General features: G+C 36.3%; 4 protein-coding genes across 6 annotated transcripts; 2 read left to right on the top strand and 2 right to left on the bottom strand.

The window, feature by feature from the left end:
- The first annotated feature begins 31,111 nt into the window (after window positions 1-31,111).
- On the top strand, window positions 31,112-38,193 carry LOC120256152 (methylcrotonoyl-CoA carboxylase subunit alpha, mitochondrial-like). Its single transcript, XM_039263915.1, is given in 16 exon segments — window positions 31,112-31,280; window positions 32,068-32,129; window positions 32,175-32,228; window positions 32,454-32,564; window positions 32,661-32,777; window positions 32,780-32,848; window positions 33,163-33,250; window positions 33,253-33,299; window positions 34,155-34,250; window positions 34,325-34,350; window positions 34,352-34,382; window positions 35,471-35,563; window positions 36,067-36,178; window positions 36,644-36,748; window positions 37,772-37,825; window positions 38,173-38,193. Coding segments are annotated over 15 exon segments (1,188 nt in total). The 3' UTR covers window positions 37,780-37,825; window positions 38,173-38,193.
- A 32,840-nt stretch (window positions 38,194-71,033) lies between these two features.
- Window positions 71,034-72,673, top strand: LOC120256151 (protein CDC73 homolog). Its single transcript, XM_039263914.1, has 4 exons — window positions 71,034-71,053; window positions 71,161-71,849; window positions 72,263-72,345; window positions 72,436-72,673. The coding sequence occupies exons 1-4, from the start codon at window positions 71,034-71,036 to the stop codon at window positions 72,526-72,528; spliced, it is 885 nt and encodes a 294-aa protein (XP_039119848.1). The 3' UTR covers window positions 72,529-72,673.
- A 2,351-nt stretch (window positions 72,674-75,024) lies between these two features.
- On the bottom strand, window positions 75,025-88,657 carry LOC120256150. 2 transcript variants are annotated; one of them, XM_039263912.1, is made up of 8 exons: window positions 88,486-88,657; window positions 88,322-88,406; window positions 80,479-81,130; window positions 79,178-79,502; window positions 78,952-79,076; window positions 77,766-77,887; window positions 77,440-77,644; window positions 75,025-75,358 (listed from the first exon to the last, which is right to left on the bottom strand). In XM_039263912.1, the coding sequence occupies exons 4-8, from the start codon at window positions 79,496-79,498 to the stop codon at window positions 75,268-75,270; spliced, it is 864 nt and encodes a 287-aa protein (XP_039119846.1). In that variant the 5' UTR covers window positions 79,499-79,502; window positions 80,479-81,130; window positions 88,322-88,406; window positions 88,486-88,657; the 3' UTR covers window positions 75,025-75,267. The 2 variants fall into 2 exon arrangements, with proteins under 2 accessions (XP_039119846.1, XP_039119847.1); XM_039263913.1 differs by lacking the exons at window positions 88,322-88,406; window positions 88,486-88,657 and adding an exon at window positions 82,046-82,095.
- Window positions 88,658-106,446: 17,789 nt separating this feature from the next.
- Window positions 106,447-143,048, bottom strand: LOC120256154 (protein MON2 homolog). Of its 2 annotated transcripts, XM_039263917.1 has the most exons (30): window positions 142,897-143,048; window positions 142,675-142,802; window positions 142,526-142,583; window positions 141,970-142,067; window positions 123,226-123,310; window positions 123,018-123,083; window positions 122,883-122,942; window positions 122,463-122,546; window positions 122,193-122,379; window positions 121,696-121,739; window positions 121,486-121,617; window positions 121,276-121,407; window positions 121,130-121,182; window positions 120,987-121,035; window positions 117,147-117,205; window positions 115,433-115,584; window positions 115,139-115,293; window positions 113,642-113,770; window positions 113,481-113,566; window positions 113,243-113,358; window positions 113,053-113,165; window positions 112,649-112,769; window positions 112,452-112,570; window positions 112,053-112,275; window positions 111,827-111,968; window positions 110,525-110,849; window positions 110,283-110,422; window positions 109,107-109,228; window positions 108,781-108,985; window positions 106,447-106,895 (listed from the first exon to the last, which is right to left on the bottom strand). In XM_039263917.1, the coding sequence occupies exons 1-30, from the start codon at window positions 143,029-143,031 to the stop codon at window positions 106,820-106,822; spliced, it is 3,594 nt and encodes a 1,197-aa protein (XP_039119851.1). In that variant the 5' UTR covers window positions 143,032-143,048; the 3' UTR covers window positions 106,447-106,819. The 2 variants fall into 2 exon arrangements, 1 of the variants encoding a protein (XP_039119851.1); XR_005535194.1 differs by lacking the exon at window positions 106,447-106,895 and having other exon boundaries at window positions 108,961-108,985; window positions 109,107-109,235; window positions 115,139-115,326.
- Window positions 143,049-144,179: the final 1,131 nt, after the last annotated feature.

Below are 144,179 nucleotides of genomic sequence, written 5' to 3'. Positions count from 1 at the left end.
GGAGAATATTGATGATGTATAGGTTTGAATTTATACTATATGAAGTGAAATTTGGTTGTAGGGAGAAAAAATGACAAGGGGTGTGGAGAGAAAGGGTAGAAGAAGGGACGGCTATAGCTTGGCTCAACAGCAGGATGGAAACAAAAGCTTAAAACAAAGCTTCATGAATTCCCCAGTTTACATTGAGAAGCTAAAAGATTTCCTTGAATCCCCTCCCCCTTACAAAGAGTTTAGTACTCTAAACTCACACCTAATCATAACAAAAAAGGCTACCCTCCAAAGTGAGGGGATTAAGCAAAACCTAGATTATGATCAAGTAGAAGGACAACCGATGACCACCAAAAACAAGAAGTGAAGTAGTAAGACATATCTAGAGGTTACCTCTTAGAATGCTGACACTAAACATAAGTTAGAAATCTGTCTCCTTGCGTCCCTTAGTAACCCCAATCTGATGATTATTAAATTATACTACTACTATGCTTAAATTTTCCTTACTGGTAAGTTGTCACCAATTGTCAAATTTAAAACCTCAAACATACTATCCCCATTTATATATCATCATCATCCTCATCATCTTAATAATCAAAGACCCAATTTTGCAACTATCAAGCATTTTAAGATAACCTCATAAAAATGATGACTTGACAAATAAAAGACCACTCATTTAAGTGATGTCGTCGATCGCATCTCGTGAACATAGAAAGAACCCTCAAAATTATTAGAATGGATCTAACTAAAGCAGGTCCTAAAATATCAAAACGGTCTCAAATTCTTCATCAATTGAAAACCATATTTCTAATAAAATTAGCCAAAGTCATTTCTCAAATACTTCACTAAATTAATGGTAAAAGACAATTCCTCAAATTAAAACAAGTTTACAATATCTGCCATACATCAAGCTCAAGCCTTAACAAAAACAAATATCCCTGCCTTACGAGCACCATTACTGTAATAATTTAATAATTACCTTAACGATCAAGTATCCGACAAAATTAAAATTTTCTTGAATTTTCCACAAGCAAATGTTTTGAATCTACACATCAATGACTACATAAGATTAATTAATTCCACTTGAACATCACCGCACGAATCCTATCATAATCAAGATGAAATACTAGTAATAGGCTCATTTTACCTTCTCAAGATGATTCTCCAATGATTATCAATTATTAAATGAAGACATTGCAACAACATGGCACTCAGAATTATTCTTAGTATCAAGGAGGATAAGAATATCATCAAAATATAAGAAATGTTGTTCCTCAAAAATTCTAAAGCATATCTTGCCACCCAAAGCTCAAATCAATACTCCAATAATTAAACAAGGGCCAAGGACAAGCACAAATTTTCTTCACAAACTATTTTGGCATTCAGAGATGTCAATGAAACACACCAGACTAACAAGTAGTGTACCACCTTCTGGAATTTAGAACATTGAAGAAAAATGGGTCAAAATGTACAAATGATGTCCATAAGACGATAACATTGTATTGTAACTCAACAACAAGATGACAACAAAAGCTTAAAACAAAGCTTCATGAATTCCCGGGTTTACATAATCACAGGACTTGCACAACCGTGTTGGTCCAGCCGTGTTGAGACACGACTGTGTTCAGTGCGGTGTTTAAGTGCAAGTGAAATCACAGCAATTGAAACATGGGCGTGTCCATGTCCTGCTAGGACGTGTTTACGAAAACACCGTTATAGAACATGGGCGTGTTTATGTCTTGCAAGGGCGTGCTTGGTGCATTTGGACTTGGTGTGACAAGAAATTTTTCTCTATTATTCTCAAGTGTATGATTTAATGTTAGTCAGTGGGATTTGCATCACATTTTACGTTTTGATAACCACTCGAGCTGTTAATACAGTAACAGTCAGTGTATTGAGTAGAAGGGGGCACAGGCGATTTTTTGGCCCGGCAATAACCGTCGGGTCGCCGGGCCACCAACCCGTAGCCAGCCCGCACTGTAGCGGGCCCCGGTTATGGGTTGGGTTGTCTCCAACCCGGCGGGTCACCGTTGGGTTGAATTGGCCAACCAGATTTTTTTTCATATTTTAATTTTTTTAAAATTTTATTATAAAACCAAAATATGGGCTTGGAAATATAGAACTCACAACCTTTTATATAGACTCCCAAAGCTCAAACCAACCCACCTATAGACGGTTATTATTTTGTTGTTACCAAATATTATTATAAGCAAGCTTGTCTTCTTTTATATTTAATATTCAACAAGAACAAAATTATTTATACTGAAAATTAGTATTATAAAAACCACCATATTTTTAATGGTGTAAAATAATATAAACATGTTAATTTAAAATTATAATTCTTTCTGTAATACTTTTATGTATTTTTTTACGTTGAATTTATAAAATTTTGTGTACTTTTAACATGTTATTAACGTGAAATTATAATATTTTTTGAAATATTTATTAATAAATAATTAACTTAAATTTTTATTAAATTGATAAGAAATTTTTTACTACAACGTAATTTTCAAAAAATTCTTTCAGTTATAAGTTTTTTTTTATCCATCTTCATTTAGCAATTTATTTTAAAAAAAGAAATTTAAATTAGGATAAAAATATTCATTATGAGATAATTGCAACAATTCTATCATTATAAAAACCATTAATCTTTTAAAAGTTTACAATATATATCATTTCCATATTTAACATTTTTTTATGAAAAATAATTATTATTTAGTAAAATCTCATCAATTGGGTGAGTGATTTATTTTAATCAAATCAATGATTTTTAAAAATATTTTAATTTAATCATATATCAACAAATATATAGTTTTGAAAACATTGTTAAAAAAATTAAATAATAAGTATTTAAGAACAAAATAAATTATAAGGGAGTTTGTAGTTGTTACGATTTAATTCAAATTATGTTGAATATTTTTTATTTTAAAAATTTATATATGATTTTGTTTGGGGAAAAAATCAACAAATGTAACAGACAAGATTCGAACAATAGACAATGAATGAATTATAACAACACCAACCAAATCAATCTAACCATAGCTTGTTTATTGATAGTTATTTTTTACTAATAATATAAAAAATAAATAAGGCATGCTAAGTTAGTCCCACATCATCTAGCACATGAAAGTGAATATGGTAATCACCTATAAAATAACCATAGCCAACACATTCTTTTGATAAATTGCTTTTAAGAATTTTAGTTAATTTTTAAATCAAAATTTATAATTTATTATTTTAAAAAAATAAAATAAAAAATATTAAAACCCGGCCTGCCCAGCTAGTTTTGGAATATGGTCCGGGCCGGGTCCAGGTCACAATAGAGTGACCCGTGAACCGACGGGTGTGCCGAGCCAAACTGGCTCGGTAGGTAGGCATTGTAGGACGGGCCGGTTCCGGGTCAGGCTTTGGCCAACCTGAACCAGGACGGCTCGGTTAACCGGTCCGTGCCAGCCTCTCGACTATTGAGTTTGCAAATTTGTAACCATTTTCTGTAGATCTGGCAAGTCTTTAGCAACTGCTTGAAGTTAAGTAGGAAAGCAACAACCAAACTTAATAAATGAAATTTACTGTCCATGTACATTTTTGTCTAACTACAAACTACAAGAACAAACGGTAAAGAAAAATTCATGCTTTCCATTAAAAAAAATAGTGTCTGTGTACATTTCTATTCACCAAAAATCCATCACGAACATTTCTTTTCTACTCTGACCATGGACTGTTTTTCTATTCCTCACGAGCGGAATGTTGCAATATATGTTTTGACTACACTCAATTCAGTATTATTAAACTTCCCCACCTCCTTTGAAGAATTTGTTTTATACTATAAAAGTGCATTGTATTCTTTTGTGAAAAATCCAGCCACTTATCAAAGATCATACCACGGTAGCGTGCTTCCTTAAAATCATCTCCCAACATAGCGTTGTGCACTATAAGCCACTCGAATTCTGATGGGCCACTGCACTGCCTCACACAAATACCCATTTTTTTCTTCCCTTTTCCAATTCACAATCAACGATAGTGTTTCATCTTGCCAAGTAGCAGTCGCACTCTATGTAGAGGCAGACATTTCCGATGGCACATCACTGGGTAAATCTACAGTTTCTAATCTCTTTGTAACTATTTTGAAAAAAATAGTTTATGTTCTCCTGAATATCCAAGTTCAAGCCAGTAAATGACTCCATTTACAAGAACAACATCGCTTGTTGATGCTTTGATACAACTGGGATAGAATTCACCAATGTGTTCCCATTCATGTGTAGATGTGTAATTCCTGAAGTCCAAAGCTAATGTAAAAGACTCTTCTTCATATTGGTATCTTAAAAACAGTGCCCATCCTTTCTTCCCTTTTCTAATTCACAATCAAAGATAGTGTTTCATCTTGCCAGCAGCAATCGCCAACTGTGTAGAGGCAGACATTTTCGTCGGCACATCTCTGGCTAAATCTACAGTTTCTAATCACTTTGTAACTATATTGAAAGAAAATAGTTTATGCTCTCCTGAATATCCAAGTCCAAAACAATAAATGACTCTATTTACAAGAACAACATCTCTGGTCGATACTTTGATACAACTGGGATAGAATTCACCAATGTGTTCCCATTCATGTGTAAATGCATACTTCCTGAAGTCCAAAGCTAATTTGAAAGACTCTTCTTCGTATTGGTATTCCGAAAATAGTGCTCATTCTTTCTTCCCTTTTCAAATTCATAATCAATGATAGTGTTTCATCTTACAAAGCAGTAATCACACTCAGTGTAGAAGCAAATATGTCTGTTGGCACATCTCTGGGTAAATCTACAATTTCTAATCTCTTTGTAACTATACTGAAAGAAAATAGTTTATGTTCTCATGATTATCCAAGTATAAGCCAGTAAATGACTCCATTTACAAGAACAACATCTCTGCTCGATGCTTTGATACAACTGGGATATAATTCACCAATGTGTTCCCATTCATGTGTAGATATGTATTTCCTGAAGTCCAAAGCTAATTTGAAAGACTCTTTTTCGTATTGGTATTATAAAAATAGTACCCATTCTTTCTTCTCTTTTCTAATTCACAATCAATGATAGTGTTTCATCTTACCAAGCAGCAATCACACCCTGTGTAGAGGCAGATATTTTTGTTTTCATATATCTGGGTAAATCTTCAGTTTCTAATCTCTTTGTAACTATGTTGAGAGAAAATAGTTTATGCTCTCCTGAATATACATGTCCAAGCCAGTAAATGACTCCATTTACAAGAACAACATCTCTGGTCGATGCTTTGATATAACTGGGATAGAATTCACTAATGTGTTTCAATTCATGTGTAGATGTGTACTTCGTAAAGTCCAAAGATAATTTGAAAGACTCTTCTTCGTATTGGTATTATGAAAATAGTGCCCATTTTTTCTTCACTTTTCTAATTCATAATCAACGATAGTGTTTCATCTTGCCAGCAGCAATCGCCAACTGTGTAGAGGCAGACATTTTCGTTGGCACATTTCTGGCTAAATCTACAGTTTCTAATCACTTTGTAACTATATTGAAAGAAAATAGTTTATGCTCTCCTGGATATCCAAGTCCAAGCCAGTAAATGACTCCATTTACAAGAACAACATCTTTGGTCGATGCTTTGATACAACTGGGATAGAATTCAATAATGTGTTCCCATTCTTGTGTAGATGTATACTTCTTGAAGTCCAAAGCTAATTTAAAAGACGCTTCTTTGTATTGGTATTATGAAAACAGTGCCCATTCTTTCTTCCCTTTTCTAATTTACAATCAACGATAGAATTTCATCTTGCAAAGCATCAATCGCACTCTGTATAGAGGCAGACATTTCCATTAGCACATCTCAGCGTAAGCCTTTAGTTTCTAATCACTTTGTAACTATATTGAAAGAAAATAGTTTATACTCTCCTGAATATCCAAGTCCAAGCCAGTAAATGACTCAATTTACAAGAACAACATCTCTGGTCGATGCTTTGATACAAATGGGATAGAATTCACCAATGTGTTCCCATTCATGTGTACATGCGTACTTCCTGAAGTCCAAACCTAATTTGAAAGACTCTTCTTCGTATTTGTATTATGAAAACAGTGGTCATTCTTTCTTCCTTTTTCTAATTCACAATCAACGATAGTCTTTCATCTTGCCAGCAGCAATCACCAACTGTGTAGAGCCAGACATTTCCGTTGGCACATCTCTGGGTAAATCTACAATTTCTAATCTCTTTATAACTATATTGAAAGAAAATGGTTTATACTCTCTTGAATATCCAAGTCCAAGACAGTAAATGGCTCTATTTACAAGAACATCATCTCTGCTCGATGTTTTGATACAACTGGGATAGAATTTACTAATGTGTTCAAATTCATGTGTAGATGTGTACTTCCTGAAGTCCAAAGCTAATTTAAAAGACTCTTCTTCGTATTGGTATTATGAAAATAGTGCCCATTCTTTCTTCCCTTTCTAATTCACAATCGACGATTGTGTTTCATCTTGGTAAGCAACAATCACACTCTGTGTAGAGGCAGACATTTCCGTTGGCACATCTCTCGGTAAGTGAATAGTTTCTAATCACTTTGTAACTATACTGAAAGAAAATAGTTTATGCTCTCCTGAATATCCAAATCCAAGCCAGAAAATGATTGTATTTACAAGAACAACATCTCTGGTCGATGCTTTGATAAAGCAAGGATAGAATTCACTAATGTATTTCCATTCATATGTAGATGTATACTTCATCAAGTCCAAATCTAATTTAAAAGACTCTTCTTCGTATTGGTATTATGAAAACAGTGCCCATTCTTTCTTCCCTTTTCCAATTCACAATCAACGATAGTGTTTCAACTTGCCAAGCAGCAATCGCACTTTGTGTAGAGGCAAACATTACTGTTGGCACATTTTTTTGTAAATGTACAATTTCTAATCTATTTGTAACTATATTGAAAGAAAATAGTTTATTCTCTCCTGAATATCCAAGTCCAAGTCAGTAAATAACTCCATTTACAAGAACAGCATCCCTGGTCGATGCTTTGATACAACTAGAATAGAATTCACTAATATTTTCCCATTTATGTGTAGATGTGTACTTCTAGAAGTCCAAAGCTAATTTGAAAGACTTTTCTTCGTATTGGTATTCTCAAAACAGTGCCATTTTTTCTTCCCTTTTCTAATTCACAATCAATGATAGTGTTTCATCTTGCGAAGCAGCAATCACACTCTGTATAGAGGCAGACATTTCCGTTGGCATATCTTTGGGTAAATCTACAGTTTCTAATCTCTTTTAACTATATTGAAAGAAAATAGTTTATGCTTTCCTGAATATCCAAGTCCAAGCCAGTAAATGACTCCATTTGCAAGAACAACAACTCTGGTCGATGCTTTGATACAACTGGGATAGAATTGACTAATTTGTTCGCATTCATGTGTAGATGTGTACTTTCTGAAGTCCAAAGCTAATTTGAAAGACTCTTCTTCGTATTGGTATTCAGAAAACACTGCCCATTCTTTCTTCCCTTTTCTAATTCACAATCAATGATAGTGTTTCATCTTGCGAAGCAGCAATCGCATTCTGTGTAGAGGCAGACATTTCCGTTGGCACATCTCTAGGTAAATCTATAGTTTCTAATCTCTTTGTAACTATATTGAAAGAAAATAGTTTATGCTCACCTGAATATCCAAGTGCAAGCCAGTAAATGACTCCATTCACAAGAACAGCATATCTAGTCGATGCTTTGATACATCTGGAATAGAAGTCACCAATGTGTTCTTATTCATGTGTACATGTGTACTTCATGAATTCCAAAGCTTATTTAAAAGACTCTTCTTTATATTGGTATTCTGAAAATAGGCATATGATCTCATACACTTTGGCAGTAATTGTATGCAGAAACAAAGCTAGCTTCTTATTGGTGTCCCGCAGCTTGTTTACTGGAGAGGACGAAATCATACACATTAGCTTTGGTCAAGGGGTTGAACACCCTTAACTCCTTAGACTTATTGTGGTAGACAATCAATCCATTCTGAGAGTCCAATACTTTGTCGACATCTTCCCTCATGAATTGCCAAGCATCTATTTGCAGACCAAAGGTATCGTTCACAGGTATGATATGAAGCATTGAAGGCCCGCCGGTTTTGGAATATGGTCTTGGCCAGGTCCAGGTAACTCTAGAGTGACCCGTGAACCAGCGAGTGTACCGAGGAAAACTGGCCAGGCAGGTAGGCACCGTAGGATGGGCCGGTTCCGAGTCCGCCTTTGGCCAACCCAGACCCAGCGGGCCAGGTTAATAGGCCCGTGCCCACCTTTAGTCTATTAACTTTGCAAATTTGTAACCATTTTTTGTAGATCTGGTAAGTCTTTAGCAATTGTTTGAAGTTATTAAGTAGGAAAGCAACAACCAAACTTAATAAAAGAAATTTGTTGTCCATGTATATTTTTGTCTAACTACTAACTACAAGAACAAACGGTAAAGAAAAATTCATGCTTTCCATTAAGAAAAATAGTGTATGTGTACATTTCAATTCACCGAAAAACCATCACGAACATTTTATTTCTGCTCTGGCCATGGACAATTCTTTCATTTCTCACGAGTAGAATGTTGCAATAAATGTTTTGACTATACTCAATTTAGTATTAGTAAACTTTCCCACCTTCTTTGAAGAATTTGTTTTAAAACTATAAAAGTGTATACTATTCTTTTGTAAAAATCCAGCCACTTATCAAAGATCATACCACGGTATCTTGCTTCCTTAAAATCATCTCCCAGAATACCGTTGTGCACTATAAGCCACCCGAATTCTGATAGGCCACCTTATTGCCTCACCCAAATGCCCATTCTTTCTTCCCTTTTCTAATTCACAATCAACAATAGTGTTTCATTTTCCCAACAACAATCGCCAACTGTGTAGAGGCAGACATTTCAGTTGGCAAATCTCTGGATAAATCTACAGTTTCTAATCCCTTTGTAACTATATTGAACGAAAATAGTTTATGCTCTCCTGAATATCCAAGTCCAAGACAGTAAATGACTCCATTTACAAGAACAACATCTCTGGTCGATGCTTTGATACAACTGGGATAGAATTCACCAATGTGTTCCCATTCATGTGATGAGTACTTTCTCAAGTCCAAAGCTAATTTGAAAGACTCTTCTTCGTATTGGTATTCTGAAAACAATGCCCATTTTTTCTTCCCTTTTCTAATTCACAATCAACGATAGTGTTTCATCTTACCAAGCAACAATCGCAAATTGTGTAGAGGCAGACATTTCCGTTGGCACATCTCTGGGTAAATCTATAGTTTCTAATCTGTTTGTAACTATATTGAAAGAAAATAGTTTAAGCTCTCCTGAATATCCAAGTCCAAGCCATTATATGACTCCATTTACAAGAACAGTATCTCTAGACTATGCTTTGATACAACTGGGATACAATTCACCAATGTGTTCCCATTCATGTGTAGATGTGTAATTCCTGAAGTCCAAAGCTAATAAAAGACTCTTCTACGTATTGGTTTTCTGAAAACAGGTATATGATCTCATACACTTTAGCAGTAATTGTATGCAGAAACAAAGCTAGCTTCTTATTGGTGTCCTGCAACTTGTTTCCTGGAGGGGACGAAATCATACAAATTAGATTTGGTCACGGGGTTGAACACCCTTAAATCCTTAGACTTACTGTGGTAGACAATCAATCCATTCTTAGAGTCCAATACTTTGTCAACATCTTCCCTCACGAATTGCCAAGCATCCATTTGCAGACCAAAGGTTTCGCCCACAAGCATGATATGAAGCATTGAAGGCCCGCCGGTTTTGGAATATATTCTGAGCCAGGTCCAAGTCACTCTAGAGTGACCCGTGAACCAGCGGTTGTCCTGAGCCAAACTGGTTGGGCGGGTAGTCACTTTAGGACGGGCCGGTTCCGAGTCCGCCTTTGGCCAACCCGGACTCGGAGTGCTCGGTTAACCGGCCCGTACCTGCATCTAGACTATTGAGTTTGCAAATTTGTAACCATTTTATGTAGATCTTGCAAGTCTTTAGCAACTGCTTGAAGTTAAGTAGGAAAGAAACAACCAAACTTAATAAAAGAAATTTACTGTCCATGTACATTTCCGTCTAACTACAAGCTACAAGCTACAAGTACAAACGATAAAGAAAAATTCATGCTTTCCATTAAGAAAAATTGTGTCTGTGTATAAATCTATTCAGCGAAAAACCATCACGAACATTACTTTTCTGCTATGACCATGGACTGTTCTTCCATTCCTCACGAGCGGAATGTTGCAAATATGTTTTAACAACACTCAATTCAGTATTATTAAACTTTCAGACCTCCTTCGAAGAATTTGTTTTAAAACTATAAAAGTGCATCATATTCTTTTGTGAAAAATCCAGCCACTTATCAAAGATCATACCACGGTAGCATGCTTCCTTAAAATTATCTCCCAGGTTAGCGTTGTGCACTATAAGCCACTTGAATTCTGATGGGCCGCTGCACTGCCTGACCCAAATGCCCATTCTTTCTTCCCTTTTTCAATTCACAATCAACGATAGTGTTTCAACTTGCCAAGCAGTAATCACACTCTGTGTAGAGGTAGTCATTTTTGTTGGCACATCTCTGGGTAAATCTACAGTTTCTAATCTCTTTGTAACTATATTGAAAGAAAATAGTTTATTCTCTCCTGAATATCCAAGTCCAAGTCAGTAAATGACTCCATTTACAAGAACAACATCTCTAGTCGATGCTTTGATACAATTGGTGTAGAATTCACAAATGTGTTCCTATTCATGTGTAGATGTGTACTTCCTAAAGTCCAAAGCTAATTTAAAAGAATCTTCATTGTATTGGTATTATGAAAACAGTGCCCATTCTTTCTTCCCTCTTCTAATTCACAATCAACGATAGTGTTTCATCTTACCAAGCAGCAATCGCTAATTGTGTAGAGGCAGATATTTCCGTTGGAACATCTCTGGGTAAATCTACAGTTTTTAATCACTTTGTAACTATATTGAAAGAAAACAGGTTATGCTCTCCTGAATATCTAAGTCCAAGCCAGTAAATGACTCCATTTACAAGAACAACATCTCTGGTCGATGCTTTGATACAACTGGGATAGAATTTGCCAATGTGTTTCTATTCATGTGTAGATGTGTACTTCCTAAAGTCCAAAGCTAATTTGAAAGACTCTTCTTCGTATTGGTATTATGAAAATAGTGTCCATTCTTTCTTCTCTTTTCTAATTCACAATCAATGATAGTGGTTCATTTTATCAAGCACCAATCGCACTCTGTGTAGAGGCAGATATTTCCGTTGGCACATCTCTGGATAAATCTCCAGTTTCTAATCTCTTTGTAACTATATTGAGAGAAAATAGTTTATGCTCTCCTGAATATCCAAGTCCAAGCCAGTAAATGACTCCATTTATAAGAACTGCATCTCTGGTTGATGCTTTGATACAACTGGAATAGAATTCACCAATGTGTTCACATTCATTTGTAGATGTGTACTTCCTGAAGTCCAAAGCTAATTTGAAAGATTGTTCTTCGTATTGGTATTCTGAAAACAGTGCCTATTCTTTCTTACCTTTTCTAATTCATAATCAACAATAGTGTTTCATCTTGCCAGAAGCAATCGCCAACTATGTAGAGGCAGACATTTCCATTGGCACATCTCTGGGTAAATCTATAGTTTCTATTCTCTTTGTAACTATATTGAAAAAAATAGTTTATACTCTCCTGAATATCGAAGTCCAAGCAAGTAAATGACTCCATTTACAAGAACAACATCTCTGGTCAATGCTTTGATACAACTGGGTTAGAATTCAGTAATGTGTTCCCATTCTTGTGTAGATGTGTACTTCCTGAAGTCCAAAGCTAATTTAAAAGACTCTTGTTCGTATTGGTATTATGAAAATAGTGCCCATTCTTTCTTCCATTTTGTAATTCACAATCGACGAGAGTGTTTCATCTTGCTAAGTAACAATCGCACTCTATGTAGAGGCAGACATTTCTGTTGGCACATTTCTGGGTAAATCTACAGTTTCAAATCTCTTGTAACTATATTGAAAGAAACATAGTTTATGCTCTCCTGAATATCCAAGTCCAAGCCAGTAAATGACTCTATTTGCAAGAACAACGACTCTGGTCGATGCTTTGATATAACTAGAATATAATTCAACGATGTGTTCCCATTCATGTGTAGATGTGTACTCCTTAAAGTCCAAAGCTAATTTAAAAGACTCTTCTTCGTATTGGTATTCTGAAAACAGTGCCCATTCTTTCTTTCCTTTTCTAATTCACAATCAATGATAGTGTTTCATCTTACCAAGCAGCAATAGCACTCTGTGTAGAGGCAGACATTTCCGTTGGCTCATCTTTGGGTAAATCTACAGTTTCTAATCTCTTGTAATTATATTGAAAGAAAATTGTTTATGCTCTCCTGAATATCCAAGTCCAAGCCAGTAAATGACTCCATTTGCGAGAATGACAACTCTGGTCGATGCTTTGATACATCTGGATAGAATTCACCAATGTGTTCGCATTTATGTGTAGATGTGTACTTCCTGAAGTCCAAAGCTAATTTGAAAGACTCTTCTTCGTATTGGTATTCTGAAAATTGTGCCCATTCTTTCTTCATTTTTCTAATTCACAATCAACGGTAGTGTTTCATCATGCCAGCAACAATCGCCAACTATGTAAAGGCAGACATTTCCGTTGGCACATCTCTAGGTAAATCTATAGTTTCTAATCTCTTTATAACTATATTGAAAGAAAATAGTTTATACTCTCCTGAATATCCAAGTGCAAGCCAGTAAATGACTCCATTCACAAGAACAGCATATCTAGTCGATGCTTTGATACATCTGGAATAGAATTCACCAATGTGTTCTTATTCATGTGTACATGTGTACTTCATGAATTCCAAAGCTTATTTAAAAGACTCTTCTTTATATTGGTATTCTGAAAATAGGCATATGATCTCATACACTTTGGCAGTAATTGTATGCAGAAACAAAGCTAGCTTCTTATTGGTGTCCCGCAGCTTGTTTACTGGAGAGGACGAAATCATACACATTAGCTTTGGTCAAGGGGTTGAACACCCTTAACTCCTTAGACTTATTGTGGTAGACAATCAATCCATTCTGAGAGTCCAATACTTTGTCGACATCTTCCCTCATGAATTGCCAAGCATCTATTTGCAGACCAAAGGTATCGTTCACAGGTATGATATGAAGCATTGAAGGCCCGCCGGTTTTGGAATATGGTCCAAGCAAGGTCCATGCCACTCTAGAGTGACCCGTGAACCAGCAGGTGTATTGGGCTAAACTGTCCCAGCAAGTAGGCATTGTAGGACGGGCCGGTTCCGGATTCGGCTTTGACCAACCCAGACTTGGCGGGCCCGGTTAACCGGCCCGTGCCCGCCTTTAGACTATTGAGTTTGCAAATTTGTAACCTTTTTCTGTAGATCTGGCAAGTCTTTAACAACTGCTTGAAGTCTAGTAGGAAAGCAACAACCAAACTTAATAAAAGAAATTTACTGTGCATGTATATTTCCGTCTAACAACAAACTGCAAGAACAAATGGTAAAGAAAAATTCATGCTTTCCATTAAGAAAAATAGTGTATGTGTACATTTCTATTCACCGAAAAACCATCACGAACATTTCTTTTCTACTCTGACCGTGGACTGTTCTTCCATTACTAATGAGCGGAATGTTGCAATATATGTTTTGACTACACTCAATTCAATATTATTAAACTTTCCCACCTCCTTCGAAGAATTTGTTTTAAAACTATAAAAGTGTATCTCATTCTTTTGTGAAAATCTAGCTACTTATCAAAGGTCATACCACGGTAGCGTGCTTCCTTAAAATCATCTCCCACCATAGCTTTGTGCACTATAAGCCACACGAATTCTGTTGGGCCACTGCAATGCCTCACCTAAATGCCCATTCTTTTTCACTTTTCTAATTCACAATCAACAATAGTGTTTCATCTTCCCAGCAGCAATCGCCAACTGTGTAGAGGCAGACATTTCCGTTGGCACATCTCTGGGTAAATCTACAGTTTTCTAATCCCTTTGTAACTATATTGAAAGAAAATAGTTTATACTCTCTTGAATATCCAAGTCCAAGACACTAAATGACTCCATTTACAAGAACAACATCTCTGGTCGATGCTTTGATACAACTGGATAGAATTCACCAATATGTCCCCATTCATGTGATGTGTACTTTCTCAAGTCCAAAGCTAATTTGTAAGACTCTTCTTCGTATTGGTATTCAGAAAATAGTGCCCATTCTTTCTTCCCTTTTCTAATTCACAATCAACGATAGTGTTTCGTCTTGCCAAGCAGCAATCGCTAATTATGTAGAGGCAGATATTTCCATTGGCACATCTCTGGGTAAATCTGCAGTTTCTAATCTCTTTGTAACTATATTGAAAGAAAATAGATTATGCTCTACTGAATATCCAAGTCCAAGCCAGTAAATGACTCCATTTACAAGAACAACATCTTTGGTCGATGCTTTGATACAATTGGGATAGAATTCACCAATGTGTTCTCATTTATGTGTAGATGTGTACTTTGTGAAGTCTAAAGCTAATTTAAAAGCCTCTTCTTCTGATTGGTATTCTAAAAACAGTCTATGCTCTCATACACTTTGGCAGTAATTATATACAGAAACAAAGCCAGATTCTTATTGGTGTCCTGTAACTAGTTTCCAGAAGGGGACAAAATCATACAAATCAGCTTTGTTACAAGGTTGAACATGTAATACCCTGAACCTTTAGATATCTGTTGGAAAATATATTCAGGGTATTACTACAGTTGCAGTAAGAATTTTCTACAGAGTAATCTTGTTGAGAAACCCCAAGTGGACGAGAACAAGGACTTAAGTGTAAAAAGTTTTTAAAAGATTTTTGGGTTAAAGAGTAATAGAAAAAGGATTGATATAAAAATATTTCGGAAACCAAGGACTGAAAGGTAAGGCGGTAGGGACCTTTTTGAAATATTGTGTTATACTTCAGGGACCATTGGATAATTTTTAAAAGGACCTTTTTGAGAATACTATTTCATAATTCAGGGACTATTTGTGAGTTTTTTTCAGGGGACTCTTTTTGTAAGAAATTATATTTCTAGGGACTGAAATTGAATTTCGGCTGAATCATAAGTTGGAGAAAAATCTAGAGTTGATGGTCTTCTTCATCTCCTTCTCATTCATACCGCTACAGTAACCCGGGAGAGATTAAAAAATGAAAAATGAAAATGAAAAGGAAAATGGGAGGCTTGAAGGAGTTTGGAGCTTGGAGAATGCCGGAGAAAGTTCGCCGGAGTGTTTGCTTGCTTGGTAAGAGTTTTATTTGGTTGAAATAATGCATGATATTTGGTTGAAATGAACTTGAGCAACCATGCTAAATCTTAGCTTGTTTTTATGAGTTTAGCTTGGTTTTGAATGGTAAAAGCATGGTTTATTGTTGATTGATGATGAATACTTGAAGTTGTTTGGAAAAATCTTGTATTTGAGTTGAATTTTGTTTAAAATGGAGGATGAGATTTTCGGTTTTACTGTAGCGTTACTGTAGCACCGAGATTAAAATTTGGTTTAGTTAATTAAATTGATGATTATGATGATTAAGGTGTTAATGATGATTGTTGGATTGAAATGGGTTGAGTTAGTCCAATTGATTTGATTTGATCAAACCAAGTTGAATTGATTTGGTTGGTTGAGTTGAGTTGATTTGGTTGAGTTGGGCTTGATCAAATCAAGTTGAGATGGGTTGGGTTTGGTTCAGTTGATTTTGGGTTAAGGGTTTTGGACTGAACCAAGTTGGTTCAATGGATTTTGAATAAGAATTGAGTTGGTTCAAGCTGGTTCAGTTTGATTGAGTTTGGTTCAGTGGAATTAAGCTTGGTTCAGTGCAATTGAGCTTGGTTCAATGGAATTGAGATTGGTTCAGATTGGTTTAGCTGTGTTTCGTCTAAATTGAGCTGGTTTAAATGCAATTGAAGGCCAGTTGGACTGTGCAAGGTTGGATTTTAACCGATTGGAGTGAGTGGGCCCAATAGAGAGTCTATTATTGTTTATAGTATTTTATTTTGGGTTTAAATGTGTTATTTATTTTTATATTATTATTCTTGTTAGGTGTTGTTCAGTCTTGGGAAGGAGTTCCAGGTCTAGCAAGGAACCCAAGGACACCAGGTGAGTTGGTAGTGGCTATTATTTAATTGATTAATTATTATTATTTTGAAATAATTGTTTAATAACTAGTATTTTGGAAATAATTATTTAAGTATTTCATTTTATCATGTTTAATTTGCGTATAAGGTTAAAATATATGTATATTTACTTGCCGTTGATGTTCCTGACAATCGTATTGATACATCAGTTTCGTATAATTATACATATTTGTGAATAGTGAAAATACATGTATATGTGATTTAATTATTCAATTCATGTATTTATTTTTGATGGTTATATATGCTTTGATTTGGAATGATTTGTGAAATCATGTGAGCGTTTTAAAATGTTTTACCGACAATATTTGTGGAATTGGTTTTCATTCCTGGAATAGGAATGGTATCATGGATCTGGATTTTACTGGTTTTATGCATTGTTATACTTTTGACATTGGCTTTGTGGAAATGATGTTTATTTTCGTGATGTGAATGCTTGTCCTGGATAAGGACCATGTGATGTGATTTATCTGATTAGTATTATTGCTACATTTACATGTTGGTTTGGATGGTGACGGCGGGCTAAGGCCCGACTACTGCAGTAGTGGGTCCCCACGGGCCAGCCTTTAGAGGTGGCGTGGTGGACCTGAGTGTTGATTTGTCCAGATCAGGTGGGAGCGTAGAGCCCTGATTGGATGATACATCGGGATCCCGGAGTCACCACACGGGACCGGTGGGCCAACGTCAAGGTTATGAAGACCTTGGCGGCTCCCAACCTAGTCGCGACCGCGGCTAAGTGGGGAGAGTTTTCCAGTCGTGGAATTGAGAATGGTTTTTATATTACTTGTTATTTTGGGTTGTGATGAGGGCGAGCCCAGTGTCGCTCTTAGGGAGGCGAGTCTCTCACAACAATTTGGATTTTCCTAGAAAATTGATTTGATATTGATTTGTGATGAATTTATGTTTCAAAAGTTCTTTAAAAATGTATTTTTGCTAGAATTACGGTATTTTTGGAAAAGTTGGAAAAATTATTTGAAAAAAAGTTGGTATTTATATACTTTATATATACTCGTATTTGAGTATTTGAAATTATTAAGCCACTACCGACCAACTCGAATGTCTTTGTAGCTGCAGGGAGCAAGACCCTAGATTGCCTGTTCAAGTTTAGAGCTAGTCAGGGTTAAGTCCAAGACTGCAGTGGGTCCCATACTTTTCTTTATATTTGTTGGTATCGTGATCTTGTAGCGGTTGTACCCACAAATTTGAGTTATTATATTTGTTGTATTTACGTATTTGAATCTCTGCAGTTGGTGTAAAGTTGTAAATTGTAATTTGTAAGTCGATTTGGTTTTCGAGAGGTGTCGGGGTTTCAGGTTAAAAAGAAATTTTTAAGCCCGATGGGTGCTACATTTACCTCGGTAGAAGGGGTGGGTGTGACATCTTTTTGGTATCGAGTGTAGGGTTGAGATATCCCCGGTTGGTAGAGATTACGGGTTTGTGATCCGAGCCTAAGTTTAGAAGTCAGTGTCTAGACTTAGAGGTTTAGTAGTGATTAGACAGAAAGTTAAGGGCCCGAGTAGAAGTATTAAGACTCTCGATCGAGGTTAAAACCTAAGTTGCATATTTGGAATGAGAGGCGATAGTAGGTTTTTGACATTTGAGGCGAGTAGAGCGAGTGCTAGCTGTGATTAGGGTCACGGGTTGAGATAATTATTGGAATTGGTTTTATCTAAAAATAAGTTTACTTAAAAAGTTGCCAAAGAAGGGTATTTGGCATTCTCTTTGATTGATGGCACACGATGATTTGCATTGTGATTTGAAAGATACTTTGGACGTACACGTGTTTAAGATATGAGGGATTTAGCCCGTGAGTAACCAGTCTTCTTTATCACCTTTCTGTTGATTCTTAAAAGGTGTGTCACGACGTGACATTGATTCGAGCTTGATTTGTCTGAATTTGGATGAATTATAGCCAGCTCCTCTGAGTGTGGTTTAATTGTGTTTAAATAGAGGAGAAGATCGTACTTGCATTTTTTTCATCGATTGGGATTTTTGAGTGTCTTAAGGATTTTTGAGTAATGGAACCAAGGCGTTTGAGGGCGAGTGAGGGCGAGGACCTCCTCCAAGGTATAATAGAGAAAGAGTAGAGATATTTCCGGAAGGAAAGCGAGAGAGAGGAAGAAGAACATAGAAGAGAAGTGGAGGAACAGAGAAGGAGAGAGGAGGAACGAAAGAGGGAAGAAGAGATGGAAACCAATAATGCTGCTCAAGTACCCTCTAGCTCTACTCTTGTTGCCTCAGCATCTTCTAGTTCTGTTATTACACCCGGTAATCAAGAGCAAGCAATGACTGATGTTTATGTCCCACAAGCTCGTTATGTGGTAACTATGAATACCCGGAGATTTTAGCTCTATAGTTGCTTGAGTCGAGGAATATTTACATGGAACGTTTTCACCCTGGGCGAGAGTCGTATGCGAGTGAGGAAGGAGGTATGGAGTTTCGAGGAGTTTGCGGCAGTATGATGATGCCCGTGCGAGTCCTTAACTATGGTCGCAGAGTTGAAGCGATGGGCAAACGGGAAAGGTTGAACCGCTGAAACCGTAGACAAGGATGAGGTTCGATGAGCGTATGAGGACTTGTGAATAGTAGAATAATCTGTTTTGTATTATCGTTTGTGTGCTTGAGATGTTTGAATTCTACCATGTATTTCCGATGATGATGTATTCCTACTTGTGAATAAGAAGTTGCTTTTCTTACGGATTGTGGAAAATACAAGATTATTTTTATTGTATGAGTTTTGGAAGTGAGGAAGCCGGAGAAACACAGTAGGAAGAGTCTTTGTATACCGTGTATAACACCGTATAAGAGGAATCGACTTCACTTTGATCATCGCAGATACTTGGACATCCTAATACGATGATTGTTATTTCTTTCGTTGAGCAGTTTGGAACAAGAGAGCAGGGTCTTGGAACAAGTAATGAAATTCGATGATATCGAGTTTATACATGCTAAGGAAATTTCGAGGACGAAATTTTCTTAAGAGAAGGATTGTAATACTACTGAACCTTTAGATATCCGTTGGAAAATATATTCGAGGGTATTACTACGAGTTCGAGTAAGAATTTTTCTACGAGTAATCTTGTTGAGAAACCCCAAGTGGACGAGAACAAGGACTTAAGTGTAAAAAGTTTTTTTAAAAAGATTTTTGGGTTAAAGAGTAATAGAAAAAGGATTGATATAAAAATATTTACGGAAACCAAGGACTGAAAGGTAAGGCGGTAGGGACCTTTTTTTGAAATATTGTGTTATACTTCAGGGACCATTGGATAATTTTAAAAGGACCTTTTTGAGAATACTATTTCATAATTCAGGGACTATTTGTGAGTTTTTTTCAGGGGACTCTTTTTGTAAGAAATTATATTTCTAGGGACTGAAATTGAATTTCGGCTGAATCATAAGTTGGAGAAAAAAATCTAGAGTTGATGGTCTTCTTCATCTCCTTCTCATTCATACCGCTTCTGATGAACTTGGGGAGAGATTAAAAAAATGAAAAAAATGAAAAATGAAAAAGAAAAAAATGGGAGGACTTGAAGGAGTTTGGAGCTTGGAGAATCTTGGGAGAAAGTTCGCCGGAGTGTTTGCTTGCTTGGTAAGAGTTTTATTTGGTTGAAATAATGCATGATATTTGGTTGAAATGAACTTGAGCAACCATGCTAAATCTTAGACTTGTTTTTTTATGAGTTTAAAGCTTGGTTTTGAATGGTAAAAGCATGGTTTATTGTTGATTGATGATGAATCTTGAAGTTGTTTGGAAAAAAATCTTGTATTTGAGTTGAATTTTTGTTTAAAAATGGAGGATGAGATTTTTCGGTTTCTTTGTAGCGTTCTTGTAGCAGAGATTAAAAATTTGGTTTAGTTAATTAAATTGATGATTATGATGATTAAGGTGTTAATGATGATTGTTGGATTGAAATGGGTTGAGTTAGTCCAATTGATTTGATTTGATCAAACCAAGTTGAATTGATTTGGTTGGTTGAGTTGAGTTGATTTGGTTGAGTTGGGGCTTGATCAAATCAAGTTGAGATGGGTTGGGTTTGGTTCAGTTGATTTTTGGGTTAAGGGTTTTTGGACTGAACCAGAGTTGGTTCAATGGATTTTTGAATAAGAATTGAGTTGGTTCAAGCTGGTTCAGTTTGATTGAGTTTGGTTCGAGTGGAATTAAAAGCTTGGTTCAGTGCAATTGAGCTTGGTTCGATGGAATTGAGATTGGTTCAGATTGGTTTAGGCGTGTTTACGTCTAAATTGAGATTTGGTTTAAATGCAATTGAAGGCCGGTTAGACTGTGCGAGGTTGGATTTTTAACCGATTGGAGTGAGTGGGCCCAATAGAGTCTATTATTGTTTATAGTATTTTATTTTTGGGTTTAAATGTGTTATTTATTTTTTTATATTATTATTACTTGTTAGGTGTTGTTCGGGTCTTGGGAAGGAGTTCAGGGTCTAGCAAGGAACCCAAGGACACCGGAGTGAGTTGGTAGTGGCTATTATTTAATTGATTAATTATTATTATTTTGAAATAATTGTTTAATAACTAGTATTTTTGGAAATAATTATTTAAGTATTTCATTTTATCATGTTTAATTTACGTATAAGGTTAAAAATATATGTATATTTACTTGCAGTTGATGTTCACGACAATCGTATTGATACATCGGGTTTCAGTATAATTATACATATTTGTGAATAGTGAAAAATACATGTATATGTGATTTAATTATTCGATTCATGTATTTATTTTTTTGATGGTTATATATGCTTTTGATTTGGAATGATTTGTGAAATCATGTGAGCGTTTTAAAAATGTTTCTACAGACAATATTTGTGGAATTGGTTTTCATTCCTGGAATAGGAATGGTATCGTGGATCTGGATTTTTCTTGGTTTTATCGTTGTTATACTTTTTGACATTGAGCTTTGTGGAAATGATGTTTATTTTTCGTGATGTGAATGCTTGTCTCGGATAAGGACCATGTGATGTGATTTATCTGATTGTATTATTGCTACATTTACATGTTGGTTTTGGATGGTGACGGCGGGCTAAGGCCCGACTACTGCGATAGTGGGTCCCCACGGGCCGACCTTTAGAGGTGGCGTGGTGGACACGAGTGTTGATTTGTCCGGATCGGTGGGAGCGTAGAGCCACGATTGGATGATACATCGGGATCCGGAGTCGCCCACTGCGGGACCCGGGTGGAGCCCAGCGTCGAGGTTATGAAGACCTTGGCGGCTCCCAGCCTAGTCGCGACGGCGGCTAAGTGGGGGAGAGTTTTCCAGGCTGTGGAATTGAGAATGGTTTTTATATTACTTGTTATTTTTGGGTTTGTGATGAGGCGAAGCCCAGTTTGTCGCTCTTAGGAGGCGGGTCTCTCACAACAATTTGGATTTTCCTAGAAAATTGATTTGATATTGATTTGTGATGAATTTATGTTTCAAAAGTTCTTTAAAAATGTATTTTTGCTAGAATTACGGTATTTTTGGAAAAGTTGGAAAAATTATTTGAAAAAAAGTTGGTATTTATATACTTTATATATCTTGTATTTGAGTATTTGAAATTATTAAAGCCACTCTGAGCCAGCTGAATGTCTTTGTAGCTGCAGGGAGCAAGACCCTAGATTGCACTGTTCAAGTTTAGAGCTAGTCGAGGGTTAAGTCCAAAGGCTACGAGTGGGTCCCATACTTTTCTTTATATTTGTTGGTATCGTGATCTTGTAGCGGTTGTACCCACAAATTTGAGTTATTATATTTGTTGTATTTCTGTATTTGAATCCTGCAGTTGGTGTAAAGTTGTAAATTGTAATTTGTAAGTCTGATTTGGTTTCTGAGAGGTGTCAGGTTTCCAGTTAAAAAGAAATTTTTAACTGATGGGTGCCACATTTACCTCGGTAGAAGGGGTGGGTGTGACAGAACACCATTAAATCCTTAGACTTATTGTGGTAGACAATCAATCCATTCTGAGAGTCTTTCACTTTGTTGACATCTTCCCTCATGAATTGCTAAGCATCCATTTGCAGACCAAAGGCGTCATCCACAGGTATGATATGAAGCAGTGAAGGCCCACAGATTTTGGAATATGGTCCGGTCTGGGTCATTCTAGAGTGACCCGTGAACCGGCGGGTATACCGAGCCAAATTGGCCCGGCGGGTAGGCACTGTAGGACGGGCCGGTTCTGGATCTGCCTTTGGCCAACCCGGACCTGACGGGCCCGGTTAACCGGCCCGTGCTTGCCTCTAGACTATTAAGGTTCCTAATTTGTAACCATTTTCTGTAGATCTGGCAAGACTTTGGCAATTGCTTCAAGTTAAGTAGGAAAGCAACAACCAAACTTAATAAAAGAAATTTACTGTCCATGTACATTTCCGTCTAACTACAAACTACAAGTACAAACGGTAAAGAAAAATTCATGCTTTCCATGAAGAAAAATAGTGTTTGTGTACATTTCTATTCCCGAAAAACCATCACGAACATTTCTTTTCTGCTCTGACCATGGACTGTTCTTCCATTCCTCATGAGCAAAATGTTGCAATATATGTTTTGACTACACTCAATTCAGTATTGTTAAACTTTCCCACCTCCTTCGAAGAATTTGTTTTAAAACTATAAAAGTGCATCGTATTCTTTTGTGAAAAATCCAGCCACTTATCAAAGATCATACCACGGTAGCGTGCTTCTTTAAAATCATCTCCCAGTATAGCGTTGTGCACTATAAGCCACTCGAATTCTGATGGGCCACTGCACTACCTCACCCAAATGCCCATTCTTTCTTCCATTTTCCAATTCACAATCAACGATAGAGTTTCAACTTACCAAGCAGCAATCGCACTTTGTGTAGAGGCAGATATTTCCGTTGGCACATCTCTGGGTAAATCTACAATTTCTAATCTCTTTGTAACTATATTGAAAGAAAATAGTTTATTTTCTCTTGAATATCCAAGTCCAATTCAGTAAATGACTCCATTTACAAGAACAACATCTCTGGTCGATGCTTTGATACAATTGGGATAGAATTCACCAATGTGTTCCCATTCATGTATAGATGTGTACTTCCTAAAGTCCAAAGCTAATTTAAAAGACTCTTCTTCGTATCGGTATTCTTAAAACAGGTATATGATCTCATATACTTTGGCAGTAATTGTATGCAGAAACAAAGCCAACTTCTTATTGGTGTCCTGCAGCTGGTTTCCAGGAGGAGACGAAATCATAGACATCAGTTTGGTCACAGGGTTGAACACCCTTAACTCCTTAGACTTACTATAGTAGACAATCAATCCATTATGAGAGTCAAACACTTCGTCGACATCTTCCCTCATGAATTGCCAAGCATCCATTTGCAGACCAAAGGCGTCGTCCACTGGTATGATATGAAGCAGTGAAGGCTCGCTGGTTTTGGAAAATGGTCTGGGCTGGGTCTGGGTTACTCTAGAGAGACCCGTGAATCGGAGGGTGTGCCGAGCCAAAATGGCCCGGCGGGTAGGCACTGTAGGACAAGCCGGTTCCGGGTCCGCCTTTGGCCAACCCAGGACTCGGGGGGCCTGGTTAACCTACCAGTGCCCTCCTCTAGACTATTGAGTTTGCAAATTTGTAACCATTTTCTGTAGATCTGGCAAGTCTTTAGCAACTGCTTGAAGTTAAGAAGGAAAGAAACAACCAAACTTAATAAAAGAAATCTACTGTCCATGTACATTTCCGTCTAACTACAAACTATAAGAACAAACGGTAAAGAAAAAATTCATGATTTCCATCAACAAAAATAGTGTATGTGTATATTTCTATTCACCAAAAATCCATCACGAACATTTCTTTTCTGCTCTGACCATGGACTGTTCTTCCATTCCGCACGAGCGGAATGTTGCAATATATGTTTTGACTACACTCAATTCAGTATTATTAAACTTTCCCATCTCCTTTGAAGAATTTGTTTTAAAACTAAAAAAGTGCATCGTATTCTTTTGTTAAAAAACCAGCCACTTATCAAAGATCATACCACGGTAGCGTGCTTCCTTAAAATCATCTCCCAGCATAGCATTGTTCACTATAAGCCAATCGAATTTTGATGGGCCACTGCATTGCCTCACCCAAATGACTTAGTGTTCACGTATACGGTCTCTATACGGCCTCGATGCTGACCGCATGACTTAGTGAAACCTTTCTAGAAAATTCATACTGACCCCTATATTGCAGTATGGACCCTGTATGGCCTAGTTCAACCTCTCTAGAATTTCTATACTGACCTCTATACGGGTCGTATAGACCACGTATAACTCCAAAACAACTCCGAATGGTTTCTATACATGCTCAAGACCCTACTAGGTCAAATGCAACACTCAAGGGTGCGATTACAACCCCTCTTTGTGATCTAGAAATAGGTAAAGACGACAAAGACACCAATTTTAGCGTGGAAACTCTTCAAATCAAGGGAAAAACCACGGGACTCCTTAGAAACTCTTACAATGCTTCCACTATGTCAATTAATGGAGTTTACAAAGATCTCTCTAGCTAATTAGAGGTATACAAGCTCAAAGACAAGAGAGTTCGACAAGAGAGTCTACGAACACACACACACACACATTCATCATCATCTTCACACAAGATAGAAACAAGGACTCCAAGAAGAGATAAAATAGGAATCAACCCAAAAGATTAGGTGTCTTACTAGCAAGGATGCCTTTCTCACAAATGTGATGAGGTCTGGCGCCGATCGCTAGGGATCTTCTTGCCAAGTATGCCCTAATCACCTTCTCTTTCTCCTTGAGCCCTATCTTTTCACTCTCTCTTTTCTTCTCTTCAAATTTCTTTCTTACTATCTTGCCCTAGCCTCCTTCCTCTCATATCTTCATCCCAAGAATGAGAGTTTACTCAAATATGGCATTCATATAAAATGACCCTTTTGTCCTTGGCATTCCATTAATTGACATAGCTTTATTTTTTTTTTCAACATCATGGGCTCCAAGCCCATCTATTCCATCCAACCCACAAATGGGCTGGAATCAACAATTTTATCAGCCCTAATAAACATATCTTTGCTCCCAGAGCTTCCAAGACCTTTGAGTTTGGATCTAAATCCGCCTTCCTTCACATCAACACCTCCATCCTTCTCTCCTTTTCTTGAATCCATTTTCTAGAACCAAATCAATCCCAAACTCCAAGACAAGGGAAGAAAAATCAATAAAATTCCAATACAAAAGAATAATAAAAAAAAAACACAAATGAAATTCCCTATTAAATACTAAAGATCCTTCCTTTTCCAACCCAAACACACATTCCAAATTCCTCAAAACTCCCATCTTTCTGGTCCTTAACTCCGAGGCATAGCTTAGTGGTTTCTTATCTTGCTTGTGTTTGAGAGGTCTCAAGTTTAAGTACAATGCATAAAAATAAAAAAAGTTGTTTGTCGCTAATTTATAAAAAAGAAGAAGAGTACCGCTTGATAGAGTTTATATGAACATAGGAAACACTCATATACCTTTGAAGACTTCACATCTTATTTTGCTTCATTGCTTGAGAAAATGCTTTTGAGTTTTGGATAAATAAATTGTAAGATGTGTTTTAATTGAATTTTATATTTTTCTGATTGGAATGGAAAATGATGGCTTGTTATGTAGCACTTGTTGCTATGCTTGAGGTGTGACAAGGTATTATTGAAAACCTTGATTTTTATTATATGATTCTACAACTTGGACAGGCACAATAGTCATCCACAATAAACAATAAATAATTTTAAGAAAATAAAAATTAGACACCAAAACATAATTATAAATAAATAAATAAAGATTTCTCTTGTTTTATTATTTAATAATTTTTATTAACTCACTTGTTAACAAGTAAATTTTCTGCTGTTACCATTGGAAATTTCTTTTATTTATTTTACTATTGATTTCATCCAACAATTTTTTTTTTGGGCATATTCTTCTTAAAAAGCAATATTTCATGCTTGCCTTCAATAACCTAATATTAGAAAAGTTATTGCATTAAATTAGCAAGTCATATTGAATTAAACGAGTATATAAGAAGGTGAAGACAGTGGTTTATGCATTTTTATCATGATATGTTTATAATTCAAAAGAAAAAAAACATAAGTTGCCTCCTTTTATTACTTACAAATATTAGAGTAAATTATTTATGCTTTAAGATATATAAAATAAATTGTGAACTATAATCAAATAAAAACATTTTAAAAGGAGAAAAAAGAATAAAAAGGCACTATATGCAAATAATTCAAAAATTAAATTACAAAATAATTTTGTGTGCCATTAACTCTGTAACAGTGATATTGGAGTCTTCATCCAAATTGAGAATTATATTGTTAAGTCTGATGACGTGAATTGGCATTATATTACAAGCCGAGTAATGACATGGCAATAGGAAAGTGACGTGGCAATGATGACTCAACAAGGGAAGCATTGACTAGAATGATGATGTGGCAAAATGATGATGTCATGACATGAAGCTACAAGGGTTAGAAGATCAAAGATGAAGTTTTTGTTTAGAAGATATTCCTCTCAATTGAGTCATGTGATGAGCAACTATTTTTGGAAAGTGTAAGGGATCTCTTCAAAAAAGGGTAAGTTTTATTTTAGGTATGTTTATCTATCCTTGGTAAGATCCGGGATGATAAATCATATCTTTCATAGAGCTCTTTTTTAGAAGGATTTATTTTTAAAGAAGAGAGAGGAATATTCTATCATTGGTAAAATTAGAACATAAAGATTGTATGAAGCTTAGTTTGGTATGAAGCTATTTGAAGACACAAACTAAGATAGGCAAGGACAAACTTAGTTTGGTGTGAAGCTATTTGAAGAGACAAACTAAGTTAGGTAAGGACAAACTAAGGAGATTATCAAGACCATATTTGGCAACACAATTTGAAGGAAGATTCAAGAGCTAAGTATGGGTGGAACTATTCAAGGAGACTAATCATGTGTGGAGATTGATTGAAGATTACATGAGATATGATTAGAGATTTGAAGATCCAAGCATGGATAATTGAAGATCATACTTGAAGATATTGAAGGCTAAACTTGGATGAATATGAGATCAAGTTTAGTAGCAATATTTCCATGAGTCAAACGAAGATCATTTGGGAAGACCAAACTTAGGCCAAGTTTGGAAAGAAAATCGGGACATCTTCGGTGACCATCTTTGGTGAGATGGTTGTGTGTGCCTTGGTGAAAACGTCTCTCGGGAGAGGGAGACCTACTGAAGTGACTAGAGGAAAGAAGCAGCTGCAGGCAGGAGGAGCTCGGGTCGAGTCACTTGCTACGAGGTGGACTGAAGGAACCGGGAGGTTGAAGGTCGCAGATTCGGGTGCATCTGACTAGAACTCAGTCATGTTCAGTAAGGTGGGGCATGTTGCAACTGGGTGTTGTAACATCTAACTTTGGAAGGTGTCCAAGTTAGGAAGCCGCGGAGAATTCTAAAAGAGGTAACTTTATTGGACGTCGGTGCGTCTATATGAGAGATCCTGCTTGAAGATTTAGGACGAGCCAACAAGTGAGAGACTCTTCAGTGAGAGTTGAGTGTGTGGCCGTCAGGCAATCTAGAGAGGATATTCTTTGTGTTGAGAGAGTGAGAGAGTGTTGTACTCCTTGTTCTTAAACCTCTTTTAGTGGATTGTTTCTCTGGGCCTGGCCCCCCAGATGTAGGCAAGGTTGTGCCAAACTGGGTTACCAATTTGCTTGTCTCATTTCTCTTGTTTTTGTTTGTGTGTGCATGTTCAATTCTTGAGTGAGTTTTTGAGTGACTTAGCACATCACACCACCCACCGGAACCATCATATATATATATATATATATATATATAAAGGAAGAATATTATGATAGAATTGGTCAAGAACCATGATTCCACCCATCATATGGTGGCACTCATTCAAAGACAAGTGAAAATTTTGGAATAGATAGAGCATGTGTAACCTTCACTATTTTTTTTAAATAATAGTAAAATAAAATTCATATTAATTCCTGGATGTGATTGTGCCATTTGTCAAACAATTTCAATTTATTAAGAACAAGTGCCATGTATTTGAAGTTGGTGGTGAAGTTCAACTTTTAAGACTTAAAGACTTAAATTACGTATTTAATTCTTCTTGAAAGAAAGAGGAATGATATAATAATATTTGCGATCATCATATAAATTATTCATCAATCACAAAAAATTTTCCAAATGACCAAATAGTCCTTGTTCATGTTCTTTTGATCAGGGCTATTTTGGAGAATATATCAGACATCATATAATTTAACATATTTCAGAGAATGAAATAACTGCTGCTGCTTGAAAATTGACCAAGAAATCAGCATATTAATAATTCTACTTAAATTTTGCATGCCCTAAATAAGACAAATCATACTAAAAAATTTCCCAAATTTATGTCATGATAAAATCTAGTGTTTGCATGAACTGCATAATCGACATTACACACTTAAGCACAACCACATTACACACTTTCATGTGTCCAAATATTCTATTTTACATTAATTTAAGTATAGGGAAACCGAAAACCATCAAATCTTATATTGCTTGAAAAGTATTCTCTCTGGCGCCTTCCTTAGTTCCACCCCTGACTATATTTTATATACTTAGAGCTTATTGAGCTGATATGATAAAATTACTTACAGAGTCAAGCAATCTGGCCTATTACAGTTGCAATAGTTAGTTTTAATGCCTTCAAGCATGTATATAATAAGTAAATTTTAACTTTTGCAGTTATCGACATGCTGGTAGGGAAAAAATAAGGCTACATAAAATTAGATAAACTTACCTATGGCTGGGAAACAAACCTTCGGAAGCTGAAATTAGCTGCAAAACATAATTTTGCACAATATTAACTTCATTGAATTATGTATGAAAAACATATAGTTTATTAAGAAGCAAGTGCTTTGTGATTAATGTAAATTCTCTGAAAGTGAAAAAGTTCATTATTTATTCAATCTTATATTCAGCAAAACTAGTTGATCTTGATGTATAACACAATATAATTTTCTTGATGATAACTTGATCCTGACCAGACTTCGTTTGGGAATTTGAAAAACAAATACTAAATTTCAATGGCTAAAAGTTGATTAGAAGATCAAATCACAAACAATATATATTTATATTTTAGTATTTTAAAATGAAGTTCTTGATGAAACTCAGTTGACATCAATCAAGAACACATTTGAATATGCCAAGGCAGCAATTAAAAACCAAACTTGATGTCCCAAATCCAACCTTTGAGGCAAAGAAAACATAGTTTAGTTCAAGATCCAATTAGCATTCAACATAACCAAACATTAGAAATATTTTAAGATTTAATATGTTCCAACAAAGCCTTAAGAATTATCTTAAAAAACAACATCAAACAATAGAGCCAACAAAACAACAAAGAAATGCCCAACAAAAACCTAAAATGTCATGAATAAGTGAGAAGAATATCATCTTCTGGGTGTCAACAATTGCCTACATCTCTAGTGGTGTCATTCCTTTCTGCATGGCAAACGTAATATTTGGAAAAACAATTAGAGTTTAAGAAAGAAGATATAATCTATATATATATAGATTATGAATACTAAACCAAATAGGACTCAAATTCTAGTTCATGTTTAACTCAAACAATAGATATGAAAGCTCAAATCATGCTACAATCCTTTGTAATTATGGCTTATTGTTTGAGTTCATTATGAAGTTGTATTACTTTCCAACCCATAAAAGCATTTTTTTTTTTCGAATGACTACAAGCTCCGATTCACAAGGGGGTGTTAAAGGGACATGCAAATATGGTGGTGCATGAGTTACGGTGGTTTAACGACCTCCTAAGAATTTATCATGTGGGACGGGCTAACACACAGGATAATTAGGACCTGTCATATGTGCCCAAAATAATATATCAATTATCACAATCTCACAATGATAAATCCCTCTGCCTTGTAATCTTTTGGAGAATACAGCTTTTCCCACAAGGGACCCAGTAAACAATAGGCGTGACCAGTACCATTATAGTATTTCTATATTATGTTTGCATATTATTGTGCCACATGAGTGCTGCACAAAGGTTCGACTTTGCATCACTCACATGCATCATCACTCATGATGATTTCCACCAAACTCTCTAGGAGTTGTCATGAAAAGCAGATTATGAATACACATAATTCTTGTTAACCTCATATATATATATATATATATATATAGTTTATACTACAATGCAAAATGAATACTGATATAATTTATACTACAATGCTTCGTAATTCTGGCTAACCTCATATAATATATGTATATAGATTTCAACTACTAAATCAAATAGGACTCGAATTCTAGTTCTTGTAAGCTCAAATCATACTTCAATGGATATTGTTAGTTTTCACACGTTTATTATGGATTTTTTTTTTTACTTTCCAACCTATAAAAATAGCAAATTTTGTTAAATTTTATGTTTTTAAAAAACATTAGTTGTGGCTTTTAAAATTTTTTTCTTGGCATTTAGTAAATTTTTTTAAAAATAGAATTAGAGATAAGAAATAATAAATTAAACCTACATTAAAAAAATATTTTTTATGCTCTTATTTATTATTTATAAATGAAATAGATAAGAATAACTTTTTAAGACGCAGTTCCTCGTCAGCGTGAACATGTTTTACTTATCATTGAATAAACAATGATATTTGGTATTCGATCCTAACCGTCCGATCTTTTGATCAACAATCAATCGTGCGGCTAATTTCCCACGAGTCACACTCTTTCTCCTTCTTGAACTTCTCAACACCCACTCGATTCTCCACATCGAGGTTCAAAAAATAGCGTTAATGACGTCGATAATTCGGAGAAAACTAACCTTTCGAGCTCGAAACCCTAACCCTAGGCGCTTCTTCTCAATCTCAGAGAGGAGTATAGAGAAGATCTTGATCGCAAATTGGGGGAGATCGCGTGCCGGATCATGAGGACTGCGCGGCGGCTTGGGATTCGGACCGTCGGCGTTTACAATGATGCCGACAGGGAGAGTCTTCATGTGAGGTCTGCGGATGAGGCGGTTCGGATTGGCCCTCCACCTGCCCGGGAAAGCTACCTCAATGCCTCCGCCATCGTTAAGGCTGCTCCGCGGACTGGTGCTCAAGTTGGGGATTTTTTTTTTCCATTGTGTACTCGATCCTTTCAATGTTTTCTTTAGTATTCCTATTGGTAATTCGATGGAAAAATGTATGTTGGGTTTTGAATAGTGTACTGATCATGAAAATTGGAGACTTATATTTGCAACAAAGAGGAAATTTTTAATCTTGATGTGTGAGACTTGGAGCATAACAGTACTTGGGTTTGGATTAGTAAACTGATCAAGAAATTGGGAAGAGTTGAAAATTTAGAAAAATTGCTTACAACTGAGCAATTTAATCTGACCGCAATACAAGCGATGAATTATGTTTAGCATGAATATTTTGGTGGTTAGAATAGGTGTAGAATTAAGTATGACATTGTTATGATGCCTATGTATTAAGTCAGCCTGTGAAATCTTTTGCATTGAAGTACTACCAATGGGGTTGTTCTTTTGGCTTTGGCTCACATAGTGGAAGAGAACCAGAGGTTTCTCTATAGGTTTATGTTGGAATTAATGCATATATCTGTATAAATCGACACATAAAGTCAAAGGGTAATGCAACTATTATTTTATATTTTGCTTCTTCACAAACATTGGCCTAGGGAGTAATTCTTTGATTTAGAACCAAATTTGTGCTAAAACAAGATTAATTGTCTTCTCATATAAACTTGTGAGCGCACACTATCCAATGGGAAGAAGTCACATAGTCAACTGCTTTATTAATGTTGGATAAAAGTTATAATATGCTTATGGTGTGGTTTCAGCCCTAACTATATTTGAATTGACGTTTTGATCTGTTTCAGATCCACATTTATGTTTTAGTCTTATTTTGGCTGAAAATTTCCAGTTGTTTCAGATGAAACAGGTCCTGTTGAAATTCAAAAATCTTATTCTTTCTCGTTGTTCTTAGTGGAAACCGAATCACTATAATCAAATACAGAAATTTCTGTTAACTCTATTAATGGTACATATGTTCTTTTATTGTGTAAAAGCTAAATATATATTCATATATACATGCATACATTTATATATATGATAAAGAAGAAAAAGGGATTATGATCATTGTTTTTGTTGAGTTGTGTTTGCTCGTAGAACTTATCTGGCTTCGCCCTTCTGCTCTGAAACAGTTTAGTCTAAGAAATTATGCTTACGACATATCTACTTACTATTGAGAATGTGTGCTCTGTAGGCTATCCATCTAGGCTATGATTTTTTATTAGAGAGTGCCGACTTTGTCACTTTGCACAACTTTGTCAAAGTGAAGGACTATCATTTATTGGGCCTCCATTATCTGCCATCGGTGATATGGGTGATAAGAGGTATAATGGTTGGTAAAAATAAGTTGTTTATGTTTTCTAATTGTGCTTTGTTCTAATGAGAATACCAATCTTACAAGGACATTGACATTACATCTTCTGGTACTGCATCAAAGAGGATCATGAATGCAGCTGGGGTACCACTTGTGCCTGGCTATCATGGTGATGAACAAAGCATTGACTACTTAAAGGCTGAGCCGCTGAAGCTGAAAAAATTGGATATCCTATCCTCATAAAGTCCACACATGGTGGTGGTGGTGGTGGTAAGGTAAGTTCAATAGGCTTCTCTCTAAATGTAGACCTTTGCTTATTTAGTTGTATCTTATTGCAATCAATCATTTATTGACTTTTATAAGAGCTTAGTATATTAGCATTAAGACCCTCCATTTATGCCTTGTTGAAAAATTAATTATATATTTAAAATCTGTTGAGGAATTCTTAACCTCATATGGATCTTGTGTCTCCCTGAAATCTTGGTTGAGGTTATTAAAGACCATCAATATAGTGTAGTTGTGTTGGCAACAATGGACAAACTTTGTGGTATATACGCTTTGAAGTCCACTTACGTTTTTTTTTTTACAGGGGATGAGGATAGTCCAGGGATCAGATGAATTTGTTGAAGCCTTACTGGGAGCTCAGCGTGAAGCTGCTGCCTCTTTTGGCATAAGTACTATTTGTTAGAGAAATATATCACTCAACCTAGACATATAGAAGTCCAGGTACCATTCTAGATTGTCTTAAACTGTTTAAGGAGCCACTAATTCTATTCTTATTTTTGCTTACGGATCCTATTTGGATGTTGAGTAAGCTCCCGAATACATTATTATCAATATATCCTTCATCAAATTCCATGACTTTTTTATGTTTTTCTTTGAGTGGTTAAAGAAAGGATATGTTGATTTTGGTTAGATTGTCTTTCATGATCACATGGGCTATGAATGATGATAAAAGATATTATTATGTATTCCTTTGGACATCAGAAACATACACATGAAAGGTTAAAGTATATTTGTTATTTACAATCACGATCCAACATGGTCAAGGTTTCAATAGCTAAAATTATTTTCTTTTTCAATGGCCAATGGGCTTGATGATAATTTTTGAGAGACATTTTGTTGTTGCATTTTAATTTTTCTGGTTTCACTAGGTGAACTGACTTGACACACATGTCTTTATTGATACTATGGGAAGTAAGGTATATATTTCAAATTTTTGAGCCTTATGGAATTCTTGACGCAGGGTTTAGTGGAGCTGCTTATTGAACACTTCACCATTACCACTACTAATAAAAGTGAAACCCTTGCTCATTTTCTCTATACTCAAATTTCCACCTAATAAATTATGAAAAAAATAAAGATTATGAATTTTCAAAATAAATTATGTGTTTGGGAACATGATTGCTATCTGTGACTTGGTGGGGTGCATGCATAAGATTGAGCTGTCTATCCTATTAGCTTGATGAAGTTTTTTAATCAAAACTTCTCTAAACTGTGCAATTGATGTATCTGCAGTACTTTGGTTTACTTAGTTTGCCGTGGTGTATGATCTGGTTAATGGTTGCTGGATTGATGAAGGTGTTTGGAGACAAGCATGGGAATGTCGTACATTTATATGAAAGAGATTACTGTGTGCAAAGAAGACACCAAAAGATAATCGAAGAGGCTCCAACAGTAAAGTTCACACTTTCTGTTTCTCTTGTGGTAATATCTTTTGATTGTGATAATTTTGATCCTTCCTTGTGTAGCCAAATGTAGTTAAGGAGTTCCGCTCGCTTAGGTGAAGCTGCTGTCTCTGCTACAAAGGTAAGCGCGGTTAAAGTTTCTAGAGATGCTTATGTATTAATTTATTTCATGTGGTTGAACTAAATTCAGAGTTTTTCTTTATCTATTACATTAAATTACCTCATACCATCAGTATGTTGTGATATGCAGTCTCATTTTATTCAAATTATTGATCATTTATTATATTAGTCCATACCTATCTGGACCTTCATGAGTAACAGAATGGTCAGGTGATTTCTTTTTGCTTGTTTCATGATGATCTGCCTTACACACTGGGTCATTTATTTTCTTTATTTGCATAAGTTATGCATTGTTTTACTTCATAGAAGCTAAAGAGAGAAGTTTTGCTCGTCTGTTTTTTTTTTTTTAAATTTAAAATTATGTTATTTGTGATTCTTCTCTCCTCTTACATCAGCACTCTATCCTCTCTTAAGATGGTAGACATTATTTCCTGGCTGCATTAGAGTTTATCCATGTGGTGCAAACTAAACTTTAAATGCCTATATGGATTTGGGAAACAATTAATCAATTTCCGGATTAAATTTGAGTTGATCAATCCTTTGAAGAATTGAAACTGCCTTGTCCATTTCTAGTTGGACCAATCAAAATTCAATCCCATTCTAATGTAACTGGTTCTAATTTTATGATTGGCTGGTGCACTAGCACTGAAGGCTGATTTAGTTATCAAATTTTACTTTAAAAATGGGTGGCCTATTAACATGCTACATAGCATGATTCCTTAAGCATAACATGACCTTTTATGTTAATTGCAACATGGATCCTCTAAACTGTTCCCGAAAGGAATATAGAACAATGGGCAACATCTTATAGGGTATTTGAAATTCATTCTAGTTATGATAACTCTTGGTTTGTTTCTTGAAACTCTCATTTCACTTGGTATTGTTTTTCTGATAATGGCATCTGCCTGCAACTTATCTTTGTATAGTTCCTGGATTTAAGTTCTTTTTATCAGAGTTTCTGCATTTGCTTTATTTGCTATAAGTAGTCTTTATTTTTCTTCATGCTCTATTTAGTTTTACAAGATACTTTCTTTGAGACGGTTCTATTACTGATTCTTGGCCTCTGTTTTGGATTACTTATCTATGAAGGCCGTAGGCTACCACAATGCTGGAACTGTGGAATTTATAATGGACACAACTTCAGGCCAATTCTATTTCATGGAGCTGAATACACGTCTGCAGGTTTTTCTTCTTTTCTGTATCAATTGAAACTTTTCAAGTTGTAAATTATTTAAAATGTAAATAATTGAAAAGTGAAATTTGAACATTGTGTTGACTGTAGATATTTAGCTTGTATATTTGGTTAATAGTGTTCTCTACTGCATGATGGACCTGATAATTAGTGGAAACTTTTGTGTTTGAATTGAGATCACTGGATCCTGCCATAGTAAACTCACCAGATATACCAGTTTCACCTCTGTTTATGATAACAATCTCAGATCCTGTGCCATTGCCAATTCTGAACATATTTTTCCATTTTTGGATCTTACTGGTCATTTCATTGGATATAGATTCTCAGTTTGCACCCTGAAATTCTGAGGTATATTGCTTCCATGTTTTCAGCTATTTGTCTGCTATCACTTCAATAAGTATTATCAGATTGGTCATCATTCAATTTTTGTTAATCAAGTGTTCCAAAAATATGTATAAAACATTAATTTCTGATTTTAATGTGATGTTTGAAGGTTGAACATCCAGTAGCTGAGATGATTGTTGGTCAAGATCTTGTGGAATGGCAGATTCGTGTTGCAAATGGAGAACCCCTTCCCTTGACCCAATCAGAAATTCCTGTGGGAGGTAAATTTTGAGTAGGATGATTGCCAAATCTCTTATCACTTATGTGATGGAAGTTCTTTGGCAAAACTTAATGCATGCCTTTATACTTTTGTCCTTGCTCTGTGTTAACCAATTTTTAGTCCCCTATTTGGTTCTTTCTTCTTTTTTTAGAACTATAACATGCAAGTATCTTGCAACTCATAGTTCAAGTTTAGCTTTCCCACATACCTGTTGAACAAGTCAAACACCTATCTTGGAGTTATCTGCTAGCCTAATGCTGCTCATTTTTGAGATGCTTTCTCTTTCTTTGTTTCACATTTGATGCGTTATCTAAGGTTAGTTACACAGATAGCTTTCGTATCTTACACCTAATAAAAATTCTAAAGAATAAACAATCAAACATGCTTTACCTTCCCAAAAGTTTCTGCTTGTAAAATAATCAACAAGATTGACCCTAACTGAGCATTTTGGATCTCCTAATTATAGGGCATGCTTTTGAAGCTCGGATATATGCTGAAAATGTACCCAGAGGATTCCTTCCTGCTACTGGAAAGTTGCATCACTATCATCCAGTTTCTGTGACACCATCAGGTAGTTTTCATCAAAAAAAATGATAGAAGATCTAGCAGCAAATTAATACATTATCAGGATAAATAATCTATTTGATGTCGGGAGAAAGGCTTCTTCCTACCACAAGTCAATTGGCATTTCATGCTTCACGGATTCCAGTGTCTCCAGACGAACATGAGAGTTGGACCAGAAACTGAAAGATATCTGAATTACAATTAGGAAAGATAGGTCACAGAGCTAGTGAAGATTGGTTTCTGATCTTGTTGATATTATATTACTGTATCTAGAATCTCCAGTATTATTCAGTGTATATTTATCATTTAGATTTTCTGTCCCAAGAGTTATGGGATTCAATGAAAGATTTGTTGTCATACATCCCTATATATTCTAGTGTCTTCCATTACTCAAGTAAGAAGAAGAATTCAGTTTACTTCTTCTAAACTTATAATATCCATTGAAGTTCTCATATATGAATTGTGCTATGTGGCAATTAGGCAATGTGGCAAATCCTTCCATTACCAATCTTGTAAAGAATTTTTATGCATCTGTGGAATAAAATCACAGTAACTTCCTGGAAAATGCAGCCCTATGAAATGAGTGTTTCTTCCCATTGTTGAATCAGATTCTGCAAATACAATGCTAAATTGTATAGATTGAAACTCATCGATGGTTGTTAGTCAATGTTGTTATTTGTTAGGTTTTGTTCTTGAATCATGTTAGTATCATACAACGTTATTATGCACATTATTAGAATATCTCTAGTGAACCAGAGTGGTCTATCCAAACCCATAGAGAACATGTTGATTTACGAAATATACTGTGATTTTTCTTCATGTTTTCTTCCTAAGCAGTGTCCTGATTTCATTCTCTTGTAAGTTTTTTATTTTTAAATTAATTTCTGAATCCATGTATGATTAGATACTAAAAACCACTTGAGCATAAGAGCTCCTTGTAGTAATTCGACCAGTGGAAGGGTTTTTAATGATCTTCATTGTTTTGTTTTTCATTTACATTTTTCTCTTATTTGTTTCAATATTATGACAGATTTATGATAATTAATTATCACGAAAGAAGAGGACAAGTGACTAGCAATTTCAGGTAATTGCCAGCTGTTTATAATACTATTTGTTATTTTTTTACTTCAATTTGTTGTGGATATCAGTGAATCATTCATGCTTGTATCACAACATTTAAAAGTAGTACATACTCATATAAGGTGTGGACATTCAATTAGATATAGCACGACATGATAATCGTCTCAAGTTATTCTTAGGTTACCATGATATTTATTTTGGCCAGGAGAAAATCTCCGACATGAAATGTGTGCTTAATCTCTTCTTTGTTTCTGTCAAGATAGCATGCCTTCTATTCTTTTTCTAAATTTATTTATAGAAGTTGATATCATGATGAATGTTATATTCCTTTGACCAGTGCTTTATTTTTAGCAAATAGCCTTATCTTAGGAAGCACAGCCTTTAGATTTAAGAGATATGCGTTGACTCCAGAACTGTTTGATTGGCTCACAAGGACTCATTGAGGTTAAAGAAAGAGGAAAAAAGAATGGGCCCAATCAGTTGATCCCAAATTCTTCTCTCCCATCCCCACCAGTAGTGGTACCCTCTGAGGGATGTACTATTATATTCCTTTTTTTGAAGTCTGCTCATTGACTTTTTGATATTTTAAAATTTAAGATCAGGAACCAACTCTGTAAATATGATCCACTGCATGAAATTTTTCCGTACCAAAATCATACAATTTGCTAATAATTTTTTGGTCTATTGGCACATATTTTATTTTGTCTTTTCGAGAAGGCAAATTTGAATTTCAGCTCACGCAAAGTGAGAACATAAGTGGGTTGAAGTATGAATTTCATATTTATGTACATCCCTAACATATGATTTGTTCATATTAAAAAAAATTATATAATTTAAATTTTTTTTTCTTTTTTTTGGATAAATGTTGTGGAATAAGGCATGACAGCCATGTAAGTAAGACATGGTATTCAAAATTACAATTTTGAATATACTATGCACATTTCATTATTGTTATTGTGAGAGTAAGTATAGTCTGTGTAGACATGAACATATAAGGGGGTGTGTATGAATTTTGGTTGTAGGAGAAGGTTTTTTTCATATAAATCACATCCACAAAGCTGAATTTTTTATTTTTATATTTGCATCCCAATACTATATTATATTGTATTATATCATACAGAAATGTTGAAAATATGATGAGAGTTGTAAATGATGCAGCATGTGGTGGTGATGTCACCCCACTTGCACAAGTGATCCCTGACATTGCAATGCATTAACAGGACTAGTGAATACTTGGTAAGGACCCCCCCCCCACTACGTATACTTTCCCTGATTTTTAGGGTTCTGTTCAAATCTCCTTTGAGTACTTTTTTGATTCACTTGTTTAGGTTTGTCAGTTTGCATTTGATTCACTGTCTGCTTTGTTTTGAGATGTTACATCAGAGAACAAGTTAGGTTAACATATTTAATAAACAAAGACTGTGCTGTTGATTATGCAGTTCATGTAAACCCTAGATTTTATCATGACATAAATTTGGGAAATTTTTTAGTATGATTTGTCTTATTTAGGGCATGCAAAATTTAAGTAGAATTTTTAATATGTTGATTTCTTGGTCAATTTTCAAGCATAAGCAGTTATTTCATTCTCTAAAATATGTTTAATTATATGATGTCAGATATATTTTCCAAAATAGCCCTTATCAGAAGAACATGAACAAGAACTATTTGGTCATTTGGAAAATTTTCTGTGATTGATGAATAATTTATATGATGATAACAAATATTATTATATCATTCCTCTTCCTTTCAAGAAGAATCAAATACGTGTACGTAATTGAAGTCTTTAAGTCTTAGAAGTTGAACTTCACCACCAACTTCAAATACATGGCAATTGTTTGACAAATGGCACAATCACATCCATGAATTAATATGAATTTTATTTTACTATTATTTTTTAGAAAAAAAATAGTGAAGGTTACACATGCTCTATCTATTCCAAAATTTTCACTTGTCTTTGAATGAGTGCCACCATATGATGGTGGAATCATGGTTCTTGACCAATTCTATCATAATATTCTTCCTTATATATATATATAATTCTCAATTTGGATGAAGACTCCAATATCACTGTTACAGAGTCAATGGCACACAAAATTATTTTGTAATTTAAATTTTGAATTATTTGAATCTAGTGCCTTTTTATTCTTTTATTTTCTCCTTTTAAAATGTTTTCTATTTGATTATAGTTCACAATTTATTTTATATATCTTAAAGCATAAAGAATTTAGTCTAATATTTGTAAGGAATAAAAAGAGGCAACTTATGTTTTTTTCTTTTGAATTATAAACATATCATGATAAAAATTCATAAACCACTGTCTTCACTTTCTTATATACTCGTTTAATTCAATATCACTTGCTAATTTAATGCAATAACTTTTCCAATATTAGGTTATTGAAAGCAAGCATGTAATTTTGCTTTTTAATAAGAATATGCCCAAAAAAAAATTGTTGGATGAAATCAATAGTAAAATAAATAAAAGAAATTTCTAATGGTAACGGTAGAAAATTTACTTGTTAACAAGTGAGTTAATAAAAATTATTAAATAATAAAACAAGAGAAATATTTATTTATTTATTTATAATTATCTTTTGGTGTCTAATTTTTATTTTCTTAAAATTATTTATTGTTTATTGTGCATGACTATTGTGCCTGTCCAAGTTGTAGAATCATATAATAAAAATCAAGGTTTTCAATAATACCTTGTCACACCTCAAGCATAGCAACAAGTGCTACATAACAGGCCATCATTTTCCATTCCAATCAGAAAAATACAAAATTCAATTAAAACACATCTTACAAGAAAGAAATATATATTTATATATATATATATATCCCTAATTTATTTATCCAAAACTCAAAAGCGTTTTCTCAAGCAATGAAGCAAAACAAGATGTGAAGTCTTCAAAGGTATATGAGTGTTTCCTATGTTCATGTAAACTCTATCAAGCGATACTATTTTTTTTTATAAATTAATGACAAATAATTTTTTATTTTTATGCATTGTGCTTAAACTTGAGACCTCTCAAACACAAGCAAGATAAAAACCACTAAACTATGCCTCGGAGTTAAGGACAAGAAAGATGGGAGTTTTGAGGAATTCGGAATGTGTGTTTGGGTTGGAAAAGGATCTTTAGTATTTAATAGGAAATTTCGTTTGTGTTTTTTTTTTTATTATTATTCTTTTGTATTGGAATTTGATTGATTTTTCTTCCCTTGCTTTGGAGTTTGGGATTGATTTGGTTCTTAAAGATGGATTCAAGAAATGGAGAGAAGGATGGAGGTGTTGATGTGAAGGAAGGCGGATTTAGATCCAAACTTAAAGGTTTTGGAAGCTTTGGGAGCAATGATATGTTTGTTAGGGCTGATAAAATTTTTGATTTCAGCCCATTTGTGGGTTGGATGGAATAGATGGGCTTGGAGCCCATGATGTTGAAAAAAAAAAATGAAGCTATGTCAATTAATGGAATGCCAAGGAGAAGATATGAGAGGAAGGAGGCTAGGGCAAGATAGTGAGAAAGAAATTTGAAGAGAAAAAAAGAGAGAGTGAAAAGATAGGGCTCAAGGAGCAGGAGAAGGTGATTAGGGCATACTTGGCAAGAAGATCCCCAGCGATCGGCGCCGAACCTCATCACATTTATGCGAAAGGCATCCTTGCTAGTAAGACACCTTATCTTTTGGGTTGATTCCTATTTTATCTCTTCTTGGAGTCCTTGTTTCTATCTTGTGTGAAGATAATGATGAATGTGTGTGTGTGTTGGTAGACTCTCTTGTTGAACTCTCATGTCTTTGAGCTTGTATACCTCTAATTAGCTAGAAAGATCTTTGTAAACTCCATTAATTGATATAGTGGAAGCATTGTAAGAGGCTCTAAGGAGTCCCGTGGTTTTTCTCTTGATTTGAAAGGTTTCCACGCTAAAATTGGTGTCTAGTATTGTATGTTTGCATTTTCATCGTTTTTGTCATCTTTACCTATTTCTAGATCACAAAGAGGGGTTGTAATCGCACCCTTGAGGGTTGCATTTGACCTAGGAGGGTCTTGAGCACGTGTAGAAACCATTTGGAGTTGTTTTGGAGTTATACGGGGACCATACGACCCGTATAGAGGTCAGTATAGAAATTTCGGAGAGGTTTAACTAGGCCATACGGGGTCCATACGGCTATATAGGAGTCAGTATGAATTTCCTTAAATTTTTCACTAAGTCATGCGGTCGGCATCGAGGCCATATAGAGACCGTATACGTGAACACTAAGTTATTTGGGTGAGGCAGTGCAGTGGCCCATCAGAATTCGGGTGGCTTATAGTGCGCAACGCTATGCTGGGAGATGATTTTAAGGAAGCACGCTACCGTGGTATGATCTCTTATAAGTGGCTGGATTTTTCACAAACGAATACGATGCACTTTTATAGTTTTAAAACAAATTCTTCGAAGGAGGTGGGAAAGTTTAATAATAGTGAATTGAGTGTAGTCAAAACATATATTGCTACATTCCGCTCGTGAGGAATGGAAGAACAGTCCAAGGTCAGAGCAGAATAGAAATGTTCGTGATGGTTTTTTGGTGAATAGAAATGTACACAGACTCTATTTTTCTTAATGGAAAGCATGAATTTTTCTTTACCGTTTGTTCTTGTAGTTTGTAGTTAGATGGAAATGTACATGGACAGTAAATTTCTTTTATTAAGTTTGGTTGTTGCTTTCCTACTTAATTTCAAGCAGTTGCTAAAGACTTGCTAGATCTACAGAAAATGGTTACAAATTTGCAAACTTAATAGTCTAGAGGCGTGCACGGGCTGGTTAACCGGGCCTGCTTTGTCCGGATTGGCCAAAGGAGGACCCGGAACCGGCCCGTCCTACAGTGCCTTCCCCCGAGCTAGTTTGGCTCAGCACACCCGCCGGTTCACTGGTCACTCTAGAGTAACTCGGACCCTGCCCGGACCATATTCCAAAACTGACAGGGCGGGCCAGGTTTTAATATATTTTATTTTATTTTTTTTAAATAATAAATAATAAATTTTGATTTAAAAATTAACTAAAATTCTTAAAAGTAATTTATCAAAAGAATGTGTTGGCTATGGTTATTTTATAGGTGGTTACCATATTCACTTTCATGCTAGACGATGTGGGACTAGCTTAGCATGCCTTATTTATTATTTATATTATTTAGTAAAAAATAACTATCAATAAACAAGCTATGGTTAGATTGGTTTGGTTGGTGTTGTTATAATTCATTCATGGTCAATTGTTCGAATCTTGTCTATTACATCTGTTGATTTTTTCCCCAAACAAAATCATATATAAATTTTTAAAATAAAAAACATTCAACATAATTTGAATTAAATCGTAACAACTACAAACTCACTTATAATTTATTTTGTTCTTAAATACTTATTATTTAATTTTTTTAACAATGATTTCAAAACTATATATTTGTTGATATAGGATTAAATTAAAATATTTTTAAAAATCATTGATTTGATTAAAATAAATCACTCACCCAATTGAAGAGATTTTACTAAATTATAATTTATTTTTCATAAAAAAATGTTAAATATGGAAATGATATATATTGTAAACTTTCAAAAGATTAATGGTTTGTTTATAATAATATTTGGTAACAACAAAATAATAACCGTCTATAGGTGGGTTGGTTTGAGCTTTGGGAGTCTATATAAAAGGTTGTGAGTTCTATATCTCCAAGCTCATATTTTGGTTTTATAATAAAATTTAAAAAAAATTAAAATATGAAATAAAAATCGGGTTGGCCGGTTCAACCCGACGGTGACCCGTCGGGTTGGAGACAGCCCAACCCATAACTGGTGAATCCAATCAGAGCTTTTAGTAGCATCTTCATAGGTGATTGAATCTGCAGCAGTCAAGGCAAAGGAGCAGGTGTTATATATGTCAAAGAGATCCCTGTACCTTACCGAAGCCTCATCATCTTCAGTAGTTGCTGTGTTTTGAGGAGAAGAATAACTATTTGTGTCTTGACTGATCGCCCGCCATTCATCTGTTGGATTTGACGGTGAAGATTCAAACATCAGATGATCGTTAGAGTGAATCTCCACATTAGTTGGTGTCGCGAATATTGTTGTGTTTGAATCAGCATCTCTTCCCCAATCAAAGCTTTTGTTTTCAAAGAACTTAACATCCCGACTGACTTAGACTTTTCCAGTATCCGGATCATTCAACTTATAGGCCTTCACGTTATTACAGTACCCAATGAAAACACACGGGCGTGATTTGGCATCAAACTTGCTTCTCAGCTGAGGATCAATAAACACATACGCCAAGCAACCAAAAACCTTAAGGTGGTCCACGTTGGGTTTGGTCTTGGTCAACGCTTCATGTGGCATTTGATTTTCAAGCACCTTTGTTGGCGAGCGGTTCAGAATGTAGACCGTCATAGCCACAGCCTCTGCCTAGTACTTCGTCGGCATTTTTATCTCCTTTAACATAGTTCTTGCCATCTCGACCATCGTCTGATTCCTTCACTTGGCGACGCCGTTCTGCTGCGGTGTACGAGGTGCAGTTAGTTGATGCTGAATTTTGGTGAGCTCACAAAACTTTCTGAATTCTCGTCAGCAAAATTCCCCTCCGGGGTCGGTACGGAGAACCTTCAACGGAGTTGATAGTTTCTTCTCTACCAGAAACTTAAAAAGCTTGAATTGTTGCAGTGCATCTGATTTCGTGTGAAGAAAATATACCTAACTATGCCGGGAATAGTCATCAGTTAAGAGAAAGAAGAAACGGCTACCTCCAAGTGAAGATGATTGTATTGGCCCACAAGGTCTTCATGGATGAGTTCTAATGGAGCACTTGCACGCCTTGTCTGTCCTTTGGGAAACTCAAGCCGAGTTTGTTTGCCAAGAGTGCATACTTCACATGGGTCTGTTGAGTTGATGGATGGTAGACACTTCACCAGCTGTTTTTCAGATAAGAGTTTCAAACTTCTAAAGTTCAAGTGTCCGTATCTCTTATGCCATAACTCTGATAGTGATGCTTCTTCTTGAGCTACAGTAGCAGCTCCCACATCATCAGCATCCAAAGGAAAAAGTTTGTGCGTTGACATGTGAATCTTAGCCACCTTGGTGTTCGATGAGATGTCTCTGGTCACACATTCTTCACCAGAGAATTCCACACTATACCCTGAAGCCATTAACTGACCCACACTTATCAAGTTGTGTGCTAAGTTGGGTACATACTGCACATTAGTGAGAGTGTTGATAGTTCCAGTGCTTGATCGGAGTGCAATTGTGCCAACCCCGGCTACTTGAAGTATCTTGCCGTCTCCCAATTTGATGGCTTGGTTTGGTGCTTCATCTATCCTTTGGAAGAGCATCTTGTCTCCAGACATGTGGTTGGAGCAACCATTGTCTATCAACCATGTTCCTCCACCTTCTATCACAGTAGTGTCACGTGCCATGAAGACAATACCGTCATTGATGTCTTTAGCTTCTTCGGAGACATTGGCTTCCTTGGTTCTGTAACAACACTGGGCTTTCATGTGCCCAAATTTTTTGCATATGAAGCACTGGATGCCTCTATTCTGCTTTGTGACTTCTGATGAAAGAGTGGCATCTGGATTTCTCCCTCGCCCTCATCCTCAGCCTCTTCCTCGACAGAATCCACCTCATCCTCGCCCTCTCCCTCTGACACATCTGAATATGCGTGTGTGTGACGCAAGTGCACGGGTGTCAAAGTAATAAATACCCGGTGAGTCAGGTAGTCGAATCCATAGGGAATAGGGCTACTAGTACTAGCTTCTTCTCTGCTATCTAGCCTAATGATAATGGGATAGTGTAGTGATCTAATGTGCGAAGAAATGAATACCGGAGACGAATACGCAAGGGTAAAATAAAGGAAGATCTCAATCAGTAAAAGTGGGGTATTCGGGCAATGCTCCCCCTAGGATTCAGGTATTAGGTACCGGAAATACAAAGTGTTTCTATGATGAGTAAGTTAAGTCGTGGAAATCCAAACATAATCGGGTCTGTCTCCAGATCACCGATACTAGTCCCCTACGAGGTCCCGGTGGAGAAATCGCTCAATCTCAACACCTCACACCACATATGACCGCAAAGCACTCTATGGATTCCAAGAGGTGTATCCGATTCCTAAAGATTGATCCAACCCTAATTCCCGGTGAAGGATCCTAACCCCCTACAAGGTCCCGGCGGAGAAATCAAGTAATCTCACGCCTCCCACCAAATATGGTTTCATAGAGTCTAGGGAATGAAGATAGAATACACCAATCGGAGGGGAAAGGGGACACTTCACTATCTCATGACTCACCCTCTCAACCCTCTTCAAACTTGAGGTTCTGACCCTAATGGAGATCTCTCTCTCACCAAGGCAACAAATCATGCAAACCAAATAACCATAGGATCAATAAGGCAAGCAAGCATTAAACAATCAAGAATGAAACTTAATCAAACTCGGATTAAATAGAAACACAAAGCAAATCCACAAAAGATGAGAATCCTAGGGTTCACAAGCCCAAATACCCTCTAGGGTTTTAGCCCTCCATGGAGCAACATACAAAACACACCATCAATGAATGAAAGTACATTAAAACCATAGAAATAAACCCCCTTATATATGAACTGATGGCCTTGATGGAGAGCTTCGACGTCTTGAAGGACCCACTCCGAAGCTAGGTTCACCGGTGGCTTCTTTTATACTATGATGGAGGAGGAGTCGATCAAAGTTGGTGATGAAGCGCCTCCAAAGCCGCAAAGACCTCCTCTCCAAACCCTAGCCGTCTCACTCCTCAAGGGCCGCACAAAAGATGAGAAAGATTGGGGCAAAACGGCTATTTATAAGCTCCAAATCGCGTCTGTCACGTGCCCCCACGCGCCCGCGTGGGCTGCAGGAATTTCCACGCGGTCGCGTGGAATTTCCACGAGTGCGCGTGGACAGTAAATTGCTACATTACTGCTACAGTAAAATCTCTACAGTGATTTCCACAAACGCGATGGCAAACATTCTCCTCTTGAGGCCACACAATCGGGCACACGATCATGTGGTAGGCTATAAGGTTTTTCTTCATCGACGCGTCTTAGAAGGTCTTGTAATCTTCACAAAGAGAAGGAATGTGAAGACGTGACTGCCTTTGTGCCCTTCCAATTGATGAATTAACTTGACTTTGCTTGGAAGTTGGCACACATCCTCACGTTCGTGAACTCCTCTTGTGTCTTGCTCGTTGAATTGCACAAGAACTCCCAACCTTGTGTCTTTATAGCCTATCTTTGGTCCTTTTTACTCCTTCATGGCACCTACAACCTATATGCATAAAAGAACACCCAATACATGATATGAGACATAAACCATATATAAAATAATGCTCAATGCATGTAAAACACATATAAAAACATGTTCACTCAAGCACTTATCACCCTCCTTTTATGTACTCATTTCAGAAGGTAGTGGATTTAACATGCAGAGCTCTTTTTTCTTCTTCTATACTTGCATTGTTAAGTATGGATTTGTGATTTCTGAGCGAGCCACAAAGTGCATCAACTGCAAGGGTGTTGAGGTCCTTTGCTTCAACGATGGAGGAGACCACATTGGTGAACCTGGGTGTCAGACTCCTGAGGATTTTTGTGACCACCGTCTTGTTTGGAAACTCTTCACTGAGCATCTTGATTTGGTAGACAATGTCCAGAACTCTTGTAATGTAATCTTCAATCTTTTCTCCATGCTTCATCTTAGTTGCATCGAGCTCACGGTGCAAGGAATGAAGCTTGACAGTGATATTGTTTGTATTCCCTTGATAATGAGTTTTCAGCATCTCCCAAGCTTGTTTTGCCCTTTTTGCTTCTGTGATCCTTAGAAGAACTCGATCATCTAAGTTTTGTTAAATCAAGTATATTGCCTTTGCATCTTTCTTCATGATTTCAGCGAGTCTATTATTATCAGCCTCCTCTGCAATTCCTTTCTCAACGATGCTCCACAAGTCCTTAGACCTGAAGACCGTCTTCATCTTGAGACACCACAAGTTATAGTTCTCCCTTGAAGAGAAGAACATTTGGTTGAGAAGAGCTAGAGGAACCACCTGACATCGTCACTGGTTTCACTGATACCACTGATAGAATAAAGAAGAATGAGAATTAATATATTACACTCACTCACAGCAGCACAAGGAAAAGATTGAGAAAAGATACTTGAAGCTATTACTCAAATTAGCTTAAGAACTTAATACAAACATGATTGAATATATAGAGAGACAAAAGAGTTCAAAAAGTAACATAACTGACACAGCATACAATACTTAATTAATCTTAAAGTAACAGTCCAATTGCAGCTCTTCTTCTGATACTATTCCATCTAATCGCAGCCAGTCTTCTTGTACATAGTAGCCCATCCTAGTATGTAGTCAACGACCAATAGCTGAGCAACCTTTTCCAACAATTTATAATGGCGAGTCCTTGATTGACACGATTCATGTAAAGGGCTTGGACGAAGAGATCTCTAATCAACCTGGCCATGTCCTTGTTGCAAACCTGTAGTCTGACCATTGTCTTGGCTGCCCCAGAACAAGATCTATGTGATTATGTCATCATTGAAAACTGTAGAAACTCTAAATCACCTGAAATGCTCATCTTTGGTATCTTCAGTATCATCAAAGAGGACTGCCATAGCTAGGGAGCTCTGTCAGTCCTCTGTTGGTCTTTTAACATGTCTGCTTGTGATAGTGTTTCTCGGCATTGTAACTGTACAAGATACAATAAAATCAATGTTGTTCAGCACAAAACAACATAACACGGGATGTAAAAGAAACCAACACGGCCTGATGCGCTAGTGAACCATGGGTTGTTCCAAGAACATGTATGCATTCAAATTAAACACCACCAGTAATAAAAAACATATGGGTGTTTCCTTTCAAAGTAGTCTTTTTGATTAAGAATTGTGTGCTCAAATAGAAATTGTCAAAACACTAAAACCATGCTAAACGTTTCAAGTTTGACCAACATAAAGAGGCATCTGGATCGGGTTGCTACATTTTAAACCATTGAAGAGTACATCAAGAAATAGAGGGAGAGAAAAGCATAGGAGGATTGGAAAAGTGAATCAGAAAGAGGGTGTCAATACCATGGTTGTTCCGAGAACATGTATGTATTCAAATTAAACACAACTAGTAATAAAAAACATATGGGTGGTTCCTTTCAAAGTACTTTTTGATCAAGAAACATTGTTTAATGAAGATTATACGCCATTAATCAATCATAGTGTGCTCAAAGAGAAATTGTAAAAACACTAAAACCGTGCTAAACATTTCAAGTTTTACCAACATAAAGAGGCATCTCGATTGGGTTGCTACATTTTAACCCATTGAAGAGTACATCAGGAAATAGAGGGAGAGAAAAGCATAGGAGACCTGGAAAAGTTAATCAGCATGAGGTTGTCACAAAAATGGTTTTTCGAAGAACATGTATGCATTCAAATTAAACACCACCAGTAATAAAAAACATATGGGTGTTTCCTTTCAAAGTACTTTTTGATCAAGAAACATAGTTTAATGAAGATTTGATGCCATTAATCAATCATAGTGTGATCAAACAGAAATTGTCAAAACACTAAAATCGTGCTAAACATTTCAAGTTTTACCCACATAAAGAGGCATCTGGATCACGTTGCTACATTTTAAATCATTAAAGAGTTCATCAGGAAATGGAGGGAGAGAAAAGCATAGGAGGCCTGGAAAAGTGAATCAGCAAGAGGGTGTCACAACCATGGTTGTTCCAAGAACATGTATGCATTCAAATTAAACACTGCCAGTAATAAAAAACATATGGGTGTTTCCTTTCAAAGTACTTTTTGATCAAGAAAAATGGTTTAATGAAGATTTGACGCCATTAATCAATCAAGTGTGCTCAAACAGAAATTGTTAAAACACTAAAACCGTGCTAAATGTTTCAAGTTTTACCAACATAAAGAGGCATCTTGATCGCGTTGCTACATTTTAAACCATTGAAGAGTACATTAAGAAATAGAGGGAGAAAAAAGCATAGGAGGCCTGGAAAAGTGAATTAGCAAGAGGGTGTCACAACCATGGTTGTTCCAAGAACATGTATGCATTCAAATTAAACACTACCAGTAATAAAAAACATATGGGTATTTCCTTTCAAAGTACTTTTTGATCAAGAAACATGGTTTAATGAAGATTTGGCGCCTTTAATCAATCATAGTGTGCTCAAACAGAAATTGTCAAAACACTAAAACCGTGCTAAATGTTTCAAGTTTTACCAACATAAAGAGGCAACTGGATCGCGTTGCTACATTTTAAACCATTAAAGAGTACATCAAGAAATAGAGGGAGAGAAAAGCATAGGAGACCTGGGAAAGTGGATTAGCAAGAGGATGTCCCAACCATGGTTGTTCGAAGAATATGTACGCATTCAAATTAAACACCGCCAGTAATAAAAAACATATGGGAGTTTCCTTTCGAAGTGCTTTTTGATCAAGAAACATGGTTTAATGAAGATTTGACGCCATTAATCAATCATAGTGTACTCAAACAGAAATTATCTAAAGACTAAAACCGTGCTAAACGTTTCAAGTTTTACCAACAAAAAGAGGCATCTGGATCGCATTGATACATCTTAAACCATTGAAGAGTACTTCAAGAAATAGAGGGAGAGAAATGGATAGGAGACCTGGAAAAGTGAATCAGGAAGAGGGGGTCACAACTATGGTTGTTACAAGAACATGCATGCATTCAAATTAAACACAGCCAATAATAAAAAAAACATATGGGTGTTTCCTTTCAACGTACTTTTTGATCAAGAACATGGTTTAATGAAGATTTGAAGACCATAATTGAATTAAATGAAGATCATAATTGAAGATCAAACTTGGGCAAGTTTGGAAAAAGGATCGAGAGGTCTTTGGAGGTCATCTTTGGTGAGATGGTGGCGCTCCTTGGAGGCTGTAACCCTCTGGAGAGGAGCTTGCTGAAATGAAGTAAGGAAAGAAGTGGTTGCAGGCTGGAGGAGCTCGAGACGAATCAACTGCTATAAAGCGTACTGAAGGAATCGGGAGGGTTGAAGGTGTCCCAAGTTCGGTTGCAACTTGACTAAAACTCAGTAATGTTCAGTAAGATGGGCAGTATTGCAACTGGGTGTTGCAACATCTAACTTTGGAATATGTCCAAGTTAGGAAGTTGCGGAGAAGTAAAAAAAAAGATCTATTGGGACGTAGGTGTGTCTATATAAGATACCTTGCTTGAAGATTTAGGATGAGCCACGCGAGAGAGACCCTTCGGTGAGACTTAAGAAAAGTGGGCATCAGGCAATCTCTAGAGGGTGTTCTTTGTATTAAGTGAGTGAAAGGGTGTTGTAGTCTTCATTCTTTTACCTTTTATAGTGAATTGTTTCTCGTGGCTTGGCCCCCATATATAGGCAAGACTTTACCAAACTGGGTAACCATCTTGTGTGCCTCTTTTATCTTTCTTTTGTGAGTATGTGTGTTATTATTTATTTGTGAGTTTGAGAGATAAATAATCACACACCTACCTCTCCGGAACTAACAAAAAATAAATAAATTAAATATATATATATAAACAAATAATTAAGAGGCATTTGCATTTTCCCATAAGAAACCATTATATATTATTGATTTAATCAACGAAGGAGTCTATATTTTCTTTCTCTATTCTTTTGTTCTTACACTCCAAATTTGTCACATTAGATCTTTATACTTTTAAAACTGGGTAAATATAAATCTAAATCGTAAGGGTTGTTAGATCTATTGACTAATTTAGCTGATGTGATTTTCTTTAAATAAAATATTAATTTTAACAAATAAAAATGAATAAAAATGATAAAATCTTTAATTTTGGAATCGGTAAACTTAACTGTGGCATCCTCAACTACGGCCATGTCCAAGGCCTTCATTCTAGATTCGATCCTTCTGAGATATGCTTTTAAGTCTCTTGACTATGATGACACCAAATGGTCCATCGTGTCCACATGAATGTACTACCACTTTGGGTTTCATGGCGTTGGGATCCATGCATTGTCAGAGACTAATTCAAATTTTTAATTGGTCAACATCTTAGATTTTATTGTAGTTCTTTGATTTTTGCTAGTTTAGATATTATAGATTCTTTGTGTAGTTTATTCGATATCTATGGGTAGATAACACAATTAAATCGGAAGCTAACATATGGAGAAGTGTTTAATCGCACACACAAGTGTGAGAAGGGTCATGGTATTATGTTGATAACTACTCTAAATCTGTAAGTATAAGTAAATTGGTTTCATAATTATATTCTAATTATTAATATACAATTTTTATTTCTAATGCATTAATAATTCTTTTATTATCCTAAATCTACCACTTATAAGAATTTTATGTCTTTATAGGAATCTTATACTTCTTCAATGAGCCAAAAATATGGTGTCGATGAATCTTCTTATCCTGAATTTGACCCACAAGCTTGGTGTGATGCAATTGGAGGAATGGAGACTACGCGTATACATGTGTATGGATTCGGGACCATGCCACATGGAAAAAAATTAATTTCTCCTCCCATTAGTATTAGGGAAGGCTCCTATTCATCAGCTTGTAGTCAACTAGTTGAAGCTCCACGCTCTTCCACAGAAGTTGATAATCTATGGGAAGAAGTAGTGACTGTGAAGAATAAACTACAAAGCTTGGAGGATTCTTATAATGATATCAAGACATTTTTGTATCGCATTACTGAGATGTAAAATCCTGCAACACTTGCTAGGAATGTTGGATTTTCTCAAATTCGAACAAATGACAAAGACCATGAAGAAGAAAGCACCAATGGTGAAGATTGAATGTTTGAGAGAGTGTTTCATAGAACTTAGGTGTTTTATGGTTAATTTACATATGACTTCTCTTATGGTGTTTTAAATTTGATAAAACATTGACGTTTTTGTCTTAAACAATGTTGGACTTATTTTATGATGAATAAATAATTTTAGACATTATAAACAGTTTGTGAAATAGCATTAGTAATATATATGTGATACAGGGAAATAAAGCAAGAAAAATGAATTAATAAAAAAATAGTATCAGAGATGGAATTTTATGGATAATGAAAATAATTAGTGATGGAATTCCGTTGGTGATGAAAACCATCAATGACTTTTAGAATGTGTTATTTTTGGCATTGAGAAGACATTAGGAATTGGCAATGCTTTATTTTGGTCCTTTTAGAATTATCAAGAAGATTGGTACTGTAGCTTACAAACTCCAACTTTCAGAATTAGGTAATTCATCTTGTTTTTCATGTCTCCTTGCTTAAAAAGTATGAGGGTGAAACTTTAGCAACACAAGCACACCAGCAACTTCCGATATAAATTCATGAATTGGGTCCTGTGATGCAACCTTTGGCTGTGCTTAATCACCGACATATTATCCGCAATGGGTGCCACATTCAGTAAGCTTTAGTGCTTTGGGATGGTTTATCATCTAATGAAGCTACTTGGGAGAATATTAACCATCTACAGCAGCACTATCCATCCTTAGACCTTGAGGACAAGGTCCAATTCCAAGATGGGGGTATTGTAATGAAAAAAGAGTTCAGGGCACAAAGGCAATTAATTTTTAAATAGAAGCATGAAGAAAGGAGCAAGGATGATGGGGTCAAAGGTCTCAATCAAGGCAAAAGCAACCAGTATGGAAGAGAATAAGATGCTGAGTGGACACAATAGTAAAAGGAAGAAGGTGGCTAGTATGTGCCTTAAGGATTTCATTACGCTGTGACAGCGGGACCAAGAGAAATGGAGAGAAGCACATGACTAGGACAGGGGCTACGATGAGCTGGAAGAAAAATAAAAAAGGGAGAAATGAGACAGGAAAAAGGGTGAAGAAATTCCCAAGTTTCCTTACTGTTTTCCATGTATTTTTGTCCTATCTATCATTTTGCTCACTGTGATTCAGTTTTGGTTCATTACTGAAGACTTTCTTAGTATCTCTGTTAATTTGGGTGATGTGTAGCTTCTTGATGCACTCTCCCAAGTGTACGAGTCTCACACAAGTAATACAGTGGTACCCCGTGAGGGGTAGGGTTGTCGAACCACAAGGACTGGACTCCTACTACTAGTTGATCTTCTAATGCCTAACTGGATCATAATTTCATAGTAAAGATGATAACTAAGTAACCTAAAAGAGTGAAGGATGACAGGTAAGGGCTGAAAATGAAATAGGTGAGAAATGCAGAGATAGAGTAGTGCCCCAGACTAATTCCCTAGAGAAATGTGTATAGACTTGCTTCTACTGCCTACTAGGTACATCCTAAGATTCTTGTGTCTGCTCAATAGCAATGTTGCATCTATGGTTCTCAAATACACCAAGTTTTGCTAAGATAACTGTATGTTTCATACACATCAAGTTTTACAATCACATAAGTCAATCACAACTATGGCAATCCACACACCAAGTTTTACCTAAGCAACTGTGCAAATCAAACACATCAAGTTATGCAACACAAGATTAAACACAAGAAACCAATAAAACTCAATTGACATTAAAAGCAAGTAATTCAACATAACACATAAACATCCAAGTTTATAGATCCAGGGCACCGGAGATTGGTTAGCCCCTCATAATTTTACAAATCAACACAAGACTAAGGAAAACAAAAGAAATAGAAGCCATAAAAAACTTCCCTCTTTACTTCTCAACCACTCTGACGGTGCTCCGGTGAAGTCCCACTGGCTAAGCTCCGCTCTCCTCCCGTTCTTGCATCATAGCTTCACTTCGGCCCCGGAAATGTGAAGGGGAAGACCCTGGAAACCGCCCCCAAGAAGAAGAAGATAGAATCCGCTCAAATGACCTAGATCTGGGTATAAAAATTAGTTTTCGGGGTGAGCAATGTCGTGATTAGGCTGTGCTTCTCCCACTAATTATCACGGGAAAGTCTGGGTGATTGAATTAAAAATTCAGTAAGAGCACACCCCTGCTTTTCAAAGAGCATGCCCGTGCAAGGAGCACACAAACCATGCTTTTTCTTCAGACCTGTGCTACAATGATTTGCTACATTAATGCTACAGTAACTCATCTACAGTTTTTTGCTGTAGTACAGGTGCTTCTCCTGATGCAAAATTCTAGGGATTATCAGGGGGAGGAACACACCCATACTCAAACCGTGCTTCACCTGTAATATTATGTTTTTACCTCTTTTCACATTGTAATTATGTCGAATCCTGTTCTTTTGCATAGGAACCTATTTTCCTGCACAAATACACAATAATACCCATAATAGCATCAAATCACAACAAATAAACGCTTAAATACAAGATAAATACATGAAAAGGGTATAAAAATATCTATATGAATTGCACTCAACAAATACCCCCACACCTGAACATTTGCTTGCCCTCAAGCAAAACACATCAACACATTAAAAAAAAAGATGAGTTCATGACCTCTGATCTCAGTAATGGAATTTTCAAAAGTGTAGAGGAAAACCAGTTGTTAGAGTTGTTTAACTGATTAGAAATGATAAGTCTCACCCTCATCCTATACTCCCCGTGTGTGTGTGTGTGTGTGTGTGTGTGTGTGTGATTACCCAAAATTATGTGCCCCATGCATTGTTGGATCAGCTTCACTAACAAAGACCTTATTCCACACTATACTAAATGGGTAGTAGCTTCATACATCCTTGAGGTAGCCTTATCTCCCGGTAGGTCATCAAATATACACTTGTAATGCCCAAAATTTGGCTACTCAAAAGCGGATTTCACTCTTCTAGGGCGATAGCTCTTTCTACCATTTTTTAATAGGATTTTTACAAATAACCGGTCGGGTATCCCCACAAGGAATCCTACTTTCCAGTTTTTTATTTTTTTTTATTTTTTTTAATTTTTTATTATATTTTTAAGACAAACAAAGAGCACTAATGGTCATTTAGCTAAAGCATTACCTAAGCACAAATGGCTCCACAATTAGGGTAAAGTGCAAAGTAATGGGGTTTCCAAAGCAAAAGTGAGACTAACAATTAAGCTCAATAAAAATACACTAACATACTAGTGTCCCCCTAGACTTAGAAATTCCACAAAACAAAATCATAGATCGCCCTAAGTCATACCTCATCACAATGAATACAAAAGTAAAACCCTTCCCCACACACTTAAACTGTACATTATCCTCAATGTACAAATCCATACATGAAGAAATAAATCAAGCACGAAAAAATTTGGGGAGAAGTTTAGGAACTTTCCTAGCCCGGGGAGTGATGTGACCGTTCTCAACATGTAGGTTCCTTGTTTCCATATGGCTCACAACCTACAAGCAAAAAGGTGCACAAGTGAAGCTCAAGAAAAAGAAAAATAAGAGACAAAAGAAAAGAAAAACAAAAAAGAAAAAGACAGATTGGTGATGCTCAAGAATCATTGTGGCAGCTCTCATTCTCGCTAAAATACCCTGCATTAAACAATAAAAACCAATCAGCAATAGCAAGGAATCAAGGTAAGCACAGTCATGCAAGGAGCATGCAGATCGTGTTCCTTAGGAAGCACGAGCGTGCTTAGCCCGTGCTCAGCCTATAATTCTTTAGAAGCTCCAAATCAGAGAAAATCACGGCATGAGCACAGACGTGCTTTGCCCGAGCTTAGCCTGGAAGTGTTTCAGAGCTCAGTTTTCTCTAATTTACAAAAATTCCACGAATTAGGCTTGCCACCCTAACAATTGACAATACAAATTAGCAATGAAGAATGCACCAAAAACACTGAGATTCAAATAAGAAATTTATCAAGAGCACCACCACCTAAACAAAACAACACTAACAAAATAATTAAAATAAACTAAGATCACAAGAAACACTCAAAACATCAAATATTGCTTGGGTTGCCTCCCAAAAAGCACTTGTTTAACGTCACTAGCTTGACGTACCTGAATTTACCTTAAGGAAGATTAAACAGAGTGTGCTCCTCCCGACTACAGCTTGCATAGTTGCTTCCCGAGAATGAGAAATGAGTGAGCTTACCGGGGAACATTTTGAGGCTAGCTGTATTGAGCTTCATGATAAATGATGTGGCTATAGGAGTTGGCTTCATTTGTTTTTATTTTTCCGCAATTAACTTCCTTTAGACAGATCACTCTTGAAGGTTAGAAGTATAAACCATTGACTCTTAGGCCTCCAAGGGAACAACCCATGATAGGAGTTGTTCAGTTTCAAAATGGGAGGGTCGATAGATCGTTTCAGCCTTTTTACAGAGCCCATGTCCACTCCTTCATATGCTTGCTTCTTATTCACCCATTTATAGTTTTTAAAAGAGGTTGTGTCCTCAAATTCAATCAAGTACGATCCGTCAGCCTCTTCAATTTTTTTCTTCTCCCAACGCTTCCCCACTTCGATTGTTAGTGGTATTTGTTCCATAATAAACGTGACCAATTCTCGACTCTCCTTGTCAGGGGAAAGTCTCTCTTGCATGAGCATTTTTTCTTCAAAATGGGGACTATCGCATCATGGGTTTTCTCCCAACACATATGGTCAGAATCATTAGGGATCACAAGAGGTTCTTCCATCATGGAGGAGTGAAGTGGTCTTGTTAATTCTTGATCATAAGCTTCATCATTTCCACTTCCTTGCATAACTCTAGCGTCAACAGGATTTGGATATTCTTCATTCAAGGAACTTAATCTCATCCAATCAAGAAATGTACAACTCTCAGTTGCCTCCACATTACCATTAGACCACTGCAAAAATTTATTTTCATCTGGAGCAATTAATTCTGGTGTGAGTGCTACTTGTGGAATATCACCCTTCTGTCTAAAAAATTCCCAACGTTCCATGGTATTGTTCATCTCAAATTGAATTGGTATATTTTGCATTAGGAGTGGTGTTTCTTCATAGAGCACAGGAGGTTCAACACTGAAGTTGGAGAACCATGGTGGATCATCTTGAGTTATCGGAGGTATCACATCATCCAAACTCATTGTGAGTTGACATTGTAATGTTCCTTCATGGAAACTTGATACCGCATCTCTTAAGTTGGAAATAGCATGATAATCTTCGATGCCTCTGGTGTGGCTAACATGTGTGTGATATGATAGTAAATCTGTCAAACCTTGCTCTGGTTGGGAGAAACTTGGATGATAATCAAATGAGTGACTTGTACAATTTTTCAAGGCAGCAAGCAATTCATCCATGGCTTGACTCTCCTGAAGTAAGGTAAGAATCAAAGAATTAGAAGATCAAACAAAAATAAAAGCAAAAGAAATATACACAAGAGAAATAAATGGCTAGATCCCTAGAATCCTAATGTTCCTAAGAGTTTCCAGTTCCCGGAAACGATGCCAAAAACTTGATGCACTCTCCGTAAGTGTACGAGTCACACACAAGTAATACAGTGGTACCCCGTGAAGGGTAAGGTTGTCGAACCACAAGGACTGGACTCCTACTACTAGTTGATCTTCTAATGCCTAACCAAATCATAATTTCAGGGTAAAGATGATAACTAAGTAACCTAAAAGAGGGAAGGATGACAGGTAAGGGCTGAAAATGAACTAGGTGAGAAACGCAGAGATAGAGCAGTGCCCCAGACTAATCCCCTGGAGAAATGTGTATGGACTTGCTTCTAATGCCTACCAGATACATCCTAAGATTCTTGCCTATGCTCAATAGGAATGTTGCATCTATGGTTCTCAAATACACCAAGTTTTGCTAAGATAACTGTGAGTTTCATACACATCAAGTTTTACAATCACACAAGGCAATCACAACTATGGCAATCCACACACCAAGTTTTACCTAAGCAACTGTGCAAATCAAACACATCAAGTTATGCAACACAAGATTAAACACAAGAAACCAATAGAACTCAATAGACATTAAAAGCAAGTAAATCAACATAACACATAAATATTCAAGTTCATAGATCCGGGGCATCGGAGAATGGTTAGCCCCTCATAATTTTACAAATCAACACAAGACTAAGGAAAACAAAAGAAATAGAAGCCATAAAAGACTCCCCTCTTTGCTTCTTAACCAATCCGACGGTGCTCCGGTGAAGTCCCGCTGGCTAAGCTCCGCTTCTCTCGTGCTCTTGGCACCATAGCTTCATTCCGGCCCCAGAAATGTGAAGGGGAAAACCATGGTGATGAGTGCAACTTATATCATGTTTTCTTACCCCTAATTCATGCTCTTGCTTGCCTTTTAGCACATCTTTATATACATTCGGTGTTATTCTGCGTATATTTGTTAATAATACAGGAATTGGGGAACTCGAAGCAATTAAAAGTGAATCAGAATACTAAATGAGTGAAGATTAGAAAAATTGCTAAATGTTCAAGCTCAGCACGGGCAGAGCACAATCGTGCTCTGTCCCCCTGAATATCCCAGCATCATGACGACCGAATGATAAAGCTTGCAAGGGGTGTCACTAAGCCAAACACGGTCAGAGCATGCTCGTGCTCCTCTCCCTGGAAATCTCTGGCTGGAGTTATTTTCTGTTCAACAAGGGAAGCATGCGATGGATGCTCCTAGCACGATCATGCTCAAGTGAAGCATGGTCTAAGCACGACAGCACTTCCTCCCACTGGAAATTCTGGGCAAGCACTTAGCCAATTCACTTAAAACCCTGCAAAGGAAACACAGTCTAAGCACGATTGTGCTTAGCCTGTATCGAGCTCGAAATCAGCTTTTTTTAACTCCAATTTTTAGGGTTTGCTCTCATCTTTGTTCGGGGATTCTAATCTCTACCAGGAGAACTTTAAAGAGAGTGAAGATCAGGCTTTACCACACCTTCTAAGGGGATCAAGGACAAGTTGGAGGCACAAGAGAAGTGGGGTTAGCATACAGAGCTTTGCAAGGAAGACTATCTTGAGAAAAATGGAGTTATGGCTTCTTTCTCTAGTTCTTCATCTTTATTTTCCTCGTTGTACCCATCCATGAGGGGCTAACCATCCACGGTGCCCCGGATATAAAATATATTGTCTTGTATGCTTTGACTACTTGATTTTAATTTTTACGGAGTTCTTTTGGTTTCTTTTGTTAATCATGTGTTTGCATAACTTGATGTGTTGGATTTGCACAGTTGCTTAGGTAATCTAGTTATCTTAGCAAAACTTGGTGTAGTTGAGAACCATAGATACAACATTGCTCTTGAGCACACACTTGAACCATAAAATGTACCTGGTAGGCTTTAGGATCAAGTCAGCATGCTATAACTCATAGGAATCATCCCGGGCATTGCTCTTTAATTGTTGAATTCTTAATCCTAATCCCCCTGTCACTACCATCGTTTCTCTCCTTTGTTGTTTACTTTTAATTCAACATCAATCCAATCTTTGTTTAACTGAACATTGGAAGATAAATTAGTACTTTAAGTCCAATTCCTATGGTTCGACAACCCTACTGATAAGTGCTTGTGTATAAGTAATACGAAGTATACTTTTCTTACATTGAGTATTACTTTTATCAGAGTTTATCACTCATTCGTGTGTATTTGTGTTTTTTGTGCATTTAGGGTTGTGGAGACGAGTTTGGAAGAAAGAAAGCAAAAGTAGATCGTGGGCACAGTTGTTGATGAAGTTCTTGGATTGAACAAATGTGAAGACATAAGTTGTGCTAAAAAATATATGGGTATGTGCAAACCTCCATTGTACTCAAGTGAATAGACAAAGTGGAGGGGTACAAAGATAGTCACACTCACATATTCTGACTTGTGCAATTTTATCAAGAGCTTCGTCAATGTGGTTTCATTGAAGACGCGACTCAATCTGCCGCATAGATGTATGTCCATTCATGTGGCCTCGATGAAAAGAGTGGATTCGGGAGCATTCTGACAAAGTACTGTAGCAGTTTACTGTAGCAAAATCACTGTGTAGATGACCGATTCCAGCCCTATAAATACCGCTTTGAGAGTTTTATTTGGGGATCTTCTTCCTATCTTTTGCCCATCTTTGGAGGCGCTCAGGGCTAGGGTTTGGAGAGGTGTTTGCTTAGTTCTAGGAGCGGTTCTAGGGTATTTGACATCTAGTTCCTTTGGAGGAGAACTATTGGGGGAGCTTTCGTCGGCATAGATTCGGCGAAGTGTGCCCTAGGTTTGGTAAGACCTTCGATACGAACTACAAGGGGGTTTTATCTATGGATTGCATGCATTTACTTTCGATTTTATTGTTGATTGTGTATTGCTCCATGGAGAGGTAAACCCCTAGTGGGTGCTTGGACTTGTCAACCCTAGGATGATTTTGTTTCATTGACTTTTATTATGCTTCTTTAATTGATGTTATAATTGAGTTTCAACCTTGAATGCTTATTGAATTGATTTTCCCTTAGAGTGACACTAGGGTTGAGAATCTATCTTGGTAATCCTTGTGAATGAGTGACACTTCATTAGGGTTAGACAAAGCAAGGTTGAAGAGGGTCGAGAGGGTGAGTCGATAGGTAGCAGAACGTTCCCTTTCCCTTCTGATGTGATTTATCCTACCTCCACATTCCAAGAGTTCTTTGTGGTCATGATAGAGTGAAGTGTTAAGAGACAAACTCCACTGGGGCTTAGTTGCACGAGTAATAGAGTGAAGTGTTAAAATAATCCTTAATGCTGGGGCTTAATTGTGACTAGGGATCTTTCGCCTGGACCAAAGGGTTAGATCTACATTAGAGAATAGGGTTTATCACTTAGAATCCCTAGAACTTCAAGCAACTCTACACAATGTGAGGCGTCGAGAGTATTCCTTTCCGCTGTGGCATAGTGTAAGGGTTAGTCACTGTTAACCTTAGGTTTTGGACCGTGTGTCTTTGGATTTCCACGACTCATTAAACTTCAATTATGAGGCATAATGATTAGTCTTGCACTTGAAATAATAGTCCTAGGGTGAGCAATGTCCGAGTACCTCATCTTTCAATCAATTACCTCTCCTTATTCCTATTGTGTTTCCTTTCTTTTTTCTTTATTTTTATTTGCATTGATACTGTTCACTCAAATCACAAATTGGTTCACTTGATAGCTAAATAGCATTACTACTTGCTTCTTAACAACTATTCCCTGTGGATATGACTATCCACTCATCGGGGTACTTTATTACTCGACAACTCGTGCATTAGTAGTACATACACGCAAGGGCGTATCACTTACCCCTCACGGGGTACCACTTTACTACTTATATGCGACCCATGCACTTGCAGAGAACACATCACATGGCAGCCGCCCCCTAAGAAGAAGAAGAGAGAATCCTCTCAAATAACCTAGATCTGGACATAAAAAGTGGTTTTCGGGGGTGATCATGGTTGTGCTTCTCACACTGATTATCACGAGAAAGTCTGGGTGATTGAATCAGAAATTCAGCAAGAGCACGCCCCTGTTTTTCAAAGAGCACGCCCATTCAAGAAGCACACAAACCGTGCTTTTTCATCAGACTTGTGCTACATTGATTTGTTATAGTAACTGCTACAGTTTTTCCTACATTACCAGTGTTTCTCCTGATGCAGAATTCCAGGGATTATCAAGGGGAGGAACATACTCATGCTCAGACAATGCTTCACCTGTAAAACTGTATTTTTACCTCTTTTCACACTGTAATTATGCAGAATCCTATTTTTTTGCACAGGAACATGTTTTCCTGCACAAATACACTATAATACCCATAGTAGCATCGAATCACAACAAATAAACTCTTAAAGACAAGATAAATACATGAAAAGGGTATAAAAATATCTATATGAATTGCACTCATCACTTCTTAAATTGCTAAATCCTGATAGTTTGTTATTGATCAGTGGATTTGGAAGCTAATTGTTGCTTATTTGGTTGAATTCCAAAGAGCATGTTGTTCTGCAATTGAATGGCATTAACTTTGTTGCAGAATTTGTTAAATCTTAGTGGAATTCTGTCAAAACAGTGAGCTATTTCGTTGTGTGGAAGTTTTGTGAATTCTTGATTCATTAATTCATAACACTGCACTAACGTCTTCGCCGCCGTCGATGGCACCTAGAGCGGTCCGGCATGCCTCTGTCACCTCATCGGCGAGCCGGTCCTCCTCGGCTTCCCCGTCAATGGCTCCCTCTTCACTTCCCTCTTTGTCTCCTGCTGCCACTCCGCCGTCGACGCCAAGAACTTTAGTGATATTTGCCGAGGTTCCATCCCTCTTTCTTTCCTTGATTTTCCCCCATTTTGTTGATTAGTTTTTTCGCTTTTTTTATTTTTTGAAAAGAATGCTCTGAAAAATTTTCTCAATTTCTTCGTTCTTTTTCCTTTTTTGCTATTATTTTTCAAAAAATTTAATTTATTTATACAATTTTCTGCTATTTTTAAAGACAAGGTTCTGGAAAATACTTGTTGGGTCCAGCCCATTTGTTGGGTTGGCCCATGTTTAAAAAAAAAAAAAAAAATTGAAGCTATGTTGACTTATGGAGGAGGGCTTAAAGGGAATTTCACAAGGGTAAATGCTCTCATCTTTGATGAGAATGAGGGTGTGACTATTCATGGTTTTTAGGGAAAAAGAAGAATAATCTAAGGAAGAGAAGGGGGAGCTAGGGTTCTTGGAGAAGGCAAGATTGGAAGGCTTCATCGCCGGATCTCTCCTAATCCTTTGGTTTGATCCCTCAACTCTCATTCCTTAAGGTCCTTTTGTGAACCATCCTAGTGTATGGATGATGTATGAGTGTTGAATCTCTTTTTCTTGTGAAATTCATGTTCTTTGCATGTACTCCTCTAGTGAGCTAGAGAGATCTTGTTGTTATCCCATAAGTCAACATAGTGGAAACATGTTTAAGAGGCTCTAAGGAGTCCCGTGGTTTTTCCCTCGATTTGTAGGGTTTCCACGCTAAAAATCGTTTCTTGTGTTAATATATGTTTGTTCATCTCATTCTAACATGAATGGGGGGTTTAATAGCTTTTTATGAGTTGTTTTGAAGCTTTGAAGCCTTGTAGAACCTTTGGGAGGAGCATTGAAGCCTCAAGGAAGACTTTGAATGCATTTTGGAGCTTATGCGGGCTGCATACGGGCCGCACGGAATCTCCAGTGAGCTTCACGGGGTGTATGCGGGCGCATGGCCCCGTATGTGAACAGTATTATTGCTACAGTGTCGTGAACAGTACCTGGTGAACAGTGTTTTGCTACAGTGCCATGCAGGCAGAGAGACTCACGGGCAAGCTTGCGCCCGCGTAGATTTTCCAGTGAGGTTCACGGGCAAGTTTGCGCCCGCATACCGACCGCATGTGAATAGCAACAGTGCTACAATGCCAGTGAATAGTACATTGCTAGAGTAACTCCCGCAGTTTTTCACTGTTTCAAAACCCGATTAAAACCCCAACAATACTCAAGTAGTAGATTGTTTGGGCGGTGACAATGAAGCCAATCATCGGATTGTATGGACGGGATTGCCACCATCCTGAACTATTTTCTTGATTTTTCTAAAAAAATTTCCTCCAATTTTTTCTATTTCTAAATTATCTTCCCCAATTTCTAATTCAAATTTCTAAATTTTCCACAAGAGATTCCGAAAATAAAAATCCTTTTTTACGGCCGGATTAAACCAATCATTCGATCATGCGGTCGAAAATGCAGGCTCTAGATTTATTTTCTTGATTTCTCTAAAATCTTTGATATTTCTATGGGGTTTTTTTCAACAAGGATTCGAAGGTTGCCATCCTTCCTCAACATGACTGAAGAGGGCACCGCTAGTGAGTGGCAATACCCATTATACCCCTTTGATTGGTTGCTTTATAATGGTGATATTATAGGATGGTAAAAAGCATGTAATTCATGTGGTGTTTGATGGGTGTATTTGGGATTGTGTTTCAGATACGGAAGCCGAAGCTCCGAGTTCGAAGCCGCCGGCTCAACAGCCTCTTCCTGGTGAGCTTGCTTAATTTGTCACATGCTTATTTATTTATTTAACCTAATAATTAGAACTTTTTGACTTGATTGATTAAGTATGAAGGTTCTAATTAGGCGATTGTTAACTTACTAGAGAAATCAACATAATTTGTATATTTTAGACTATTTTTTTTAATGGATAAACTACATTTATTAAAAAAAAAAGATGAACAAAACAAAGTCAACTAGCTGTGGAAACTAACAAGACACAACAAAAAAAACCAAACCACTATGAACAAATACAAAGAAGATGACAAAACACTCTAATCAAACACGTGACTAGAGTCACAGAAGAAAACAACTAGAATTTTAGACTATTTCTAACTTTTAGTTTTAATTTAAAAAAGTTACTAAAACACTCTTTTTGTGTAATAAGATAGGATTGCATTTTTTAAAAAACAAACAAAATCTACTAATTGAATTGCAAAAAATATTTATGATGGTGTATTTTTTATGTTTTACAAAACGATCATGTGTGAGGAGAGATTCAACCTCCCAATTTTTCACATAAAACTCCATCTGTTTTATTGTTGAGTTATATTAACGTTGGCTTTGTCAACGTCTATGTCTCATGTATTTTAACAAATGCATTTTTTCGTACATGAATATGAAAGTCTTAATCATTTTGATACAATACTTTTTTATTTGTTTATTGCTGAATTTTTTTTTAATTTTGTTTTTGCATATATATCATTGCAAATTCATAATATTAAATAAAAATTCTTTATCATATTCATAGCTGCACAGTTGGATGTTTAACTCTCTAAAACCAAAAGCATATGAGAAAAATAAAATAAAATAGGCCATATATACATAATATCATATGCGTACATGTATACACAAAATGGTATCATTAAAAAACTAATTATTATCGTGTCTAATTGTAGATAAGCTTTATAATATTCTTGAGTTACGTCTTCAAAAATTAGCAAAACATCAAATTAATAATTAATATTTTAACTCTATTAACTATATTATAGAGTTAATGTTACGGAAAAAAAACTTAAAACATGTTGAATGAATGAATATTGATTGATTAGTGATAATGAGTTTGATGATCATCAGCAGAAGAGGGTTCTTCATCTTTGGTAATTCGGAAGAAAAAAAAATTAAGGTAGGAGAGAAAGCAGTGTTGGTAGAGTAGTTTGGGATCAATCTATCATGCACGTGCAAACTAAACTGTTTGTTTTGTTTCTCTGTAAAACTGTAAATAAGTACTGTAAATTATATCCTTGTGTGGTTGTTCTGATTTGATTATTAGGATGCATTCTCTTCAGAAAGGAATTTTTTGTTCCTTATGCTCTCTTTCAGTCTATTGGTTTGTTGTTCATTATATATATATATATATATATATATATATATATACTAGGCATTTTCCCCGACTTCACATCAGAGTTTTTAAAATTTTTTGAGAAGTTTTGAGATAATATCATATATAAAATAATATAATTAAACAACTCCTATCATAAAAACTATTTTATACCTTGGATTTCAAAAGTTTATAGACATTTATTACATAAATAATTAGGTGTAATTAATATTTTTAATTACTAATATTATAAATAATATAAATAAAAACTTAAATGTTATTAAAAAAATTAAAATTATTCTTTGAAATGCTCTCGGAGTAGATTATACATCTACTTTAATAGTATGTATAGATATATATACATATTTTGAAGTCATTTGATCTCATTTTAGTTGGATTATTATTATTATTATTATTATTATTATTATTATTATTATTATTATTATTATTATTTAGGATAGTGAATAAGTCACTTTACACATGTCTCAAATCCTTAATGATACCGTGTAAGTTGAACTCTCAATTTTCTGCATAAGAAATTAAGCATAGTGCCATTGACCTATTGCAATTGGATCAAATTATTTTTTTTAAACATTATTTAAAAAAATAAAGTTAAAAAACATTTTTGCAATCGATTAAATGTATTGCTCGAAATTCAATAAATCAATTTTATAAATATAAATTTACTGATTTTTTTTCATAATTATTACAAGCATTTACAATTATAAATACCAAATGATAAGAATACCTTACAAATGGGAAGTTCACACTAATATCAATTTATAAATTTTGTTGACAATTGTCATTGTCTCTCTTTCTTAATATTAAGTTTTTATTGGTTCTCTGGTACATTATTCTGTTCCTTATCTGTTCATTGATTATTTGAATACACACACATTTGAATAATAACTCGTTTCTTTCTCTAATATACCATACATATAAATGCTCTACATATAATCTCAAGTATTCAAAGAGTCTTAAATTAAAAAAATTAAAATAATAATATAAAATTTAAAGAGACCTCATTTATAATAAAGTCTATTATATATATTTCTTTTATAAAACCTCAAAAGGTATTAATATACATCAAATTGAGGGTTTTGTATTATAAATAGTTGTTTGTTTATGCTACATATACCGTGGGTTTTTTTTTTGCATGCATGAGCTTATTATTAGTGAGAATAATTTGAGTTTGTATGAAAAGAAATTTTCATATTGTTAGAATTAATTTTTAAAAAATATTATGGATTTTTTACTTTTGTTTTGAAAATTTCAAAATAAGTGTAGACATCGCAAATGAAAGAAAAAAAAAAGATAAAGATAAAATATAACATGCTGTTTTTTATTAAAAAAAAAAATCAGGGGACATTCATGTATCAGTACTTTACAGGATAAACACAAAATGTCAGTATGCATTTCCAAATTTAATATTTTGTTTGAATATATTTCTTCAAAATTTTGTATATTTTGGAGGTAATCACATAGAATTCTATGATATATTTTTTTCCTTAGTTTAAGAATCTAGTTATAGGCATCTACATATTTAAACATGAGTTCAATACTCCCCTGCTATGCATGAAGACACAGTCAATATTTAAAAATAATCAATTATGTATATAAACAAATAATTAAGGCATTTGCATTTTTTAAAAAATAAAACCATTATATATTATTTTCTTTATTGAATAAAGTGAATAAATCACAAATTTTATTAGAAAACAAAAGGAGTGAATAAATCACAAATTTATTAGAAAACAAAAGGAGTGAATAACATGAGCAAACATACCATTATATATATTATTACTTTAAATTGTTGACTAATTTAGCGGTGAGCTTTGTCACAATTAGTGCAACTTATTAATCGTGATAGTAGATATGTGATGTGGTTTGTTATTTTGTTATTGTCAAGATATATTGGTATTGTTAGTTTGTTATTTTGTTTTGATTATGATAATTGATAAACATGTGGGGTTGTTAGTAGATGATAGTGGAACTATTTAAAAAGAGGTTCTAAGTTTATGGGCGTACTCATCTTTCATTGTCACAAGTTCTGAATAAATTGTTTTGTTTGCTTCTATTATTCTCTTTCCGTAGTCCTTGATCTTCATATTTGTTGCTATTTTTTTATCTCAAGCTTAACAGTGGTATCCTCAACTACTGTCATGTCCAAGACCTTCATTCTGGACTCGATCATTCTGAGATATGCTTTTAAGTCTCTTGACTTTGATGGCGCCAAATGGTCCATTGTGTCCGCATGAACTCACTACCATTTTGTATGTAATAATAATAATAATAATAATAATAATAATGTATTTGCTTGAATATCAAGCTAAAAAATTCTAACCATCTAACTAAATCAACTGTTTATATATATATATATATATATATATATTCCAAAGATATATAGCTAGGGAGAGCTAGCTAGATCATATTAATTCTCCTCAATTTAATTAAATTTGTTGCTCAAATTTCCCACATGAATGTAAAGTATTGGCATATGGACTTAGTCGCGGACGCTCGCCTTGTCTATGTTTACCAACCTTGTTCAAAGATCCTTCAACAAAGTCATAGGTATATATATATATTGAAACCGAAAACACAAGAAGCTTGCCATCAATCAATATGTAGTCACTTATCTTCTTCTCTCGGTCCTCACCAAATCTCAATGTCATAATATCAACCCCACCTAATCCCAATGTGAATATATCAACCTCATGGACTTTCCTCCATAAGCCTTGTGATGATGATGATGATGATGATGATGATGATGATGAATGACAGATCATCACCCATACCACCACCCGCTCTTTCTTAATATATTGAATCAAGCACAACTGTCCATCAGTATTATTATTGCTAGATGGTGCAATTCTAACCTCATAACTATGACCATCCATTTTAAATAAAAATTAAATATTAAGGATAATAATAAATAAGATATCTACTCAAATATAGATTGATTTAATATTTTTATTTTTAAATTTTTTATTATTGTAGATAAGTCATTTTTAAATTTTATATTTTAGATATATATTTTTATTAGACTTATCATACACAATCTTAATAACAATCAAATTTTTAGCATATCTAAAAACAATAATAATGATGATAATAAATATAAATATAAATAAAAACCCTAAAAATAGATACAACCCCTCTCTTAATTAAAATCCCTACTTCTCTCTCACAATCTATAAAAAAAAATCTTAATTTCACTCTCTTTCTCTATTTTTATAAATCAAGTAGTAAAATTCAACTCTAGATTGTTTGTAAATTACTAATCGTGAGTTTTTTTTTATTTACTCAATTTTTTTCAAATTTATGTTTTATCTTTCTTTATGAGAAACTACCCCGTAATTAAGCCTATATTATTTAAGTATATATGTATGAGAAGCTTTATTTTTGGATTTATTGCAAATCTTTTGTCTAGGTAATACTTTAAGATCAATGGTATATATGTAAACACATAATAATAATAATAATAATAATAATAATAATAATAATAATAATAATAATAATAATGTATTTGCTTGAATATCAAGCTAAAAAATTCAAACCATCGAACTAAATCAACTGCTTATATATATTCCAAAGATATATGGGGAGAGCTACTAGATCATATTAATTCTCCTCAATTTAAATTTGTTGCTCAAATTTCCCACATGAATGTAAAGTATTGGCATATGGACTAAGTCGCGGACGCCCGCCTTGTATATGTTTTCCAACTTTGTTCAAAGATCCTTCAATAAAATCATAAGTATATATATACATTGAAACCGAAAACACAAGAAGCTTGCCATCGATCAATATGTAGTTCCCTATCTTCTTGTCTGGGTCCTCACAAAACCTCAATGCCATTATATCAACCTCACCCAATCCCAATGTGATTATATCAACCTCATGGACTTTCCTCCACAAGCCTTGTGATGATAATGATGATGATGATGAATGACACATCATCACCCACACCACCACCCGCTCTTTCTTAATATATTGAATCATAAACAACTGCCCATCAGTATTATTATTGCTAGATGGTGCAATTCTAACCTCATAACTATCACCATCCATTTTTTGCACTTGTTCTGGCAAAGGCACAATCTCTGACCTTCTCTTCTCAACATGAAAGGCAAGAATGTATTGTTTGACGACCCTCGTCGTGTCAGTTGCTTCTGTAAGACAAACAAAATAGATATACCCATTCAGAAACACCGGATCTTCAGCAATTATATTCCTCTCACCATGATCAATCTCAGCAATATACTCCCAGGACATGTATTTAGATGAGTAAGACATGCACTCAAACGTGAAGTAGAAGTCCTCCTCCTCCTCCTCCTCCAGATGGGGTTTTGTAACAAGATTCAGTTTTCTGGCTATGAATATCATCTCAAATTCTTCACCATTGTCAGAGCTCACACACACGGCCCGGGACAAGTGCGTGGCCTGTTTATGTAGTTGAACGTTTGGGGGAGAAGGTATCTCCGCAATAGTTTTTGTCACAGGATTAAACACATATAAACGATGATCATTCCCCTCAAAAAAGATTAATCCATTAAATGAGCCCAAAAGATTCCACATTTTCCTGCTCAAAAGCTTCATAGAATCTGGTGGGACATTAGATGCTTGATCAAAGAAAAGAACTTCACTTATGTACGGCCAACCATGCCAGTTCATCAAGATGCCGGCGTTGGTACGCTTAACATGACTCGCTTGTAAAGCGTTGAAGAAAGAGTTGGATATTAAGTGAAAGAAGTTCTTGTTCACAGTCTTCAAAATTGCTGTTTTTTTGGCCGGAAGCCATGAAAGAATCTCCATCAGACAATCGTTTGGGAGGTTCATGGACACGGACATCGTAAGTTGCTCTTTTGTAGATGTGGACATTGGCATGCTTCTCTCTCTTTTTTTTTGTGGCCTAAAGTTAATAATGTTTGTGGATATATATAGCGGCTACAAATGTTTGATATCTTTATTTTAATAAGGATCGGAGTACAATATTTATGGTAATATGCTAGTAGTTTCCTAATTAGTATAGAACTAAAATACTATTTTAACTTAAAAACATGAAACACAAGAGATATATATATATATATATATATTAGATAATGATTGATGCAGTAAATGCGTAAATCAAATATCATAATCATATAGCACTCAGCATAAATAAAAAATATATATATATATTCATATAGCGCTCAGCATTGTCATAAAAGTTCTAGGGTAGTGCTGCAGGACGAGAGCTCTCTCCCTCCTCTCTCGCCCTGACGACCTCCCCCTTGCTCCCTCTCGCCCTGCTGATATCCCTTTTGCTCCTCCTTCTCACGATCCCAGCTTCGTTTCCACTATTCGTTCCCTGAAACGCCCCCTCAAGGACCGCGAGGCCCTCCTCGAGTGCCGCAACCGCGACTTCTTCTCCGTCCTCACTGCCTCCACCCGCCGCCAGGAGGAGCGCCAGCGGCTCGATTCGCAGCAGCGCAAGGACGGCCTCGTCGCTAAATCTCGCATCTTGGGCTCTGACACTGGTTATGCTGACGATGCCGGTGGCTACGACGCCACGCCGCGGCCTAAGATGTTGCATCTCAAGGGAAGTAAGGTTGGGGAGGGCGTTCCGATCATTCTGGTGCCTAGCGCCTCCCAAACTTTGATTACGATCTATAATGTGAAGGAGTTTCTTGAAGATGGGGTGTTTGTGCCGTCTGATGTGAAGGTGAAGCAGTCGGCCGGAGAGAAGAAGCCAGAGTTTGTGACTGTGAGGAAGAAGTTCAGTAGGGATCAGGTGGTAGCGGCTTATGAAGTTAGGGACAAGCCTTCAGTGCTTAAGCCGGAGGATTGGGACCGGGTGGTTGCTGTGTTTGTTCTGGGGAATGAGTGGCAGTTCAAGGACTGGCCTTTTAAGGATCATGTGGAGATTTTCAACAAGAGTGAGTGATCCTAGCTTCTGTTATTCCTGTGCTATATATGAATGAGAATGTGATCTAGAAACTAGTTTCCATGCAAGTAGTGCTAAACTTCTAATGCTTACCATGCTTATTTTATATGACAAAGCAAATAACCGTTTTGGGAAGGGTGCATTTACTTGAAGATTAATTTGTTTCTGCGACTTCATTCTTGGCTAACAGTGGTAATTTGCTTCAGCAAGCTGACAACTTTGTTGTCATGTTTATTTGATGCAAAATGTCATTAGTGTTATGTTTCTCAATTCAAGCCTGTTTATTAATCGCTTGCATCACAATGTCACATGGGTAGCTTGACGGTATTAATCATTTTTGTTGTTGTATGTGGCTGATAGGAGATAAGATGAATGCTAACTTATTGGAAAAATAAATTTTTGCAGTCATTGGTTTTTATGTGCGCTTTGAGGATGACAGTATAGAATCTGCAAAGATGGTGAAACAATGGAATGTGAAGATCATCTCGGTGGGCATTTTGATCTGTCAGGCTCATTTTCTTTTTCTTTTTGATTATGTCATCCATATTATCTTCTTTTGCATGGTGTTGTTGGTTTAGATTAGCAAGAACAAGAGGCACCAAGACAGAGCTGCAGCGCTTGAGGTTTGGAACCGGCTAGAAGAATTTATGCGGTCACGCTCACATACATGAAGTTTTTTGTCCATAACAATGTTGTAAGCTCTTTTTTTTTTTTTAATTGTTATTGTTATCTGGTTTGTTCTTCTGGGTTCTAAACAATGTTGAGGTGAAGATTTCAGTCAAAAGCTTTATTCAAATATACTTTTTTTTTACATCATACTTTTTACTGTTATATGTCTGTCTACAAGACCTTGACTTCTTTCTTGCAATTTTTTTCTCATTCTATGTACTGGTTCATTAGCATGATCACGTAATTGTCTGGATACCTCTTTGGAAAAAACAGTGATGGCAAATGGTATGACTAGATTTTCAAATTGCAAAAAGAATGTATTTCAATTAATAAAATCTAAAGTTTGGAGTAATTGTCACTGTTGTTCCTTTGGTGAGACTATTGGGATTGCTAGTATTTTAGTTTTGATGAGGTAGGATACTCATGGTAATTGCAAATTTGCAATAGAATTAAAAGACATTGTCCGAACTGTTGAACCTAGTAAGCTGGCTGGTACGCTACCAGTTTATATTAGGATCAGGGGATGGAGCAAGATCAAGAATATGATTGAAGTTTGATGAAGGAAATGACAATGTTAAGTTACTTAAATAAATGGCTATGTTAGCATTCTGCCTGTTGAGGGCTATTGCTGCGCATCCACTTTATTTTCCTGGTTTATTTATTGAGCGCTGCACTCATTTTTCCCCACTTTCTTTCTTTCTTTCTTTCTTTTTTTAATTATTATCTTAGTTTCCTTGAGGAGCATTATTGGGAATTGTAGCCGCATCCAATCTCAGAAAAGGTCCCAATTGTTTCAAACTTTCTATTTAGGATGATGGGGTTTAGTATAATTGAATAGAGAAAAACCTTTTCCCTAGTTCAAGGGCCAAGCAGGAAGTGTGTGACATCTCATATGTTCTTGAGGTTGATGTTCCTTCTATTGCAGAGCTTTAGTTATGTGGGATCAATTCTTATAGCCATGTTGTGATGCCTTATATGAATGACCGTCTAATATGATGAAGAAACGCTCAATTAGTCGTTGTGTTTGAATATGGTGAACTGTCTGTTGCACATGCACTTGAGATTCCATGAATCAGCTCCATAGGAGATTACTAAAGGTACTAGGAGGTTGTTCAAATTTATGGAGGTTAATTTTCTGGAAAGTTCATTATCATATCTCATTTGTTTGGCTACGTGAGAACTGTCAGCTGCTGTATTATAATAATGTCTACTGAAGCCATGAATCACCATTAACTTTTAGTGCTTCTGCAATTAATTTTTGTTTGTCTTTTGGAAGCTGTTGGATGATTCCAGGGGAAACTGCAGCACACGTTGCAGATTGGCTCACTCGTCCATGAAGAACTATCAAGATGGCAATTCTACTAGTTGTTTAGGCTTATCCTACTTTTCTAATGGGATGCACTGCGTGTTGGACATAAATATCTGATTCAAGTGAAATTGGACATAAATATCTGATTTAAGTGAAATCTTACTGTTGGAAGCTCTTGGGTACGCCTGATCTGCTTTTATCATGTAGAGAAAAATTTCAGTACTACTGGTAGCAACAAAGTACAAACGATCCAGTTCAAACATGAGAGCTCAGAAGCTAGTGATAGATGGAGACACAAGATGCGAAGATGATGACAAGGGACAGCATGGAATTGCAAGATTTGGCTGAAAGAAGAGCAGCAGATGATACTCCTTGGGATGTCTTGCCGTTAGGAATGTCAGTGACTGAAGGGTTTGTTGGTGTTGATGGAGAAGCAGTTCCCACTGATGCTGGTGGTGCCAAGGGAATTGCAGAGGAAGTTGGTACCTGAGCTCCTTGTGTTGTTCCTGCAGCGGCTGCTGCAACACAATCTTTTCAGTACAATCAAACTCAGATAAGTGCGAGTAATATTTCTCTTTGAATTGAGCACCATACCGTTGCACTGGCTAAGTGCTGGCACTGTGACACTGCAAACCCCAGGTAGAGTGAGAGCCTGAGTCTGATTCACAGGAATTCCCAGCTGAGCAGCGCCGCTGTTGAGGACTGTGCAGAGACACCGAGCCTGTGTCTGAATGACATCAGCTATTTTTTATAACATTTTACTGATTAAATTTTTGAGATTGTTATTTTTTAAACATTTTTAAATGCATAGGAAAAAAAATAGTTGGTTTTATCAATGAAATCAATGTTGACAAGGCATGATGAATATTGAGCATACAAATTATGAGGTTTTTTTTGGATATGCCATGCTCTGAATTTTAGTCAAAAATCCGTAACTGTTACATGAAGATCATATTGTTAGTGCACACTATATTATAAAACTCATCTATTATAACTATGTTTCATGTATATTGTTATTATAATTATCTCTCATGTATATTGTACCTGTATAACTCTTATTATAAGACATAGAATTGAAACTCTATCAATAATTAAATTAAGTGGAGAACATAGAAAATGAAAGGCAAAGAAATTAATACGAGAAAGAGAAAATGAAACATGTTATTTAAAAAAAAAAAAAAAAATCAAAGGGCATCATTTATAGTGCGCAGGATCAACACAGAAGTCTTCATTTCCAAATTTAGTATTTCATTTGAATATATTTCTTTACTATATACAACTCGAATACACAACTAACTACACTGGAAAACCAGCCACTTTAGCTGTACATATATATATATATCTTGTGTGTCACACAGTGGTTCTTTAACTTGAGCAGGAGTGATAAATCAATAATGGGGTATCAAGAACTGATCTTCTCTGCTTTTTCTGATCATGCTCCAAATCTAGCTTTTCTGCAGTCCCAGCTCTGCGTCGGTGAGTCGAAAGCAACACCGTCTACAAGTTCTCTTACACGCGTTTCCCTACAGAAAAAAATCCACCATAGTAAAAAAATTATCCCCCAAAAAAAGAAAAATGTGTTTTTACAATTGGGCAATGAAAACAATCATATTGTTGTTAGTTATTTGGAATAAAAATATACGATAAAGCCTTAAAGGTCATGTGATAAATAAAAGGGCCATGTATTGGTTCATTATTTATATCACACATCCCACCAAGCATGGCATGTTGTCTTATGTAGATATCACACAATGAAGGATGAAAGCCGAGAATGAAAATTGCTCATGTCATGATGTCTTCTGGTGTATGCATGTCTGCTTGTGAGTATGTTCACACTATAATTGTCGTAATATCTAAAAGGGACAAAGTACACAGATCATTGTCATTGCATATATCATGGCGAGCAAACTCTTTGTAAATATTACAGAAGGTTGAAAACACTTGTGCTGCATGTTTTCTGTGTGCGTATTTTTGAAGATCTTCAGACATGAATACCAAAATTGAAAATCAATTGGCACATGAAAAAGCAAGTGCCTCATACCATAGATGTGCATTTGGATAGGCAGTGGTGTTCTCTAGACATGTATTGATCTCCAAAAAATGCATATACATCACGCGCTCATAAATTGCAAAACAATCAGAAAATAACATTTGTTTCATATCTTATCTAGTGGAATAGCTAATAATCTGGAATCAGTTATTTAGTAAATACAGTCCTGGATATATATAAGCTTGTGTTTCTCATTTTATACATGAATGCTTTTGAGTTAACTCGGGCTTAGATAATATGTTAAGCTTGCATTGAACAAATATACAAGCTTGTGTTCCTCAACTTATTAGCTTAATTTTTGGCCTGAACTAAAGTTGAATAATATATTTAGTTTGTATGTAACATAGTATTATAGCTTGATTTGTTTGATTTATTTACAACATGGCAAGTTAAAGTATGCTATCACATACCAAAAGGACATATTAGCATAATTAATAATCCCACAATGATTAATTTAGTACATATAGACCAAGATATATAAGCCCAGGTTTCTCAACCTATTAACTTAAGCTTTAGTGGGCCTAGATAATATACTTAGTCCCTTATTATTTTTTTGATAAAGTGAACAAGCCACCCAACTCGACCAATGTTGTGAGAGGGAGTTGATCCTCAACCTCTCACTTGGTAGAGGTCAATAAAAAAAAATATTACTCAAGTAAAGGTCCAATTGATCACCATGCCTATATTGTAAATATGCATATAAACAATCCTGCCAAAATAATAAGAATTGGTCCTAAGACGATTCCAAATCAAAAAACTTCAATCATTTCAGTTTTTTGTTTTGAGTAGGGGAAAGAATTACCAACCTTCTAATGTGAAGGTGGTTAACATGCTTAGTTTGTATCTAACAAAATCAACACATTAGGTTCCAAACCCATCATCCAGAAAAAGAATGTTTACTAGCATCAATTCTCCATCATATCAATACAAAGAAATTTTCATTTAAATTTATCTTCAAAAATCATCTAAATAATGCTTTTATAATTTGTGAAAAGCCAACATCAAACGCTAGTGTCATTAATATTAAAGAGTACTTCCATTATCTCGTATTATTAGATTAAATTGCAGGTTTTGAAAACCACAGGACCTTGATACAATCAATGGGAAAAGTCATTTTTGGTCCATGATGCATTTTGCCCTAACGATCATTTTTCATCGCTTTACCTTCAAAGTTTTTAATATGGTCCATATGATATCTTTTAATTTATTTTTATTCTTTGAAGTGACATGGCTAGCATAATGGTCACTTGACCTACCCATGCTTGTAGAAGTCTGCCATGTTAATCTCCATGTTCACTAAAAAACTACCCTTTCAAAAACAGTTCATGAAATGTTGACGACACATAAGTTGCCAAATGGCACCACATCGTTCATAGGATGAAAGTAAACAAGAAAGACCAAGCATACAGAAAGACACTTAACATTTTCAAACTATATTGATGAAAATGTACATCAACACGAAGTACACTGACCAAAAATGCCTCTACTCAATTTATAAAGCTCGAGTTAGAGATCAATAAATGCTGGTAGGCACAGAAGCTGAAATGCACTAACCTTGCAGCATGAAGTTTGTAAAATAATGGAAGCAGAACAAATAGAAGAGCACGCCCGCCAGGTTTCTCATTATCTACCAGAGCTCCTCTCAAGGATGGTTTCAACTGCAATGCAGAAGCTGTATCTGGATGAATGATTAACCGAGCAAGCTCTTGCAGGACACAAATAGTTTCTTCAATTCTCACTGCTGGGAGTGGAGTCCCACCTGGCACCAAGCAAAGGAAACTTTTAAAGAAGAAAACAACGCATCTATTTAATTTGCACTATGACTTTGAATGTCAAAAAATATTCCTCGTAAAAAAATGTGTGAAAATTTCCAGGACTACCTAGATCATTTTCGTCGGTCAGAAACCGCTCAAGTATGCATTCACATCTTTTCATCAGAACAAGGATTGAAACCTTGCTAACCACAGATCTTTTTGAGTGCCAATTGTCCTCTGAACTATAACTACAAAGTAGAAGAATAAGGTTAGTTTGATACAAAACAAAAGCTATAGATATGTAACATGAAAAATCATGACAGCAGTCTATCCATGAAACTTGAGGTGAGGGAATAGAACCAATTACATGTTACATGGCACAAATAAAACCCATGGGTGAAAACATGAGTAAAAATCAAAATTTGGCAACTGTAGAGAAAATATAAACAAGGATGAAATTTTAAAAAAAAATCCAGTGGGAAATGGGATTCATTATTAAAAGCATAGTTAAGACTTTAAAAGTATCTTGGTTAAGTGTTTTGACACCTTTTTTGCAAAAAAAAGTTTAGATTACAAGGTACTAAAGTATTACAACTCAAACAAGTCCCGAATTGATAAAATGATAAACCACAAGGTAGTTTAGCCAAAATTTTCCTATCTAATATATACAATTTAAAAAATACAAAAAAATAATTCAAAATATAGAAAAAGATTTAGATTGAAAATTTGAAATAAAATATGAAAGAGTGTTAAATGGAAGCAAGATAAGTTAAACCAAAGCAACTCTTTTTCAAATAAATAGGTAAAATAGGATCACATGAAAAATACATGATTTAAATGAGTAGCCATCCCCAACCTACCATACTGTATTTAAAGAAAAGATACATAACCCCATATGGATATGTAAAATTTCCCCATAGGCAATACCCAGGTAACATTGGCCTGAACTTAAAAATGGGGGTAAAAAAGGATGGAACAAACTGACTCGCAAGACCACCTTTAGAAGTTCACAAGCTATAGAAAAATACTAAAATGTTGCTTTGATTGGTTTAGACCATATAGAGAAATGAGAAGAATAGAAGAAGCCACAAGAATGTTGCTTTGTTTAGGTTAAACTGCAGCCAAAAAGCCATTAAAAGCATAATTTTTTCACAATACCGCCACCAAGATGAACACAGTCATCATCTCAACAAATTCCAAAAAAAAAAAAAGTGTGAAAAAATAGTGAATGACAATCAAGCAATAGAATGTACATAGTTATATGTGATGAGTGCACTTTCTAAACAAAGAGTAGGTCAGAGTAGTCTTTTACCTGCACAAGGAAAACAGCATCTGCAAGCAACTCAAGGAGAACTTGCTACAGTTGGGAGGAATAAGCCCTAAACAGCCTGTTCGAGATGCGCAACGATCAAGTGTTGAGACAAGCCGTTGCAAAATCTGCATAACATTTCATACACAACAGCTTGATAAAAAATAACACATGACTAGGAAACACAGGTGGGGGTATCTAACAACATAATGTTTGATGAGAAGCTTACATCAGTTGGAGCATCCATTTGTGCCATGAGAACTTTGTCACCGAGAACATTCAGAAAATTGATCTCAATAAGCTCATCAGCTTTGAGTACATCAGCTGCCAGTGTGTCAGAAGGAAAAGCCCACCCACAAGAACCAACAAGGAATGTTTCATATACATCAGCAACTTCTTTCCAAAACCGTGCTCTTTGAACTCTATATGTTGTTTGATCCATTTTATAGACTGGATGGATTGTCTTAACATCTTCTAGCAGTAGTTTGTTGAACCCCTCAACAGCTAGTCTCCAAAGAGCACCTTTGGGGTAGTCTCTCCTTGTAGTCATTCACCTGAAATCGGTAAAAATATATTAGAAATACATTTGTATCCCAATAATAACAAAATGATGGCTAACGGCTTACGAAAGTAAACCTAAATGAACTTTTGGATATAGATAGTGGTGACAATAAACAGACTAGCTGTGACTGGGCCAAAGGTGTATAGCCCTTGATTGATATACTTCAAGCAAAACCTGAATATTCAAGCTAGGGTTGAGTCAAGCTTGTCATCTGGTAACTTATTAAACATGTCAAGTCAAGCCTGCATAGCTCAAACAAGACATGTAATGATTGCTAAAGCACTAATATCAGCTTTTAGTTTGGTCAGCCAGCCATTCATTATTTTCATTGTTAAGTTGAACAGTATCATATGAAACATTCTCAAGCACTTATTCACCTTAATCCTTTAAGACTACTTTGTTATCTGCGGAAATCGAAACAATTATAAATGGATGAAGCGCCAAATAAAGTAAAATGTTTATTAGGGTTTATCCGTTTAACATTACAGAAATGTTTTCCATGTAGGATCTGATTGCTGGTATGTCTAAAGATCATAAACTTATATTTGATATATTAGATCATTAAAGCTAATAATGGAATATGAAAGAATGATTTAAGGTGTATCGTTTGCGGTACGGAACATCACTTGATGCAAGTGATTAGCATGTAATTAAAGCTAAACTATACAGAGATTCTAAGATGTGTATAAGAAAATGAAGAAACTTCAACTGTTCACCAACTCTGACATCCTTGCCCTTGGCCACCAACCCTTTTGGATTTTTGTTTATTTAGGTTGAAGAGAATGACAAGATAATCAAGAAAGAAACCTTAGCTTAGTAATGAATCCATGCTGTAAAATTAATGACAATACATGAGTTTAAAGTAATGAACAAATAAATAACTAAATAGATGGATTTAGGTCAGTGAACACCAACAGAAAGAAAGCTAACATGTTTCCATCGACAAAATATCTGAAATAAAATATTACCTTCCTAAATCTTGAATTATTTCAGGAATCGCATTGTATTTCTGATCTTGTGGTGGTGTCACAATGGTGGATGGATCCTGACACAAAGGCTGCTGATCTTGTCGTGGTGTCACGATGGTGGGTGGATCCTGATGCAAAGGCTGCTGATCTTGTGGTGGTGCCACGATGGTGGGTGAATCTTGATGCAAAGGTGATGGAGAAGCAGATGGAGAAGAACGGTGAGATGATGATGAAGATGATGATATAAACTGCTGAATCAAAGACTCAAGCCGGCCAAAGTGAGCTGCTACCTCCTGCCTGAAATCCCTCAGGTCGGCTTGAATCTCCACTCAAATCTCCCGCTGCTCGGATCTCAACTCCTCGATCCCTCTCTCGAGCGCGCTGAATCTATCTCTGGAACTGAATGCTCTGGAGGGTCGGGAATCGGTAACTGACAGCTCAGTCGCCGCCACCTGATCTGTGTGAGCAGAGGAGTGAGTCTTTGACTCAGACTCCTCTGACTCTGCGCTCGGCTCTGAAGCTCCAACCAATCTATAAACTACTCCCCACTCAGAAAAGTCCAAGGATGGTGCTACAGAACGAGAACTCTCTCCCCCCTCTCTCGGCCTCTTGCCCGGTCTATGTGAGACATTCTTGCACCTCGGCATCGTTTCTGCACAAAAAAAATAAAAACTGATCAAGTTTAGCCCAGAAAAAGGTAAATATGGGTCTGTACAGGGAGAAACACGGCCATGTTCTGCGGCTGTGCTCCACACGGATCAACCAAACACGATCATGTAATGAAAGCAACACAAACATCACAAAATGGCAAACACAAACATCACAAAATGGCAAACACAAACCCACCATAAATCAACAAGAACACAAAGTCCATACGTTAAACTAGGTGGTGAAAACAACATTACCCATTTTTTTTTGGCCATACTTCAGTTGTATAAAAGCTTAAACTTCAAGAAGAAAAAAAGGCTAATATTCATAAAGATATACATCCTGATCAACAAGAGAACAACATCAACCACCTAAACAAAGACAAAGGCAACAAAGAATTACCTGCTAGCAAGAATCCAGAACAATAATAAGATGATAACTAAGCAAGTATTTCCATAATGCTCTACCCATTCATTGGTGCATGTTGTTGCTATTGATGATACAGATATTGGTTGGTACACCAGTATCTGCAATCACTGATAACTATCATTTATTGGCACATCAAATACTAAGCTGAAACAATATATTTATATATAAAATGCTAAGCTGAAAGACTAGTTTCAAACTAAACTTCCTTTGATATAACCTTTCGAATGATGATGCAGATATTACAAAAATTCTATTCCATGTTTTGGTGAGAATGAGAACAAATGAAGTAAATTGGTGCACTCCTAGCACAAACTTCCAAAGTACCTGCAGTAACTCAACACAAACACCAAACTCCCCAAGATTGGATTGATAACTGGTTCTCAGTACTGAACCATAAAGCATACAATTTCACAATAACACAACCACACATCCACACACAATAACATTCAGAAAGGAAAACAAAAGAAAAAGAAGAGATCGAGGTAGCAACCCGGAGATCTCAACATGAACCAAGCCGGAGGAAGAAGGTGAATGTAAGATGCTGGATTCCAACTCAATAATGCCTCCCAATTTCCCGTGTGGTTTAAAGTGATTGCCAATCCTCTCGTAAAAGCTGTCCCTCCTATTCAATTAACGAGAATTTGTTTGGATTCATCCGATCCCCTTTCGAGAGACCCAAAAGCCCCCTCGCTCTACAACCAATCAGCTAAAAGGGTAACTTATGTAAATTGCTTCACCGAGATCCCTCCAAATTTGAATACAGTGGAAAGACTCCACTCGCCCTTCTTTTCCCGTAGTACCACCCTATAACAGATCCGAGGGCAACTAATGTAATTTCACCATATTTGAAGATACTCGAATTTACCCAAACACCCTTCCATTTGTGTCTCAACGAAATTAACCACTGTGGCTAATTAATGTCATTCTCCTTTCTTTTCTCAACCCTTTCTCAAGACGAATTCATCCTTTATTCTTCATCTTGCCCCCATCTCCTTTCCTTCATCTATTCTCTGCTAACATCTACTGAAGCTTGCAACAACTGCCCCCCCCTTCAAGAAATCCTTCTCCTCAAGGATTCTCTGAACAGAAATCAGGGAATTTCTTTTGCAACATATCATAGAACTCCCATGTAGCCTCTTCAGGTAATGAATCTGACCATTGAATTAACACCCTGGTTCCTGCTTTGTTGAACCTCTTCACCAATTGCCTGTCCAGTATAGCAACTGGAACCCTCTGGCTTCCTTGCAAATCATTTATAAATTCCGGCCACGTTGCTGTAGTTGCAGTATCACCAATTTTCTTCTTCAATTGGGAGATGTGGAATACATCATGTATTTTTGCCTCAACTCGTAACTCGCAGCTTTGTAGGCCATCTGTTCCTATCCTTTCCTTCACCATGTAAGGGCCAAAATACTTGGGAGATAATTTGTGATTTGCCCTTTCGAGTCACCGACATCCGTCCCATGTAAGGTCCGAGCTTTTATATAAACCATGTCCCCTCACTAAATTCTTTTGTCTTTTTCTACTCTTGTCGACTAACTGCTTTCATCCCTGCTCTCGGCCTTGTGCAAGTTTTTCCTTGAGAAATTTCAAGCATATTTTCTCTAGCCGAGAGACTTCTATCAAGTAACTCAAGTCGAGATTGAAGCGACCTTTGTACTGTAGATGCATAGGTGGACCTTTTTCCATATATAACTTCAAATGGAGAAGCTTTTAATCGATCGAATGGTAGCTAGTGTTATACCACCACTCGCGAGGGGCAACCATTTAACCCACTCCTTAGGCCTTTCTCCCGCTATGCACCTTAGGTATTGCTCCAAGCATCGGTTTACCACCCCGCTTTGCCCATCCGATCGAGGATGGTAGGTCAGAGAATAATGGAGCTTGACCCCTTGAGTTTGAACAGCCTTCTCAGAAATTACTCAGAAAAATGGGATCCCTGTCGCTAACAATCGACTTGGGTAACCCATGCAACCTGTAAAACTGATCAAGGAATAGTTGAGCAATTGATAGTGCTGAATAAGGATGTGACAAAGCAATGAAATGAGCATATTTGCTCATTCGGTCGACTATCACCAGGATTGTATCTTTCCCATGAGAGTTAGGTAGACCCGAAATGAAGTCCATGCTGATTTCTTCCCAAATTCCCTCTGAACCTGTAATGGTCGAAGAGTCCCTGCAGGAAAGAGAATTTTTCTGCTCTTATTTCTTTGACGAGATCTCACAGTTCCGCACATAGGTCTTCACATCCTTCTTCATCCCTTCCAAAGAGAAGTGGCTCCCAATTCTCTTCGTTGTCACTTCGATCCCCCGAATGTCCTCCTGCGAAACTATCATGGAATTCCTGCAAAATCAGACATTTTATGGTTTCATCATTCCCCACCACCAGTTTTCCCTTCCTCTTAAGTCGGCCTTGGACCCATTCATACTGTTGTCTCTCTTGCCCTTCCCCGTTGTAACTGCTGAATGAGTTTCTTTAGCTCTGGATCTTTTTCCCAAAGTTCTTGAATTTTTCTCCAAAGGTCTGATTTGGTAGAGGATATAGCCGCTATAGTGGGTCTTCGAGATAAAGCATCTGCTACAATATTTTCCTTTCCCTTCTTGTATATAATTTCAAAATCATATCCCATCATCTTCACCAACCACTTCTGTTGCATCGGTGTTGCAATTCTTTGTCAGAGGGAGAAACTTGAGGCTCGATGGTCGGGCTTCGATTTTTGAAATGCCTTCCAAGGTGTAAGGTCTCCACTTTTTGTAGAGATAAGACAATTGCAAGCATCTCCTTTTCATAGATTGACATCAATCTGTGTTTTTTTCTGATAGTGCCTTACTCATATAAGCCACGGGTTTGCCTTTGTTGCATTAGAACAAAGACCCACTCCTTCCTCACAAGCATCGGCCTCACTCATGAAACTCAGCAAGCAAAAATCGGGAGAGCAAGCAAGGTTCTCGTAGTCATCATTCTTTTGAGTTCCTCAAAAAGTCGTGGTGCTAATTAAGTCCCACTTGAAGTTGTTTTTTTCTTCGAGAGTTCAAAGTGAGGGGTTTGGATAGGGATTCCATAGCCCTTAATGAACCTTCTATAGTACTCGTTAGCCCCAAGAACCCTCTCAATTCTTTTTATATTTTTTTAGGGATGGGCCATTGCGAGATAGCTTCTATTTTAGTTTGATCCATCTCCACACCTTGTTTGCTGATAACATGCCCCAAATAATCAACCTTCTGAGCTGCAAAAGTGCATTTGCTTTTCTTCACATATAGCTGGTTGCTCTCGAGAGTCTCCATCACTAGGTTTAGGTGCTTTAGATGGTCTTCCCAACTGTTGCTATATATCAATATGTCATCAAAAAATACCAGCACAAATTTCCTCATAAATGGTTTAAAGATGTCATTCATAAGGCCTTGAAAGGTAGATGGGGCATTAGTAAGCCCAAGGGCATCACTAGGAATTCATAGTGCCCCTCATGGGTTCTAAATGCTGTTTTGTTGATGTCATGCTCCTCCATCCTTATCTGGTGATACCCCGACCTCAAATCTAATTTAGTGAAATACTCAGCCCCATGCAATTCATCCAAGAGCTCTTCAATGAGAGGGATTGGGAATTTATCTTTGACAGTTTTATCATTGATAGCTCTATAGTCTATACACAGTCTCCAACTGTTATCCTTCTTCTTGACGAGTACAATGGGTGCGAGAAAGGGCTTAAACTTGGCCTAATGATCCCTTTTTCCCTAGCATTTTCCTTAACCATGTCTTCAATGATGTTCTTTTTGATAAGCTGGGTATCTATAAGGCCTGACACTTATCGGGTCTGTTCCTTCCTTCAAAATGATTCTATGATCATGTGACCTCACTGGTGGTAACTGCTTAGCTTCATTGAAAACCTCTTCATAGGACTGTAACAATTGGTTCAATTGCAAAGCTTGTTCGAGCGTGTTGTCGTTGATTGGAATTCCCGTCTCCACTATCACCTTGACCCTCCCGGACCATCACCAAAGAGCATCAACTGCTTTTGCATAGTTCATCGTGAATCGCAGCGTGCCTTCACTAAGGATTTGCATTGCATCATCTCGTATTCGAGGGTTGTGGAGAACCCCTTAATACAACCTTTCTATTACCCACCTTGAATTCCATCCTCGGCTCATCGAAGTTCCATAGGATGGAGCCCAAAGAAAAATCGACCATTGTATGCCCAGGACTATTTGACAGCCCTCTAAGGGTAGCACCATAAGGTTGGACTTGAATTCCACTCCTTGCATTTTCCACTTCAGTCCAGAACATACCTTATCACATTTGATCTTCTCTCCATTGGCCACCACCACAGTCATAGGGGAATGATCAATCATCTCACACCCCAATTGTTTAGCTGTGAACAAGTCAATAAAATTGTGGGTGCTTCCAGAATCTATCAAAATGTGCACCTTTTTGCCCCTTTAACTCGACCCACTCACCCTCATGGTATTGTAGTCCCGCCAAGGTCGCAGATATCCCGACAAAGCCTTCATGGAGATCGTGTGAAAGCTTCTTCACTTGATTCTGCATTTATTTCTGAATTCTTGATATCAATTTCTTCTTCTTCTTCTTCTTCATCATCTCCCACTAATTCCAAGCTATACAACTTCTTCATCTTGCAAGTGTGGCCTGCAGTGTACTTCTTATCACACCAGAAGCACAAACCTTTCTTTCTCTTCTCTTCTAGCTCTCCACTTGATAATCTCTTGAATGGTTTGACCCTCAAACCTTGGGAATTTTTGTTAGTAATATCTCTACTGGGTTAGGGCTCGATCAATCTCTTGGGAGTTGGCAGTAAGGGTACACTTCCCACTCTTGATGTGGATTTTCCTCTCTTGAGAGCATTTTCTATTCATTTGTCTCTTGTATCTTTGCTAGGCCGATAGCTTCTTGTAGATTAGCGTGTCTTAGTAACTCGATGGTGTCCTTGATCTCTTCTCTTAACCCACACATGAAGACACTCGGGGATGTGGCCATCCGAAAGATCAACTCTATTGAGAAGCTCTTCAAATTTACTCAAATAGCGTGGAGCAGACCCGCATGCATTTTCGATTTATCAATTCTGCCATAGGATCATAATGCAGTTCACTGCCAAACCTAGTATTCACTGATTTACATATTCATCCCAGCTAGGAGAATTTTTCCTCCCTCTAGTCCTCATGTAATTTTGATGCCACTCGTAATGCAAAGACCTTCCAAGTGTAAAGAAACTATCTTCACTTTTATGCCATCTGGAGTCTCATCAAACTCAAAGAACTGCTTGCATTTGAACAACCAGTCATATAAATGATCACCATTGAACTTGGGAAATTCCAGCTTCATTAATTTAGGCCGGATAGACTTGAGATAGGATAGTTCCTTCTCTGTTCGAACAGGACCCACAATAGCAGTAGGTGTCGAAGCATTTCCCCCAGGTTGTAAATTTAGCAATAGGGTACGCAGACCATTGATGTCCCTATCTTGCTTCTCTCTCATCTCCTGCATTTCTTTTTCATGCTTCTCCGATTGCTTCTCAACAGTTTCTCTTAATAGGCCCTTCAAACTCTCTTCAAGCTTCTTTAGTTCTTGATTTCTGGTTTCCATCGAGCTTTGCAAGATCTTCCTCTCTCGATACCACTTGGTGCACTCCTAGCACAAACTTCCAAAAGTACCCTGCAGTAACTCAACACAAACACCAAACTCCCCAAGATTGGATTGATAACTCGGTTCTCGATGATCGAACCATAAAAGCATACAATTTCACAATAACACAACCACACATCCACACACAATAACATTCGAGAAAGGAAAAACAAAAGAAAAAAAGAAGAGATCGGAGGTAGCAACCCGGGAGATCTCAACATGAACCAAGCCGGAGGAAGAAGGTGAGCAGAAGATGCTTTGGATTCCAACTCAATAATGCCTCCCAATTTCCCGTGTGGTTTAAAGTGATTGCCAATCCTCTCGTAAAGCTGTCCCTCCTATTCAATTAACGATGAATTGCGTTTGGATTCATCTCGATCCCCTTTCGAGAGACCCAAAAGCCCCCCGCCCCTCTCTTACAACCAATCAGCTAAAAAGGGTAACTTATGTAAATTGCTTCACCGGGATCCCTCCAAATTTGAATACGAGTGGAAAGACTCCACTGCCCCTTCTTTCCCAGAGTACCAGCCATAACAGTCCGAGGGCAACTAATGTAATTTCACCATATTTGAAGATACTGAATTTACCCAAACACCCTTCCATTTGTGTCTAACGAAATTAACCACCAGGGCTAATTAATGTCATTCTCCTTTCTTTCTCAACCCTTTCTGAAGACGAATTCATCCTTTATTCTTCATCTTGCCCCCATCTCCTTTCCTTCATCTATTCTCTGCTAACATCTACTGAAGCTTGCAACATAAATATTGTTTTTCCTAGAAAAATAAATTATAATCTGTTCGTATTTTCAAGTATATTGAGAAAAGAATTGCAAGAATAAGGATAGAACAAAGAAACAAAAGATGGAGGAAAAACCAACAGACCTTTCCTCTTGCTATTAACCTTCTAAATTCATATAGTAATTGAAAGATGTATTTTCTAATTCATTCTTTTAATCTATCAAAGATTCAGTGATTTTTCATAAGCAATGGATAGAAAATCAGGAAAGTTATGCAATTGTACAAGAATCATTTAATATCAACAAGCCTGTATGCAGGCTAAACAAGATCTAGCAAGTGGAAACTATAAACAATTGAATAAGGCAAACTCTTTGAAACTGTATGTAGAGCTTTACCTCATATCGCAGAAACCAGACTTCTAAGAAACAATAGCTCTAGATAAACCTCCAATCGTAGGCTCCTTGCTCTCAGATCTCATATCTATAAACGATACTCAAAATGATAACATGCAATAAATGGGTATTACTATATTAGGATTCAAAGCGAAATCCGAGCTTACAAGAAAATATATCATCGTCAGCAACCGAGAAGAGAAGGAACTAATTCCGGCCCTGCGCGCTGCTCCCGATGCCGCCGCGCTTGTGCTCTATGCTTTGGATGTAGAAGCCGCCGCCGCCGCCGAGCTCATATTTTTAGAGAAAAAGAAAAGGGAGAGAAACTAGGGTTTTGGATTTTCTTTTGGTTTGCTTTTTTAAGGAGTTTTGTTTTGTTTAAATCCTTACACATATTTATTTATTATATAAATAACGAAAACTCAAACATTTTTATAAATATATTTATAAATAGACATTAAAATAATTTATGTTTAGAAAAACTGTTGTTTATATTATTATTCTAGACTAATAATAATTAAAATTAAATTATTTTAGCAAAATGAAAATGTCTACGTAAATTATTAATTAGATAACTTACAATTAAATTTATACTAATATTTGGTGTGCATAATAATTATAAATAATATAACTATTATAATTTTATTTATTTATTTATTTATAACTGATCTCAATTAAAAATATTTTAAAAATAATTAAAATCAAATATTTATAAGCCAAAAAGAAAAACACATATTTATTTTTTTGTAATGCTAATAATCAATATTAATGTTTTAAACAAATTATTTTAATACATAATTGTTTATTTTAAGTTATATAATCCAAGGTTGTCAAACCCCGCCCGGGTATTGACATGGCCAAGGCCATGGGTTGATTGTTCGACCAAATCAAACCGGGTCAATAATAAGATATTAAAAATATATTATAATAATTAATAATTATAAAAAATAATATAATCACTATTTTCATAACTAAAAAGCATAATTAATTCAATTTAATATTTTAAATTTTAATTTTATATATCATTTTTAACTCCCTAAAACTATAAAATATTTAAAAAAAATAAAAATAAAAAATAAAAATCTCATGAGTCCCGAGTGGTCATGCATGTCGGGACTCGGGACTTACATGACCTCTCTCTCTTTCTTAAATTGATTTTTTTTTATTCTTAATCTTCATCCTTTTCTTAAATTGTAATCAAATATGAGGGTAAGTCATCTTCTTCCCACTCGAACCGAGCTCTAAAACCACCAATACTATAGCTCCTTGAACTCTTCCGCTGTTGCTTCTCTTTCTCTCCTCTTTATCTTTCTCTCCTTCACTCTCTTAGCCTTCCACTTTTTCTATCATCTGTTAAAACCAGCTAGTTTAACCAGGCCAATTTAACCGATTCTCAGTTAAATCAGCTAGGTCATCCGGTTCTTAGCCGGGTCAATTGAAGCCCGAGTTTAAGAGTATGGCCAGTTCTCGGTTTTTCGGGTCGAACCAGCCGGGCCAGTTCGCAGGGTCTGACAACCTTGATATAATCACATAAATATTATATGTCACAAATTGATTTAGATAAAATAACTCTACTTTTTTTTTGTTTATGTTTAACTATCTTGATTTTTGTTTTAAATTTTGAATAGAAGTGCAAGTAATACTCTTATTCGTTTGTGAATGAAGTAATTCTCACAAGTTTGTGAATTAATTGATCCTACAAGAAATACAGGAAAAGGCAACTGATTTTTCCGTCGTTAAAAACTACATTTCCGTTGCTAAATATATTTAGCAACGGAATCATTCAGACGGTTATTCTCAAGTCGCTATTCAAATTCCGTCGGTATTATAAACTTCCATCGTTATTTCTTATGTTGTGCCGACAGACACTTCTATGGCCAAACACAAGAACTCCGTCGTTAATATAATAATAAAATATTCATTTTTTTTAAGTTCACAAGAATTCCGTTGCTATATTTCCGTCGCAATATTTGCATAACAACGGACTATTCTGTTACCATTATTGTTATAGCAACGGAAAGTTTTATTTTACTAATAATATTTTTCTTATGTTAACAATGGAATGTCCATCGTTGTTATCTTATTTGTAATGAAAGTTCCGTTGCTATTATCTTATAGCAACGGAAAGTTTTATTTTACTAATAATATTTTTCTTCGTGAGCTACGACGCGTCGACTAGGGTTCAACACAGTCTCAAGAATTGCCTAAGGTCGCCGTGCGCCGGAGAGAGGAGATGCCGTCGGAGACGGAGCGGACCCGTGCGCCGGATTAAAACCCTAAACCTAAAACCTTAAACACTAAATCTCAAAACTTTTATAAATCCATGGATTTTGAGAACTAGAGATTCAGGGATGGAATTCGGACACTAAGAAGTAGAGAGAGGGAAGAAGGAAAAAAAAGAGGGACACTGAGCTTTCTTTTTTTTTTTTTTTATTTATTTTATATCATGAGGTTCTCATTTGTATCTTTATTATATAATAATGTGGATATAATTATTAGTTTATAAGATATATAATATGTTTTTTATTAACAAAATAATTACATAAATTATTAATATATTTTTGAATAATGAAGTTTCAAGATAAAATCAAATTTAAAGGTATATGAGTTAGACTGATTAACTAGATGGAATTAAATTAGATTTATAATAAATAAAAATTAAATATAAACCAATTCAAAATTAATGGTTTAAAGGTTTTTTTTAAATAACAAATTGTGGTTAAAATGCCATGTTTTCTATATTCTAATGAGGAACAAAGTACATTGTATTTTTAATAATTTGATTTTTATTTTAAAAGGTGGTAAGGTACAAACTTTTTGATTATATATATACACATTAAAAGGTTTAATTATATATTTTGAATGCATTATGAATTATTTTAATTTTTATTAAAAAACAATAACAATAAGTGGAAATTGCCAAAAAAACCCTTTAAGTTTGTAAAATTGCCAAAAACACCCCATTAGTTTTGCAATCCCCAAAATCCCCCTCCTTTTAAACTCTATGTTTTTCAAACCCCCAAACCCTATAACGGATGTGAACGGAGTGAGTTTCAAATTTTTTGGACGAAAATGCCCTTGCATGGGGAGTCGTGGCTGCAGCCATCTCGGCTATTTGAGAGGAAGTGGGCGGTTTTCCGTAGGGTAACCCCGAGAGACAAATTTATTGGAGCCGTTTAATTGCTTTTTCTCAACTCACGTCTTCAGCTTTTCCATTTCCTAAGCTGTCTCCGAAGTTGTCTCTACCGGCGAAGCCTCTATAATCGGCATTTCATCAGCTTTTCCCTTTCCACCGGTATCTCGAAGGAGAAGTCCTTCGCGCAACTAGTTGGCATTTCATCAGTTTGAAATCTAAGGTATTGAGTATGGTTTTATGTTAACTGCTCATTACAAAGAAAGATTTTTTTCGGTTTTGTTTTGTGCTCCTGCTTTTTGTTGGAAGATATTGAAGTCTGCAGGGGGATTTCTACTGGGGTTTTTGTTAGTCTGCAGGAGATTTCTCGTCTGGGGTTTTTGTTTTGTTTTTGCATTTTCGTATGTATACACTATCGAATTAGTTTTTTTCGATTGTTATGATTTGTGTAATATTTATAATGTACATTTCCGCTTTCGCTTTGATATGGTTTGCAGCTTTTACAAATGAGGTTGACGTTTAAGAAATGAGATGTTACAGCTTAACATTTGTTGTCCCCTGCTTTAAGTATTCTCGCTCTGTTTAACAAAATGGGTCTCTGCTTTAACATTTTATATCTCTGCTTTAATAACCGAGAGTTTACCGCTCAAAACCTTATATTTCCGCTTAAACTTTTGTCAATCATCGCATGTTGAATGTGTTGTTATTGTCGCGAGGCTTGTGATTATGGCGGTCAACCCTAGTTAACGGGCCGATGCTATTTGACACCTGATGAGTGGAGACTTTAGTCGAATTGAAAAAAATAACATGACCCCTCGACACTCGGGAGATTATTCGACCGGACACCGCTTGCGGTGCTCACTAAGCTAGAAGTTATATACCAAGAGAGAGCCCTTCTTGATTCTCTTTTTGCAAAGCTGACGATGGTCGCATCAATAAATTCGAGGATCGGGAAAACCTCGCCGAGTTTCGAGACCTCAAGATGTGGCCCTCGTGCTTAGTCTCAGGCATGCGATGACGACGCAGCTGGTCTTTTTAGAAGAAGAAAACCGGTCGTGCGTCAAGGGCGGTATCTATCAAAGACCTACGAGAGACACGGAGACTCCATCAAGAGCACTCGCTGCAACTTGTTCGACGAGGGGAGAAGAAGATAATTTCATCAAACTCCCGATGGTGTACCTCATGGGGGACAGCCCTCTTCCCAAATACATCATGCTCGGGCTCGAATCGGATCGCTGATTACGCCAACGATCTACCGACCCACGTGGGGCGACACGCATGGGCGTAGGGCGACGTACAAGTGGCTTATGGAGGATATTCCACAAGCGTACCGCCCGAGCTGCAAGATAGATGCTGCCGGGAAGAAGACCAACACGTGGTACATTAAGGGTTGCTCTGGCCGCTTAACGCCCTGGTTTTACGAGATGACCGGAACGGGAAGAAAAGTCCGTTTCAGAAGATCCCAAGGATGTTGTGCTACTGGTGAAAGTACTTACCGAAGCAAGCTGACGGTAGAAACGAGCTTGTCATCGCTTCAATGGAAAAGAGGTAATAAATCATGGACAATGTTTAACATAAGTCTTTAACGCTTTAAACATTTTATTTAGCGTTTAACTTTAGTATTTACCGCTTTAACTCTTATTCATACTGGGTTTAAATATTTTGTTCTCCGCTTTAATTATATTCTATAACGCTTTAAATATATAAACACTCTGCTTAAATATAGTTTTTTTATAGTTTAAAATGAATGATTTCGTTGAAATTGTTTTGGTTTACATATGTTAGTTTCCGAAATGGTTCCGCTGAACGTCAAGAAGAAATATTTGTTGGGCCAACCGACGGATGGATGCCATCGCTCCCGAACCACTTGCTCGAGCGTGGGATGAGAGGGCAGCCTCTATCGCAGTGCTGCCGGACGTCGTTCTCCTACTTCCAGCCCCCACCACGCGACGACGATTCCTCGACCGGAGAAGCCCTCCCCTACCCCTGCAGATCAGAACAACCCCCTACCACGACAACGATGCGGGCCCCCGAGTGTGGCGGTCCCCCGACCATGGCAGCTCCGACCGTGGCAGTTTCCCCACCGGTGACATTAGGCTAAGATGTCACCGTGAACTCTTATGCGAGCATGCCGGATATTGATGATCGAGTTTCCTCGCTTGTCGCCGTGTCGAGGCGACCGAAGGACGTTTCACAAATCGCGTCGCGCCATCCCTCGAAAAGAACTGAAGCACCCGGGACTGAACGAGGCGCCTGAATTTGACGACGAGGACATCATCGGGAAGGTTATTCCAAGGCGGCCACATTCGAAGAAACTTGCGAAAAAGAGGAGAACAATCGCCTCGTCTCCACCACCGGCTCACGATGAACAATAGCAACACCATCGGCGGCACGATGCTCGTTGTTGAGAAGGACATCAGAGATAATGTGGCCGTTACCGTTGTTGAAGCCCGTTGACTCTCTTCTCGATGAAATCCTCGACCCAGTGGAGCCGTGTCACGAGATTGCGGCATCAAAGATGGACACAATCAATAAAGATCAAGAACAAGTTAAGGGTGTGTCCCCCAATGATGTTGTTGTCATGGCCACGGTTGAGAAGATCGTCGAATCCGTTGTCGTGGCCGTGGACGTGGCCGACAAGATCGCAGACCCAAGCGGACACAATTCCACCACAATAAGAACCATGTAAGGATGTGTCTGCAGGGTTGATGTTGTCGCCGTCATCCTCAAGATCGAGCCGACACAATCCCACAACAAGAACAATCATGCAAGGATGTGTTCGCAGTTGATGCTCGCCGCCATCGTCCCCCGCGATCGAAGGAAGATGTCAGCAAGACCCCGACCGAGCAACGAGAGAGATGATCAAGGTCAATCAAACATTGGACCGCATGGGCTCTGGAAAAGCTTTTATTCAAGAAGAAGAAATGGGTTGGCTCGAGTCGTCTTTAACAAATACGAGCAGGAGTTGATGAGGATCTTCCTCAATCGCTTCTATGGATTCGGTAAGTGTAAAGTTTTTATGATATTGTTTAAAGGTTTTTATTATAGTGTTTAACAATTACCTAATAGTGTTTAATACCTTTTATGTTATCATTTAATTTGTCTACTTAACATTTAATTATATATAATATCATGTAACAATTGATAATATCATTTAAATATTTATAATATGGTCTTATTATATCTATTATCGTTTAACCTCAAGACTCGTCGGTGGAAGAATGACGATGTCGAGACCACACGCGACAAATTATACATCCCGCTTGAGGGGAAGGAGATAGTCATCGATGATGTGATGGACGCCAGTATGCATAATACAAAAGTCACCGAGCAAAGAGCCATATCCTTACAAGAAGCGCCTCCATCACCGGACCGCTTATACTGCTTTATGTCCAAGCAGTGACGACGCACATGACACAATTATGGCTATGATCGGGGATGCTGTGCAAGAACCGCATGAAGTTCAAATTGTCATCCTCTCAATAATCATGAATGGCCACTTCCATGTCAGTCGTCTCCGACAATGATAAACAAGAATACAGCATTATTCTTCATGTCCGGGGTACGATAAGGACGCGTTGGACATGGTAAGTTCTTTAATTATGTCATATTAATATCTCGCTTTGGTATTTAAATCGCTATTCTAATCTCGACTTGCATATCTCGACAGCGGAATCTATTCGACAATTGTTTCGATATGGAGTTCGGCGAGTCGGCGACGACAAAGTACCCACTTGTGCACGATATAGAAACCCCACGCCAAAAACAAGGAAGCGTCGATTGCGCCGTCTACGTCATGCGTTTTATCGAGCAATTACTCTGGGGTGAAGTTACGACTACCGCAGCATGCATCGCTCTTACCTCAAATTACGGTATGTTAACCGCATACTTAAGGAGGGGAGGGCAGCCGGCGTCCATGACAAAGGGGGGTTGTCACAAGTGGGTTAAATTTTGTTTTTCAAGAACATGTCCCCGTATATCCGAATGTCAATTTTTATTTTCGAATGTAAATCGGACAAATTCAATTCATTGTTTTCGTGTTCGAAGAGCATGACTTGTATATGTTAATGTAAATTTTGTTTTGTTTTGAATTAGTAATGCAGGTTAAATTCCATCTCGCCCATTTCATTGTTTAATTTACGCTCTAATTGTGTACATTTCACTTTCATTGTTTAAATATACTATATATCGTTTAAACATCGCTTTTAAATATTTCAAAAATACGGTGTACCCGCTTTAAAAATAACACTGTCTCTGCTTTAACTAAATGCATTCATTGTTTAAATAAATATGGGAAGTCGCCCATCAATAACTTGTATATCTCAATGTAAAGTTTGTTTGTTTTCAATTGTAAAGGCAGGGTTAAATTTCATTCGGGCTTTCATTTAATTGTTTAATTTACGTTGTAGTTGTGTACATTTCCATTTCATTGTTTAAATATACCATATATCGTTTAAACATCGATTGAAATATTTCAAATTACATCAGTATCCGTTTAAAAATAACAATGTCTCTGCTTAAATACATTCAATTCGTAGAAAGAGTAAGAGTTTAAATATGGAAACAACTCCATCAATACACAATGTTTCCCTGTCATCGCTCGGCTTATGAACAATACCTAGTCGGCCACCGCTTTCATCAGCAAGATCGTCGATTGTGACCGGATCCATGGCAGCGGCTGCAATGTAACTCGCGGACATCAAACGCTTGTGACTCGATCCTCTTTCGCCCTAGGCCGCCCAGTCGCCTTCTCGCTGCAGCGGTGCATGAACGAAGCTCACGATTTCCGTCCCCAAGGCCTCGTCATCGCCGGGTATGGGGAATATAGCTTCCTTATACGCAAGTTTGTAATTGTCGACGGTGAAGTACCCGCTAATAAATCGATGTACGTTGGTGTCTTGCTGCATTATTGCTGCTCGCAAAGCGTGTTTCGCAAGGGATACCATAAACTTGCGCACCTTTCGACATGAACAAGTTCGATGGCGAGATCCACGAGTTGCTGCGACTCGGTCGATCACTCGTAACGATCATCGACACAACGACCAACACGAAGATTTCAGTCGTCCTCAACAATGATCGCTACCTTGGAATGTATGTCCGGGCATAAGTAGTCTCCCATTTGTTCAGCTTGCTCACGCCGGGTTACATAACATGCGCATCAACTTGAACCCGGCAAATAAGGTTAAACAAAAGACAGTGATGGTTAAATAATTGTAAACATGTTTAAACATTATTGTAAATATTTAAACGAAAGGATTAATATTTAAAAGTCGACAAGTGTAATTAAACAAAGATTGAGAATGTTTAAAGGGTAACACTAAATGTTAAGTGTAAACCAACATTCGCAGACCTTATGGAGTCGACCATTTTCGTCACCCGAGTAAATGACGAGCTTCCTCGATCCAAGCATTGAACGACTTCGCGACGTTTGAATACATCTCACCCCAACGATCACCTCCGAACAGATAATTCGACCAATGTGTCATATCCGATTTATTAATCAACCAGTGATGAGCTTCGGGTGATGTCGCTCGCAGTTCATTCACTGTATCATCGAAATCTTTAGCCGTGGATTCCCACGCAATGCGGAAGCATATAGACCAAAGACTCTCCCTCAATGCCTTCCCAAGTCTGACATTGGCTTTCATAAAATTGGCCTCCAAATGTCGAAGACAGTATGCATGTGGCGAAGAAGGGAAGACTCTCGCAATTACGCTCACAAGGCCCTTGGACCTGTCCGACACGAAGGTAATTATCTCATGATAATCTCCATCCTCGTGATAAGGCATCGCCTAACTTAGATATGAACCATGTCCAATTGGCATCGGGTCTCGTTGTCGACTATACCGAAGGCGACGTGGAAAAAAACCATTGTTTCCATCTTTCCCCTGTGGCACCCAAGAGTGTACCCTCGATATTTTCCAAAGAGGTGGGTACCATCGAGAAAACAAAGTAGCTGCCTCGCAAGCCCTCTTGAATCCCACAATACACGCTACCGAAAGAAAAAGAATGCACGCTTAAAACGATCACCGCCTTTTTTTCCACGATCGCAACGCTGCCGGATTTGTCTCAACCACCTTATCCACATACCAAAAGCAAGCGATCGAGACTGGAGATGTCACCGCTGGCCGAGGACCACCCGGGCATGCTCTTTTCCCAACCAAGCCTCGCTTGTATGGTATGTGGACACCATGTTCCCGCAACATGTCCTTCTCGAATGTCGATGGCCTCAGAGTAAGGGGACTGGGTCCTCGAGCTTATGAATCACTCGTGCGCTAACCCATTTTTTGGACGCTTTCGGATGTGACGCCGAACCTATGCCACCACCGCAAGTGTGCGACGGGTTGATTGTCTTGATTCTGAAAGTATTTTTATTATACTCTTTTGATGCATGAAGGCGCTGAACGACAACCATCCAAGCAGACATTCCACGACCACCCGATGTTTTTTTCGTTCTTTATGAAATTGAAGTCAAAAATTCCTTTTTGATTGCATGATTTCAAGTACATCCCTCGAAATGTTCAACACCGTCAAAACGCTGTCCAATATCCAACGACAAAGACTTCGAATGATCCGACGAGGAAGGAAGACATCCCACACCGTCGTGGTCACCATGGGGACGAATGGGAGCACTCGCAATCCGAATTCCCTCGCCAACACTTCGACCAAATAAAAAGAGCAATATGTTAGCGTGAGAATATAATGTTTAAGTGATAATGACAATATTTAAACGTTAAATTAAATACTTAAGCATTTAACTAATAACGTAAACGACTAGTACAATATGTTAAACAACGACTGTACATATTTACACAATAACGACCCCTGCACAACTAGAATAATTAAAAAGAAAAGGAACTTACAACGAGTAAACCTCGCTTTTCATTAGGATTCTAGCAATGGCACATTTTTCCGTCCCCGACGACAAGATCAACTACAAAGACATTTGAAGATGGAGTGGACGTGACACATCCGACTGGAAGTCAACATCGCTTTTCTATTGGGCAAACCGCTTTTATATCCATCTCGGTGTGATGAACTTAACCCCGATAAGAGAAACTTCGAGACCCCATCGCTCACATATCTCGACTAACACCAACTCCCAAGAAGTCTCGAAAGCGGTGAACATTAGCACCATTCCCTCCCCGTTAATCTAGCAATACCACAAAAAACTCTCCATAATATATCTGATCGAAAACCAAATCGATCAAAACCAAATGAAGTGAAGAACAAAAAGAAGATGAAGAAGAAGAAGTAGAAGATGTAAAGAACAAACAGCAGTCAGAAAGGCAAACAAAAAAGTGCACAGTTGTATGCATAGAGGTTAGACTAGACGTGATGTGATTGGGGCGGTATTTTTTTCCCTCCATCCCAAGGGCAAAAAGGGAAATATATGTCACTGTCGCGAGGAAGACATATTGTCATCGTTCGAATGAATGTTTTCAACTCAACATGAGTCTCTGTGTAAACGTCAAGCTTTTTATGTTTAAACATATACATATAGTGTTTAAAATAATGGTTAACTGTTTAACTAAAGTCTATATCATGTAAATAATATGTTATTGTTTAAATTGAATGCTTTCACTGACATCGCGTTGAAGATGGGTACCTCCTGGGTCACTGTTTAAACATCTTTACGTATTTTCTTAAACACCGTTGTCATTGTTTAAAGAGTAACTAGAGTATTGTTTAACTTTTTCTATTGTTTACACCGTTGTCATTGTTTAAAGAGTAACTAGAGTATTGTTTAACTTTTTCTATTGTTTACACCGTTGTCATTGTTTAAAGAGTAACTTTTTCTTAAACACCGTTGTCGCTGTTTAAACATATTTACGTATTTTCTATTGTTTACAACGACGCTCTTTTGTTTCCCACATTGTTTGTTTTTACTAGGTCTATGTTTAAATTTCGTAAGTTCACAATCAAATAAAGCTTGTTTCGCTTTTTATTTATAAAAAGATTTACAACATTTACAACATTTACAACGTCCGCTCGGACTTTGGACACTCACGACTCGACCCTCGTGATAATCGAAACAAGTGTCCCAGACATCTCGAACGCTCACACGGTCTGCATAACATGCGCATCAACTTGAACTCTGCACAACGTACAACATTAAAAAAAGGTTAAACAACACACATTCATGAAAACGACTATTAATCAATGTGTCAGTGGTCGGGACTTAAACGAAGATCCCGATAGTTAAACACGTAACGTAATAGTTAGTACATCGACGTAATGTTCTTAAATGGTAGCAGAAAGTCTCAAGTGATAAATATCAACCTCAGCCTTAAAAGGATGTTTCCCGATCTCCTCCTCTAGAATCCTCCGCAATCACGAAATACGTGAAAAATTTCTTTTCTTACCCAAGTCGAAAATGCTCGCTAATTGCTTGCCTGCTCATCCACCGAAGAATCCTCTCGCGATTCGTGCAATTATGAGAGCATTTCGACTGGGCAGTGAAAAGATAGTTTAACTTGTTGCGTGATTGCGGCTAAACGATTCTCAAGATAAGGGAAGAAGGTTCACTGAAACATCCTTTCGTGACAGAGTGGTCGTCCATGGGAAGAGGGAGGACGAGGAGGAGGAGGAGGAGGATGAGGACGACGAGGAGTGGTCATGTCCATGGGGAGGGTTCTTCTCCGGGTTATTTATGGTGTGAATTCCACTAAGCAGTCGACTCTTCATATCCGAGAAAAAGTTAAACGCATACGGTCGACATCGATCGATGAGAACGAATCTGGGTGTTCGGAAAATTATGTTACCGCGCATAAATTTTAATGTCGTCATTAATTCTATGCACGGATACCATAACCTCGCCACCGCCACGTACACCCTGCCAGAGAATTCAGATCAAACGAAAAAGATCACCGCTTTTACGAGAGACTTTGAGAATTTACACGTTAATATGAATAGTTATACATGTAAAGATAACGTTAAACGGAGATGGGAAGTATTACACTGGATATGATAATTATTAAACATATTAGTAAAAATATTTAAACGTTAAACCAAGCAGAAAGCCCTTCAAAAAGGTTGAACATGATGTGATTTTGACGCTTTCCTTTCCCACCATTTTCGTAGCTAAAAATGGGATTTCACAACATGGACCCATTTGAGTGAACAGTAGGGGGTAAAAGGGAAGTTAAACACTAACGGAAGGGTTGTCCGGGATGTGCAAAAGTAGGAGGGGGTTTTTGGGAAGTTTTGAAAATTACGAGGGGTGAACAGTAATTTTCCCTAACAATAATAATAATAATAATAATAATAATAATAATAATAATAATAATAATAATAAAGTTACATTGGATCCGGATCCTAGTAGAAGATGCATGATTGAGAGTTGGGCATATGAGAAGCACATGATGTTGTTCTCTTGGCAGGGCTATGGTCCAAGGATAAAGAGCCGTGCATGCAATAAAAAAGGGAGCATGCCAAATAGGTTCATTAGTCCCTTTTATTACAATTGGGTGCATGTCTATTTAAAGTTGTTTTCTTGGGAGACACCAAACTTCAAAATTTGGACATTTTATGCCCAATTCCTTGTGATTTGCTGGATTCCACTCATTAAGTCGTAGTCGTGGCCTCTTCATCATAGTCATATTCATGGACTCTTTTTTTTTTAATTAAAAAATTTTAATCAATTATTTAATTAAGTGGACTATTAATTAGTAAAAAAAATTAAGAATAAAGAATTAGTTAGTGGGTCATGTGACCTAATGAAAAATAAATTGATTTAATTAGAATATATAAATTATAAATATTAATAAATAATATTTTATTTTTTAAGTTTGGGTTTCAAATAATATTTATTTGTAAATGGAGACTTAAGTTTAATTTTATTATTATGTAGAAAAACTAACTCAATTTAAGACTTAAGTTTGTTTTAATATTTTAATTTATATATATATATATATTTATTTATTTATAAAATTGGAAAATCAAATATTTTTCTAAAGTGAAAATGTATAAATAAAAAATATTAATCACAAATATTAATAAATAATATTTTAGTTATTTTTTAAAGTTTGGAATAGCAACGGACTTATTCCGTTGCTATGTTTCTGTTGATATTCATCTAAATTCCGTTGTTATATTTTACATTTCCGTCGCTAATCTATACATACTATTAAAGTAGATGTAAAATCTACTTCGAGAGCGTTTCAAGGAACAATTTTAAATTTTTTTTATAACATTTAACTTTTTATTTATATTACTTATAATATTAATAATTTAAAAATATTAATTACACCTAATTATTTATACAATAAATGTCCATAAGACTTTTGAAATTCAAGGTATAATTTTTTTTTATAACATTTAACTTTTTATTTATATTACTTATAATATTAATAATTTAAAAATATTAATTGCACCTAATTATTTATGTAATAAATGTCCATAAGACCTTTGAAATTCAAGGTATACAATAGCTTCATGGAGTTGCTTAGTTATATTATTTTATATATGATATTGCCTCAAAACTGATGTATAATCTACAGCGTTTCAAGAATAATTTTAAATTTTTTTATAACATTTAAGTTTTTATTTATATTATTTATAATATTAATAATTGAAAAACATTAATTACACCTAATTATTTACACAATAAATGCCCATAAGACCTTTGAAATTCAAGATATACAATAGCTTTATGGTAGGAGTTGCTTAATTATACTATTTTATATATGATATTGCCTCAAAATTCTTCATAAAATTTTAAGAACTCCGATGCGAAGCCAGGGGAGGATGCCTAGTGTAATAAAAACAAGTTGATTTATGATGTTTTATTTCGTCAGTAATTCGACACTAAATCCGTCGCCAATGTTTGCTAATACCGCCGGATCGGATCAGTATCAATTTATTAGCAACAAAACTTCGAGGGAAAATTAAGGCGCGTAAACTCTAACAACGGAATAGCAATGGACTTATTCTGTTGCTATGTTTCCGTTGCTATTAATCAACATTCTGTTGCTATATTATACAATTCCGTTGGTAATTTAATAAAAACAAGCTGAACTTCTGAAGTTTTATTCCGTTGGTATTCCGACGCTAATTCCGTCGCAAATGTATAAAAATAGCAACAGAACGAATCCGTAGCAATATTTCCGTTGCCTTTTCCTATATTTCTTGCAGTGTGATTAATTTATATATCAAATTTATTTTTATTAGCATCTTATTCATTTGTGAATTAAGTATTATTTTTAAATTAATCACCCACAAAAATGGATCTTGCGTAAATTGTGGGTAAACGTTTGATATTAAAATTTTACATTTTAATTCCTATTACATTAGGATTATCCACCATCTATTTACCTACAAATATATCCCTAAATAATCCATGGGTAAAATTTAGATAAAAAATTCACATATTTGATTAACCAAGGATTACCCACAAATATGTTGTCGGCAGGTAACATGCCCAAGTAATTGTGGGTGATGATACAAAGTTAAATTTCTTTCAAGTTATCCAAGAATTACTCACAACTGTAGCACCAACAAAAAAACTTCACTAGGTAATCTGGCAAGATGCCTCACTGGGTAATTCCTTTTAAGCCTAGTAGATATCTATATATCCATTCACAAACACTAGATTATAAAAAACAAACTCAGGAAGATGTCTCATTATGTTAGAATACATGTCTTACTCATCCAAAGACATTTCACATATTTCCACACACGCGGGTTGAACTTATATATTTTTTTGCTGTGTATATCATCTCAAATTCTGTCCTATTGCTAGAGCTCACACATAGGGCCAAGGATATGCTTGTTTCATTATGCACTTGAATATTCAGGAGGGAAGATATACATTAACAGTTTTTTTTTTTGTTTAATAATATGAAAAAATCATCGTACACATCTATTCTATTTACGCCTCAATCATGTATCAGAATGAAAGAAATATCTTAACTGCTCCACCATTGTGATGATCATGTTAATAAGTTTTTTTGTACACATTAAATGGGCCCATAATTTTATTTTATTTTTTGTCTTCTTAAGTCCAGAACAAGAAGGAATCTGATGGAACACCAGTTTAAATCAAAGAAGAGAACTTCATTAGAGGTGTTACACTAGTAATTGTTGACCAAGATGCAAGTACTATTTGTGACCAAGATACCAGTACTATTTGTGTGACTTGTTTGTTTTGTTAAGTGTTGAAAAGAGTCATATCAAATCAAAGAAAGTCCACCTCTTTAAATTGTTGGCTTTTTTGTTTGCCGAAAGCAGAGGGGGCACGGGCTGACTTTTGGCCCGGCCCGGGTAAATCCGCCGGGTCAAGTGACCCCGCGGGCCGGGCCGGTGACTCGTAACCGGCCCGGTTAGGGTAAGGAGTTTCCAAACCCGTGACCCGTCAGGTCAACCGGGTTGAATTTTTTTTTATTTTATTATCAAAACTTTTTTTATTAATATAAAAAACACATGTTGCTGTTAAAAGAACAACAACTTGCCACTTGAGCTCCGATTTATTTTTAACCTGTTATTGGAAAAGACTATATATATATAGATAGTTGTAAGATGAGGATTAAAAAGTTTTATTTGGACCAAACTAAGACAATAACACTTTCACAAATATTTCTTTAAAATTATTTTTTATACTATATTTATAAAAATTGAAGAGACTAAATTATAATTTTTTTAAAATATACAAATCAATTTGTAAGATATCAAAGTACCAAATAATAAATTTTCACAAATATATATTTTTTCAAGAATAATTTTTTTGTTAATGTTTTTTTGAACCATTAGCACCATGTCCCTATGCGTATACTCCTAAATTCCTTTAAATAAGGGGCAATCTTATTTGTCATATATATTTATGTGTGTGTACGATTATTTGTATTAATTTGTAAAAGAAAATAATAACATTTTAAAATATATACATAAATTATATGTATCAATTGTAAAAAAATATATTTCAAAAAAATTAAAAATATGAGGTCAAGTGGTCAACCTCTGGCTCTCTCCTGAACATAAATATAAATTTCAATATATTTGAATAATGGTTGGCACCATATTCTTTTGATTAGTTATAAAATATAGGAAGTTTTGGAGTAAGTGACTTTGGTTTCAATGATAATATGATGAGCACAATAATAATAATTACTAGAGTTTGAAATCAAAGTTAAAACAAAGAACCATACTGATCCCGGCTTGCAATGAATGAATAAGTGGACGATAATTTTGATTCAAAATAAGAGAGTTAGTTGATATTTATTGTTTTTCATACTCAAGAAAATATGTTGAGAACTTAATTTAATAGTTAAAAAAATTAAAATATAAATTTATTTATTTATTTTGACTTGTCTCAAATTCTTTTATAAAATATTTTAAATATTTTGTTTTTTGGATTAAAATTAAAAATCGTTTTATGATTTCTTTGTATATATTTATGTTTGGCATTGTCATCAGAAAGTATTGTAGGGCAATTGGTACATTGGATGATTTTTATGCAAAATGCCTCAGTTCAAATCCCATCAACAACACAAACTCGGCCCAGTTCTTTACTGTGGCACGGGCCGGGTCCGGCTTTGGGTGAACAAGACCCGAAGGGCCCGGTTAACCGGCCCGTGCCCCCTCTAGCCGGAAGCCACAAAAGAACCTACATGAGATAATCATTAAATTGTTGGCTTTTTTGTTTGCCGGAAGCCACAAAAAAACCTATATTAGACAACATTTGAGATGTCTATTAACATATTTATTTCTATCCATCTTCATGCAATCAACAATAATTTACTAATTCTAGCTAGACATGGACACGTAACCGCCCCAATGTACAGTAGTGATCCACCGGGCCGGGCTGACCGGACGGGCCACGGACCAAAGGTGAACTGGACCGGGCTTGTAAAACCTGCCAACCCGCCAAGTTCGGACCTGGGCCTATCCAGGCCGGAAAAACTTAAAATGTTTTTATTATTTTTTAAATAAAATTAAAATTAGTTTTGAACATAGATAGTGGGATTTGAACTTGGACCTATTGGAAAGGCTTCCAACACCTTAACCAATCACACTATTAACTTTCTATTGAATTGTTAATAAAAACAATTGAATAAAAAGAAACCTCAAACCATATTTTTTAAAAATTAATTTTAAAAATTGTAAAATTAATAATAATTTCAATAAATAAAAAATTGAAACAAATCAAAATAACTTAAACAAATTATGAAGAGGCTTACAATTAATTTGTTTTCTTATTGAATTAAACTGTTTATATATTTACTTAAGTGTAACTTAAATTGCTAATATATTTTCTTGAGTGTTGTAGAAATGACAAATGAGAGTTCATATAATTCTTTTTAATTTATATTGAAATTACCACTCAATTACTTATTTGCCACTATTACTTATTTGCCACTATTGATGTTTACCAAAGACTTAGTTTCACTTTTGAACTCTCAAAAACTATTATTTTTATGCTCATGTTGTCAATGAAAAAAAAAATCACTAGTTTTAGAACATTTTATCTTTACTTTTTGTTATCAAACTTAAATACACTTCTAATAATTTATACAAATTTGGTGGTAATGGGAACATAATATATTCATTATGTTTTCCCTTAATAGTAAATAGTTACTCACACTATATTGCAGGTTTAAGACACAAAAATATTTTGTGTAACTAATTAAATTAAATATAATATAAGTTTTTATTATCTTCTCATTATTCAACAACATCATCTTAATGAAATTAGTGTTGTTAAATCCAACAGGTATATATATATATATTCATTATTATCACTAAAATATGTTAGTGCATTTGTTAAAATGTTTTTGAATTGGTTCAAAACCCATGAGAAGCATTCATTTTTTTGAAAATTGAAAAAAAAAACCTAACTCGCCGTCTGAACGGGTCAACCCGGCAGGTTGGCTGACCTGGGTAACCCGGCGGGTCACAGGTTGAGAATAGTTTAACTCGTAACCAAATCCGCTACAGTGCGGGTTGAGCCGGGCCAAATCTCAGCCCGTGCCCCCTCTAATTCCATCTAACAAAAGGGTAGCATAAGATTTTATTAATCAAACAAACAGTAAATTAATACATAATTCAAAGACTTAGACAAGGGACTGCAGGATCAAAATAATTAATAATCACAAAATGAATTTCTATTACAAAGAGACAATATGATCAGGCTTCAAAGATATATTGGATGTGCCTCTTTACAGAGGCGAACATGAACCCCCCCAAAATTTGTGCTATATGGAAAGAATTATACAACTCGAATACACAACTAGCTACACTGAAAAACCAGGCACTTAAGCTGTAAATATCCTGTGTCACACAGTGGTTCTTTAACTTGAGCAGCAGTAATAAATCAATAATTGGGGTATCAAATACCGATCTTCTATGCTGTTTCCGATCATGCGCCAAAGCTAGCTTTTCTGCAGTCCCAGTTCTGTGCTGATGAGTCGAAGCAGCACCTGCACAAGTTCTCTTACACGAGTTTCCCTGCAGAAAAATACCCACCATAGCAAGGATTATTCCCCAAAAAGAATGAAAAATGTGTTTTCCCAATTGGGCAATGAAAACGATCATATTGTTGTTAGTTATTTGGAATAAAATTTACACTAAAGGTATTGTGATGTATAAAAGGGCCATGTATTGGATCATTGTTTATATTACACATCCCACCAAGCAAGTCTTATGTAGATATTGCACAATGAAGGATGAAAGCCGAGAATGAAAATTGCTCAAGTCATGTTGTCTTCTGGTGTAAGCATGTCTGCTTGTGAATCTCTTCACACTATGGGTGTTGTGCTATCTAAAAGGGCCCAAGTACACAGATAATTGTCATTGCATATATCATGCCAAGCAAACTCTAAGTAAATATTACAGGCGGTTGCAAAAACTCTTGTGCTGTGTGTTTTTTGTGTCGTATTTGTGAAGATCTCTAGCCACGAATACCAAAATTGTAAATCTATGACATTTGTTTTCTATCAAATCTATTGGAGTCATAATAAATCCCAAATCAGTTATTTAGTAAAACGGGCTTAGATAATATGTTAAGCTTGCATTGAACAAATATACAAGCTAGGGTTCCTCATCTTATTAGCTTAATTTTTGGGCTGAACTACACTTGAATAATATATTTAGTTTTTATGTAACATAGTATTAGAGCTTGATTTGTTTGATTTATTTACAACATGGCAAGTTAAAGTATGCTAGTACATAACGAAAGGCCATATTAGTGTAACTAATAATCCCATGATGGCTAATTTAATAAATATAGACCTAGATATATAAGCCCATTTATATATATATATATATATCCTATTAACTTAAGCTTTTGGTGGGCCTAGATAATAAGCTTAGTCCGTTTTCTTTTTTCGATAAAGTAGACAAGCCACCCATCTTGACCAATGTTGTGAGAGGGAGTTGATCCATCAACCACTGACTTGGTAGAGGTCAATAAAAAAAACAAATACTACTCAATTAAAGGTCCAATTGATCACCATGCCTATTGTCAATATGCTTATAAATAATCGTACCAAAGTAATAGGAATTAGACCTAAGATGATTCCAAATAGAAAAATTTCAATCATTTCGGTTTTTGGTTTGAGTAGTGAAAGAATTACCAACCTGCCAATGTGAAAGGTGGTTAACATGCTTAGTTTGCATCTAACAAAATCAACACCTTAGGTTTCAAACCCATCATACAGAAAAAAAAAAAATGTTTACTAGCATCAATTCTCCATCAAAACAATACACAAAGGAATTTTCATTTAAGTTTATCTTCAATAATCATCTAAATAATGCTTTTATAAATTGTGAAAAGCAAACATCAAACGCTAGTGTCATTAATATTTAAAAGTACTTCCACTATCTCATATTATTAGATTAAATTGCAGGTTTTAAAAACTATAGGACCCTTTGATGCAATCAATGGGAAAAGTCTTTCTTGGTCCATGTGATTTGCCCCGACGTTCATTTTTCATCGCTCTACCTTCAAAATTTTTAATAAGGTCCATATGCTATCTTTTTATTTTTTATTTTTCTTGGAAGTGACATGGCTAGCATAATGGCCACTTGACCTACGCATGCCAGTAGCAGTCTGCCATGTTAATATCCACGTTCACTAAAAAACTACCTTTTCAAAAATAATTCATGAAATGATGATGACACATAAGTTGCCAAATGGCACCACATCATTCATAGGATGAAAGTAAACAAGAAAGACCAAGCATACAGATCATACTTAACATTTTCAAAGTATATTGATAAAAATGAACATCGGCACAAAGTACACTGACAAAAAATGCCTCTACTCAATTAATAAACCTCCAGTAAGAGATCAATAAATGGCAGTAGAGCACAGAAGCTGAAATGCACTAACCTTGTAACAACTAGTTCGCAAAATGATGGAAGCAGAACAAATAGATGAGCACGCCCACCAGGTTTCTCATTATCTACAAGAGCTCCTCTCAAGGATGGTTTCAACTGCAAAGCAGAAGCTGTGTCTGGATGAGTGATTAACCGAGCAAGCTCTTGCAGGACGCAAATTGTTTCTTCAATTCTCACCGCTGGGAGTGGAGTCTCACCTGGCACCAGGCAAAGGAAACTTTTAAAGAAGAAAACGGCGCATCTATCAAATTTGCACTATGACTTTGAATATCAAAAAATATTCCTCGTAAAAAAATGTGTGAAAATTTCCAGGACTACCTAGATCATTTTCGTCGGTCAGAAACTGCTTAAATATGCATTCACATCTTTTCATCAGAACAAGGATTGAAACCTTGCTAACCTCACATCTTTTTGAGTGCCAATTGTCCTCTGAACTATAACTGCAAACTAGAAGAATAAGGTTAGTTTGATACAAAGCAAAAGTCATAGATATATAACATGAAGAATTATGACAGCAGTCTATCCAGGAAACTTGAGATGATGGAATAGAACATGTTACACGGCACAAATAAAACCCTTGGGTGAAAACATGCGTAAAAATCAAATTTTGGTCACGGTAGAGAAAAATATAAACAAGGATGAAATTTTAAATAAAAATCCAGTGGGAAATGGGATTCTTTATTAAAAGCATAGTTAAAACTTTAAAAATATCCGGGTTAAGTGTTTTGGCACCTTTTTGCAAATAGTTTAGACTACAAGATACTAAAAATATTACAACCAAACCACAAGTCCCGAATTGATAAAAAAGGCAACCTACAATGTAATTTAGCAAAATTTTCCCTATATAATATATGCAATTTAAAAATTCAAAAAAATAATTCAAAATATAGAAAAGATTTAGATTGAAAATTTGAAAAAAATGATGAAGGAAAGTGAAATGGAAGCAAGATAAGTAAAATCAAAGCAGCTTTTTTTTTCAAATAAATAGGTAAAATAGGATCACGTGGAAAATATGTGATTTAAACGAGCCCCCATCCCCAACCTATCATACTGTATTTAAAGAAAAGATGGATAAACCCATATGGATAAGTAAAATTTCCCCATAGGCAATACCCAGGTAACATTGGCCTGAACCTAAAAATGGAAAAAAAGGATGGAACAAACTGACTGGCAAGACCACCTTTAGAAGTTCACAAGCTATAGAAAAACACTAAAATGTTGCTTTGATTGGTTTAGACCCTATAGAGAAATGAGAAGAACGGAAGAAGCTACAAGAATGTTGCTTTGATTAGGTTAAACTGCAGCCAAAAAGCCATTAAAAGCATAATTTTTTCACAATACTGCCACCAAGATGAACACAGCCATCATCTCAACAAATTTTAAAAAAAAAAAGTTGTGAAAAAATAGTGAACGACAATCAAGCAATAGCATGTACACAGTTATATATGATGAATGCACTTTCTAAACAAAGAGTAGGTCAGAGTAGTCTTTTACCTGCACAAGGAAAACATCATCCGCAAGCAACTCAAGGAGAACTTGCTACAGTTAGGAGGAATCAGCCCTACACTCTCAATAGGTAAACAGCCTGTTCGAGATGCGCAACGATCAAGTGTTGAGACAAGCCGTTGCAATATCTGCATAACATTTCATACACAACAGCTTGATAAAAAATTACACATTGACTAGGAAAAGCAGGTGGGGATATCTAACAACATAATGTTTGATGCGAAGCTTACATCAGTTGGAGCATCCATTTGAGCCATGAGAACTTTGTCACCGAGAACATTCAGAAAATTGATCTCGATAAACTCATCAGCTTTGAGTACATCAGCTGCTGGTGTGTCAGAAGGAAAAGCCCGCCCACAAGAACCAACAAGAAATGTTTCATATACATCAGCAACTTCTTTCCACAACCGTGCTCTGGGAAGTCTATATGTTGTTTGATCCATTTTATAGACTGGATGGATTGTCTTAACATCTTCTAGCAGTAGTTTGTTGAACCCCTCAACAGCTAGTCTCCAAAGAGCACCTTTGGGGTAGTCTCTCCTTGTAGTCATGCACCTGAAATCGGTAAAAATATATTAGAAATACATTTGTATCCCAATAATAACAAAATGATGGCTAACGGCTTACGAAAGTAAACCTAAATGAACTTTTGGATATAGATAGTGGTGACAATAAACAGACTAGCTGTGACTGGGCCAAAGGTGTATAGCCCTTGATTGATATACTTCAAGCAAAACCTGAATATTCAAGCTAGGGTTGAGTCAAGCTTGTCATCTGGTAACTTATTAAACATGTCAAGTCAAGCCTGCGTAGCTCAAACAAGGCATGTAATGATCGCTAAAGCACTAATATCAGCTTTTAGTTTGGTCAGCCAGCCATTCATTATTTCCATTGTTAAGTTGAACAGTATCATATGAAATGTTCTCAAGCACTTATTCACCTTAATCCTTTAAGACTACTTTGTTATCTGTGGAAATCGAAACAATTATAAATGGATGAAGTGCCAAGTAAAGTAAAATGTTTATTAGGGTTTATCTGTTTAAACATTACAGAAATGTTTTCCATGTAGGATCTGATTGCTGGTATGTCTAAAGATCATAAACTTATATTTAATATATAAAATCATTAAAGCTAACAATAGAATGTGAAAGACTGATTTAAGGTGCATCTTTTGCCGCATCGAACATCACTTGATGCAAGTGATTAGCATGTAATTAAAGCTAAACTATACAAAAATTCTAAGATGTGTATAAGAAAATGAAGAAACTTCAATTGTTCACCAACTCTGACATCTTTACCCTTGGCCATCAACCCATTTGGATTTTGTTTATTTAGGTTGAAGAGTATGACAAGATAATCAAGAAAGAAACCTTAGCTTAGTAATGAATCCATGCTGTAAAATTAATGACAATACATGAGTTTAAAGTAATGAACAAATAAATAACTAAATAGATGGATTTAGGTCAGTGAACACCAACAGAAAGACAGCTAATATGTATCCATTGACAAAATATCTAAAGTTAAAAGTTTACCTTCCTAAACCTTGAATTATTTCAGGAATCGCATTGTATTTCTCAACTGTGGGAGCCTCAAGGAAAAGCTCAACAATAACAGGTACAAGCTTCTCCTTAATCAAAGGACTTGAAATGCATGCTGCATTCTCAGCAGCAGAACCTAAACCAGAATGCAAAAATGGATACATTATCTGCTTCATGAAAATTTAACCAGTGTCAGAAAGATCATCTAAATGGCTCCAACCTCCAGCAGGTTCTTGTGATCTGATTTCCGCACCTTCTAGGACATGCTTAGTGTGGTCAGTAGTGTCCACATCATTTTTGTTTTCATGAAATAAGGTTTGGCACCCCAGAAGATAATGGACAAGCTCCCGCAGAAACAAGGGCCACATTGACTGCAAATTCTCAGCAGGACGCAGCAAAGGTAGAATTTCCAGAACAGAACGCTGCAAAGGTGGAACACTCCCCTGATGCAAAGAACATCCACAATCAATCAAGATCAGCATGTACAAGAGATTCATGGAGGTAAGACAGGTAGAGAATTAAATAGATACAAGCAAAGGTTGGCCAAAATAACAGACTGAAAGTATAAAAAGCTGCAAAATAAATTAAAAAAAATGGTACCATGACTTCGCAAACTTACATAATCATTTTCACAATCAACAGTACTGCTAGAATTTCTAATTGCCTGCCGCAGAATTGCAAGCAATCGGGCATACATATCACTGTCAAACATCATTTTTGCTTGGACATAAAGGTCACCTGGTAAGTCAATTAATCAGAGTTCAAAAAAGGACAAACAAAAGGCTAACACAAAAATGAGACATTTAGGCAAAATACCTAGCGCTTGTAAAGTTTCCTGCTTCACCTTGTTTGCAGAATTACTCCAATTTGTTGATCTTTGAAGCACAAGTTCATACACATCAAGCACAGATTTGAAGCAAGTTATAGGCATATTTCCCTAATTAAGAAAAAATATATTAAACAAGCATCAGCTCATAGACATTGAGCATAGATTTGAAGTTATAGGCATATTTCTCTAATTAAGAAGAGAAATATTGAACAAGCATTAGTTCATCAGATCAAGCCATTTTATCTTAGAGAGAATAATAATATTGATGGGTACATTGCAATAGGATTAAAACACTTGGAATGAAATTAAAAAGGAAAAAAAAAAGAAATAAGCACAGGGGCAATAGACTATTATGTTGTTTACTGTTTATGATAAGCCATTGAAAAATAACCTTTGGACAATGGGAACATGCAGTTGTCTGTAAGCAACTTATTCCAGCAACAGCAACCTCTTTACTACCATTCAAAATGCTATCCTTAATAAAACTAAGCAAGAACTCCCATCCTGCAACACATAAATTGTAACAACACAATCATAAGCTCTCAACTTAAATCACATTGGAAATTCACGTGGGCACCCACCTTCAGTAAATCTCTTCAAACTCTGTAGAAAGGGGAAAAATGACCGTAATAATCGAGCTATGCCACTTAATACTAATACGAGTGTTTCATCCCATTGTTTTTGGGCTGTATTACGGCTGCAAAAAATAATAATGATAACTTCATTCCAATGAGCTAATTTACAGGATATGAGTTACCATGTATACAATGCTAGAGCAATAATCAAGTAAAGAAGGTTCAATTCAGGCACTTGACATGCCTATGATGTATAAGCATATGAACAGCTTTCCCTCCCCTTGTACCAAGCTCTTTCCCTTGCCATTCATCCTTGGATGACGTTGCTGCCTGCCAAAGAATGATATTTTACAGCCACATATATAACTAGTATAGGATTCGCCTTCAATGTTTTCTCAAATTTACCAGATGTGTAACACGATCAAGTATAGGGAAAACATAACCCCAAAGGCAATCCTCCCACATGCTTTTGGAGAGTTTCTGACCATGACTGCCCAGGGTTTGAAAAAGAGTTCGAATAGCTGAGTTTCGTACCTGAACATAAATGAGAAGCTCAAAAGAATAAAAAACAAAAATACTAACGACGAATCAAATTAAAATTTATATTCAAGTTCAAGAGAGACAAATTTGTATGTCCTATCGCTAAAATGCTCGAATAATCTCCCTTCTTTATGTTATGGCTGGTGAATTTTGGGATGCTAAAGCAAATAAATATTTCTAAATGAACTGATAATTTAAAAGCAAGAAGCCAGTTAGCAAGACCAAGAACATGCTGTGAACTCATGCAATTCCCCCACCAGAAGGAAGAAAAATCAACAGGTAACATTCATCTAGATTCTACAATTAACTTCCAGTTCTAATTTGTAAAGAAATACAAAAAAAAAAAAATTTGGCTGATATGAATAAACAAACGAACTATAAGTAATGGCAGCACATCTAACTAATAAAAAAATCTATCCTGCAGTAAAGTGTTTTGGATTTTAAATATTATGATTTTAAAGATGATGTTTATACAGTGCAAAAACACCAAAGGCTAAAAGCATTCCCGAGAGAGCTTATTGAGTGCATTTTCAATTGATAAAATGCCAACCTTCACTAAAGATGGCCCCGACCCATATTAAGATATCTTACAGCGGGGTTTCTAAAACTTGCAAGCATATTCATAAATTGCATCAACAGGGACTTTGCATATTTTCAATAAAACCAAATATTAAACAGATGAATACAACTAAAACAAGCATGGACATTATTCCCAACATTCTTCCACACATGATGGGATCACCAAATGAGGATAGGGATCAGATAAATGTGGTTTACATGTGACCTAGTGATCTATTTCTTATCACTTAAGAATCCTAGAAAAAGAACAAACCCAACCAACCTATATGCATCTTTTTTATTCATCAGACAATATAAAAGAACAAACCATTCTCTCCACCCAACTGCAGTCTATATAACAAATTCAAACACCTCTCCTTGCCAAAGATTTCAATTATCACGAACATACATGAATGATAACAAGGAGATGTTCATGGAGTCATTGTCTTCTGTGTAAAATTCAAGAGGTATCCATGTCCCATACTAGGATATCACTATTCTCAACGAAATGGTAAGAACATTACATGTACATAGATACACAAGCACACATTGTGACTTATGGTTCTATTGCATGAAAAAGACCTGTCAAATAAACTAGTAAAGATGCCATAGTCAACAATGTAAGTCACATAATACAAGGTAATTATTAGAATAACTAATTGTCCCATAGCGATAAAAGAGTCTGGGTCTCTAGTCCTATCAACTAAAGCTTTTTGTGTTGACTTAAGCCAAGATAATGTGTTTGGTTTGCACCTAAGCCAAGGTACCCAAAGAACTGGTAATGAGAAGAAAAAGGAAACACACCTCTGGTCTCTCATCAGCTCCAAGCTTCTGAAGGAAAGAGAAAACTGAAAAGAGCAACTTGTTACTATCAAAATATGTAGAATACAACACTCCCTGAATCCCATTAGTAGTATGAGAAGAATGTTCATCTTCAGCAGTATCGCCTAAATTACTCCCTGACAATGCATGTTTGAAAATATCACTGACACCTGTTAATTAAAAACGTTATAGAGGTAACAGTATCATGCTTTTAGTTCTGTCCATAAAATAACAAAGCATATTTGCCCTTTCAAAAAAAATGAAAACCTAGCTTACCTATTTCTGTTTCCTTAGAAGATCCCTTGGCAGTCTTTTGACCTAAACCTTTCGCAATGAAGTCAGTTGCAGTCCAGAGGAGCCCAATGGCAGTCAAACTTATGTTTATGTCGGTTTTCTGAGATCCATATGCCCCAGTAACTTCTATACATCTACAGTAATTATTTGATTAAAAAAAAAGTTCCATAAAAAATTGCAAGCTATAATAGTGAGAAATATGTGAATAAAGACCAACCCAAAGTAGAGATTTTTAAACTTTAGCTGATCGAGTCAGACTTAATGAGGATCTCATTAAAAGAAAAGGCTACTGAGACTTAAAATTTCCAGAATCCTTCAACAATGAACAATAATTTGCATTATTCTCAACTAAAACACAAGATATAAAATTGCTACTTTAACATGTAAAACAAACATATCAAGTAGGACACATACCTCAGAAAAATATAAGAAACTGAACATCCTATAATTTCTCAAAATTCCTCAACAGCATGATGCTTAGTGTACATATGTGATTAGAATGGCCAGTTTTATACTCACCACTTGATATGTAGTTAACTTTACATCTTTTTATGGCAACCCGCTAAAGGGATTATATAAATTTCAAGTTTTGATTCATTGCATAGCCTATTTACTTCCTTTCTAGTATATGTTCACCTAATATACATAACTCAGTTTAAAAGGGTTCAAATTTACTACTAAGAACTTTCTTAGTAACATTGTTATCAAGCAGACATCTAACAGTTTTATACTCACCACTTGATATGTAGTTAACTTTACATCTTTTTATGGCAACCCGCTAAAGGGATTATATAAATTTCAAGTTTTGATTCATTGCATAGCCTATTTACTTCCTTTCTAGTATATGTTCACCTAATATACATAACTCAGTTTAAAAGGGTTCAAATTTACTAATAAGAACTTTCTTAGTAACATTGTTATCAAGCAGACATCTAACTGTTCTACTGTGCTCAGTAACCATAGTAAACTCAAATTAATAAAAATTTATACCAATAGAAGAAAGTGCACCATAGTAATGGTAAAAAAATAGAGATATAATCAAGTTAGGAAATACATATTCTACATCATAAACTAATTAAACACAATCTGGTGACACAAAAATGCAAGAGCCTTCAGACTTCTTTGTCAACAAGAACAATCAATAAAGTTAAAATAGCTGTTCTTAATTTCTGGTTGGAATAAGGAGTTTGTCCAACATCGGACCATAGTTAAAATGGAAAGTGATGGGACATTCCTTCACTAGAAAACTATGATAAAAGGGAATGCTATAATCACCATTTTGCTCCAAATTTTATTGGTCTCATTTTTCGTATCAAGTGAGAATATTGCAAGTCCATTTATAGGCGGACTACTTGTGGTGATTGGTGGTATACAACTCATTTATTTACAATTGACTCCTCAATCAACATAAATCAGATAAATGGCTGCACGAAGTATGGTCAGGTTGGTTTGCTATGAGGATTTGGCACTTCAAGAGGCCATGGAACCATATGCCAAAGAACCAATCTATGCATACAAACTTGCAGAAAAATTGATCATATAAAGAAGCAAATAGTGCCACAAGAAAAAAAATTACAATCATGAAGAACTCCAGAAAAGGAATTTCAAGATGGCTTAATTCAAAAAGAAATGATCCAAAACAAAATGAGATTGGAAAGAGATTAAACTCAAATTAAGGCCAAATATGATAACATACACATCTAAGCATTGTGCAGGAATGGTTGACAATCCATCATTCATTATTACACGTATACTCTGCAAGCAGAAAACAAAAACAAGTCAGTAATTAGCACATGTCACAAGGCCAATAACTTCCCTAAGTTATACTAAGTCTCTCATAAAATACAATTTAGCTTTTACCATATGAAATTGCTTCTGCAGTTTAAAAGAAAACCAAGTGCTATTTCTCTGACAGCATGTGCAAGGCAATATGTAGAAAAAATAAATAAAGCCAGAAGAAAACCTAATTAAGACCCATGTCAGGACAAATATTTCCAACTTTTAGGGCAAAACACCCAGGAAAAAATTGATTGGAAAACTTTAACAAGATTTTTTTAAGACAATTTCGGTTTCTTATATTGCACAGCTGCTTTTCACTTCACAGACTAATGTATGTACCTCTTTTGCCATGCTATAGACCCACTAATTTTTTTCTACTTTGTCCACTTTCTCTATCAACTTTTCCATCCCTTCCACACTTTCAACTCTCTATCCTTTTCTTTTTCTGCTTCACATCCTCTCTTTCTTCTCTTTCTATTACCTTCTCTCCGCCTGATCTCTACCACTCTTACCACACATACTATATTTGAACTTTAATATAGTCATCAATTTTTTATAGCAAACGAGTTATCGAGAAAATAAAAAACAAAGGATGAGAACAGTTTTGGAAAATAAAACTGGAACCAAGCAAAAAAACAACTTTAGTTTTTAAGTTCATTATAAAGATTAGTATGGGTTTCTCGATGTACTTATATTTAAGTGGAACAGGACTATGAAAACCAACAAAATTGCTTATGATTCTAACCAGCCAAAATGATAAATGGGTTTAGGTTCTAAAAGCAGATTCTCAAATAAAACAATGGACCAACTAGGGTTTTTTTTTTTTAAATATTCAAATCTTATATAGCAAGATGAGAGGAAGCAAATAGGATTGTGAAGGTCATACAGTTGTAAGATTAAAAACATAAATAGCTTATAACAACTACTTAAAAAAGAAAAAAGAACCAACTTGCAGGTTGACGATACAATTCTCACACAGGTTTGCACTTCAAGGTCTAAGGTACTTTTGAGAACAATAACTGTCCACATATCCATAAAAGTCATGTTCTTTGCCCAAATCAGCATCAACCAGTCTGTTCAATACTCTCATATTAATTAACTTAGAAAATTTGGATGTAAATAGATGTTTAGTTTGAGTCTAACAAAATTTAACTTTTATAGGACCAAAATTAAAAAAAATCAAGGTGAGTGTTCAGTTGGTTCCAAATCATTCTAGTCAATTTAATACAACATCGGCCTCAAATCGGATAATCAATTCCAATTTCTTAGATAGCCAAAAAACATTTACCCAGTTCTTCAAACTAAAAATAGATTGGTTGTTCAACTTGACTATAAATACTGATAGAAAGAGAAAAGAAGAAAATGGTTACACTTTTTAGGTTAAAATGGTTTAAAAGATATTTATTTCTGAGGGAGCTTGCCAAAAGAAAATGGTCACCATTTACTAGATTAAACATGTCTAAAATATATTTATTTCTGAAGTTCGGGAAATAGGCATGGCCTCCATCTCATTCATGTTGGGAAGGAGCCGATGAAAAGTTTACTGATCACATGTTTGCTGATAGCAACCAATGGTTATAGTTCCCATTTTGTCAAATGCTAAAGTTACAAAGGTGTAATAGAGGAGTTCTAAGAAGGGCTCAAAACAAAAGCTCCATAGCAAGCACTTCCTCACAAATAACATCAATTAAAAAAATAAGTCATAAAAATCCAGTCAAAGCATTAACAGAATATATATACACACATACAAATACTAAAGCACCATCCATATAGTAGTGTAAACAACAAGGAATCATACAGCATAAAAACTGGAATATTATGTTTGTTTGCACTTGACATTATTAAGCTCCATACAATACAATGCTCAATAAACAAGACAGAATTGAACTTAAAATATACTGCAATAGCATGTCACTAACTTCCAACTCTATAGGTCAAATATCCCATTGTTCCTTGGTGGCACTCACAAAAGATGATAAGTATTAAAATTGCATAATATTTAGACTTGATTTAGGTGTTACTTTTTAGTCGATCATGCATTTTATTTCATATTTTGTACAAATTTATCTCTCCTAATTTGGATTTCTACTTTTCGATAATTTTGTGTGCAGATGAATGAAAACTGGACCTGATTCTACAGTTCTATAAAACATTCTTGAAGAGAGATCAAAAGAATCAAGTTAGGAGCAAAAGGTGTGTACAAGATAAAAACCAACAAGAAGCATAGGCATGGGCAAGATTGCACGGGTGTGCTTCTTACCAATTCAGAACAGCAGAACAAAACAGCAAGAAACACAGGTAGGGTGTGCAGCGTAGTATACCCATGGACTTTGCCCGTTTTATGAAACCCTGACTTGACTCTCGTTATAAAAGGGCGGCCAAATGGTTCTTTCGAAAGAGGAGAAGGGGAGGATCTTTTCGGCAAGGAAGCTAGGGTTCACCTTCTCCAAGCCTAGGCATCACTCAAAGACCATGAAAAGGAGAGAAAGCGGAGATCCATTGAAGAATTAAGAGTTTTTTATTTCTTTGTTTTTTCTTAAACCGTCTCATCTTTAGATTGATTTTAAATTGAATATTATGGCTTTTAAATCAAATATGAGTGAGTAAATTTTTTTATTCTAGGGTTGGGATTAGGCCAATGTTGAGATAATAGACAATATATTGACTTTCATTCTCGTATCAATGTTTATTCATTTTTATAATTCTTAATGCTTGTGAATGCGTCGGATCCCGTATTTGCATGATCTTGGATATCAAGGGAATGATCAAAAGGTGAATTAAGGTATTAGAAACCATAGAATTGAACATAAAACCTAGATTGGGATTTCTTGAGAGCTATTGGATATCATAGAACTTAAAGGATCTAATTAGATTCAATTACCACGAAAATAGCAGTCATTCTAAGTTAGATACCGCGCTATATTTTGAAAGGAATTAAACTTAATTGAAGTGGAGCTAATATGAAATCTTTAATCCAACATTGCCGTGAATTTTAATCCTTGAAGTCATTGCATTTGAATTAGTCACTCTAAGCCATCAGTTGCCTTAGTTTTGCTAGTTTAGTTTTGTTTAAGCATTACTTTCTTTAATTTCTCTGTACACATCAATTCACCTGGATAACACTATTTGTAAGAAATCGGTAATCAGCAACAAAGTCCTCGCAGCAACGATATTTATTACTGCTTGAATGATCCTTGCGATTGCGTAACAATCAAAAGGCTTGCCCATAGCAAGGGAGAAGTGAGAACAAACACAATTGAAAAACAACTTACGCAATGGAATATCATTTATTCAAGAAGTAAATGTGCAACTTAAATGGCACTAGAGATATCATCTATGGGAAGTTGCTTTAAATTGTTGCATATTTTTCTTGTAAGACACACCAGAACTTACATGTTTCGAAAATTTATTTACAGACTCTTCACTATGTTAAATCAAAATATAAATTCTTCTTATTAACAACCAGAAAAATTTGAGGTGTTAATCTAAATGATCCACAGTGCATTATCATTTTGTCTGGACACATGCCCAGTGTGAGTAACATTAAATGATGCTAGATCACTGGGAGAACTGATGTCTTGATGAGAAATAATCACTTTAGAAATGCACAAATTTTATTCACAATTTCATCATCTATCAAAGATTAAGACTACTAGGCCAAAAGACTATCATCAACCAGCTACAACATTAACAATAATGGTGAAATACAGCATATTAAAAACATTACTATACCAAAACGAATAATTTTTTCTTTCACCTGAAAGCCCAGTGAGACAAGATCCTTGTCTGCTTCACTAGCAACATTCCTGAAGTGGGTGAGGAGGAAAGAAGAGAGTATAAAAGGTCAAAGTCATGCATCATTTCACTAAGAAGAATTACATACAGTAAAATTAAAATAACCTCAGTAAATCAAGAATACAGGCCCAGCTATAGCATAGCTTCTCTCCATGCCTCTGTAAGCAAAGATCATATGATACATAAGAACAAAAGGTGAAGAAACATTCAAAAGGAAAAACAAAAGTAGCAGCCTGAGAGACATTGGGTACCTCTAAAACATGCAACAAGATCTTAAGGGAACCAGTTCGGACATCAATATTTTGACTAGATTTATAAAGGATCATCAGTGGAGAGAGAACCGCACATTCAAAAGATCCTAATTGAAAGTCATTTAGTTTCACCTAAAAAAAGTAAATAAATAAGAAAGTCAACACACATAACTTAATAGAACAAGAATGCTTGATTACAACAATTCTTACATCAGAATTAATCAACTGCTTCTCAGAATTCTGATTTGTTTGAAATTGATCAGAACCTAAGACTGCACAAATTGACTTATCTAATGCATCAAGTGCAAGATTTCTCAGCTGCGGACTGAAAGCATCAGCAAGCTGCAAAGCACCAGAATATTTAGTTTTATTAGAGGAAACTGCAAGCTAGATGACCAATGAAAGATTCAAGACAAACACCTCAAGGAGATGGCCAACAACTAGATCCCATATTGGCTCGACACCTGAAATAAACAACAAAAACTGGAAATCCATATCAAATTTGATTGGAGTGCTTTATATCATAACAAGGAACCAAAATGAAGGGGTGGCACTCAAATATTTGTTCCCTAGCATTACAGTTTACATTAATAATTTTAGGCTAAATAAATGGATTGATTTCCATCAGAAGTTTACTTTGGAGCATGTCTGTATAAATAAATCCAATCAATTGGTGGTCCTAAAGAAGGCAGAGAGGGTGATGTAGAATTTTCGTGAATGCAGAAGATAATTTTTGTGATTCCATTAAGGTACACAAAAAGAAAGTGTAAACAATGTGACAAATCTCATGAGTCACTCACATGGCAAAATTTTCATGCATATTGTGTTTATCAGTGAAGTAGAATGAAAAAGATAAATTGAATGAGCATGAATAGAGAAGAATTGAACAGTTTTGGAGGACATAGCAGTCATCTTACGGTGCAAATTGTTTACAAGTATTGATGTCATTCGTTCTATAGAAAATGCAACACTTCCAATTTGCTGATTTGTAGCTTGGCCTGTGACAGTCAAACTTCCAGGAACAGTTTGACTTGACAATTGGCACAGGGCAGAAAGTAGTGACTTCACAGCAGAAACATGCATAAGAGCGGAACTCTCGAACAACTTCATAACAAAAGAGAGAGAACTATTTTAGAACGGAACCTTAAATGTGTAGCTCATAACAAGTAGCATGATGTCCTGCAAACCTGAGAGTTCAAAGAAGAAAGGATGTTGAAGTCACTATACTGTCCAGAAGTGTCCCTAGTCAGCCTTGAGACAGTAGAAACTTCCTAAACAAACAAATAAGGGTGTTAGCTTTGACAGAGTAAGAAACTGTAGAAGATTGTAGTAAATCTTAATAGAATAAAAAGTAATATCATCTCAAGCTATCAGTAGGATTAATAAAGAAGAAAAGTTATACAAACAGGTTGCTTAATGGGGAAGTTCAATACAAATCACTCGCAGTTAAATTGTTAAAAGAAGTCTAAATATTTCCCTCATTAAAGATTTTTAACAGTTTAACACTAAAATTTAGACAAAGTTGCAATCCTAAAAACATATTGACGATATCTTAGTTTGCATTACAATTGCCATCTAGGCAACAGATAACTATTTCCTTGTCTGACCTGCGTAGACGCATGCGGAGAATGGATTGCTCGATCCAGAGCAGCTAGGGTCTCCAAAACCTACAGAATGAGAAAGAATAACTAACATGCGGTACAAAAGTTGACCTACATCAGTATTAGAAAAAGCATACATACTAAAACCCAAGATGGACCCAAAACATTATGCAAGCGGTGTGCAACATTGAAGAGTGTCCTCAATGCCTGAAATACCAGCAACAAGATAAAAATCAATCAATTACCATCATCTTGACCTAATCCTTGCCATGCTCAAATACAGTCATCTGGGTATATATACAGCACAAAATTCTAAAATAACTGCAGAGGCAAGTTCCAGATATATCACCTGAACATTCTTAGGTGTTAAAACAATATTCTCCCGCTGATCAGTTGAGTGCTCAGACCTTTTTGATCCCGGGGAGAATAAGCCACTGATGACAGTAGAAAACAAGTGAGTGAAATTACAATGTACCCTGTACCTTCTAGTCAAATACTGATGATAACAATTAACCCATTAAAGTGAATAAAAACAAGGAGAATGATAAAAATAATATGCAATTAATAAGGTATTAACTAGCATTCCAACATATAGGCCTGAACAAAGTTTGCAGAACCAATGGGTGACAAAATTAATGTCCACGATACATAGGAAGCAATGACCATGAAACATACTAAAGATATGAAGAAAATAGAGATCCCAATAATTAGAGGGTTTATAATTTATAGAGGATGTCACAAATAGGATTAAAGTGGGTTGGGTAAAATGGAGGACTTCTGGACTTTCATGCGATCGTAGAATGCCTCTTGGATTGAAAGGTAATTTTTATAGAACAAGTGTTAGGCTAGCTATGATGTATGGGCCAGATGTTGAACGGCTAAAAAACAACTTACTCAAAGGATGGATGAGGCTAAGATAAGAATATTGCGATAAATGTCAAGCATTACAAGGAAAGACTGATTAAAGAATGAAATTATCCGAAATAGATTATGGGTGGCACCTATTATTAATAAGTTGAGTTAAGATAGCATGGACATGTCCTTGATGACCAGTAGATGCCCCATAAGACAAGTGAAAGCCTTTCAGGTGCGGGATCATAAAAGAAGTAGAGATAAGCCTAGAAAGTGTTTAATAGAAACTTTACAAAATAATATCTCCAAGCTTGGTTTACCTAAGCTTTTGGCCTTTATTAGAGAGATGTGGAAGGGAATGGTTCATTCAACTAGCCCAAAATACTTGGGACAAAAGGCTTGTTGTTATTGTTGTTGTTGTTGTAACTTGTTACAGCTTCTAAGATTTACAAAATATTTACTTTAACTAATCAAAGGCAAATGAGGAACTACTTTTTGTTATAGAATAAGACGTTATTCTGTGAATATTGAAATAATAGCATAATCATAGGAATTTAGCAGATTTATACAGATTTGATTTTTTTTTCTCCTAATTAAGATTTTTTTGTATATGCATGTTGTATGATTAATAAAAAGTAGTAAACTTTCTTCTCCCAATTTACATGGTATCAGAGGAACAAAGTCCCTGCCATTTATCCACCTAGTTTTCTTCCTTGGTGTTGCATCAACGTGTCAGAGCTGATGCCCAGTTTGTTGCTTGATTGAGAGTCATTTGTGCTTTGATCTTCAACAAGTCTTGCTATCTCCAAGTTTAGGTTTGTCCAATTTGTGATTTTGGTATTTTGATTCTGGTTTTGTTCCTCCAAATGACCAAGGGGCAGAAATCATAGAGATGGCCATAAAGGAGGGGAGCTAATAATCATGATAAAGGTGCTGACAGTCATAGTTTAGAGTCAGAAGGAATTGTGCTATTATGGTCATGAGCCTTGCCAAACAAAGCACACATCTAGGAAACTTCAAAACAAGCCTCAGCAAGGTAGCAAAGGTTGCAGTTTTTTATACTGCAAATAAGTTTGCCAATTTTCTCAGCACAAGGAATCATTACTTTCCACTACTCCCATCACTGCTATCACCAAGTCAGGTGAATCCACTACACTTGTTTCCTCATCTCATCCAAATGGGTCACTGATTTTGGTGCTGCAAATCGATTCCAAAAAATGTACTACCAAATCTACAATTCAGGAGATAGAAACAGAGGTCTATACCTGAACTTGTTTTACCAAAAAAATACCCGAACCATGGGGGACTAAAACTATTAAGAGAATACCCCAAATATTTGGAGAACAGTGATAATACCTCAGGAGCCCGAATAGTATTCTTAAGACAAAACCTAGACGAATGGTGCCTAGAATCTAGGTTAAACCGAAAAATAGGCAAAATCATTGAACAAGGATTATGCGGTGACGAAATCATAAAATAATATCATATTGGCTGTTCTGAAGCCAATGAAAATAAAAAATACAAAATCAAGAGAAAACTCAAAAAGAAATTTGAGAAGAAACATTTAAAGAAAAAACCTATTCTAAAAGAAAGTTTACACCTCAAAAGTGTAAATGCTTTCTAAGCCCAGAAGAAGTACATTATGCAAATTGGAGTCCAAAAAGTATTATAAATACCAATATGATAAATCTCAAAGTTATTGAAGAAATTCAAAATCTAAAAATAGAGAGTGATAATCAGTCACTTTATTATCTATCAGAAATTGATAGTGATTCAGAATAACTAGTCCATATAGTATTTATATTACTGTTGGCCTATGTTATAAAGAATTTGAAACAAAGGTATTTCATGCCTTCATAGATTCAGGATCCAGAATCTGCTTGATTAACACACAAATGCCGAGATACATTGCTTGTTCCTGTGTTCGAACCTCCTTCGAGTTACATTGTTGGTTGGAATATCCACCTCTACTTTCTTGAAGAAATTATACCCTCAATTTCAAAATGCCTTGTCATTAGATTGTGAGTCAAGCCAGTTTGCCAAACATCATCGTCTTCTTTCATTACCTAAAGTCAATCAGCAGGCCATTTTTCCTTTTGAGTTAGTCCATTGTGATGTTTAAGGTCCTTGTCCTGATGTGTCCAGGCTTGGTCTTAAATGTTTCATTACTTTTGTCTATTATTCTTGCATTACTTGGTATATTTAATGAAAAATTGTTATGAGTTATTTTCTACTTTTCGTATGTCTTGTGCTAAAATAAAAACATAATTCAATGTTTCTATGCACACATGGCAAAGTGATACTACCAAAGAATATTTTTCAACAAACTTACATCGTAATATAACTCAGAATGGCATTATCCAACACTATTTTTGCGTGGATACACCCTATCAAAATGGCATTATCCTTGAGGTAGCATGAGCATTTCTTTTCAAATGAAAGTTCCAAAACAATCCATATTTAATGTTGTCTTCATGACTTGCTTTCTGCTTTATCAAATGTATTCTTCTCTTGTTAGTGGTGATATTCCTTAAACTTTTCTCTGGCATATTCTAAGTCCTTGTTTCACATTTAATCAAGAACTTCTAGTTGTATTGGTTTTGACTGCGATGTTTGTCCTCAGTTAACCAAATTAGATCTAGAATCTCTCAAGTATGTTTTGGTCCCTAGAAAAGGTTCATGCATTACGCTCTTATTGATGATTGCTATTTTGTCTTTACAAATGTCTCTTTCCTTCAAAATATTTTTCCCCCCATTCTCAATTTATGACAATCACTAAGAGAGAATGGAGTAAAAAGGGAAGATGATCAATTGGTTTATACTATAACATTCTATCAATTAACCAAATATTTTAGCAACTGCTCGGACACTTGCTTGGCCACATATTATCCATGTTTATTCCAAGAAACTAGAAACTCATGACACATGTCCTCCGCTAGCCTTTTCACTACCAAATCCAGTCTCTTAATCTTCCTAATGTTCTTTAGAAAAGTAAACGTTAGTGTGCTTATCCTATTTCTTCCTTTGTTTCATAAGATCACTTATTCTCTTCTTATAGCCCTTTTATTGCATTCATAGATTCACTGTTCATGAAGCATTGCCCCATCATGGCCAGTGTCACAGCCTTCATCTTCTAAGATAGATGTTCAACAATAAGAAAAATAATCAACTCCACTGTGATGGCACAACAAGTAGCTGAAGTTGTTCTCATCCTTCTTTCCTTGCCAAAATCTAAATAAATCAAAATCAACAGAGAAAAAACAGAGGAAACCGGCAAAAAAAAAAAATGCTTCATTTTCTTGCAAACTCAACTTGTGTTCTACAACATAGACCAGGGGATCTTTTTCATAGCCACAAGAAAGAAAAAAAAAAAACACTGCCGTAAATCAGCTTCATGAAGCTAAAGTAGAAACATGCCAAAAACTAGCTGATTCTCAAGCCTCTTTGCAAGATTTAGTAAAACGCATGCACCCACCAATAACACACTTGCCATGTTGCACTTACCTCTCTCAATACAATGTTCAGGCAATCATGGTTAAGGCTTAGCAATGCCAAGCCTGCATAGCACCTTGACAATATCCAAGATACAACTCTATTAACTCCAGCTCAGCGCCTTAATCGTGCCCTGCCCACCGCACTCAACCACTCCTGCAGGGCACCTTGACAGTGCCTCCACCACACTTTTCAGCCATACCTCTTAGCCATTCCTGGAAAGAGTCATGATGGAGTCTCAGTCATTCCTATGCAAGGCCTTGGAAGAGTCTTGGCCACAACCTTCAGTTACTCTTGCATAGTGTCTCAGCATAGTCTTAGCCACACCTTTTAGTTATTCCTATGCTGTGCGTCGGCAACACCTCAGCCACATCTCTCGAAAATCTCTTGGTGGCCACCAAGTCTCCATTAGCGAGCCCCTTCAAACCACTGCCACTAGTAGCGCCCAACACCCTCATTGGCCTGAGCTTAAGAAAGCTATTGATTTCCTTTTTGAACTGCCACAATATCATATCTTTTCACAAACTTGCTTCAAATTCAGGGAAACTTTTCCACAGTGCAAGGCAGTAAATTCACCGGTTCTTCTTGCTCTGACTCCTTACTTTGCAATATAGAATTTGGTCAACCATCCTCTTAAACTCCTTTCCAACAATAAGGAAACCCACCTAGACTTAGTTCTGGTTGGGTCAAGGCTCAACCATCCTTTTGAACACCTTTCCAACAACAAGGGAACCCACCAGAACCTAGTTCTGGTTGGATCAAGTGAGTCATCATTGCCAAAGTTTGAGAATCTTTCGGGAAAATCCAAATGAAAACAACATTGGAGACTTTTTGCATAATTTTAAATGGTCCATCAAATTGTAGAATGAGACCCTTGTGCTATGTAGTTTCTTCCAAGTCCGAGAGGTTAGCTTCAAGTACACTTGATCTCCAACTCCAAACTCCAAATGTCTGCTTCTTTGGTTGACATACTTCTTCATTCTTCTTGAAGCATTTGCCAAACTAACCTTGGCTCTCTTGACCATCTCTTATTCATCCATGCAAAGTGGTAGGTAGTAGAACACTTGCCACCAGTTTACTTTTTGGCAGTTTCATATAGAGCAAGCTGCTAATATCCATTAGCTAAACCAAAAGGACTCATTCTAGAAGATGAAGACTTCTACAAGTTATAGGAGAATTGGGCCACCTTCAATGGATCTAGCCAATTTTTTCGCTAAGCGGAAATGTAATACTGCATCTACTCCTCCAATAAAGCATTTACCTTTTTTGCTTGCCCATTAACTTGTAGACGGTTAGCAATAGAAAATTTGAGTTAAAATCCTAACACTCCAAATGGAGAATAAAACCGCCATGTGAAGCCGACATCACTATCACTAACAATGCCCTCAAGTATCCCATAGACTTGCACCAAATGCTATAGGAACATCACACCCATTAACACCAAATTACATGCCGTCGGGACAAGAAGAAAGACGACATACTTAGAAAGCTTGTTTACCACCACCAACACAAAGCAGAGATGAAACCATAAGATAGATGCAAATGGCCTTTCAAAAATGGGAAGTGGTTGGAGAAGAATGGTCTCGATTCTTGTATCTAGTTTGTCTTACTAGTAAAAGTAACAAGTCTTCACATAAGATTCAATGTCATTGCCCATATTTGGCCAATAGTAGTGGCGCGAAAGAAAAGCTTACATGCTTTCCGGAGCAAGATGTCCTGCCCTCTTTTAGTATCATGAGTCTACTTCAATAATTCTCACCTAAGAGTACATCTTTGTATAAAGAGCCTTGCTTTCCTAAAATGAAAATGACCATCTTCTATCCAATACCTCACTACCAAGCTTTTTTTGAAATTCCTTCAACAGCTTATCATATTGTACATCAGTTTGCCCATCTTCACTAGTAGTTCCCAAATTCTACTTAAACTTAGGATGAGGAAGACACAAACTCCACAACTTGCTTTCTACTAACTCCAACAACCACCCAATTATGTCTCTCTGGTTTTTGTTGCCATCCAAAGTCATTCTTATAGGAATTCATGCCATCTAGCTTGCCCGTGAAACAATATTATTTTTTTTTTGGCTAGCAAAGAAGATATTTATCACATTATCTAATTTAATCATAAATTTAGTCCCCAACAAATATACTCACTATAACTATATACAATGAATGACAGCCAGCATCCCCTTCCCATGAGACGAATACTTTTGCTCAAATTCCTTCAACTTCCAACTTTTCAAAGCCATAAGATATTCTTAACCAATACTTCCTCCAATTGCCATATGAAAGCATCTATGTGAACTTCCAAGTGCAATCCAAATTTTGGAAGCCAAAGATTGGTATACTGACGATAGCAACACTAAGTTGTTAAATGCAACTTGTTGCTTCTCCATCAGTCCATCTAGCACTAAGGATGATCCTTCTTCAAAAGATCAATGAGAGAGCCTATTATCTTCTGCTAATAGTCACTTATGAACTTCAAAAAGCCAAGAAACAAGCACAGGAACTTTGGCAAGAACTGGCCAATTCAAAACCGTTTGGTTCTTCTTTTTGTCCATTTGCACTTTCCCTTAGGAATCCGATGCCCTAAAACAGGATATTCTTTTAAGCAAACTGTTGAGATTTATTATATGTTTATATATTTTCAGGTTTTTCAGGGGCCTGTGGGCAAATAGGTAACTATGAAATAGTCCGGGGTTGTTTTTATAAGAGTGAGGTCTAAGGCTCTATATAAGCCCAAAAAATTTATCAATGAGAAGTAACCAAATTAAAAACAATATGGAATCAGAGAGAAATCCAGCAAAACCCTAACGAAGTTCAGCAGCCGCTACAGTACCGCCGCCCATCTCTTCTCTACTCGGCCATCACCTTTTTCCTTTTCCGTCAATTGAAATTTGCCAAATGGGGGGGCCAATACCCTACCAATCGCAAAGAAGGGGTTGAGATAGGTTTGATCTAGATCTTGATGTCTTGAAGGACCAAGATTGTGTCAAGAAACGAAAGAAAGGTTGAATGAAAGGGATCTTGATCTTGTGGGTGAAGAAGATCAAGACAGGGTCAAGTTAAGAAGAAGAAGGAAGTCACGTGCGATCTATGTGATCTAGACTTTAATACTTAAGATTGATCGATGGAGGATATTATAAAAAAACTGAATGAAACGAAGCTTAAAACCTTGCTTCTGATGTTGGGTCGGCAAGGGAAGGGATCAGCACCGGTATATCCACAGCCTATGAGGCTGGATCTCCTTCCTGTAGATCTGAAGCTTGATGGACCAACCACGTATTTGAGTTGGTCGCGTCGGATTGAGGCTGCTCTAGTGGGGAAGAGGCTAGATGGATACCCGACAGGAGTCAAGGCTGAGCCAACGAGTGGAAGCGCTGAGAAGAATGAGTGGAGGACCACACACGCCTTGCTTTACACATGGCTATTGAACTCAATGGTTCCAAAGGTTGCTTCATCAGAGGATGGTATTCGAAAGGTAGAGGATATTTGGGTGAAGCTGAAGAGGACCATGCTGGGGCTGAGAACCACATGGGGGTGTTCCAAATCCAACGCGACATAGAGGCGGTGGTGCAAGGTGATAGATCTATTTAGGAGTACTCCATGGAGCTGGAACAGCTATGGCAAGATCTTGATCATTTTTCACCTATATCGAGCTGCAGTGATCCAGGGTGCAAGAGCAAAGAGTTCAATGCACAAATGGGGACAATGCAGTTCTTGGCTCATCTAAACCCGGCCTTTGATCAGAGGAGATCAATCCTTCTAGCCCAAACAAATACTCCTTCATGGGATGAGGCTATCTCTGCCATGATACAGAAGGAGTCGCATGAGGCTACACTCTGAGTTGAGTGGACTTCCAGGTGTTCGATCAGCTTTGGCTACCTTGAGCTCATGTATGACAGGTGCGAAGGGGGAAACCCGCAGGTGCTACAATTGTGGAGAAGTGGGCCACCTGAGTAAAACTTGTCCAAAGCCACATAAGGAGAGAGAGATAGGTGGGCGAGGACAATCTGGAGGTCGTGGTCGTGGACGTGGGGGCCATAGAGGAGGCAGAGATGGAGATAACCGAACACATCTGATGATAAATCCACAAGTAGAAGAGAAGTCAGTTCTTATGGAGGAGGAGCATGAGCACTTCGAGATGCTAAAAAAGAAGCATAGAATGACAGGATATGGGGAAAAGAAGAGCATGACATATGAGATATCCACATTTGACTCAAGGGGTAATCTTTCTACTTTTGCTCATTCTGCCACAGGTACTGCACATGTTTTTGCCTCTATACCTCCACTAGATCACTAGAATGGGTCAGATTCTGGTGCATCTCGACATGTGGCAGGGGCGTCAAGTGAGTTCACTTCTTTCACTCAGTTGACTCCTCCAGAAAGCGTCTAAACAGCAAATGGCACAACCCAGCCTGTGGTTGGTAAAGGTACGGTTAAATGTACCGATTTAGTGACCTTGTCTAATATATTGTATACTCCCTCATTTCCAGTAAATCTATTGTCTATCAGTGCTATTATCCTCCAACTAAATTGTGTGGTTTCTTTTGATATTCCCAAGGCGAACTTCACAGAGAAGGAGACAGGTCGGAGACTTGGGACTGGCACGTGACATAAAGGATTGTGGTACATGGATTCAGTGTTGACATCTTTGGTAGAGGAGACAGGAGTAGGAGTGTTTGCGATGACTGCAGAGGAGGTGTTTCTACGGCATCATCGACGTATAGCACACATTTCATTGCCTGTTTTAAGTCTGTTGTACCCTTCATTGTATGAAAGGACAAATAAAGAAAAGTTAGTTTGTAATGCTTGTGAGTTGGGAAAACATACCAGAAACTCTTATCATAGATCTGGGAATAAGAGTTCTGGGGTTTTTATCTTATTCACTCTGATGTGTGGGAGCCTTGTCCGGTAAATACAATCAATGGTTATAGATATTTTGTGACTTTTATTGATTGTTTTTTCTCGTGATACATGGTTGTATTTGATGAAAAATAAGAATGATGTACTTGCTTGTTTCAAAGACTTTCACAAGGCAAAACAAACTCAATATGGCGTCGTGGTTAAGGTATTGAGATCCGATAATGGGACAGAGTACACTAACAAGGCATTTGGGGAGTACTTGTCTAAACAAGGGATAAATCATCAGACTACTTGCCCATATACACCTGCACAGAATGGGGTTGCAGAACGAAAGAACAGACACCTTCTAGAGGTAGCCCGGTGTATGATGACGTCAATGAATATCCCAAATTATCTATAGGGGTAAGCGGTCTTGACAGCTGCTCAACTGATCAACAGGATACCGTCAAAAATATTGGATTGGAAGTCTCCCTGTGAGATGTTGAAGGGTGATAATGGAGGAGTTCTTCCCTTAAAAGTGTTTGGATGTGTGTGCTTTGTGAGAGACAACAGACCAACAGTGGGGAAGCTAGATCCTAGAGCAATCAAATGTGTTTTCATAGCCTACTTTGAAACTACGAAAGGGTATGTGTTAGAGCCCAAGAGAAAGGCGATTGTAAGTATGGATGCGCCTTTTCGCGAGTCTGAGCCATACTACCTCTTGAGAGTAACCTCATCCTTTGGTGACTCGCCAGATAGTGGAGAAATAGGGAGAGAGAGGGAGAAAAGTGAGGAAGAAAGGCTGATTCAGTTAGATATGGGATCAGGTCCTGTTTTGAGGAAAGAATCGACTGAGGATGAGCTGGAAGAAGAGGCTAAAATAGAGGTAGCAGGAGAAAAAAAGAAGAGAAAAACAGGCTCATGGGAGCTGAGTGTACCATAGGAAGAGAAAGGTGAATGTACCTATGCCTACAGTACCACTCGAGCCAAGTTCCTTGTCTCTGCCTTCTCCAACTCCTGAGACACCTACATCATCCACCACAAACCTAGGTGATATGATTCCTCTCTCTTCTTCTCCAGTGACATTAAGGAGGACTTCTCGCAGCAATACAATAAATCCTCCTAATCGTTTTGGGTTTCCACATAATATTGACCAGTCTGTTCAATACTCTAATCTATCATCCACATATGGAGCATTCATTGCATCTTTGGACATTGTCTCTATACCCAAGTGTTGGTACGTAGCAAAGAAGGACCCAAAGTGGAAGGCAGCGATGCAGGAAGAACTAAGGACTCTTGACAAAAATCACACATGGGAGTTAGTATCACTACCATCCGGAAAAAGGGCAGTTGGATGCAAGTGGGTCTTCACTGTGAAGCAGAATCCAGACGGACAGGTTAAACACTACAAAGCACGCTTGGTTGCAAAAGGGTGCAGCCAGACCTATGGCATCGACTATGATGAAACCTTTGCACCTGTAGCGCAGATGAGCACCGTCCGGAAATTGGTCTCGCTAGCAGTGAATGATGGGTGAAAGCTACACTAGCTAGATGTGAAGAATGCATTTCTTCATGGGGATAGATGTGAAGAATGCATTTCTTCATGGGGATTTAGTGAAGATGTACATGGATATACCACCAGGATTTGGCACAGACCAAACAGTGGGCAAGGTCTGCAGGTTGAAGAAATCTCTTTATAGGCTAAAGCAATCCCCTTGAGCTTGGTTCGACAGGTTCAGGAAAGCTATGATAGGTCTGAGATACCAGCAGATCAATGCTGACCATATTGTGTTCTTTCGACGAAATGGGGGTTGCGTTACTATACTTACAGTATATGTGGATAACATGATCATCACAGGGGATGATGAGAAGGAGATTGCCCAACTCAAGGTGAGACTAGGCAAAGAATTTGAAGTAAATGATCTTGGTTTGCTTCGATATTTCCTTGGGATTGAGATAGTTCGAGGAGCGGAGGGAATGGTTCTCTCTCAAAGGAAGTATGCAATTGATCTTCTCACGGAGACGGGAATGTTGGGGTGTAAAAACCTGCAGTTACACCGATTGACCAAGGATTCAAGCTGGGTGCAGAAGCCGTAGAACCAGTTGATCGCGAGACATACCAGAGATTGGTAGGCAAGTTGATTTATCTGAGTCACACACGTCCGGATATCTCTTTTGAAGTGAGCGTGGTGAGTCGCTACATGCATGACCCGAGGTTGGGTCTGGGTGGACATGGGCCGGGCTGGGTCGGGTCAGGGTTGGGCTAGACTCAAAAATACAACCCATATATTCGGGCTGGGCTGGGCCGGACCATGTTCGGGCCAAATTGTTTTGATCCAAACCCGACCTATTTGATTGTCATTAGGCCCAGGCCCAGCCCAACCCGACCCAAAAAATAAATAATTTTTTTTATGAAATAATTGAAATAACTAAATAAAACTACTACTACAACCCCTAAAATTTTTTCAAACATTTAAAAAAAATACAACACAAGTATTATAAATGTTTACTCTTTTCAAGCCTATTACTATTATATATAATTATATATATTTTAAATAATATATGATATATATATTATTTATTTATTCGGGCCGGGCCGGGCCGGGTCAAAATTCATCTGACCCAAACCCAACCCGAAATTCAATCGGGCCAAAACATTTGAGCCCAACCCAGTTTTTTGGTCCAACTTTCTAAACCCAGGCCCTGTATTTTTTGGGCTGGGCTCGGGCCAGCCCATGGGTCGCCCGGCCCATGTCCACCCCTATATGGGTGCAGTGTACCAAATCCTGAGGTATTTGAAAAGTGCCCCTGGAAAGGGGCTGATATTCAGAAAGAATGGTCATGTGAGCATTGAGGGCTACTATGACTCTGATTGGCTAGCTGTTCCGATGATAGGATATCCACCTCGGGTTACTGCATCTTTGTAAGAGGCAACTTGGTCTCTTGGAAGTGTAAGAAGCAGTCTTTGTTGGCAAGATCGACAGCGGAAGCAGAGTACAGAGCTATGGCTTTGGGAGTTGCAGAGTTGTTATGGCTAAAAGGTATGTTGGTGGAGCTTAAACTGGATCAAGGAGTCAGAATGAAGTTGTGGTGTGACAACAAGTCAGCCATAAGCATTGCCAACAACCCAGTGGCCAGTGCAACATGGTAGGACCAAGCATCTCGAGATCGGTAGGTTCTTCATCAAAGATAAGTTGAATAATAGACTACTGGGGCTAGGCCATGTTTCAACCAAAGACCAGGCAGCAGATTGTCTAACGAAAGGACTCAATTCGTCAGACTTAGCTAGAAGATGTGACAAGATGGGCTTAGTGGATATCTTTCGCCCATCTTGAGGGGGAGTGTTGAAATTTATTGTATGTTTATATATTTTCAGGTTTTTCAGGGGCCTATGGGCAAATAGATAACTATGAAATAGTAAAAGGTTGTTTTTATAAAAGTGAGGTGTAAGGCTCTATATAAGCCCAAAAAATTTATCAATGAGAAGTAACCAAATTAAAAACAATACAAACTCACACTTCTTCCTCATACAAACCACCACTATGTCCATAATCTAGACGATACTAGTTACAGCCTATAGATACATCCTCTAAGTACACAACTAAAATATCAGCATGGTCATAACAGACATTGTTCATTAAATAAGAAAAGGCAGCAAGAGCATTGATCAGCCCAGAAGGCGTTTACAAGGGAGTATTAAGACCTATAATGAGTTACACAAGTAATCTTTAGCTCATCTTATTATTCTACAAGACACATTTGCCAATACCATTGCATAGATCCAATTTGGTGAAGCTGCCTTTGGCAATCTATCAAAAAGTTCTGAAGAAGAGATACCAGGTTCTTGTTCTCCAAAGTGACTGTTTTAAAATTTTGAAGTCAATACAAAGTTGAAAAAACCCAATCTACTTTTTGGAATAACACAAGAGCATCATAAGGAGCTTTAGAAGGCTACACATACTGACATCTAGCAGTTTCTTCAACTGGTTATACAACTCTTGTAGTTCCAAAGTTAGCATTCATTAAGGAGCCCTAGCCAGCAATTTTGCTCTAGGAACTATATCAATTTGAACAACCCACAACCTTCTTAGTGACAATTTTGTTGAAAATGCATATGTGGTAATTGACATAGCTAAATTGGGAGAGGGCCAGATAACAGGACAACTGAGGGTGACCTGATTCTTTAACATTTTAGAACATTATATTTCCTAATTACATATGATTTTATTTACGTTATGATTATGTATTAGACTTTTACCTAATAAGGAACTAGGCAAACTTTTATCACAAAAATTAGTGTTGGGATCGAGACTCTGTCAAAGACAAGTCTCTCCCTTGAAACATTCTCCAAGAACAAGGCATGATATAGCGAAAGAAAAAAAGAAAGTCTTCTCATGTCTTAACCCGTAACTTGATCCTATGCTAGGGTTCATAAGAAGTTTAGGAAGTTTAGGAAACAGTACAGCCCCGGTACTTCTATCTTCTTAATTGCTTTTTCCTTTAATAAAGTAGCAAGATTTGTTGGTTCCCATGTCCTCAACCCATCAACTAGCATGATAAAAAACAAAATAGCCTTATCTTTTCTGTTTGCAATGAAACATGGCTTATTTTATTCAATAATGAAGATTCCACCTAAACGAGGAATCACCACACTTGGTTGATAAAAGAAAATTGATATCTATTATTACCTAAAAATCATCAAGTGACACCACCTTGTTCACATTATGGTCCAAGCATGAGGTCACAAACTACGTCATCCCACCGATGGATGTGCTTTAGAATTAATGGCCTTGACTCAAATTATGTGTTTGCCCACATTTGAGTCCTGGCCTGTGGCACCACAAAAACAACAACAAAGTTGTCTGTGGCACCAATATCCATCATGACATGACGTCAATCCCTTAACCATTTAAAGAAAGGATAAGCTACTTAAATAGTCACTCAACTATTCCAGTACCCCTATTTCAGTTACCAAATTATAAAAACTTCAATTAGGTACTCCAACTTTAGATTCACATTCAATTGAGTCACTCATGCTAACGCGGTTAACACAGGCTAACATGGCATGACATGTAACACAACTTACATCACATTAATCATATTAAGTAATACATTTATGCCACATCAACCACATCACAGGGCCAACTATTCTTTTTTTCACGCTAAAAATCTTCTTCCTCCTTGTAAACCCTATACACAAATATTCTTCTTCCCCCTCGTGAACCCTAATCAATCCAAGACCCCCTCTCATCCACGTGGCATAGCTGGCGTGGTGTAAGTTATGTGACATGCATGTCATATCACGTCAGCCTACCGTTTAACGATGTGAGCATGAGTGACTTTTTTGAACATGAACCCAAACCCAAATTTGGGGTGCCCAAATAGTTGAATAACTATTTAAATAGTTTAACCTCAAAGAAATGCATACATACATAATAGACAAAGATGAATCACCATTTATTATTCCAAGAGTTTCCAACATTGTAAAACGTTGACTCTAGATAGGGATTCCGAATCACAGTCTTGTTCAGTAACTCTAAAATAAAGAGTTGCTCCCTCTTCAAACAATCATGGACTAGATGGGAGCAATTGTCGAAGAAACACCCAGACATCTTCGTGTTTTGCCAAGCTTATTCAATCTTAAGTTTGACTCTCTTTTTGTGCATTACTAATGAATGGTTCCTTTTAAAAATCATTCCTTCCGGTCTTCTTTTCAAAGTTCTCTATTAAGGTCTATTCTTTGCCATTTCTCCTTTACGTGCATTGAAATATCAAAAATCTACAAATGCCTCAAATGCAAAAATGACAAAAGATAAGTCATTGTTCCCCTCTCTCCAAACTGTCAATTGTTCTTAAGGCTACAATAATGGAAGAAAATTGAAGAGAATCTTCATTGGGCATATCTTAGATATCTAGCAACAGGGATGTGAATTTCTTTGCATAGCCTTGCAAAGTGCCAATATGTGCCTGTTTCTTCAAAGAAACCCTTGCAACCCATACTATATTACAAGGTATGAAGTTCCCTGTTCATCTCTTCCCAAGTGCTTATAAACACCCAACCAACACAAGCATTGTCTTCTTGGCACATAGTTCTTTGCATCTCCTATTAAGTACATAGCAACTGAAGCAAATATTCTGACCCTCTCAATTATTGTCCATCTTATAGCATTCAAGGTTACAAAGGTTTAAACAGAGATTACAAAAAGAGAAAAGAGTACTATACCCTTAAACAAATAATTAGTCTAACAAGCCCTTGCATAATCAAGAAGCATAAATCACCATGAGTTTGGTACGATGGTAAAGGAAAAGAGAAGCAGGCAATGGCTTTGTCAAGGAGTCTGCAAGTTGATTGTTAGATTCAACATAAGAGGCTACAAGGTCCTTTTCGATAACTAGCTTGCAAAAAAAAATGATAATTCACTTCTATATGCTTAGTGTGTGCATGGAAAACCGGATTGGATGCAAGTGCTAAAGCGGAAACATTATCACACCACAGAACATGAGAATGAAGTAAAGAAACACATATCACAGAACAATTGGCGGATCCAACAAAGTTCAGCTGCCGTAGTGGCTAAGGCACAATACTCCGCTTCAACGGATGATCGGGAAACTGTTGACTATTTATTGGATTCTTAACTAGTGGGACAGCTACCAAGAAAGGCAATACAGCCAGTTGTGGATTTCCGATAAGCTGGAACTCTAGTCCAATCAGCGTCATACTAGGCAAAAAGAATAAGATTACCCGTTGTGAACAATATTCCATGACTAATTGTCCCTTATTAAGTAGTGAAAATTTTGTTTGACCATTGTGAAATCATCATCAGTAGGGTTTTGCATATGTTGGCAAACTTCTCCAACAGAAAAATAAATATCCAGGCAAGTAAAGCTGAGATATTGCAAGGAGCAAACAAAACAAAGGTAAAAGACGGATCACAGCCATAGCACTGCTCTAGGTTACTCTTGGGCAGTACGTCCAAAAAATCATAGCCACTCATGTGCAATATGCCTCGTAGAGTCTCAACCGTGCCTCTCTACCATTTCTACATAAAGCCCTGATAGCCTTTTGGCTACACTTACCACGTTTGCCAAGCCTGCTAGGAGTCCACTGGCAAGCCCTTACAATTAGCATGTTGCTTTGGAAAAAACAATGGTGGGACTAGCAGGTTGCTTTGGAAGACCATGAATGGGAATGGTGCTCTAGATTTGGCAAATTTTCTCATAAAAAAGAAAGCTATCGGATATAAATGGATGTTTACAATAAAAGCTACTCATGATGGCTAAGTTGCTCGTCTTAAAGTCCGTCTTGTTGCAAAAGGTGCGCCCAAACTTATGTTGCTGATTATTCTGATACCATCTCTTCAAAACGAAAACCCGCCTCATTTGTTTCATCTCTATAGCGGCCAAGTAAAATTGACTTTTACACATGTTAGATACCAAGAATATTTTTTTGGCATGGTGAAGTTCAAAAGGAAGTCAATATGGAGTAACAAACTGGGTTTGTTGCCTATGCCTACAAGTAAGAACATCACCTACGCAAATCTTTGTATGGTTTAAAACAAAGTCTTCATGCTTCGTTCGGAAAATTCAGGAAGGCAATTTAGGAGTTTGGCATGAAGAAGCATAATTTATTACTAGTCATGTAGGTTGATGATATTGTTATTACTGCTTGTGATACTGAGAACCGTTTGGTTCATAGTAATGATATATTTGTTAGATGTATATGTTAGATGCGTATGCATACCTATATGTATTATAGCTCTGTATACGTATGCATATACGTACATGATGTATACTTGTATTGTTTCTGCACCACAATGGTTGTTGTGCGGTAATAATGAGAATCCATTCATTCATTCATTCATTCATTCATTCTCTTATCTTCTATCAATATTATCACAGTAATGAGATTACCGTGATAATGAGGTTGGGAATGCTATGCCAGGGAATGTTGTGGTAATTTATAATAATCATGTTTGGTTAGGAACTCGTACAACTGGTAATCGTTTGTTACCATATTTGATTGACTATAGTATCAACTTGATAATGCTCTAAATTTCCCAAAATACCCATGTAGCTAAAATTTTGAGAAAATTTAAATTTAAACTAAAATAAAGATTTCGATAAAAATAATTAAATTATAATACCAAAAATTAATTTGACATATTTTCCCAAAATACCCTTGTATCTAAAATTTTAAGCAAGTTTAAAGTTAATAATAAAATAAAATTTTCACATGAAAAATAATTAATGGTCATACAAAATATTAATTCTTTTATGATATTCCCAAAATACCCTTGTTTTTTTTAAAAAAAATTGAATAGAGTGAAAGCATTAGAATGAATGGGTGAGGGCAAATTTGGGAAAAAAAAATCATGTCAAATTACGATCAACCTGGTAATCTGGATGGACACCTATTTTGGTGGTAATGTCATTACTAACTTATTTGGTAATATTTCATTGATGGTAATCTTACATTATCATTAACATTACCGCCGCTACAGTAACCAAACATGGTAATATGTTCATATTACCACCTGATTCCCAGTAAACTTTGCCGAGAATTAAACGGCCCCTGAAGGTATTTTATCTCTCAAATCCTCTCTTCACATCCAGACAAAAGGTTTGGAGTTGTCGAAGTATTTCCTGGGTATTAAGTTATCCAAAAGGTTGTCTTTTTTTTTTTCTCGCAGAAAATATGTTCTGGACCAATCAGTGGAGACAACAAAATTGGGTGCTAAGCCATGTAGCACACCAATAGCTCCAAATTTGCAACTTACAAAAGAAAAGGGTGAATTATTTCAAGATCCCAAAAAATACTGTAAACTGGTTGGAAATTGAATTGTCTTACAATAACATGCCCTAATATTGCATACCATAACAGATAATCATTGGTCAGCTATAGGACAAATCATGTGTTAATTTAAGAGCACTCTAAGGTGTGGTATATTGCATGTAAATCATGGGCAAGCTAATATTAAATGCTTTTCAAATGCAGATTGGGCAGGATCCAAGATTAATTGGAGATCCACAATTAAATACCATGTAATTGTTGAAGGGCATTTGGTTTCATGAAGAAGTAAGAAGCAGAGTGCATAATCCCAGGCTAGCACAAAATCAACATATAGAGGTATGACACAGTCCATGTGTGACAGAGCATAATATATCAGTAGTTCTTGAGTTATGTTGGCCTTAAATTTTCATTACCAGCAAAGCTGTGGAGTGATAATCAAGTTGTTCTCCATGATGCCTCCAATCCTATCTTATCTGAATAACTAGTCATATTGAAATTAATTGCCATGTTGTCTGTGAAAAGATTCAAGAAAGCTATGTTGTCTGTGAAAAGATTCAAGAAAGCTCTCTATACAATATGTTAAGACTGAAGATCAATTGGGAGATATCTTCAATAGAGTTCTAAATCGAGCTCGAGTTGATTATTTTTGTAACAAGTTAAGCATAATTAACATCTATGTTCCAACTTGAAGAAGAGTGTCACAGAATAGGAGAGCTCATCTCTACAAAATATGTTAAGACTGGAGACCAATTAGAAGATATCTTCAAAAAAGTTATAAATGCAGCTTGAGTTGGTTATCTATGTAACAAGCTAGGTACCTACGCCCCAGCTTGAGGGAGAGTTATAGAAAAGGAAGTTGTTCTGTAAATATTTCAATAAAAAGATAATTATAGGAATTAATGTAATTATAGAAATTTAATTCTTTCCCTATTTTAGATTTTTGGGCGGTATTAAGAAAAAAAGAGTCAATTTTCTCCTTCCAAATTTACAAATTTTGAAGTTAAAAGATGAGAATTGGATACCCCCAGCATGTATAAAATAAATTCTAGCAGATACATTTGCAAACACTCATATAACTAAGATTAATTACCTACGAACAAGCAAAAAGTGACTTTACCTTTTCTTATCCAGATCATTCGGAATGTTGATGGTAAACTTGCATAAAGAAGCTAGAAAAGAATTCAATGGCTCTACAGCTCGAAGGACTCCACATGCCTGGATTATCTCAGAGCAACAAATAACCATTCAATTAAGACAATGAGACCCAAATTGCAAAGTCATATAACATCATTAGAGCACAAGCATGTGGTAAAACATGTCTGCATGATCAACATTGCCATTGTAAATATTTCAGGGGGAATGCTATTAAAAGCAGATCATTCCACAACTATAGTCCAAAGGACAAACTGCAACAAAACAAAACACTAACATGGGTAAATAACATATAAACAAATGATCTCATCCTTGTCAAACAAATCCACTTTCAATTACGCAAAACTGGCAAGCCAAAAAATACATTAAAAACATAACGACAAAAATTGCCTTAATGGCCATGAATAAATGCAAAAACAAAACATTGGTATCAGGTAAGTAACAATACAAAATTGAGTAGGCATCAGAAACTGTTATTGTGAGCAATAAATTACATTGGGAAGGGAAAGCATTCTAGTTACCTGTGTAAATGCTTGATACCCTTTTAATATCTCTAATACTACAGCCTCTCCTTGTGACCTTGCAAGTAATATTCTCATGTTATTAACTAGCAATATCAAGTCAATGACAAGACAAAAGAACTAAACTTGTAATAGTTGTGCATCTCCACCTTGTCAAAATAAGAGATAAAGAGTTCAGGATGGTCAGCCATGTTGAATTAATCATAGATAAGCAAAGAACAGCAGTTCTCCCAGTACATTCATCAGGTAGATCATTATCCGATTTAGGAGATTCAACCTATATATGAAGCAAAAAAGAACTTACAAAAATAACACCTTCAATCAATAGAATGGTAAAAAAGTGTTTCAGAAACCGAATTTAATTTTCCCACCTCACCAACATCAATGGCTTCATCGGTCAAAGCAGAAATGGTAAACACAACACCTAGAAGGCCTTCAACAGCCAAAGTTATTGTGTGTGCCTCGCTAGCAATCACAACAGCAGAGTTAGATGCATCATTGTCCATGCTCCACTCAATACCTGTAGCAGATGTTCTCAACCGAGAATTATACTTATTGACATAATGCTAGAAGAATAGAAAATAAAAGAGAATAGTATAGAAGCATGTAGAATATCAGAAGGGATTTTGGCATCATCTATACTGGCCCATAAGGTAGCTCGGCAGCAAATTGCCAGTCTAACCCAACAAAACCATATATATTAACAGGAATAACTCCGTAACATCACATCTATTCAATTAAAAATATTATCTCAAATGAACACATAAAAGGGTTTTGTCACAGTATATAAATAACTAGAAACTTTATATTAATATATGTACATTGAACAAGTTTATAGGAGCATAAACGTGCAAGATTTGAATAGTCTTTGATCAGATCTCACATGAAATATATGAAAGATGTATCAGATTTGTCAATTCAAATTTAATAACTTTAAAAAAAAAAGGAGAAACAAGGGCTGGAGGCTTGCTGCCAAAGAAAGATGTGATTGTAATGCCATAAACATAGGGTGGACATGATTTCAGCTTTGTTTCATCTTGCCACTAGAGAACATTATTAGGAGAGTCACTAAAATATAACCCATTTAAGAAAATCCAAGTTGTTTTCTCGTATGTTTCAATTTACAAATTACACTATTTTCATTACTTCATTAATCATTTCTCTCCTTCTTCACTATCCAATTTTCCTCTCTCTACCTATTCCCTTCCTTTTTCTCATCCTAACTCACCCAAGTGCTCTCTCTTCCCCACCACCCCCAGCTTCTCTCTACCTCTTAGTTAGTTCCTTTTCATCTTTCTGATCCAACTTTACCTCTCTTTCACTTTAGTTTATGATCCTTGCTTTTCTCTAACTCACCACCACTACTTTATTTCTCCATTTCTCAGCCAGAGTTCCTCTCAATCACACTGCTAACTTCTTTATAATAGAACCTTATGAATCTTATTCATAAGAATAGTCGAATACAAGATCTAGGGTAAAGTATTGATCCCAACAACAAAGGAGATGCAGGAACAAAATCCTAGGCAGCAAGCACCATCTCTATAATAATATCTTTTTGAAATTTTGAAACTGAATGCATTCAATATTTTCAAATATATATATATATATATTAAAAAAAATACACCCTAATTCCCTAAGGCAGCAATACGTAACC

Source organism: Dioscorea cayenensis, unplaced genomic scaffold (assembly GCF_009730915.1).
Source record: "Dioscorea cayenensis subsp. rotundata cultivar TDr96_F1 unplaced genomic scaffold, TDr96_F1_v2_PseudoChromosome.rev07_lg8_w22 25.fasta BLBR01001308.1, whole genome shotgun sequence".
In the NCBI taxonomy this organism is placed as follows: domain Eukaryota; kingdom Viridiplantae; phylum Streptophyta; class Magnoliopsida; order Dioscoreales; family Dioscoreaceae; genus Dioscorea; species Dioscorea cayenensis.
Note: the sequence above shows the minus strand (reverse complement) of the source record. Positions and strands in the feature narration are given on the sequence as shown.

What these genes read in the sequence shown, in the direction of transcription:
- LOC120256150 (XM_039263912.1), bottom strand. Translation starts at nt 79,498, where the DNA reads ATGACTACAAGGAGAGACTACCCCAAAGGTGCTCTTTGGAGACTAGCT. An exon ending in AAATGGATGCTCCAACTGAT is followed by an intron (nt 79,077 to 79,177) that starts GTAAGCTTCTCA and finishes AATGTTATGCAG; the next exon opens with ATTTTGCAACGGCTTGTCTC. An exon ending in GACCGACGAAAATGATCTAG is followed by an intron (nt 77,645 to 77,765) that starts GTAGTCCTGGAA and finishes GCTTGGTGCCAG; the next exon opens with GTGGGACTCCACTCCCAGCA.
- LOC120256151 (XM_039263914.1), top strand. Translation starts at nt 71,034, where the DNA reads ATGATTGATGCAGTAAATGC. An exon ending in ATGATTGATGCAGTAAATGC is followed by an intron (nt 71,054 to 71,160) that starts GTAAATCAAATA and finishes GTAGTGCTGCAG; the next exon opens with GACGAGAGCTCTCTCCCTCC. An exon ending in GGAATGTGAAGATCATCTCG is followed by an intron (nt 72,346 to 72,435) that starts GTGGGCATTTTG and finishes TTGTTGGTTTAG; the next exon opens with ATTAGCAAGAACAAGAGGCA.
- LOC120256154 (XM_039263917.1), bottom strand. Translation starts at nt 143,031, where the DNA reads ATGGACAATGATGCATCTAACTCTGCTGTTGTGATTGCTAGCGAGGCA. An exon ending in TTTGAAGAGATTTACTGAAG is followed by an intron (nt 113,166 to 113,242) that starts GTGGGTGCCCAC and finishes TATGTGTTGCAG; the next exon opens with GATGGGAGTTCTTGCTTAGT. An exon ending in GACCGACGAAAATGATCTAG is followed by an intron (nt 108,986 to 109,106) that starts GTAGTCCTGGAA and finishes GCCTGGTGCCAG; the next exon opens with GTGAGACTCCACTCCCAGCG.